Here is a 121,896-nt window from a genome sequence, read left to right on the forward strand (position 1 = left end):
ACTGTCCCTTAAACCCTGGAGGCTGGTGCCTAAGCATTGGAACGTTGAGTCCAGTCACCGCGGCTGGTTCTTAACACATCTCCACCGCCTTGTCTCTCAACAGCCACAGCTGCAGAGAGATCTCATGCAAGGGCAACTACTTGGCGGAACTTACTTTGCATCTGCAGTGCTAGCTGCAAGAAACATGGGTTCGCTTTCCAACCTCTCCAGGTAGAAGGAACAGGAAATGGAAGTTGAGACAGCCGAGTCACGGATTCTCCCATAAGGGATGAATGAATACGAGAAAACACCACGTAAAGGAGCAATTAACTGTCAGCGTGATCACTGAACAGCCTCGACAAGCACCTTCCCAACGCTGAGTCTCAGTTTCCCCATTTCTGAAAAAAGACAACTAAACCACGAGCTTTGTGAGGGCCTCTTCAGCCCAGCTATTTTAGCAGTCTGAGAAAGTCATCCTAGCCCTGACCCAGAGCTAACAGTTTTCTTCCTGGGAGTATTATCTTCCCAGCCAACAGGCCAGCCCCACACATTTGAACATAAGCATTAAACACCTGGCAGGAAGCGCCCACATGCACACAGTTTAATAATTCACATTCCAATCCAATTACTGCGAGTTTCATAAACAAGTGCTTATTAGAATACAGTCGTTTCCTGAGCAAGCAGGGTTTTTGGAAGGGAAATTACAATGATTATCTTCAAGATACAGGCATGAATAATACAATCATTCCTCCTCTCCGCTTGTTTTTATCGTTCCCCTTCCATGCTGTCTTAGATGGGAGGCTCCCAGCCTGCAGCAGCTCAATGCAGCCGCCTCTCCTACTCTGGACCCTTCCGCCCCCTTGACATAAGGTCCTCCCTGTCTCTTCATCAAAGCACATCTGTCCTGGGTCCTGAAGGAGCTTAGAGATTTGCTACGGGTCCTACTTATTACTTATTCATCTCTGACTTACTGTTGCATGTAAAGTTGGAGGGAGTTTGGCGGGGAGATGAGCACCAGACTGGCAGTAGGGGACTGTATGGCTTTAAGTATGTGTGCCTCTTTCCGGGTCTCTGAATCCCCATATCAAAAATAAGGGGATTGGATTAGGCCAGGAATTCTTAACCTGGGGTAGTTGGGCAAGGTTTGGAGAATTTTGGAATAAGCCTAAATTATATGCTCTAAGTTGTATGCGTAACGGATATTCGTGTCCCCAATTTCTATTTGGGGAATAATGTGGTCCCAGGAATACTAACTCCATCTCAGTTCCAAAGCAGAGCAAGTGATTTAACTAAGGCAATCAGTGCTCTCTATTTCCTGGCTGAGGTATTGGTTCAGAAAGGAGTGCATGCGTAGACCTCACAATCAGATCAAATCTTGTGACCTTTGCTGGGAATGCTGAAACAGAGACGGCCTTTGCTGCTAGACATGAACAAGTAAGAATGAAGTGCCAGGAGCTTCCACCAGCCGTCTTGGGACCCACAGGAGAGCCAGCCTTGAGATGAAGCTGACATTGTAGGAGGCAGAGCAGAAACACAGAAGAAATGAGTCTTGGTGAAACTGTTGAAGTGCTAGGTCAAGCGGTCACCTGATATCCATGAAGTTTTTAGTTACAGGAACCAATCAATTTCCTCCACTGTTTAAGCTTCTTTGAGTAGGGCTTTCTATAACTTAAAACTAAAGGCAACTTAAATAATAGTGTGTTTATATGTTAAATGTTCTGAGGAGAGAAGCCACAGTTTCCAGATCTTCAAAGAGATCTGTGACCCAAAAAAAGATTTAAAATCCTTAAACTAGGAAAATCTCTAGGGTCCCTTGCAGCATTAGCATTCTGCAAACTTATGAATCTATGAAGTTCTAAATTGTGGGTTTGACCAATAGTGTGTAACCCTCACCATTGTAAAAATAGTTTTATTTTTTTAGTTTTTTCATTACAAAAGAAATACACTCATTACAGAATATTTATAAAATATAGGAAAAAGCTAAGCAGAAGACAACCACCGTTAATATTTTGGAAATTTCCTCTCAAATTTTTCATTTTCTATGCATAATCTTAGGGAGGTTTTAATATAACTGCATTCATACTATACGTGCGATTTTGTATCATGCTTTTTTCACTTAACATTATCATATAATTCCCACAGCATTACAAACCCTTTGTAAACAGCCTTTTTAAACGGCTTCTTAACATTCCTTTGAATGAATTCTATAATTTACCATTTCCCAAACATTGGACAAAATCAGGCTGTTTCCACATTTTGTTTCTGTTTGTTTGCTTTTCTTCTTTTTTTGCTCGTCTATTTCTTTCTGCAACAAAGGGCTCTTTGCTGCGCGTAGAGGGAAGAGGCAGCAGCCGTGGAGCGCCCATCCCCACGTCAGACCCCGGGGGAGCCCCTGCGGACGTCGGGGAAGCCCCTGCCGCGCCGTGGAGACACCTCAGGGGGCCTCCAGCAGTCCAGGGTTAAGCCTCCTCCGTCCCTGCCATGACTTTTCTTCCACTTGGAAGGCGCTCCTGGCCTCTCTCCACCCGGAGGTCGAGTGCCTGCCGATTGGTGGGCCGGGAGGGAGCCCCTCACTGCGAGCCGCGCCCCTCCGTTCCTTCCCGCTGTGAGTTTCGCAGGGGCGGCCCGCTCTGAGAACTTTGCGTGGTCCAGCTTTGTCTGCGACAGAGTGAGAAGTCTCCTTCTGGGCTCAGCAATGAGTCCCTTTAATCTCCAAACTCAGTTTTATTGGATAAAGGTGATATTTTGGTCATTTATCTCCTTAGGTTTTGTCTTAATTTTCCATTGGTTCAGGACTCAGGGAAGAAGGATGCTATTTATGCGACCCCTTCAAAACCATGACTCAGATGATATCCTCCACTGTTGCTGAATCTCTTCTCTCCCCATCCTGCAAGTAGGCTGTTGGGGTTTGGGGTTCTGTTTAGAGGACTTCGCTGAAGGCAAACTTCTTGCTACCTCTGGATCTTGGCAATCAATACTGTGCTCAGGCAGATATGACAGATAAAAGAATTATTGTTTATAATAGCCACCGCTGTTTATTGAGTGGCAATAATGTGTCCGACACTGTGTTACATGCTTTACACACTTAGTTCAGGCTAACAAAAACCTAACAAAGTAGCTACAGTCACCCCCATTTTATAAGGGAGGAAACTGAGGCTCAGAGAGGTTCTGTAACATCCAGATTCACATTGTCAGTAGTGGCCAGGTCAGGATTCACACCTAGATGAAGGGCCCTGAGACACTCTCTTAACCTCTCAGCGTGGGTGCAGGCAGCCCTGTGGGCTCCTCTGAGGAGGGGTGAGGAGAAGGGCAGGCCAGAGGGAGTGAAGACCCCCATACTCCCACAACCCTCAGTCCAGGTAAGTCCACCAGGCTCAGAGCCCAGCCAGGGTCTTGATCTTTCCAGAGGCCCCCTCGACAGCATCAGTGTCGTTTAAAGGAACCTGAGTGGGGATGTTATTTAATTTTGGCGTCTGTTTTTTGATGTAAAATTCACATAACATAAAACTCACTATTTTAAATTGTACAATTCGGTGGCGTTTAGCACGTTTAGCACATTCACAATGCTGTGCAACCACCACCTCTATCTAGTTCCAGAACATTTTTATCACCCCAAAAGGAGACCCTGTGAAGCAGGCGCTCCCCATTCTGCCCTCTCCCCAGCCTCTGGCAATCACTCATCTGCTTTCTGTCCCTATAGATTTCCCTAGTCCGAATATTTCATATAAATGGAATCACCTGCAGGAGATTTCTCATGGGGGATAGCAACTCTCCCAACTCATTCACTTTGTAGATAGGGGAGCAGTCCCCAAAGCACAGTGTAGAGAGAATTCTCCCTTCACTGCCCACCTGACTTCCTAGTTTGCCATTGTGCTGCCTCTTGGCTCTTCTCTCCTTGACTGGCTGCCCACCCTCTCTGCCATCTTCCCCCTTCACATTCAGTCTAGAAAAACCTTCCCGATCAATGAGCTAGGGATTGTGCCTCCTCCTGAGCAGATGACCTAGGAAATCCAATGATTTAGCTTTTTGTCTTTTGGCTCAAGAGGGTCAAGACCAAAATGGCACTGATTTTAATTGCAGTCCAGCAGTCCAAATGGCGACTTTGAGCCTGAGGGGTGAGTCCTCAGTCAGTGAGCACACAGCTAACTGTCACCTCCACCTCCACGCCACCAGCCTTCACCCTTGGCATAGGAGCTCTGAAAACTGCACACATCCTTATTATGTATTATCTCTTCTTTCGAGATGAATTCTAGTACTTCCTATAGCAACTATGGCAGTGAGCAGAGAGCCTGAGTTATCACTCCTGCCTGTGAATGTTTTCCCTTCTGGTTGGAGAAGGCAGAGGAGAACTTCAGAGCTCCCCAAAATGATACTACCAGAGTGCAGAGTGGGAGAGGCAGAGAAGAAATGACTGATGGGGAGGCAGGACCAATGAGGTCAACAGGGGATGGAGGGATTCTGTACTGAGAAAGGACTTCTACATCTTTCAGAACCATCCTATGGAAGCATGAACTAAGACAGAGACCACCTGGCTGTCTTTGGGAAATTATACAGGCACACAGCATATCCCTCGCAGTATCCTCCTGGTCCTCACCTGACTGGAAGAAAGAGGCATTCAGCAAGGGCTTATAAATCCCAACAATTTCCCAAGTCTGTTACAATTTCTGTGCATCTCAGCCCAACAAGAAAGCTACCTATATTCACATGACAGGGAAGGGGAAGGAGGGAGACTTAACAGAACTGGGACAAATGAGACACAGCAGCCTTTGCCTTCTGTCCTGCCATGTCCCCTCCTGTCTTTTCCCAGTGTGCTCCTGGCATCCTGTGATCCTGGATATCCATTCATGTTCGTGAAGACTCCTGGCTCTCATTAATTGTGGTACTTGTGTCCCCCCCACTACCACACATACACTTATACACATACACATACCCCTCCAGCATCACTAGATCAGTAGGCAAATACCTAGCATCTTTAGGAGGTTATTACTCAATGGCTCTATCATAAATAAGGAAATGAATGCTCTATAGTTAACAATCCTAATCCTGGATGTTTAAATGGGAGCCCAGAACACCCCCAACACTGATAGCCTCTGTATTAGTGTCCTAGGGCTGCCATAACAAATTACCACAAACTGGGTGGCTTAAAACAATATAAACTTGTTGTCTCACAGTTCTGGAGTCTAGAAGTCCAAAATCAAGGTGTTGGCAGGGTCCTGCTCCCTCCGAAGGCTCTAGGAAAGAATCCTTCTTTGCCTCTTTTGGCTTCCGGTGGTTGCTAGCAACCCTTGACATTCCTTGGTTTGTGGCAGCATCACTCCAATCTCTGCCTGTCGTCACATGGCCTTCTCCCTGTGTGTCTATGTACAAATGTCCCTCTTCTTATAAGAACACCAGTCATTGGATTAGGGTCCACCATAATCCGGTATGACCTCAGCTTAACTTGATTACATCTGCAAAGAGCATATTTCCAAATAAGGTCACGTTCACAGGTACTGGGGGTTAAGCCTTGAACATATCTTTTGGGGTAACACAATTCAACTCACCACACCCTCTAATAAGGACCAAATCAGAGGCCTGTGGCATGTTAACAATAGAAAAATTTTCCTATTGTCAGTCCCTGGAACCCAAAAAATATATCATCATCAACACCATAAAATACCAATATTTACTGAGCACTTAACTAACTGCCAAGCATTGTCCCAACTATTTTACATAAATTTTCTTGTTAATCGTCATCTTCACTCTATGCAGTAGGAACTATTATTAGCCCCATCTTACGAGTGAGGAAATTAAAGCTTTAGAAAATTAAGTAACTTACCTAAGGAATATAGTGATAGATCCAGGACTTGAACCCAACTCTCTGTGATCCAAAGCCCACCAAAGCTCTTCCATACTTTACTTTCGAGCTAAGCTGTGTGACTTTGGGCAAGTAAGCACCCCTCTCTGGGCTTCAGTATCCTTAACTGTAAAAAGAACAGTTCTCCTAGGTTTCTAGGGGAACTAGCTCATCTGGCTCTGAGTCCACAGCTCTAAATCTTTTCATCCAGGGTAACTGATCACTCTGGCCATCTGATCGACATTTGAAATCCACTGCAGAAAGATCTGCTCCCCGATCCCCTCCCTCCCCAACAGCAGTCAAACATGTTGCAGAGTTCTTTGTGCATGATTCAAAGAAACAGGACTTCAAACACCTTTCCCAAACTCTGATATGGGCTCTGACGGCCTCATCAGAAGCGGTGATCATTTGCATCTGCATTTATGCTTCGGGGAGAGCCTGACTCACCCACAGGGAAAGACCAGCTCCACTAGCAACACACACCTTTACAGCACTTGGGAAAACTTGCATTCCTACTTTGTTTCTTATCAGCAGTGTGCTTCTGGAACTAGGTGAGAACATCTAGTTCGTAATGTCTTTCACTTGACTTAAATGACTATTTCATGTTCCCATTCTAGAGAACAGGTTAATGGGAGGGCCTTCCATAGCTTCTGACCCCCTCCTCCCGGCATTTTTCCTCTGCTTTTCATTCCATTTTCAACAAGGCCACGTTATGTGGGGCTCTAGACATCACGACAGGACAGAAGCAAGCAAGGGAGGGGGGTGGGGAACGACGGAAACATTAGGATCAGTCAGGGAACTGGAGGAAAGATAAAGAGCAGTGCTAAGAGCAAGCTGGAGCCCATCACAGAATCATACACTGAATCACATTTATCGGATGCCGCCAGTTTCCGGCACATTTTCTCTTTTAATGCTGTCAGCAGTTATGTGGAGCAGCCCTGGTATGGTCCCACTTTGCAGATGCAAAACACCAAGGCTCAGCTGGTGAGTGAGATTCAGGACCAGGTGTGGCTGATTCCAAAGCCTGTTTCCTCTACAAACCAGGGGCCCGAGGATCACAAAGAATAAAAGTCACCTCCCTCTTTCTAGAGTTTACATTGTTATTGGTGTCACAGCTGCCAACTTCCAAGAACAGGCACTGTTTTTATTTTTTTCATGGAAGAGGAGACAGGATTTTATTCTAATGAAGCCAATAACAAATAAGACTACCTTAGATCCGGAGTCTCAGGGAGAATCAACGCTTGGGAAGAATGCAGGAGGAAGGGGAGAAAGTGCCTTCTTCATCCTCGGTTCTCCTCCCTCTTGCTCCTGCTGCAATGTCAGAATCAAAGGCTGAACGATTCCTGCGTCTCAAAGCTGCAAGACCTTCCTCCCTCCAGCTGGGCTCCTCACCTCCTCCCAGCAGAGCGCTCCAGTCACACAGACCTAGAATCCAGTGCTGGCTCTCTGGGCCTCCCTCATCCGTAAGATGAGTATGGTATTAGCACCTACTTCACAGACATCCTGAATCCCACCACTTCTCACTCCCTCCGCCCTAGCCAAGCCCCGTCCCCTGCAGCAGCCACCTCACCCATCCCCCTTCTTCCCCTCTTGCTCCCTACAGCCATGTGTCTACCCAACGGGTAGAGTGATCTTTTTAAAATGTAAATCAAATCACATAACTGTCTTGCTCAAAACCCTGCAGGGGCATCTCATCATTCCTAGAATTTAAAAAGCTCTGTGGTGGCCTTCAAGGCCCTCCTCTGCCTGCCTCTACACTCTCCCCCTTGATCCCTCCATGCCAACCACGTGGGCTGCCTTCTCCTTCCTGAAACACACCAAAGTCATTAGTCTTTGCACTAGCTGGTCCTTCTGGCCAGCATGCTCTTCCCCAGAGTTTCACACACTCCCCCCCTCACTTCACTCAGGTGTCTACTCAAATGTCCTTTCTCCAGAGAAGCCTCCCCTAGTCTCCCCATTTGAAAAGCAGCTTCCCTGGCAAACTCGAGAACCTCACCTGCCTCATTTTTCTTTAGAACATTTATTACTACTTGAAATTCTACACGTGTTTAAATTGCTATTGTCTGTCTCTTCCACTAAAATACAAGCTCTGTGGCAGCAGGAGTCTTGTCTGTCTTGTTTATCCAATGCTTCTCATACGGTAGGTGGTTAATAAATATTGGTAGAATGAATGAATGAAGGAGACCGTGTAAGTTTTGGCAAAGACTGCTTCTTGTCCCCAATATCCATTCTCCCCTTCTTCCTTTCAGTAATTAGAAGCCCAGGTTGTAGTTGGACACATTACCAACCCCCTAAAGGCTGGGTTTTCCAGACTCTCTTGCAGCTAGATGTGTCCATGTGACTAGGTTATGGCCAATTGGGGTTGCCAGATAAAATACAGGATGCCCAATTAAATTTGAGTGAAAGACAACCAATAATTTTTTAGTATAACTATGTCCCAAATTAAAAGCCCAATAATTGTTTTAGTAGAAGTATGCCTCATTCAGAAAAAAAATTATTGATTGTTTATCTGAAATTCAAATTTAACCGGGTGTCCTGTATTTTTGTTTGCTAAATCTAGCAACTCTATGGCCAACAGAACATAACAGAAAGTAATGTCTACAACTCCTAAGTCACACCCTTGAAAGTAAGGGGCATGTCCTCACCTCCCTTCCCCTTCCTGCTGGCTGCAACACAATTACATGGGCTGATGTGAGTCATCTTTGACCTGTGGCCCAAGGCAGCACGCTAGGATGTGGCCAAGCAAGAAAACGAAAGGACCCCAGGCCCCAGGGTGACGTGATGGAACTGTGTCGCTCCACTCTCCAGGTCCACCTACTAGCTCCGACTTGTACATGAGAGAAAAACTACCTTCTGCCTCATTAAAACCTCTGTTATTTTGTTCTCCATTAAAGCAGCTAAGCCAATATCTGAACAAATGCAAAATTATAGGTGAATTATGGTAATTTGGGTGCCTGGCACATCAGAAAGTCTCAATAAATGTTTATTTCCTCTTCTCCTCACTAACAGGGTTGTCCCCTCTTTACCAAATTTCACAGCCCTGTTTTGAAGGAATTGGGCATCTTTGTCCTTGAATAGCAGCTCTTGAAAGCCCCAGTTGTTTCAAAGCGCTAGGGTGGGCTGAAGAAATTCAGCTGCCAGCAGCAGCCGTGTGTCCTCTTGGCCTCTGAAGAGAGGGACTCAAAGTGAGGCGTACTCACAAGGTAAAATTAAGCAAAGGGACCAATATGATTTTCAGTTCTCCCAATATCAATTCCCAGCTGCCTGGAGACGCTTCGGAGTTCCATAACACATAGCTCTGAGCTCCTGAAATACTCTCATCCATGGAAACCCAGGGAAAAGAAAAATAACCCAAAGTCCTTCTGCACTGGGGCCACCACAGGCTCAGCCACAGGGCAGGGAGGAGCCTCTGTGGTCTCTTCCCCCGACACCTGCCACTCGCCGCTCTTGCTGCCTGGAGCGCGCTTCCCCACTCCTTCACGTGGCTGGTCCTCTCCCTTCACGCAGGTCTCTGCTCCAACATCACCTAAAGAGAGAGGCTTTCTCTGACCGCTCCATCTAAAAGAGAAGCCCCTGTCACCCTCCAGCTCCTGGCCTGCCAAAGAAAAACAATGTGTTTTTCTTTACAGCATCTATCACTTCCTACTTAATATTATGGATCTACGGGGTTGCTGTCTGTCTTCCCTACTGAAAGGTAAGCTCCATGCGGGCAGAGAATTTGTCTCTCTTGTTCACTGCTGTATCCCCAGCACCTCAAATGGTGCCCGGGCGATGAGGAGGTACTGGATAAATATTTTTGAATAAATAAACCTATAGAAAATAGATATGAATATGGATATAGATTATAGATATATACAAATACATATACATATACATACAGATAAATCCAGGTGACCGACCAGCCAGATAGACTTTGCCAATGGCTTCCTCCATAGGGTGAAAAGAAAAGTGACAAACCTCCGTGTGCATGATGATGCTGAGAAAACTCAGCCTTTTAGCATAAGGCTTGATTCCCTATTGACATGGAAACCTCTGCTGGGTAGAAGTAATGTTTCCGCAGACTGTTAGGACTAAAGGGATCTGAAGTCCAAGCCCCTGATGGGGAAACGGAGCCCAGAGAGCAGATGGGGTCATGCTAACAGTGGCACCTGATATCTGCAAAGCACTTTTTAGTTTAGGAAGCATCTTCACATCCTTTCTTCTCATATGATCCTCACAATTCTACTGGGCAAGTGGTGGTAATATTGGTAACATTATATTACATTGAAATATAATTTATTAGCATCCTGAACTAGGCACTTAAAAATGGTTAAGACGGTAAATTTTGTTATGTGTATTTCATCACAATTAAAAATAAAAATTAGGGGCCAGCCCAGTGGCATGGCAGTTAAATTCACGCATTCAGCTTCAGCAGCCGAGGGATCACCAGTTCAGATCCTGGGCACAGACCTACTCACCGCTCATCAAGCCATGCTGAGGTGGTGTCCCACATAGAAGAACTAGAAGGACCTACAACTAGGATATACAACTATGTACGGGGGACTTTAGGGGAGAATAAAGAAAAAAAAAAAAAGAGGAAGATTGGCAACAGATGTTAGCTCAGGGCCAATCTTCCTCAAAAAAAATAAATAAATAAAAAATTAAAATTATATATATATAATTGTTAGCTACAACTCTATTTTGCACATGAACCAAATAAATCTCAGAGAGGCTGTGACTTATAAAAGTCACACGGCTAGGGATTGGAGAAGCTAGCCTCAACTTCAGGACTTCTGAGTCCAGCTCTGGACCTCCTCCACAAGGGAAAGGGAACTTTCACTCCACAAATGTGCCAAGAACCAACCTCAGGCTAGAAGATCAGTGCCCTGAGTTTTCCAAGGAACCTTCTAATCCAGCACAGCTGCCCGTGCAACTCCGCTGCAGAAGCCTGCCTCTTCTGTGATACCATGCCGAGGGGCGGCTGATCCAACAGACAGCAGCTCAATACAGACCGTGTGTCATTTACTCTCATTTTGTGACAATTAATTTGCTCGGGGACCAAGGGTGTTCAGTGGTTACATTAACATGGAAAGAAAAATTAAACATTTATGCATCCTTTATCTCTTCATTTCTAGACAGATAAGTCCTGTCAGTGTCTACAAGAGATATTCTCATTGACATTATCTGTTCCACTTGACTCCGGATTACACTTGAGAAACAAGAACCAACACACCATGGTGTTTTTTAAACAGAAGAGGTGACTACAAGGGGCCAGATGTCAAAGAAAAAATATCTAGCCTGGGATTCTAGTGCAGCATAAATGCAGTGCAATATGACACACAGAATCAGGCCCAAACAGGTAGGGTCAATACAGCCTTCTTGGAAACACCCATCTGGGTCGCTTGAGTCCTTGTTGGATATGCAGCATTGTGCTAGGGATGCAAAAAAGCTTCACCTCCTGCTCCAGCTTTGCACTAATGTCCAAATCACCATGTTGAGAAAGAGTCTGAGGCCTAATGAGTTACAGTCGTAGCATGGAGCAAATGATAACTGTCTGTTTTCTCGTCCTGCACCAGCTCTCCCACTTCACTTAGATCACGCTTATCTCTTGCATATGGGCTGCCGGGTCTCGATTCAGTATCAGGCTTCTCAAGGTAGGGCAGCCTAAAGGCTAACTTTGGAACCAGAGACCTGCGTTGGAATCCTAGCTGCATCACTTACCATTTACATGACCTGGGAAGTTACCTAACATCACTGACCTTGTCTTCTTATCTCATAAAAAGGGATTATAATATTGCCCACCTCATAGGACTGTTGTGTGAATTAAATGAGATAATATGTGCTAAGCACTGAGCGCAGTGCCTGGGGTCAACAAGGGATCAGCAAATGGGCTCTGAACAGAAGCCCCACAATGCCTGCTGCCGTGTTCATCACACAGCACACTTGCAATAAGGACTTATTAGCGATTATCCCAGGCTCATGAGAATGAGCCATCTTTTAGTTGTTTTTTACTGTATTTTATTAAATACTAGTCAGTATTTATTGAGCACATACTATGTGCTGTTGCAAGTGTTGTATGTGTCTTAACTCATCTAATCCTCAGACAGTCCAATCTTTTTGTTGGTGGGGGAGCAGGAACGTGCAGCCAGGCCATCTGCCCTCTTAAGCCCTCCCCTCACTGCCTCAGCCAACGAGCAGCTGTTACTTCTTTTGTAATCAGAAAAACAAAATATTAAAAACGATTTAAGATGTTAAATAACACATTTGTCGAATGACTGTCAACTCTCATCTGAATCTGTAAGAACCTCAGGATTGAGAGATTGACACTTCTTTTAGTTCAGAGGAATATTTTTATTCAGAGCAGGGGGTTAGGCGCTGGGCAAGATGCTATGGGAAATATAACAGAAGAAATGATGTCTTCCCTTCAGGGCCTTATAGATGTGGAAGGGGAATTAGTATTGCTAACAGCTGACATTCATTTAGTGCGCACTATGTGCCCAGTCACTGTGCTAAAGGCTTTGTCTACATTATCTCATTTAATCCTCACAACAAATGGATGAGATAGCGCAAATTATTGTGTAAATTATTATCCCCATTGTGCAAATGAGGAAACTGAAGGCTTCAAATGTTAACAACTTGCTGGAGGTTCCCAGAAGGAAACCCTGCCACATGGCTGCCACAGGCAATGATTCCTGTCCATCTTTCTTTTCCCTGCTGTGTCTTAAAAAGCAGGCCACCTGACAGGTGCTTGAAACATTCCTGGCGAAGTGAATACCAACATTTTAATACACTTTTACTGCTAAATATCAGTGCATTTACCAGACTTAAACTGGACATGCACACACTTCCAGAGCTAGTGAGTTTTAAAGAATTCCACTCTCCCGAGTTTATGGACCTCTTCTTACATCCTCCCCACCAGCCCCTCTTTTCCCATCTTCAGCATCTGCAGAGGGGCCTTCTCTCTTTCCCTTCTCTTGCTTGCTAATTCTCAATTTCAAGATGTTCTATTATACCCGATTTATGGCCTGACAGGGCTCATTCAAGCCCATAACCTTGAGCTTGTAAAATGCACAGGGGAAAATTTACTAACGACTGTGTTCATCTTAATGCGCTGTAGGGAATTTTTTAAGTGAAAAAGGCTCAAGAAGCAGGGACATTTCAAACAGCCAATTATGAATAACAATCCTTTGATGGCCGAGTGCAGCAGATCTTCCAGCTCATTCGGTTTTCATCTAATTAAATCTTTCATTTCCACGGGGCAGCATGCGGTACAATCTCGTGTTGCCTTTGTCGGCAGGAGATAATCAATAGGAGGAATGTGGATGCATTTCAGCGTTTATTAGCAGCTCAATTGGAAGTTGTTTTATTTTAATAACACCCTTGCCTTCATTCTGTTCAGGGTGAATTGACAGCTTTGATAAACAATAGATGACAGAAAACTGGTTTATATTATCCCATTAAGAGTAAAGAAATCACAGAACGAAAGGGAGCTGAGAGAGAAACTGAAAAACACTTTAAAGCTGCATTTTCTTTGTTACCAAAAAAAAGGGTAAAACAAACAAAAATGACTTCCATTCACTTTAAAAGATCATCAAACCTATTTGATTTCAGCTAGATATACCCTCTAAAACCAGGACAATACAGGCCCTCTTTCTGAAGAGCCTATTTGCAGCTTATATTTAGTTATTCTTGGTTAGTTTCCACTGGAGCTGCAATATGGATTCGAAAGGAGAGAACCAGGTACAAAACGTAAGCCATTTACCAGAAGTGAACGCAAATGCCCAAATGCTCACATCCTCAAATAGTAGGCACGCTGGCAGGGGGAGGACGCCTTAAGAACTAACACAGAAGGTCCATGATGATGAGGCTTTTACAAGAGCCGCACACCTTGGTCAGTGAGATTTAAACTGACCTGTTGGCCAAAGACCTCTCTTTGGAAATCCGGCCTGGTACAGCCAACCACTCACTAGACAGTGCCGTGTGAATATCTCTCATCTAAAAATCTGACTGTCTTGCCACAATGAGATACCACTTCACACCCATTAGGATGGCAATTAAAATAAATAAATAAATAACAAGTGTGGGTGAGAATGTGGAGAAATTGGAACTCTTGTGCACTGTGGGTGGGAATGTAAAATGGTGCAGCCACTGTGGAAAACAGTTTGGTGGTGCCTCAAAACACTAAACATAGAATTACCACATGATCCAGCAATGCCTCTTCTGGGTATATACCCAAAAGAAGTGAAAGCAGGGACTCAAACAGATATTTGTACACCCAAGTTCATAACAGCATTCTTCACAATCGCCAAAGGTGGAGGCAACCCAAATGTCCATCGATAGATGAATGAAAAAATAAAATGTGGTATATACATACAATGAAATATCATTCAGCCTTAAAAAGGAAATTCTGGGGCCAGCCCCGCAGCTTAGCAGTTCGGTGCGCACACTCCGCTGCTGGCGGCCCGGGTTCGGATCCCGGGCATGCACCGACGCACCACTTCTCCGTCCATGCTGAGGCCGCGTCCCACGTACAGCAACTAGAAGGATGTGCAGCTACAACATACAACTACCTACTGGGGCTTTGGGGGAAAAAATAAATAAATAAAATTATTTAAAAAAGGAAATTCTGATGCATGCTACAGCATGAATGAACCTTGAAGACAATATGCTGAGTGATATAAGCCAGTCACAAAAGGACAAATATTGTATGACTGTATGCAGTACCTAGGCAGTCAAATTCATAGAGACAGAAGTAGAATGGTGGTTGCCAGGAGCTGAGGGGGGGGGACGTAGAGTTAGTGTTTAAGGGGTACAGAGTTTCAGATGCAGAGGATGAAAAAGTTCTGGAGATGGAGAGCAGTGATGGTGGCACAGCAATGTGAACGTACTTAATGCCAGAGAAGTGTACATTTAAAATGGCTAAAATGGTAAATTTTATGTTATATATATATATTTTTTTTTTTGCCACGATAAAAAACATCTGAATATTTTAACCCCCAGATAGAGTTGTCCTCTGATATTTCCCACCTAAGTATACAGCACATCCATTTATCCACTGCTCAAGCCAGAGGCCTGGGAACCAGCCCTGATATGTCCCCACTCCTGACTACCCCCGGTTGACTCCACTGCCTAAATGAGTGCCCAATCAGTTTACTTCCTGTCATGCCCTGCCATCTCCCTAGGTGACTGTCATCTCTTACCTGAATTCTCAAATGACCTCTTACCTGGTTTCCCAGTATCAGCTCAGGCCCCGCCCACTCCAGGCCATTCTCCACTCACAACCAGAGGGAGCTTTTACAGACATAAACCGGGTCCTGTCACTCCTCGGCTTCTAAGCTTCGCGTTGCACTTAAATCAAATCTGGACTCCTCTCTCTGGAGCCATCAACCCCTCCAACCTCTCCTTGTGCCACGTTCTCCCTCACCCTGCCCTTCTGTGCTTCTCTGTACACTGTGCTCTGTTAGTTCCTCAAACTAACGAGGTTCCATCCTCATGCAGGGCCTTTGCCAGAACATTCTCCCCTCATCATTTGCCTAGCCAAACCCTCCTTTGACTTCAGGCCTCAGCATAAATAGCACTCCCTCAAGAGGTTCACGGACACCACATTGCAGAGTCCCTCTGCTCTCCTCTCTTCTAAAAAGGAGAGAGAGAAGCGCTCTCTTCTTTTTACACTTCTATATTTGTACATTCCTCTCTACCCAGGAGACTTCAGATCCCCAAGGTCACACCCTGGTCTGTCTTGATCAATATCCGCCGCACCTAGCACACCTCTCTGGCACTAGTAGGTCCTCCTTTGTCGAATGAATGAATAAATAAAGGAACACAGGTTCTTTTGGATGCAAACATGAGAAGCAGAAACCCCGTCTTTAACCCAGATAGCCTTCACCTTGCCCTTTCTTAGATACCGGGGCAGGCCTTTGCAAGTGATCTGAAACCTGCTCCACCCACGCGATCCCCTACACCCACTCACAACCACCTGGTGTTGGAAACACACACTCCAAGGCCCTCTTGCAAAAGGGCCTCGCTTTTCCCGAGATGGGCATAAGAGTGATGCTTGTTGAAGACAAGGTAATTGCTTGAGTTGTTTCCTGCGATGATATAAATCTGTTGACAAGAGCCACACAGCTGTGTCTGTTCCTTGGTTTTTCAATGGCATGCTGCCTGCTGTATTAGTGAACAAATTCCTTGAAACAACATGAGATCAGCAATAGAGATGGAATATAAAATTAGGTCTGTAGCTGCCAAGCACCCTGGAGCGGCCCTGATTCCTTACCTCAGCAGTAATGATGAAACCGTGGGCCCCTCGCGGTTCTTGCTCCCTTTGGCAAACCATCAGCCCCTAGGTAACGCTCCAAGAAACAGTAACTTGGGTAATGACCAATGCTACAGTGATTATTATTGTTATTATGGACTCTATTTTATTCTCATTTAATTAGTAATTATTTTAAATTACATGGCTGAAGAGCTGCTACAATGGGTGTTTCCTGGCAGTCAGGGGCTAATTCTCCATCAAGGCAGAAAAATGGGCTATTTTGAGTTCAGCCGTTAGAAGCTGTAGTGGTGAACGTCTCTCAGTGCCATATGGTGCAGTATAAACCTAGTGTCTTTTCACAACAATAGTTTCACGTCTATTACCGTTAAAGAGAAATAAGTAAAAACTGTTTTCTCTCTAAACAGAGCTCCCAGGCTTGCAGGCCCTTGAGTATCTGAGAGGAGGAAAACCAAACAATCCGGCAGCACAGATCAGGGCTTGCTCCTTTCTGTGCCCCCTCAGGGATGCACAAGTTTACAGCTAGTATTTAATTGGCTATGAAAAGCACACGTGCTCTGTTGGGGTTGACACCTAACGAATCCAGTAACAAACCAGTGGTGAAACCTCATGTCTGCATGCCTAGACAGTGGCAGACTCACGTGAAGCAGCCTAGCTAACACTGTTTTTGTGTTTTAAACATTTAGGAATGTCTTTATTTCTACAAATAAATATGTTCTCTTCAAATCAATGAACCCAGGGTAAAAATAAGGTGAGCCTGGACCATCTTTTTGTGTCATAAAGTAACGAAGTGCTCAAACAATGATGACAAAACATCAGGAGGACATGGGAACCAACCTGAAGTGGCTCCCACGGGACAAATCTGGGAAATTGTGAGCATTAAAATAAATAATGATAGTAACAGATTATAATCCACTGAATAAAGTATCCATGAATCCATACTGACTGAAATAAATGAATAAATAAATGAGAAGAGAAAGCTCTTCTTTATAGTAGAAAGATAACTAATAAGTATAGAAAAAATGATGACAGTATTAGAAAATCACCATTTGGTAACGATCATAGTAAAAATTCAGTCAAGAAATATCAGTTGATGCTAAACTCTAGCGGGTGAGAGGTTGATGAGGAAAGAGATATTTACATAGTCTCGAACTAAATATCTCCTCATAAGATGCTTATTAATTACAAAAATACTTTACAGTAGAGGCACCCAGCAAACACCAGCATAATAAATGACCAAAGTTAAAAACACCAGTAACCAAATAGACATCATGTGCCACCCAATGGGGTATGATGGAAAAAAAACACAGCATCTGTGACATTCCAGCCAAAACACATAACTTGAATCTAAGCGTGAGGAAACAGGTCAAGACCAAATTGAGGGAGATTCTACAAATTATTGGCCTACAATCTTCAACCATGTCCATGTCACAAAACACAGAATTACCAGATGATCCAGCAATTCTACTTCTGTGGAAATACTCAAAAGAAGTGAAAACAGAGACTCAAACAGATATTTGTACACTCATATTCATAGCAGCAATATTCACAATAGCCAAAAGGTGGAAGCAACCCAAGTGTATTCATGGATGGATGGATAAACAAAATGTGGTATATTCATACAACGGAATATTACTCAGCCTTAAAAAGCAAAGAAATTCTGACACATGCTACAGCGTGGATGAATCTTGAAGACATTATGCTAAATTAAATACATAAGCCAATCACAAAAGAACAAATATTGCATGATTCCACTTATGTGAGATAACTAGAGTGGTCAAATTCATGGAGACAGTAAGTAGAAAGGGGGTAGCCAGGGGCTGGGGGAAGGGAGAACTGGAGAGTTATTGTTTAATGGGTATAGAGTTTCAGTTGGGAAAAATGAAAAGTTCTGGAGATGCATGGTGATGATGGTTGCACAACAATGTCAAGATACCTAATGCCACAGAAACATACACTTGAAGGTGGTTAAAATGGTAAGTTTTATGTTGTATATAGTTTACCACAATAAAAAAAAATTCAAGCTTTGGAGTCAAACCTGAGTCCATGGGGCAGGAGGAAATTTTTGGAGGCCATGGATCAGTTTATGGCACTGACAGCGATGACAGTTTCACAGGTGTATACTTATCTCCAAACATATCAAGTTCTATACATTAAATATCTACAGCTTTTTGTATGTCAATCATACCTCAATAAAGTGATTTTTTTAACAAACAGCCTGGGTTCAAATTCTGGCTTTGCCACTCACTCGCTGTGTGACTCTAGGCAAATTATTTAATTTCTTTGAACTTCAGGTTTCTCATTTACAAAATGGAGACAATATTCAAGCCTACAAGATAGGATTGCTATGGGGAGGAAGATACTACATTTAGCACAGTGCCTGGCACACAGCAGGATTTCATAATATTAGTAAGACATGAAATAACACGCCATATGTGTTCAGAAAACTAAAGCTAGTTTGATATGGTTGGCGTATGAGGTGATGAGTGATGATGCTAGAATGAAAAGCAGGTTTTATGCCAAGATGAAGAGTTTAAACTTTGTCCTGAAGCCTGTGGAAGGTCACTGGAGGGTCGTAAACAGTGGAGGAAAATAGTAGAGAAAAAGGCAGAGAGGGGAGTAAAAACCAAGCTAAGGTTTTAGGGATATGGACGTCTGTATATTTCACTTAGTCCTGGGCTCTCCTCTCCATTAACACAGATAATTAACACCGTTGCCTTAAGGGAAAACAAATCGTTAAAGGAAATGCCACATTTAACACTATCACTTTGTACCCAACACCTTATCAGAACAGAGAACTCAGATATAAAGAAGTAACTAGCCGCATCATAAGTCAAGTTAGGCTTAAGCATAAACTCCAAAAAGACTGCTCTCTCCTTCCTCCCACTTTAATCACTGGGTGGAGGGTACAGGGGCTTCCTCTGCTTCTGTGACTTATCCAAGGCTTCCCACTGCATTCTCCATCTGTCCCCTGCCCCGTGCCAAGCTTTCTTTGGACCCTTAATATCTGTGATGAGCAAGGCTGGGTCAGAAGAGTTTTGCTCAGGTTACAACCTACACATCAATGATGGCCTGTGTCACACAATCTCATCTCATTTCAACATTCTAATGTGGTCACATTTTCACCACCATCACCGAATATCATTCCAAACAGCTGCTCTCCACTGATTTTTCTCTCCATCTATAAGGCTTAAACTCTTATTCGAAAACTCAAGCTAACGAAATTAGCCAATAGCACACATATTCTCCTGAGTAAGCTGCATTCTTGAGCTGGTTCTCAGTCCTCTAAATGAGATTTACTTTTTATTCTACTGTTTTTTCTAATTAGCTAGGTAATACACATTTCACCTAGAAAATATCAAAAGTATAGAAAAACACAAAAAGTAAAAATAAAAGTTGCCTATAATTTTATCAGCCAGATGTAATACTCTTAAAATATTGGTATATATCCTTCCAGTCTTTTTTTTTCCTGGTTTTCTTTCTATGCATATATTATCTACTCTTTTTTAAATTGCGCTCGTTATACACACTTAAAAACTTATCTTTTAAAGATTTTATTTATTCAGTTTTTTCCCCCCAAAGCCCCAGTAGATAGTTGTATGTCATAGGTTCACATCCTTCTAGTTGCTGTACGTGGGACTCGGCCTCACGTTGGACGGAGAAGTGGTGCCTCGGGGCGCTCCCGGGATCCGAACCCGGGCCGCCAGCATCAGAGCGCGCACACTTAACCGCTAAGCCACGGAGCCGGCCCTAAAACTTATCTTTTAAATAATAGCTATTACTACATGCCAGAAACTATTCTTAGCACTTCACATTTTATGTCATTAATAGCATATTGTGAACATATCCCTATGTCACTCAAAATTATTCTAAAACATGTTTTAATGGCTACACAGGACAGCATCACATTGTGTGTATCACAGCTACGGTATCTGATGTACAAGTCGTTGACTGCAAAACCTGTGCCTGGCCTGGGGTGGGGTCTCCCTGGAATAAGAGGAATTTTCTTTTCTGAGTCACACAATGGTGCCAATTTGGCTAGAAAATGCCCAAGTATACAAAGGTAACATAACCTCGCCAGTTCCCTGCCACTGGAATGTTTTAGATCATTTCCAATTATCACTATTATGAATATCTTTGTGCGTATCTTGTTAAATCGAAGAAAACACAATTTTTGAGGCTCTCGTTAATGTTGCTGAACTGCTCTCTTACCAAGTGCTTCAGAGTGTTCTTTTCTCTACAACTTCCCAATTCTAGATGTTTTCATTCTTTTTAATCATGGACAATATGGTGTGTGACAAGTGCACACTTTGAATGTGCAACTAGTTGATTACTAGGGAGAATGAATATTTTTAAATGCTTATTAGCAATGTGTATTTCTTCCCTTATCCATATTCCTTGCCTGTTTTGCTATCAGGATATTGGTCTTACAGATTTTAAGGGCTCTTTGTATTTCAAGAATGTTAACTCTTTATCTGCCCTATGTTTTAAAAACATTTTCCTCAATTGAGTACTGTCTTTCCATTTTGCTTTGACATTTTAAAATTTGTACCTCATTTTTAACACGGAAGTAGTTAAATCTATCCATCTTTTCCTTTATGGCTTCTGCCTTTACTTTGCTGTTTAAAAAGGCTTTCTCCATTCCAAGTCAGTCAGATTTTGCCCAAATTTGTTCAGTTTTTATTAAACATCTCATATCTGCAACCTAGGTTCTTTTAAACTGGCCTCGGTTTATAAGGTTCAGAGTGTAACTTGTGCTCAAGCATGCGCCTGCTTTGGCTAGTAGAGTACTGGACAGGGAATGGAGAACTGGACCAGGAAATGGGAGAAATTAATCTTCACCAATGGACTTAGCCTCTCTGTGTCTAAATCCCCTGTATGTAAAATCTAGGAAATTACTTTTGGACACCAATTTTACGTTTTTTTTCCTATTATAAAACATGGCACATACACAGAGGGCTGCACAATGTGAAGAATAATCATAAAACAAATGTCCATGTAACTGTCATCCATATTATTGAGATAGAGTGGAGGGAAGGAGGGAGAGAGGGAAGGGGGAGGGGAGGGAGGGAGGGAGGGAAAGAGAAGAGAGAGATCCTTTCTCAAGGACACACTCCTGTCTCTCTTGGTAACTCCTATCCTGAGTGCTAAGGTCTTCACTTCCTTGTTTTGCTGTATGTTTTATTTCCTACATATTCATCACCTATATTTTCTGCATATTTCTAAATTTTTAATGGTTTTATTTTTTCATTCATATCTATAATCCATTTGGAATTTATCTTATGATATGATTTGAGGAATCAAAAGTTATTTTTCCCCACATGGTTTCCCAATTATTTCAGCACTGTTTATAGCACCATATTTTCTCCCTGGATCATTTTTTTAAGTCAGGTTTCTTGAGATGTAATTCATCCTTTTTAAGAGTGTATTTCTATGAATTTTGACAAACACATACACTCATGTAGTCACCACCACAATCAAGACGTATAGAATATTTCCATCATCCCAAAACGTTCGCTTGTGCCCTTTTGTAGTCAACCCCGACTCCCAACCCGAGCCCCTAGCAATCACGGATTTGTTCTCTGTCCCTATAGTTTTGCCTTTTCCTAAATATTAACATAATATGATCATACAGTATATAGCCTTCTGAATCTGGCTTCTTTCACTTAGCGTTATGCTTTTGAGATTCATCCATGTTGTTGCTTGCATCAGTTAATTCATCCCTTTTATTGATGAGTAGTATTCCATTGTACGGATGTACCACAATCTATAGATTCAATCTTCCACCAGTAAGTATGATGTTAACTGTAGGCTTTTCATAGATGTCCTTTATCAGATTGAGGAAGTTCCAGTTTGCTGAGAGTTTTTATCACAAATGGATGTTCAATTTTATCAAATGCTTTTCACGCAACTATTGAGTGATGCATCTCTGTCTGTCTGCTCTGGGAGTAATAGACTTGACCACCCCGGAGACTTGAGGCTTTAGTCTACCATCCAGGGGACACTGTCCAGGGAAGCGGGCAGGGCTTTATGCCCCACATCCACCCATCACTTTGAACCCTGCGGGCAACTGAGTTTGCCGCCCTACCCCCAGTAGCATAAAGATTTTGATTCCTAAGAGAGAAGATTCCAGGGAAGTACCCAGCATTTTGTGTCCCCAACAACTGTTGATTGATGCCTCCCCGCTGCCTGCACCTCTGAGATGGGCTGGAGAGAGCCAGGCTCCTGCCCTGCCCCAATATTTCTTGTGAGCACCCAGTGGAAGTCTGTGGAAGAGTTTGTAGCTGAATGTGAACCGCTCCACTACCTCAGCTATTCCAGATTTACACCCACGTGTCTCTTGATAGTGTGTTACAATCTAGCTGGTTTCTTCCTACCCATTTGAACACAGCAGTGCCTCTGCTTCCTGTGCTCTGTAAGCAGAGACAGTTTGTGAGGCCACCTCTCCTCAGAGGGGCTTCTCTCTCTTTTGAATTAATTTACTTGGTTGCCTCACAACCTCATCATTCTCATGGACTCAACAAAAGTGATGATTTTGGGGGCCGGCCAGGTGGCGCAAGCGGTTAAGTGCGCTCGCTCTGCTGCGGCAGCCCGGGATTCGCCGGTTTAGATCCCAGGCGCGCACCAATGCACCGCTTGTCAAGCCATGCTGGGGCGGCATCCCATATAAAGTGGAGGAAGATGGGCATGGATGTTAGCCCAGGGCCAGTCTTCCTTAGCAAAAAGAGGATTGGCAGATGTTAGCTCAGGGCCAACCTTCCTCACACAAAAAAGAAGAAAGAGAGAAAAAAAAAAGTGATGATTTTGTAGTTTACCTGTCATTTTCTCATTGTTAGGGCAGGAGCAATGTGCTCAGCAGCTTTCCATATCCTAAGCAGAATAAGAACATTTAAATTCCACCTTTAGCCTATACCATATGTATACTTGAGCCTGTTTGGGGGCTATTTCTATTCTTACACAAGAATCATGCTGCTTTGATAATAAATCTTTCTTTCTAGCAGTATAAGTCACCCCTCAATCTTCCAAAAATTCTTCAGCCTTTTATTAAGCTTCCCAGGTGACCTTAGAATTATATTGTCTAGTTAAAAAAAATACTTTTGACATTTTTATTAGAATTGAAATGGCTGAATTATTGAGCTATGCCATCCAAGAATGTAGTATGCCCTGCCATTTATTTAAATCAAGTCCCTCAGTAAAGTTTTACAGTTTTATTTATGTGGGTTCTGCACACTTTTCTTATGTCCAGTTTATTTCTGGATATTTTATATTTTAGTCTCTATTTTAATGCCTTTTTAAAATTATATTTTCTCACTGATGACTGTCAATTTAAAGGTAAGCATGGATTTTTATATACTGATTTTGTAACCCACTGCTTTATTGAGCCCTCTTTACTTTCAATAATTTTTCAGTCAATTTTCTTGGGTTCCTAGGTGGGCAATTATATGCAAGTAATAATTTGTCTCCTCCTTTTCAAAGGTTTTTCTCTCATTTCATTTTGTCTTGCTACTTGGATTAAACTTTCAGGAAATATTAAGTGACCATGGTTAGGGCATGCTTGACTTGTACCTGACTTTTGTGGGAAACACCAGAGCTTCACCATTAAGTATGATGATACCTGAGGCAGACGAAATAAACTCACTTAACAGCCACTTCAATCCCCTTCTAGCTTGTACTTGAGAAAGAAGAGGAAAGAGCAGCCCCTGGCATTTGGAAACTGGCCAGGCACTCACAGCTGGGCCACGTTGTTCTCCTGTTGGACATAAACCATCGCACAGAATACCAACTCAGACAAGGTCATTCTGAGACCATGATTCAATGAGATAAAGCAAGTCCACAGCACAATTTCGTCTAACCACAGACAAAAATAAGGTCGCTGAGAAAAACAAAACAGCCCCCTCTCTTGGCTAAAATGAGTGACTTAATTCTTTACCAATTACAGTTTTTTTCTCACTCTAGTTTGCTCTCCCTATATATAAAATTTATTGAGATAATCAATGATAGAATTCCTCCCACCTCTGCTTTCTGATGGCATCCAGTCTAGGGCAAATCCTTGTTTCCTTAGACCATTCTCCACATGTCACCCAACCAAAGCCCAAATCCCGTAACAGGTTCTAACACCCTCTTGTTGAGGGTTCTCCGTGGATCCCCATGGTGTGTGTTCTCCCGTGCTGCAACAAGTAATAAACCCAACTTGTTGAACTACAATTGTGTTCATAGTGGTCCATGGCTGGAGGACACTGACATGCTTCAAGAGGCTAGATAACTAAAAAGTACATTTCTAGACTCCCTTTTAGCTAAGGTCCAGTCATATGACATTTCTGCCAATCATTTATACCCATGCAGGATTTAGGTAAGGAAAAGAACAATGTGAGAAAGTGGTCACAGACTGGGAGAGTATATATTTAAGCAAGCACAGTACACAGGGATCTGGCCCTTTTGGAGCAGCTACGGTGGAATCCTGGTATCAAATCCATAGCATCAAGGGTGGTCTTTCCACTAGAACAGTTCTGTTGTGGGGCAGGGAGGTTTTTTTCTGGCTGTGTCATCATGGTTGCATTGTTCCTGGTTACGTAGCTTTAAAGTTCTTGGGTCCACTTACAAATTCTTTGAGCTATTTAATATTCCTTAATAATTCCCTTTTGCTTAAATTAGTGTTACAAAATGTTGGAATGGATCGCTTGCTGCCTTAGCATGGTGTCTTAGTCTGAGGCACCACTGTGATAGATACCATGATGCCAAAATGACTTGGAGAGCATCACTTCCAACTCCCAAATATTACTCAAGTTCATTTTCCTGCCAATTCTAACCCAGAACCACACAGGGAAGGGGATTCTGGGAAATGAAGTTCCAGCTCAACCAAGCGGCCAATAGAATGATCCAGCACATTCCTACATAGAATTCTTAATTTTCTGTTTTATGCCCTTTGCTCATACCTAATTTTTTTCATTTGTATTTCTTGACTGGACTCAGAAGATCTGTCCATTTCAATGATTTTTTTTCCTCAAAGAACCAAGAGTTAGGAGTGTTCTATTATCAAGTAGATTATGTTTAAACTTTCTTTAAAAGAATGAATTTCTGGTTTCAGCACAGTATAATTTTAAAAGGTGGTCTGTATAATTCTTATTTGGAAGAATCTACTGAGGTCTTCTTTGTGATAAGCCTAGAATCAATTTTAGAACTTCTTACAGCCACTTGAAAAGGACAGGTATTCTCTATAAGGTACAAAGTTTCAAATATTTATCACAGCTATTATTATGTAACAAACCACCTCAAATCTCAGCGGCTTCAACAATAAGAATTTATTATTCCTCATGAGTCTGTAGGTCAGTTTGTGGTGGTTTTTCTAGTCTCAACAGGGCTCATTCATATGCTTCTGTAATCAGTTTTTGGGTGTGTAGGCGGCTGTGCTCTCTCTCCTTCAGTGGTTGGCTGGCTGTAAGCTGGGGGCCCAGAGCTCTCTTCCACGTGGTCTCTCACCCTCCAGCAGGTTAGTCTGGGCTTGTTTACATGGCAGAAGCAGAGATCCAAGAAAGAAAGAGGAAGCAAGCAAGGCCTAGGCTGAAAACCTGTAAACTGCCACTTCTGCCAAATTCTGTTGGCTAAAGAAGTCACAAAGTCAGCTTAAATTCAAGAGGTCGGAACAGCCTCCACCTGTTAATAAGAGGAGCTGCAAAATCACAGTCAAGAGCATGGATACGGGGAAAGAGCAAAGAACTGTGGCCAGATAGATAAATGAACTTCAATCATTTAAATCAGAATTTCTTACCCTGGGGTCCACTTTGAATACTTGGAACTTATAGACGACCTTCAGAAGGTTTAGAAATTTTCTCAAATTGACTGCAGAATGTGTTCGTCCATATGTGCACTGAACAACCGTTTTAGGTTCATTTAATGTCTTCTCCTTAAATTTCACTTTTTTTGATATTAATACTGCCATCTCCCACTTTATAAAGTGCAATTTTTATGAGTCTCCTTGGGCTGTAAGTGAAAATAACTCATTCAAGTCCCTATTGGACAATCATAAAAAATATTTTACTCGAGTACACAAGTATGATTCACTTACCAATATTTTCTCTCTTCCATCCAACATATTTGTGATTCTGTTAACAGATACATCCTAAGCTACATATTAACAGAATTCACAGTAGGCTGGTTTAAGAATAAAGTCCAGAACCTCTCTCGTGTAGAGATATGACTCTAAACAGTTACATCAGAGACAGAGGTTTAAGAAGAGGTGCCTATTCCTGGAGGTGTTAATAATGTCACCTATGCAACTTTTTCCTGCTTTGGAATCTGTCTGGAAGCTCACCTACTCCAAAAACATTCCCTGTTTTAAACCCACACACGTGATTGAGCCCCTCCTATTCAACTAAAATTATTATTACATCCTCTGTATTAAAACGAAATGCATGGAAAAAAATCTAATTATTTTTCATCACTGACAGAAAAATACATCTATTTTATTTTGCAATGTTTGCAGTACACTCCACATGTCTTTCCCCTGGGCTTAGCTGGAGCGTTATAAAGTTGGGTAAATCTGAGTCAGCTCCAAAAACAGTATATTCCCCATCCACGGCACACATCCCATATACATCTTAACTCGTGCAAGGATGAAGTGGTTCTGGTGTTCATATTGTTAAAAACAAAACCCAAGTTGGCATTCTGATAACACAACTCTTTACTGATCCACACAGCATTTGTCATTTTTACTTTTCCCTCATTATATCTCTTTAAGGAAATAAACTTTCCCCAAAATCCAGTAACTATTTTTCAGGGCACCCTGATGTCTGCTCCCATAGCCCCATCCCTCGACTTTCATGACACTCAGCACAGTCAACACTTGCAATTACTGATTACAGTCCGTCCTTCTCATCACTGTGAGCTCCATGGGGCAGGGCTGTTTCCACTTTCACTGCCTATATCCCCAGTGCCAGGCATATAATGGTTGCCCAATAAATTATGTTGAGTTAAAAAAAAAAAAAAGCTAACCATTTTTTAAAAAATCTATCTTATGTTAGAAGTCAGGATAGTAGTTACTTTTGGGGAAGAGAGATGGGTAGTGACTGGGAGGGAGCATGAAGGGGACTTCAGGGTTGCTATCATGCCCTATTTCTTCACCTGGTTACTTGGGCATGTTCACCAATTGATCATTTACTGAGCTATACAGTTGTGATTGCACTTTCTGAATGTGCTACACTCCAACAAAGAAAGGAGGAAATTATAAGCATTTAGAGATTGCCATTAAAGAATAATTGACAGTTCCTGAACATGTACATTAAACTTCAAGTGGGGATCAAAATGTTCATTTATGTTAGAAAGAGCGCTCTCAGCCATGGAAACTAACCAGATGTACTCTGCACCAGTCATAATGTGAAAGATTCATTAATTGAGATAATGTATACAGTAGTCCCCCCTTATCCACAGGGGATACGTTCCAAGACCCTCAGTGGATACCTGAAACCATGGATAGTACTGAACCCTATATATACTATGTTTTTTCCTATACATACATACCTATGATAAAGTTTAATTTATAAATCAGGCATAGCAAGAGATTAACAACAATAACTAATAATAAAATAGAACAATTAAAACAATATACTGTAATAAAACTTACCATAGATCTTAGTGACCTCAGCATACAATTTTTTTTCTTTCCTTATTGAGAATTTTCACCTTTTCACTTAAAGGAAGCACTTTACGGCTTCTCTTCGGCATATCCGAATTGCCAGCATCACTACTCTTGTGCTTTGGGGCATTATGAAGTAAAATAAGGTGACTTGAACACAAGCACTGTGATATGGCGACAGTCGATCTGATAATCAAGACGGCTAATAAGTGACTAACGGGTGGGTAGTGTAGACAGCGTGGATACGCTGGACAAAGGGAGGATTCACATCTCAGCTGGGATGGAGAGGGACAGAGAGACAATGTGAGATTTCATCACGCTACTCAGGACACTGGTACGCAATTTAAAACTTATGGATTATTTCTGGAATTTTCCATTTAATATTTTTGGACCACGGTTCATCGCAGGTAACTGAAACAGTGGAAAGCACAGCCACAGATAAGGGAGGACTACTGTATAAAGTGCTTAAAATAGTGCTAGGTACATAGTGCTACATGTAAGCTATTATTAGATTTTTTAACACACCAGCAGCAGTTCCAAATGAAGGCTTAACTTGAGATCACAAGCAAAGTTTCTTCATTAGAATCCAAAGTCTGTTTTGTGCTTAACTCTTTCAAAATAGTTTTAACAGCCTGACTGAAGCCATACCTTCATTTACATAATTTATAGTTATGACGTCCATATCACCACCTGGCTTGTTTTAGTCATACCGGAGGAAATCAAAACTTCGAGACCAAGAATCATGGAGCATCTGCACTGAAAGAGAGCACAGAGACCTTCTGGTCCACTGCTTCTCCAGCATGCACACCACCAGGGCACTTGTTAAAACTGCAAGTCCCCTGGTCTCCCACATCAGATTCCAGCTTAAACTGAGTCTGAGAGTAGAGCCCAGGAACTTGCATTTTTAAACAAGTTCTTCAAGCAATTCTGAAGAAAGCGGTCTACAGAGAAGACTGAGCCTCTTGTTTTATGGGTGAATGAAATGGAGGCCAGGGAGAAAAAGGACCTGCCCAGGGTCTTCTTTCCAGTTAATGAGTATCCCAGGACTACAACGAAGGTCGCCTTTTACCACTCCAGTGTTATTTCCATGATTCCATGCTACAACCACTTAGGACCCAGAATGAATCTGTCCTAACCCTCAGTAGCTTATTCCACTGAGCCCTCTGCCTTTTTACCCAAGCGTTAGGGTAAATGGAGAGGCACAAAAACCCATCTGTATATCCATTAGGTATGCAGAACCAGGTACTTTAGAAACCTAGTTTAAATCACAGTTCCAATATTTACACGCTGTGTGACCCTGAGATAGTTAATCAAATTTTGTGTGCTTTGGTTTCTTCCTTTATAAAGTGGCAAAACAAGACCGATGTTTGCAGGATGTTGTGAAGAGTTATGTAAAATACCAGCACAGAGCTTGGCAAATAATGAGATCTCAGTAAATAGTAGCTATTATTAATGCATCTTAAAACACGGCACTGAAACTACATTCTTCATTTGACTAGAGGAGTGTTCTCAAAGTGTGGTCCCCCACAACAGAATCACCTGGAAGCGCTTGTTGAAAACATAGATTTCTGGAACTAGCCCCTCACAAGACCTAGTGAATCACAATCACTGGGGCAAGACCCAGAAGTCTGCATTAACAAGCAAGTTCTTTCTCTGCATACAAAAATTTGAGTAACACTGGACTAGGACTGTAGACAGGGTGCTTCTCGTCAAAGAAAACACATGTATCATTGAGAGCCAGGTAGTGCTGAACACTCTAATACTAACAATTTTCGGCTCACAAGAGGTGAGTGAGTGCCACCTACTGCCTTATTCTAGAATGCAGTGCTGAGATTGGTTCCATTCCTCTCTCAGTAATTGAATTCACTTTGAAAAACGAATCCATCCTAAACAAGATATCCAAGCAATAGAAAGCACTGTCGGAAGGAGACATGAAAAGTCTTTATTTAACTACAAGAAAACTTCTAAGTTAAAAGGCTTTTGGAATTTTAGATTTACACATCTCACAAACTCCTGTAATTTCAAGTTACTGCTAAAACGGTAAAGGAAAACATAATCCCTCACCCATTGGCCTATGCCAACAGTGAAAGGAAAAACAAAATCACAGAATCTAAAACACTGCAATGAAACAACATGCAGCCACGCTCACCACCCCGGGCCCAAGAGAAAATCGAGGGAAATAAAGACAAGCTTTCTTCTCCTATAACGTTCTACTCAAGTCCGGTGTCAAAACTGCCACCTGCAGGACACTAGTTGGAAAGTTAACGTTCCCTTCAAAAGGCACTCAAAAAAGCCTTCTGAATTACAGTCTGTCACTATATTTAAAACTGATTTCCCCTTCCAAGTTGCAAATGCATACATATATCCAAAGCCTCAAGAGAGATGGACAAAGCCTTATAAATATTCATATAAAACTAGCAATTATACTTCATATTGCAATAATTTGATGTCAAATCATAAAAAGCATTTGTCTTTAATTTTTGTTTGTTTTTAGGAAATAAATGGAAAAATATATACACTGTGGAGTCTGAATTCCCCATCATAGAGTGTGAATGATGGTCCGGTTTCGCAGCTCCTGAATATACTCTTTGGCGTGGCTAACTGCTGTCTTTGGTGCTTCACGTGGAGGTGGGGGGCCTTCCACCAACTTCACAAAATAATGGCAATAAACTTTCTCCATGATCCCAAAGTGACCTCTGCCGTGGTATCGGATGCGTTTCAGGTACTGGCCTCGCCCTGAGGTGGACTCAGCTAGACAGGGAAGAAAAAGAGAATTATAGGAAATGACTGTATCCACAAGACTACAGCTCAATCAGCTGAGCAATTTCTGTCCTCTCCTCAACTGGATTCTATGACTATATGAGCTCACTGGCTGCCTAGGGCAGGCTTGTCTCAAAACAAATATCTCCTGAGTTTATCAAGGACCAGGATCTATTCTAGGTGTTGGAGAAACAAGAATGAACAAGACTAGCAAGGGTGGTCTGCCTCCATGCAGTATAGATTCTAGAGGAGAAAGACAAAAAATACACGTGATCATTTCAGTTAGTGACAAGCACTATGAATAAAGTAAAACAGCGACATGACAGAGAACGAGGGGGTGTTGGGGGCAACTTCAGATTGGGGGGGGTGTCAAAAGAGATTCTTGAGGAAGACACATTTGATCTAAGACCAGAATGAATCATCCATGCAAATATCTAGGGGCAGGGTATTCCAAGCAGAGGGAACAGCAAGGGCAAAGACCCAATGGTGCAAATGTGTCTGGCTTGTTTTAGGAACAGAAAGAAGACCAGCCTGCTGAAACACGGTAAGCCAGGGGAAGGGTGATACAAACAAAGGAAAGAGACTAGAGATGAAGGCAAGATGACAAAGAGCCCTGTAGGCTAAAGTAAGGAGTTTTGATTTTATTCTAATTGTGATGAGAAGCCACTGGAACCAATGGTTCCCAAATGCTGGTCCTCAGGCTAGCTACATTAGACTAATCTAGAAAACATATTTAAAATGCAGATGCTGAGACCACATCTCTGGAGATTCTGACTTAGCATATTTGAGATAGGCCTTGGAAATTACATTCTGAGCAAACACCACCCACCCCCTTCTTCCCTCAGTAATTCTGATTCACGGCCAGTTTTAGGAACTGCTGCATTACAACTGCCCCTCATCTCCCCTCCCCCATTCTGCATGTCAAAGTCTGACCTTGTAAAATTTGAAGAAATCTTTTTTTTTTTTGGTGAGGAAGACTAGCCCCGAGCTAACATCTGCTGCCAATCCTCCTCTTTTTGCTAAGGAAGATTGGCCCTGGGCTAAGATCTGTGCCCATCTTCCCCTACTTTATATGTGGGATGCCTGCCACAGCATGGCTTAATAAGCAGTACATAGGTCCGTGCCCAGGATCCGAACCTGCAAAACCCGGGCCACTGAAGCGGAGCACGTAAACTTAACCACTACGCCACTGGGCCGGCCCCTGAAGAAATCTTTTAAATAGTACATAAGAAGAAATCTGTTTACCCATAGTATGTCAGAGTAGTAACCACCTTCTACTATTTTCTGAATTTATTTAGTCAGTTACTAAGTTAATAAGCCTTTTAAAAAGGCAAAATCTATAGAATACATTTCAAATTAATCCACTTCAGTACTCACCATTCTTATATTCTTACTGTGACATGACTTTATAAATACAGGGACTATATCAAACTATGCGCTTGACAACCCTCTAACTACAATCCTGAAATGGGTTTCAGCAGAAGCACCCCAGCTTTGCCAAAGAGAAAGCTAAGGATGAGTGATTAAGAAAACTGCCTAGGCAACTAGAAGGATGTGCAGCTATGACATACAACTATCAACTGGGGCTTTGGGGGAAAAAAATAAATAAATAAAAATTATATGAAAAAAAAAAAAAAAGAAAACTGCCTAGGGTCTCAGTGAGATAAGGAAAGAGCTACGGCCCTTACATCAACTTCATCTACTGGGCACTAGAGAAATATGCTTAAGAATTTCCAAAGAGAAAGCAGCATTATACAAATCATTTTATAATGAAGTACCACCCTGGTTTCTAGATCCACCCGTCAGGAGGAAACCTACAAACAAGAATACCAACACCTGGGAAGAGTGTAGAAAACTTCTAAAAAGCATTTTACAAACACAATGGCTGCTTCCATCGAAAATTACGACTCTACTCAACTTGAGCACCAATTTCCAAATACTCTGAGGATAAGGAACACTACTCCAGTGAAAGAAGTATTAAAACCAGCTGACTGTGCAGCACTATATAACCTACCAAAATACAATGATCAACCCCATCAGCGTCTATGTTAACTACCCTTTTCCTTCCATCTTCCCCCAAACACATAAGAGCAGATTCAATACCTGCTAACTGCCAGTCAGGATTTCATCCTAAAGCCATAAAATATCATCTGCCTACCTTATGGCACATAATGCCATCATTTTTTTATGTCAAAACAAAAACATTAATTCTTCTGAAACACTAATGTTTAACACACTACACAGTATTCTTTAACACACTACACAGCTACTCTGAGGTCTGAATGAAATTAGGACTTAAGAGTATAGATTCCAAATTGTTTTCTAGTCTCCCCTCCTCCAGTCTCTCCTCCACTAATTCCGTATGTTAGAGTTCAAACCGCTTTTGTATGGAACCATTTCAATTAAAATGAAACAACATGTAGAAGCCGTCTGTAGTGTGGATCTGTCCTGACTGAAACATGGTGGGGAGAGATCCAAACTGTGCCATTCATTCACCCAACAATTATTTCTGAGTTCCAATGGGGTGCCAGGCTCTATCCTGGGCTGCAAGGATACAGCAGTGACCAAGATATCAAGAGCGCTGCTGCTTGCCCCAGGCCCCACTCCTGGAGGCCTCACAGCACAATTTCAAAACCACTACTTACAGTTAATAGTCTTAAAACACTGTCTTAATAACATAAATCTCGTCCCAAAACTTCTCATGGTTCCTCTCCAATACAGTCTGAACCAAATGCCACAGCCTGCCATGTTCAGCCCTCTGGAATCCAGCCCAATCCACCCTTTCAATTTTATCTACTCTACCTCAACCCTCTACTTCCTTCACACTATTCTACTCATGTACTACACAATTATTGTTCACTCCAACCTATGTGCCTTTGCTTGTATGGTTATCTCACTCTGAAAATCTTTTCTCTTGGACACTCTTTCAGATCCCCAAAAGCCTACCTTCAAAAGTCAAATTTTGCTAGAAAATCTCCATGACAATTCTAACCCATATTGACCTACTCTTCTCTACTCTGACAATACCATTTATCTGTATTACTCTTTTTGGTCTCAAATCATATGCTATCTTACATAAGTGTTTATGTTTCATGTGTAAAAGTTACTTCCTCAACCAAACTTGTACTCCTTTTGTATTGCCCCAAAAGTTCATGTTCCACAAGGAAGAGAAATAATTTTGAAATACATCCTCTGCTAATTAATGTCATTTTTTCAATACCAGATGTTTGTGGTAAATTTGCTTAAATTCTAAAATGAGTTTCAAAGTTTTCGAAGTACATAAAATACTAACAGTGTACATGATTTTGTTCCAACTCAGAACAATTTATATATTCTTCCAAAGAACTATTACTGTCAAAGAACAAAACTACATGTGCTAAACATTTTAAATTGCTATAAAAGATGTACTATCACCCAACTGTGTGAGGAGTATGCACATTGAAGGTACTCAAATACTTTTTGAATGAAAGAAAAAAACATTAAGACATCTCAAAACTGGAAACAACCTTCTTAAGATAATGCCCAAGAGGTACCATGTATTTAAGTTATTGTCAATATTTCCTATTACTAGTATTTAGGTGAATGTGAATCTTGACATTTTAACATTAGACACCCTCTCCTCCCCACTTCATCATTCTTAGCCCAGAAGACTGATTTACAAAAGTCAGTCAATCACTTTCCCTAAAGGGAATCACTTTAGATGCCATGAATCACTAAGCAGTGACATTTCATTAGTCCATGTCCACTTGTTAAGGCCTATTCACAGTGTCATTAGTCATCACTGTAAGTTTGAAAAGGAAATGAACTTTCAAAATCTGTGGTCACACAACACCAGGTATTAGCTTTAGCCTGATGACAGGCATTTGAAGGAATTACCATATAATGAGAACACATGCAACCAAAAAAGCACTTCCCTTAAAATCCTATACTTACTTATTTCAGGGGACTAAAACAGCCATTGCTGAGCCAAAATGGTAGCCAACAAGTAACTAGTCTTTCAAAGCTCTAAAAGAAGTCTATGGAATGAAATGTCTAGGCCTTTTCCATGAGATAAATTAGTTTCCCACATTTTATAGATAAAAATCACTAGGATACTTGTTTATTAATAGCTTTCCAGGCCTCTCCTCTGGGGTTTCAGATCCAGTGGGTCTGTGGTGAGGCCTGGGAATATGTATTTTAATAAGAACCTCAGATGATTCTTATCAGGGAAGTTTGGCAAATATAGGGATAAAATGTCTGATGTCATGGTAAGATACTTCATGTTCCTAAGGGTACTCATCTCTTTTTCCTTCATAATGGAATTGGGTAGCAATACACTTAGCAAACGAGTTTTTAAAATCATAAGACAAATGCAAACTTATCAGTCATACTCAACAAAGGAGATTTTTACATAGAACTAGAAGAAAAAAAAAGGTGCAGGTAGGGCAGAGATTTTTCAGCAGAAATGTGCTAAGGAGATCAATGAATTAAAGGCCCATTCACATAGGACTGGTTGAGTTTATTTTTGCTTACTAGCAACACTGGACTGTGCTCCTTCATTTGGGAAGACAGGATTAAGCTCCTTACCCGGTCTCTCCTTACTACAATTATTGAAAACGATTTAAAGACAAACTCCATTTGTATCTGAATTCCATTCTAAAGTGTTGTCTGTCAGCTAACAAGCCTGTATTCCTATGAAATTGAATAAAATTCAGTAAATTTGATTTGATATTCAGTCATAGAGCAGGAAAGGTCACCAGAGGTTTTAAGCAAATGGCCTTGCTCTTCATCCATTTCATCTCTTCCAACAACTCTGGGCCCTCCCAGCATTATTTATTCATGCTGTTCCCAGAAGAAAATTCTTACGATTAACTCCCGTGGCCCTGCATCTTCTGAGTTGCCATTTTGATTTCCCTCTGCATCTATGCATGTGGCAGAATATAATTAGGTATACAAGATTCAGCTCTAAAATAAGATATTTCAATTGAAAATCATAACTCATTTGAATTTCAGAAGTAGGTATGGTTGCCAGCATCAATTCCAGGTGAATTGAGGGGAGATTTTAACTTAACCAGAATAAATATCTCCAGTAGGGCAGAGGTGATGTGACAAAGCAGAATTTAGATGATTTTATTTTACTCTGTTGAAAAATTACAAGGCACAACTAATTTCCCCAACAATGATTAAGCCTTTTTTCCTCCATTTGGAGAGTAGCAGTTCTCCATACCTCAGATTTAAAATATCTTTAGATAAAATAGTCCTTACATGTAGGTTTGGCGTGAGAAAATTTTGCTTCAACATCAACATCTTTGTTTGATTAAAAAACCGCTGAGGTTAGGAATAATTGTTGCTGAAGTGAGAAGAAAACATTAACTCAAACTACTGCTCCACGTTACTGTAGTGTTGGAGGGGGCAAGAGAGCTTTGTAACAAACAATCTCTTCCTAGAAAAAGAGCTGTGTGAAGGTATGCTACAAAAAAAATCCCTTACATTTGTACAGTGCATCATGCTTCCCAAAGCATTTTCACTTACATTAATTTAATTTGACATGGAACAAGCATACAAAACCAGAGATAATACTTCAAGATGTAATAACAAAGGGGAGCAAACACATCTGGGTCATCTGAGCCATCCAAGGCCCCTTGGCTTTTACAATTCAACAGATGTTCCATTCTAGTAATTGGAAGATTAAATTATAGGACCTTTATGGATTAGGCACCTAGCTTAGCACATTAGAAATAAAGACAAATAAAGATTTTTCAAGTCCATCTACAATCCTTTATTTATCTCCTTCAGGTTGACAAAGAATTCATTTAAAAAAAAATCAGTTACATTCTTTTTTAGTTTTATTATGACTAAAGGACCACTCTATGTACCATCTTGGTATCCATTATTTAATAATTATTAGCAGTAGGTTCATGATCTCTGTCTCATTACAGAACAGGTAACAATTAAGCAGTAAGGTTATTACCATTTGCAACAGACTAACATTAGGATGCTGAAGGCTGAAGAATAAGCTATTACCAGCAATTTTCACTGGCAAACCTAGTGCTAAGTAGTTAGATATCAAAGACTATTATTAGATAAAGAACTTGGCATCACTATTGGAAGACATTTTCCAATGCTAAGAATATTAAAGATCTTACCTATATATAAATTGGATCTGAATTCCACATTGTGGTCTCTCACTGCCATATCTTGTGCTTCTAAGAGAACCTTAAACAAGGAAAAGAAAGGCATTCATATGGCTGACCCTGAACTAAAACAGAATTAAATTTCTCATTTCTTGTTGTTATCCCTATATCACATCCCTCCATCTTACAGTCAATTTTAAAAAGAGAATATCGAATGATAGCACTAAGAAGAAGGGATACAGTGAGCTTTCCTTCCTCAGAGAAGAAGTGCAAATGCAAGGAACACAGTCCCTCCTGCTAAGTTTAAAATGGAAGGTGTGAGCTGTAAAGGAGGAGACAGCAGCACTCGAAACGGTAATGAACATCATATCTTTGAGTCAGAGACTTGTCAAAAAGTTCAAGAAGCTCAAGAGCTAAATCTTACTGAAAATTCTTAAATTTTGGATCCGAAATAACCATTAACAACAGACAAGTAGAGAAAATTGTACTTGAAAATTTCCTTTAAAAATTATTAAATTTAGGGGTCGGCCCGGTGGCACAAGCGGTTAAGTACGCTCGTTCCACTGAGGCGGCCCGGGGTTCCCTGGTTCGGATCCCACGCACGCACCGACGCACCGCTTGTTAAGCCATGCTGTGGTGGCATCCCATATAAAGTAGAGGAAGATCGGCACGGATGTTAGCCCAGGGCCAGTCTTCCTCAGCAAAAAAGAGGAGGATTGGCATCGGATGTTAGCTCAGGACTGGTCTTCCTCACACAAAAAAAAAATTATAAAATTTATACTTCATACATATTTTGAATTAAGTTAACTTCCTCCAGACCACATTTTTAAAAACAGGACAACTGTTGTCAGAAACAAAAAAAAAAAACAGATCTTTCACTCCTTTAAAGATAAAGAACATAGTACAAAGCTGGGTACACAACAGACACTTAGTAACTGCATTCTGAATTGAATTAAATAGAGGTGTTACAATGGAACCTCTTAGAAGTTTGAATCCAACAATCTCAACTATTCAACTACTAAACTAAAAAGATAAGATCTTACTTTAGGTGCAAATTAACTGGAATATAGAAAATAATGCTGATATACCCAGATGTCCTCAACTCAGCTTTTTGAAACAAGAATACTCACGTGCCTCGAATGAGTCAGCACAAATACCACTGGCACATTTTTATGTAGTGAATTAGCTATATTTAGAGCTAAAAGGGTCTTAAGAGATCATCTAACCCAATCCCACCTAGTTTACAAATGAGAAAAATGGAACCAGACAGGTTAAGTGTCTTGCCCACAGACACAATAGAAACTGTCAGAGAAAAGACTAGACTCCAAGTCTCCTGAGTCCCAGTCCAGTGCTCTTTGCACTCAACTGCTTATAAAAGCATAAGCTCTCAGTTGTGGAATTGACAAATAAAAATTTTCTAAAAAATATATCAAGCCTCAAATCACGAAAAATAAGATTCATCACTTCATAAACAGACAGTAAATAATAAATAAATGTCTGGTGCAAATAAAAGCACCTCAGGAAAAAAAAAATACTTAAAACATGCAATATTCCTAAGATACAAGGACATTAGTAAAACTGAGTGCTTTAAATCTATATTATATAAACTATGCATTTACACCCGGAAATTCAGGGAATTCAGGATTTAGGCTGACAGCTATGCACTCTCTCCCGTCAAATCTTAGTTTACCTCTCTAACTATTTGGGCCCCTTTTTTGTCACTGAATTCCAACTGAGCCAAAGCCTGGTCAATGGACATTCCTCGTATCTAGAATTAAAGGGTAACAGACAAGAGAAAATAAACAAATTAGTTTACAAAGTCAATGTTGCCTTTTCAATGAAAAGTAAAAGCCTTACATGATCCAAATAACTTCTAAAAATAGCTAACTAGTTATATGTCGACTATAACTCAATAAAACTGGGAGGAAATTTTTAAAAATAGCTAAATAAATTCAGGCAAAAGAGAAGAAAACAAGTTTGAGAAACGATTCCACTGTCTTTAAGTCAAAATCAAACAAACATTTTGACCATAAAATCTAGATCATAATAGTTTCAGTAATATTAAAAGAGAGAGCACACATGACAGAGAGAGATCACAGATTGTCAAGAACCACACTAGGCATTAAAGGCATCTTTTCCTACAGGATAAATGTATTACATGTATATTTGCTGCTTTTGTCTCCTTTCATATATAAATTTCATTTTCCAGGGGAAAAAACATTTAAAAAGCAACAGTTTTGAAATATGTTGAATCAAATTTTACAGTAAGTAAGCTTGCTTCCTGGATTCAATGGTTATAGTCAGATTTCTGATGCCTTTGTTTTTTTTTCTTTTTTTCTTTTTGGTGAGGAAGATTGGCCCTGAGCTAACATCTGTGCCAATCTTCCTCTATTTTGTATACTGGATGCCACCACAGCATGGCTTGATGAGCAGTGTGTAGGTCTGCACCCAGGATCTGAACCCAAAAACCCCAGGCCGCTGAAGTGGAGCGCACAAACTGAACCACTAGGCCACCGGTCAGCCCCCTGATGCCTTTGTTTTAAATATCTATGTATCCAACATGATTTAAGCTCTCAGAAGAAAGGTAAAAATTAAACAAAATCACTCATCTCTGAGCAATCATTTTTGGAATACTTACCAATTGTTTGAACACATAATCATATTCCTCACTTTTGAAGAAATCAAATTTTTTTGATTTTTCAAATCCTGAGGGGAAATTCATAGCTCCTTTTCCTAAGTATCATATGGTAATAATCACTTTAGCTTACCAATTTTGCCAAATACCACATCTTGTCTTTGCTGTATTTTATTTGCCTTCGACAATGGTAGATTTCCTTAGAAATAAGGGGGGAAAAAAACTTGAGCAAGTTTATCAAATGATAGTAACATACTGTTAATAAAGTTTTTACTTTCCAGGCTTAATGAAAATGCTGATACAAGAAATATAAACATTATTAAGAATCTGGAGATTCTTTTTCCCTACAGAAAGTTATATTTTTCCAGTCTCACTACGTAAAAAGATTACTAAGGGAGAAATAGAAACTATAAAATGGCTAGTTTGTGCCAATATTTGCAACATTTCTATCCAGAGGAATAGCAAAAGATTTAAATGAAAGTATTTTGAAAACATTTAGCTGGCTAAAAGAACTAAATGAAAGGTACAACAACAACAACAAAAATTTTCCTGTCAGTGAACAATGGTGAAATGGACAAAATGACTGTTTACATAGGAAAGCCAATATTCTAGGTATTTGGTAAAGAGCATAGATTCTAGAATCAGACTGCCTGAGTTTGAATCCCAGCTCTACCACGTATTAGCTATAGAACCCAAGCTACTCAACCTCTCTCTGCTGAAGTTTCCTCTTCTTTAAAATGAAGATAACAGTACCTACTTCATAAAACTGTAATAAGGATTAAACAAAATAACCTATGTAAAGAAAGCACTTTACAGTGCCTAGCACATGGTAAATCTTAGTAAATCTTAGCTTTTATCTCCTATTTATAGTGGTAGGTATATCCTATTTAATTTTTTTAATCAATTATCCATTAAACAATTTATAGTTCACAAAGCACTCTTCAAGCCCATTATTTCATTTGACCTAACTTTATGAGTTGGGAGAGGAAACATTTTATAATCCTTTTACAAAGTGAAAATTAGAGAAATCAAGTGACTTGTCCCAAGACCACACAGGTTATAAGAGACAAAGCTAGAAGTTAAAGTGCCATACAGGGAAGAACGTGAAGTGCCTAATACAATGTCTGGCAGGTGTATCTTTCAAGTTCCCTTATGACTCTAAAACCCACATTCTTTCCACTACTACATCACATTGCCACTTTTGAAAAATAAGAAAATATGTGTCAAGAAAAACAATAGCAAGGAGATCTTAGAACTTTCTAACATTCTGATTCCTGCTGGAAATTTTCAAATGCCTTGGAAATGGCAGTTTTCTCAAGTGGCTATCTTTTAATATGTGGCAGATTTCATTTCACTTGCAAAAGAAACTGACAGTCTAGGGCCGGCTCCGTGGCTTAGTGGTTAAATGCGCACGCTCTGATGCTGGCGGCCCGGGTTCGGATCCCGGGGGCGCCCCGAGGCACCACTTCTCCGTCCAACGTGAGGCCGAGTCCCACGTACAGCAACTAGAAGGATGTGAACCTATGACATGCAGCTATCTACTGGGGCTTTGGGGGGAAAAAACTGAATAAATAATAAATCTTTAAAAAAAAAAAAAAAAAGAAACTGACAGTCTAAAAACTGTAGCAATAGCCTAATCACATTTTCAGCAATAAAATGTCCTGGGGAGCACAGGAGAGGAAAGAACAACTGTCATGACTGATAATATTAATCTGCAAAAATTAATACACTCAATAAAATCTTTTATATAGAAACCTCTTCAATTCTTTCCCACGGTGGGCTATCTTAAACCTGAATTGTTTATGATTATCTTCAAATTTTGTAAAAAAGATAATGTAATCCTGGCAAGAACATGGGAAAAAAGAAATCAAGTGTTTACAAAAAAAGGGGGGGAAGTTATTCAACCTCCTCTTCTAAAATTAAAAAGCTCAACATTTACTTTAGGCAGGTACAATGTCTAAGGGCACTTTCTAAAGATAAACCAGACAAAAATCTCAGTAAATAAACCCATCATGGCAAATAGACAGAGTGGTGAAGTTGGAGGTCAGAAGGTGTGGTTAAATATCACTGCTATTAACTAACCTATCCAGTAAATTAGGTAAAGTTAAGTTAGGATATAATGTGCAAAATAGTTATTCAAACGAAGTAAAAGTCTAAATTATGAAATGTCTAAACCAGTAACTTTTTTTTGTGAGGAAGATCAGCCCTGAGCTAACATCTGCCAATCCTCCTCTTTTTGCTGAGGAAGACTGGCCCTGAGCTAACATCCATGCAGATCTTCCTCCACTTTATGTGGGATGCCGCCACAGCATGGCCTGACAAGCGGTGTGTCGGTGCGCGCCCGGGATCCGAACCTGGGCCACCAGCAGCGGAGCGTGCGCACTTAACCACTATGCCATGGGGCCGGCCCCTAAACCAGTAAATTTTAAAGAAGTTAATTTATTTTTAAATGCACATAATAACTCAAATGACATCACCTAATAACAGTCCTTACCAGAACCTTATGGGATCTACATGAATGACTTATAAGCACGACTTATTATCAGTACGTCAATTAATCCATAAATTAAAAATATGCCTCTTATAGAAATGGTTGTTCAAACAGGTTTGATATAGTCTCATTAAATTTTAATTTATTTAACATAGCTGCTTTCAGAGATATTGCAAAAGTAAACTCAAGCGCAAATTAACAAGGTCTGGTTATTATGAAGAAAGCCATTTAATTTCTCTCTGGCTTATTTTCTCTACCACGGTGAGGCCACATGTATGATAAAGTCTACATAGGCATATATATTGTTTAGAAATTGGTGCTAGCTAAATGAGGAAGGTAGCCTTAAAAATATGTATTAGGAGTGGCCTAAAACGTGCCTAAATTGGTGACATTCATTTTAACTTCCTGCTATAGGATTTCTTCACTACCCCACCCACTATTATTTGTTTAACTACATACTCCAATGCTGAAGATCAGAATGAGGTAGAACTGTAAATTATTATCTGGCCCTCTTTTAAACTAGAGATAAAACTAATTTTTAAAATGTTTGCAGCTAGCAGATTGGCAAGTCAAAGGGACACTGCACATAATGGCACAGTATATGAAATATGTGGCTAGATGAGCAAATTATTCCCCATTAATAAGCTAGGGATTTATGAAGGACATTAATATTTCAGTCATAGCAGGTATAACTGATGCACCAATGTCAATTTACCAAATACTATTTAAAGTCAGAAAATAAGGTATTTTCCAAAAGTCATAATCTGTCCCCAAAAGGATTACTTACACAACAAAATCTGTGCAAAATAGAGAATTAAATTTCGTTTCTCCCAAGTGCCTATATAAAAATGAAACCAAATGTCTTCACACAGACACTTGTATAAGGAGTTTATATGATACAAAAAAGTTAATCAAAATAGTTTCAGTAAATACAATATATAACCAATGACTGGATTACATTGTCCTTCATTTGCTCGAGTTAAGTAGATGATCCACTAAGTGGATCTTGTCATTTGGCATGTATCCCGAAGTACATTTATTTTAATATCTAAAAAGACTGGTACTACATATTACAAAATTTTGCTTTTATATTCTGGACCTGACAAATACTATTATGATTTCTTTATTTCCAATTAATATCTAAGTTCAAAGAGCTCAGGTAAGAATTAAAGAAAGCTCATTAATTATAGGAAATATTTTATTTATGATATTTATACAAATGTGTAACTTCTAAATTTGGGTTAATTACAAAATGAAGTCAATACTTAAAAGCACAGATCCTGTGACAAATCTAACTTTTAAGATCTGACGGCATGATAAAGTATGAAAGTTAAAAAGTTAGTTCTATAACTATTAGTATCTCTTTTTCCTCTTATTTCCCAATTAGGTGGGAGCTCTTTAAATCAATAAATTAACTCCCCTAAATAAGAAAAATATATATATAAAACTACTAATTCAGACCAATACTCACACAGCAATTGAATCTTAATGAAATGCATGTTGTCAATTCATATAAAAACTAAGCAAATGACACTACTTAGATATTGATTATCCAGTAGCCTTAAATCCCAAAAGCCTTTAAAAGATGTTTGCTGAACTGAATGATTTTTAATTAACACAGTAATTTTATTTTGAAAGTACTTATCACAGTTTATTTTCTTAAGGATTCAACTGTTCCCATCTTCCTTATGCTATTATTACTTGCTTAAATTTTTTAACAGATGTGGAGGTATTCCACAGCAAATTCATGTTAGGCTGGAAATTAGTCTTATTTCTCAGACTAGAGCAATCTCTAGCAGTTTGGAGAGGGTAAAAGAATTCTGAGCAGCTAAAGATAAGATAAAACTCAATCTCTGGAAGGAATCCAATGATTAAATTCAAACCTTAGGTTCAAAGGTTTGTGAATTACAAAAACAAAAAACAAAACCCACAACCAAGTATGTCTATATTCAAATACAAAACATTGGAAAACGATGTATATGATTTAAATATTGGCCAATAGTTGAAGTCATTCTTGCCAACTCCTCATGCTCCATTATCAAGAATCCATTATCAAGCCTCTTGGAGTCACAAATCAGTCAGTATGTCTCAAGTTATTAGCTTAGTTTTAGAGTTAAGGTCCCTATTCAGGAGGTTAAGTCAAGGCAAACAAGTAAGTAAAACAAAGACAATCTTTTTAAACTACCAAAAACATAAGTCTAGAACATTTTCTGTATCAAAGGATCATGCAAATTGCTGTATAATTTTTTCTTTTCTTAACATGGAATAATAAATCATTGCTAGCCACGTAAGAGTAAGAGCTCTTTATCAAAATTAAGAGATTAGTTCTACCCACAAACTTACTGCTGGTCTCCGAGGTTCTCCAGGAAGTTGTGGAGGATAAACAATTTTATTCTTCTTCTCCCATTTTCGAGAAATGTCAAGAGAAGCACTTGTGTGGATATGTGATTGGGGTAAAACATTGTGAGATGAAAGAAGCCTGTAAAACAACAGATATTTAGAATCTTTTCCAGAGCTTATGTATCTTCTAAACCACATCAGCTCCATTTTGATGGAAACTATTTAAAGATCACAAGTGGAAACTTTCTAGATGTATTCATTAATAGAGATTGCTTTTACATAAAATACCACAAAGAGCTAGTTTATTGAAGACTAAGAAGAGGGAAACGTTAGTAACTTATATAAGTCAAATAATAAACAAATATTAACCCAAGATCTCTCACCCTGAGTGGCCAATAAATATTGACTCTCTACTATAAGTCAGTTCAGTCCTAAAATAGATTTAAATAAGACACAATGGATCCCTGATCTGACCTGTGGAATTCTTCAACTTTGCTGAGTAAGCAAGACAAATAGCATCATTTTGTAATCCCTAAGAAATTAAAGAATAAAGGTGGCATTTACATGCCTCCTGATGAAAGAACATAAAGCAGTCTTTCCACAAAAAACGAACCTGAATTGATGAAGCCTCTAGATTCAATACAGGAAATAAGGGAACATGTTAAACAACACGAGGGGGATGCACTCAGCAAAATCCAAGCTGTACAAAACTCCACAAGACAAACAGCTAATTTTCTTCAACAAATATATTACGGGGGCTGGCCCTGTGGCATAGTGGTTAAGTCCAGCGTGCTCCACTTCGGTGCCCCCAGGTTCACGGGTTCAGATCCCAGGCGCAGACCTACACTACTTGTCAAGCCATGCTGTGGCAGCAAACCACATACAAAATAGAGGAAGACTGGCACAGATGTTAGCTCAGGGCAAATCTTCCTCACGAAAAAAAACAAATAAATTACAAGGTGGGGAAAGAGAGAGCTGAATGAAGAACCTACACATTAAGAGACTTAAGAGAAATGTGGGCCGGCCCAGTGGCCTAGTGGTTAAGTTTGGCGCACTATGCTTCAGCAGCCCAGGTTCGTGGATTCAGACGCAGGGCGCAGACACACACCACTCGTCAGTGGCCATCCACATACAGAGAGAGACTGGTGACAGATGTTAGCTCAGGGTGAATCTTCCTCAGTAAAAAAAAAAAAAAAAGAAAGAGAGAGAGACTTAAGAGAAATGTCAGGAAACAGAAATCTGTTTCAAAAAGTTAAATCTACCAGAGCCCAAGTTCGACAATTATTTAACCACTGGAAATTTAAACATTAACTGGATACTTGATACTTTTTAATGAGATACAAAGTGAAATATTTATGGATGAAATAATATAGTGTCTGAGATTTGTTTCAAATATGGGGGAGAGTAGGGGCCATAAATAAAACAAGATTGGCCATGAGTTAATAACTGTTGAAGCTGGGTGATAGGTTCAAGATGGTTCATCATATTGTCTACTTTTGTACACATCTGGATATACCCAACTAACGCAACAAACTTTAGTGTTTCCCTACTGCCCAGAATATAGAGTCCAAACTCCTAGCTAGACACAGAAGGTCTTTTATAACCTAACCCCAACCCACCCATCTGGGCTTATTCACCTTATGGCCTAGCCACAAAGACATCTGTTGCTCCCTGAACAAACCATACACTTTCATATCTTACACTTTAGCTCATATTGTTTTCTCCTCCCTCATTATCCCCTGAATGATGTGCTTATCCTGTTTTAAGTTCCAGCTTAAATGTCACCTCATTGTGAGGCATCACCTGATCCTTTCTCCCAAACAACCATTCCCCGCACTGTCTTCGTACTTTGTTCTTGCCAGCCAAAGAGCAGTGAGTTGGACTACTGTACTATATAAGCTGGCTGTAGAAGAATAAGTTACTGTAGCAAGTATATAGATTTGACCATATTGAGGGCAAGTATGACATCCTCTGTATTCTAGCACCAAGGCACCAAGGACAATATTGGCACATGGATACTGAGTAAATAGGTAATCAAGGCTTAAATATTCAAAATTGTTGTATATTGGCAGATTCTCACACAATATATGCAACTGGATGATATAACTTGGCAAAGCCTTTGTTTTTAGTCCTCAAACCATTCAGACTAAAGAATTTTAAAAATCTGTTCTCCTAGTGGCTCATTTCTCCTACTCTACCTCAAGTTCACCTTCTTACATCCTGATATTAAGACCAGCGCCATCAAAACACCTGACAAAATCTGTACCTTTGCTATCCACATCTAGGTTCCAATATTTTCACCAAAAAGCACGAAACTAAGATACATCATGTTAAAGGGCAGAATTTCCTAATACAACTATAAGCCAGGTGCTGAGGGCAGAGACTATGAAGTCAAGTAGACCTGGGTCTAAATCCTAACTCTAATACTAAGTAAATGGCCTTGGGGAATTCACATAACTTGCTAAATCTCAGTTTTCTCATCAGTAAATGGAGTAATAATAGCATTTACCTCATAGGCTTCTTAAGGAGCTCAAATGAGATACCGTAAGTAAAATACTTAACCTGACACTTAATAGGGCTCAATAAATTTTAGATATTATTAGTTTTAGAATGAGGAGAATAATATCTACTTCATTCTGTTGTTGGTGAATTAATAATTAAAGTACAGTGTCAAGCACATGATAAACACTGATGGTTAGTATTAATTTTTAATTAGGCCCTCTGAACAGTTCATCTCTCCTATTTTCTAAAACAAAATAAACACTGTGAACTGTAAACTTTATATTACACAATTTCAAACCTCCTTCTCATGTTTATAATCATGATCATTTGCTTCTATGAAGTTGTAATTAGTGGGTATACTATGTTTGTCACCTCCTTGGGCCTCAGTTTCTCTATCTATGAAAAGAGGAATTGGAGTACGTCATCTTTAGGGTCTCTCCAACCTTAATTCTATCTCTAATCTCACTGTGGACAGCATGATTACAGAAACATGAACCCTTTGGCTGCTATTTAATTCTTCTTCAATGTACCACTTACTAACCAGTCTGAAAGACCGCAAGATGGTGAGGCCCATGCCTTCTGTATCCTGCACATCTAGCACAGTGTCTTATACTCCTCAAATCCTCAATACACAGTGAATTAAATATGATGCTTAATAAATTAAACACATTATGAATTAATAATGATAAAGCTTTCTCAATACCTACAACACTTTCAGGGCTCAAATGGTTCATAAAATGAATTATCAAACAAATACTAAACAACTGTAATCAAATTAAATTGAAATATTATTCCAAACGGGGACTTAATTCTGAAGTGTATTAAATCAAAAGTTCTTATGCACCGTCTCCTGCCCAGCTGTTAGAATAATATTGAATTAAAGCAGAAAAGGAAGCAATCATAAGGTAAAATTGAAAGTAAAACTAATTGAAAACCTAAGGCTTTTACGAGAACTTTTTATGTAAGAAAGCCTGTGAAGAGTCACTAGAGAAAACAAACTCAAGAGAAGGAAGTTGGTGGAATTAACAAACGATAGCATGGGTTTATTGCCAGGATCCATTTCCTTCTACAAAATTGTTTTCCAACAAATATTAATTTTCAGTCTGCCTAGAGCTCTGTTTCACTGTGAGCATTTTAAAGAATCAAAATAAGTTAAAATCTTAAAAAGAAAAAAACACTGACAGTCATCCAGGATCAACTTTTATCATTTTGAAATTCAAATATGATTATTGATATTTACTATACACTTTCATTTACTAGGAATCCCAAATCCCTTTAGCTTCACTCACAATACGGCGAGACTGCCAGAGCTCAAGCAGAAAGCAAGTGGTATACTAGAACTAGCATATGCATTTCCTTACTCTCATGGTGGAGTTTTGTATCTACCAATACTTGAGGATTAAGTTTTAAGTATCACTTTTCAAATTCTGCCCAAAGTCATTAGGCACTGAAGAGTAGCAGATATAAGCCGAATTTTAGGATTAAGAGTTGATTCAGATAAGACAGAGTATCTGAAACTTTCTCAAGTCACCATTTGAAAGAACTAATACTTTCTATTTATTACTCAAAGTTCATTTTGAAATTTAATACAAGGTATACCTAAGTCCCAAGTGAAGATAATAATGGCCTCAGGCTCAATCTTGGGAATATCATGTTGTTATATGCATCAAGGTAAAAAATTCTTTGAGCCAAATTTACTGATATTAACACTAAATTAATCTCACACTTGACAGTGAATAAAAGAACATCCTCCCTCTTGCCTCAATTAAAAACTAAAATAAAGGGCTGAAATAATGTATATTCTCATGACTCAATATAATTTTATTTTGTGAAAGTCAAGGACAATAACACAAGGAAACGAGTTTAGCAAACAAAAAAAGTGAAATTTCAGCAACTTGGGATCATGATAAACTCAGTTTCTCAACCTCTGAACTACTGACATTTTGGGCCAGATCATTCTTTGTTGTGGGGATTGTCCTGTGCCTTGTAGGATGTTTAGTAGCATCCTTCACCTCTACCCACTAGATGCCAGTAGCACCCCCTGCCCATGGTGTGACAACCAAAAATGTCTCCAGACATTGCCAAATGTCCCAGGGCAGGGCGGGGGGTGGGGGTGGGGGGTGGCAAAATTGCTCCCAGTTGAAAGACACTATTAGCTAAAGCAACAGTTAACAAACAGTGCTAATTTTTGCAGATGAGGGAGCAGACCTCTCTGCTCCAAAAGGTTCCTATTATCATGCCATACACATGTGGATGGTTAATAAACCAGATTTTCTCACTATGTAAGCCAAAGATGATTAAATGCCTAAATTTTACATTCTTATTCATAAACTCCAAATGGGAGCCCTTAAGGCCGCAAGGCATTCCTATTGTATTTCCCTAGTCCATTTACTCTCCTAGCCCCTATAGACAAACTTCATACCTCTTCTTGCTAGTCAAACCTCCCACATCTCCTCCCTCATCCTCAGTCTCAGCTGATAACTATGCTTATTTCACTCAGAAATTAGAACAATGAAAAGAGAACTTCTACAAGCTCCCACCACCTAACCAAATACCCACCTGCATCCATGTCCATATATACTTACTATCTTCTCTCTTGTTATTACGAATGAACTTCTATGCCCTAGCTAGGACCAATTTCATCCCTTGCTCCCAAGATCCCATTCCTTCCCATCTACTCAAGGGCATTGGTCCAGCAATTCTTTCTGCCCTCTTTCCATCACCAATTTTTTCCTCTCTATCGGATAGCTCCCATCAGCAAGCAATATACTTTAACATCTCCCAACTCAAACAAACAAACCATCCCCTCACTAAGTCCCTCTAGCAACCACCACAAAACTCCTTGAATGAGTTGCCTAAATTCCCTATCTCTAATTCCAGTTCTCCCATTCATCCTTAACCCCTTCCAATCAGGTTTTTGCCTACATCATCTCGACAAAACTGCTTTATCAAGGTCATCAAAGATATCTGTGTTGTAAAACCCAATGGTCAATTCTCAAAAGGGGTCTGACCACCCAACAATTCTCACGTTGAGGGAAGGGTTCCTCACACCACCACCAAGCAATGCTCTGACACCAGCTGGTGTCCTACGATTCTACTTAATTCTGACACTATCTACTCAGAGACAGAATTAGATTCCACAGGTTAAGGGCTCAGTCTCACAAGACTGTCTTCCACTTCAAATGCCAATCACAAGCCCAGCTTGTTACCTCTGCTTCTGACTGACTGGCTATAAGTCAGAGGTTTCCACGACCCCCGTCTTGAGTTCAAGTTGCTAGAGCGGTTCACAGAACTCAGGAAACCCATTTACTCACTGGATTACTGATTTATTACAAAAGATATTAACGGATATGAATCAACAGCCAGATGAAGAGATACATTGGGCAGGGTCGTGAACAAGGAGCTTCTGTCCTAGTGGAGCTTGGGGCCCTGGCATGGTGACACGAGGAAGCATTCTGGTTCCCCAACCTGAATCCCCTTTTTGGGTTTTTATGGAGGCTTCATTACACAGGCCATTGGTGACTGATTCAACCTCTAGCCCTTCTCCCTCCTTGGTAAATCAGGGGGTGGGACTGAAAGTTCCACCTTAAGTGCCTTCCAAAAGTCACCTCATTAACATAAACCCAGTTGTAGTGGAAGGGGCTTGTTATGAATAACAAGACATTCATTTCACTTTTATGGCTCTGAAGCAATTTCAGTAACTGAGGACAAGAGACCAAATACGATGACAAAAGATGTACCCATTGCTCTTATTTTTTTTTTAATAATTTTATTTATGTATTTATTTTTTTCCCCCAAAGCCCCAGTAGATAGTTGTATGTCATAGCTGCACATCTTTCTAGCTGCTGTATGTGGGACGTGGCCTCAGCATGGCCGGAGAAGCGGTGCGTCGGTGCACGCCCGGGATCCGAACCCGGGCCGCCAGCAGCGGAGCGCGTGCACCTAACCGCTGAGCCACTGGGCCGGCCCCCCATTGCTCTTATTATTCAGGAAATTTCTAGGGTTTTGGGAGCTGTGAGCCAGGAACCATGGACAAAGACCAAATATACATAAGAAATACATTTTGATCATCAGAATGACCAAACATATATTTCTCGTAAATCACATTATCACATCTGGTCACTCACTCTTTCTTAAGACACCTTCTTTACTTGGGTTTGAGGACACCACACAATCTGGACACTCCTCCAGACTCCTTTGTTGTTTCCTCATCACCCTGATCTGTAAATGTTGGCTGCCTCAAGTAGGAATCAATCCTTGTACTCTAGTGCTTTCTATCTACAGTCACTCTCATGGTGAAGTCAACCAGTCTCATGGCTTTAAATATTGTTCATACACTGATGACTCCCCAATTTACATGCCTTCCCTGAACTCCAAACCATATATCCAATTGCATACTCACAACCTCACTTGGAAGCTCACTGGACATCCTAAACTTAACAAACCTCAAACTGAACTTTTGATATGCTCCCCAAAACCTGCTCCTCTGGACGTCTTCCTATCTCAGTAAATGGCAAATCCATCCTTCTAGTTGCTCAGGTTATCAGCGTTGGTGTCACCCTTCTTTCTCACAACCCACATTCAATCCATCAGCAAGTCCTATCAGCTGTCATTAACATACTGCCAGAATCCAACCATTCACCCACTTTCACAGCCACCCAAATCCAAGCCATCATAATCTCTTACCTGAAATATCCAATGGTCTCTGCTTCCATCCTTGCTCCCCATCCCCACTCTGGTCTATTTGCAACACAACAGCCAGAAAGAACCACTCATAACCATAAGTCAGATCATATTACTTCTATACTCAAAACCCATCAGTGGTTTTCCATCTCACTCAGAATAAAAGCCAAAGTACTTACAATGACCCATAAAGCTCTACACAATCTCCTACTCTTTCTTCCTCTCTGACCACATCTCCTACTACTATTCCCTCCTTTCACTCACTGTTTTTGACCATACTAGGTATGTTCCCTCCTCGGGGCCTTTGTTCCACCTGTCTAGAATGTTGTTCGCTCAGATGTTGTCACAACTTGGTAGATCCTCCCTCATTTCCTTCAGATCTTTACTCAAATGTTATCTTCTTGGTGAGGCCTTCTCTATCCAAAACTGCAACCCCCCTCCCAAACACACATACTTCCTATTCCCATTCTCTTTCATTTTTTCCTAAGCAGTTGTCACTATCTAATATACTTTGTATTTTACTTATTTTGCTTATTATTTGCATCTCTCAATACATTGTACACTCCATGAGGGCAGGATTATTGTGTTTTTGTTCACTACAAAATCCCCAGTGCTAGAATAGTAGCTGGCACACATCAGGAAATGAATACATATTTGCAGAATGAACTAAAGGATACAGAGGACAGCAAGGTAATACAAAAAAGGTAAGAGGGTTGAGTATAACTATGCAAAAAAAAAAATTTTACTGAGATATAATTGACATATTATATTAGTTTCAAGCGTACAATATGATTCGATATCTGAATAAATTGCAAAATGATCACCACAATAAGTCTAGCTAACATCCATCACCAAATATAGTTACAAATTTTTTTTCTCGTGATGAGAATTTTTAAGGTTTATTCCCTTAGCAACTTTCACATATGCAATACAGTATTATTAACTATAGTTACAATGCTGTACATTACATCCCCACAACTTATTTATTTTATAACTGAAGTTTGTACCTTCTGACCCCCTTCAGCCATTTCACCCAGCCCCCACCCCGCCTCCGGCAACCACTAATCTGTTCTCTGCATCTATGAGTTCAGCTTTTTTTGTTTTCCCTTTTTTAGGATTCCACATATAAGTGAGATCATACAATATTTGTTTTTCTCTATCTGACTTACTTCATTAGCATAATGTCCTCAAGGTCCATCCATGTTGTCACAAATGGCAAGATTTCCTTCTTTCCTACAGCTGAACAACATTCCATTGTATATATAGACCACATCTTCCTTATCCATCCGTTCATCCATCAATGGACACTTAGGTTGCTTCCATATCTTCGCTATTGTAAATAATGCTGTAATGAATATGCGGGTACATATATCTTTTTGAGTTAGTGTTTTCGTTTTCTTCGAATAAATACACAGAAGTGGAATTGCTGGATCAAACGGTAATTCTCTTTTTAATTTTTTGAGGAACCTCCATACTGTTTTCCATAGTGGCTGCACCAATTTACACTACCACCAACAGGGCACAAGTGTTCCCTTTTCTCTACATCCTTGCCAACACTTGTAATTTCTTGTCTTTTTGATAATAGTCATTCTAACAGGAGTGAGGTGATATCTCACTGTGGTTTTGATTTGCATTTCTCTGATGATTAGTGATGCTAGGCACCTTTTCATGTACCTATTGGCCATCTGTACGTCCTCTTTGGAAAAAATGTCTATTTAGATCCCTTGTCCATTTTTTAATCAGATTGTTTCTTTTTTTGCTATTGAGTTGTATTAGTTCTTCATATATTTTGAATATTAATCCCTTATCAGATATATGATTTGCAAATATCTTCTCCCATTCGGTAAGTTACCTTTCCATGTTGATGATGGTTTCCTTTGCTGTACTGAAGCTTTTTAGTGTGATGTATTCTCACTTGTTAATTTTTGCTTTTGTTGCCTTTGCTTTTGGTTTCAAATCCAAAACATCATCACCAAGACCTATGTCAAGGAGCTTACTGCCTATGTTTTCTTCTAGGAGTTTTATAGTTTCAGGTCCTACATTTAAGTCTTTAATCCATTTTGAGTTAATTTTTGCGTATGGTGTAAGATAGTGGTCCAGTTTTCCCAGCATCATTTCACTCATGGTTGGAAACTAAGGAAAACCAAAGAGTGCTACACTCTTTAGCTCTAGAAAATTGCTGCCATGCCTTGCAACGCATAAGAGAATCTAGAAACCTAGAGTTTTATGAGAAAGCTGCCAGTTTTTAAATGCTGATTTAAAAAGAAGTTTTTAAACACTGTGTAGTCCAAACAAAACATATCCACAGGCCTAATTCATCACAAAGATCTTCAGTCTGTAACCTCTTGGGGTAAGCCAGCAGTGCCTCAAAGCAACTATTTAAAAGAAGTCTCACTTGGGGCCGGCCCAGTGGCATAGTCACACGCTCTGCTTCAGCAGCCCAGAGTCTGAAGGTTCAGATCCCAGGTGCGGACCTACGGACCGCTTATCAAGCCATGCTGTGGCAGGCAACCCACAAATAAAGTAGAGGAAGATGGGCAGGGATTTAGCCCAGGGCCAATCTTCCTCAGCAAAAAGAGGAGGATTGGTGACAGATGTTAGCTCAGGGCTAATCTTTCTCACCAAAAAAATAAGTCTCATTCTTCCCCGCCCCCCGTTACTCTTCTTTTCTGTGATATAGCTTATATATATACGTATATACATATGAGGGGTTTGGCCCACTATAGTGCGGGATGAGAACAAATAAAAAAGCCATAATTCTGAGCAGAACAATTTTTTAAAACAATCTAAGAATAAATCAAAAAGTTTATAAATATATTCTTGATCAACTTCGTTATTTCACACACCTTAAGTCTTCCCTCAGAGAAACTAGTGGAAGCCTCTGGTGTCAATAATCATTTGAAAATAAGACAGTAACCCTTTCAAACCACTATTTTATGATTCAGAGAAATAATAGTCATATTCTAATCAATAACTTCTCGCCTGGGTACACAGAGGTTTTAAAGGCCTCATTTTGTCCTAAGGAATAGTTAAAATAGTTAAAAAGAATTTGAATAATCAGCACAAGCAATTCTATTAGATAAATTTGGAAATGTGTACCCATGCTTAATTTGCAATTAGGATTCCTTCTTGGCACTGGACTAGAAAAACAGGAATCCCAATTCCTGGCAATCTTTCAGACTACAACTTGCATCTGTTTAGGTTGACATATTTCATCAACTTACAGTTACTGACCAACTAATAAAGATAGGATACTCTGGTGTCTTTTTTCTGACACCAAATGTGTAGGGTTTTTCCACCCCAACAACCAATTTTCCAACACCAACTGACTGTCCAACAAATGAACTCAATTCTCACACTATCTACCTGGAGTTAGCATCAGAGCCCGCAAATTAAAGGGCTCAGTCCCACAAGACTGCCCCCACATCAGAAGTCAGCCGCAAAGGGTTATCCAGACTACTCACACTTCTGCCTGGCTGACAACAAATTTGGGAGTTCCTATGAGCCCCTCTCAGGTTCAACAATTCACTAGAATGAACAGCTCACAGAACTCAAGAAAATACTTTACTTACATTTATTATAAAGGATTCAACTCAGGAACAGGCAAATGGAAGAGATGTATAGGGCAGAGTATGGAGGGGAGGGCACAGAGCTTCTGTGCCCTCTCCAGGCACGCCACCCTCCAAGCACATAAATGTGATCACCAGTGCAGTAGCTCTCAGAACCTGTACCTTGTTCTACTTTTTGTAACCTAATCACCAGCTCTCCTTCCTTTCCTTTTGTTCCAAAGAAGCTCATTATGAATAAAAAAGACACTCCCATCACTCAGGAAATTCCAAGGATTTTAGGAGCTCTGTGCCAGGAACCAAAGACAAAGACCAAATATATTTCTTATTATAGTCCAGGTACTATTCTAGGTGAAGGGGGTGCAAAGAGATATAAAATATATTTCCAGCCCTCAAGAGATTTAAAATTCAGTTAGAAAGATAGAGAATTAACCATAAATTTGCAATAGGCATTAAAATGACAGAAGAAGCAACAGGAGGGCTGAGGTAATCGGGATGGCTTTAAGGAGATGGGACTTGAGCTGAGGGTTGAAGAAAGTAGACTTCCACATTCAAAAGCCAGATAAACAAGCACTCCAGGCTGAAGGAGCAGCAGAAGTAAAGGTGTGATTTACAGGGCATCTTTCTGAAAAAAAGACCTGAAGATAATCTGTAAGACCCCTTTTGAAAGAGAATGGTGGCCCCAAAGATATGCCCACGTCTTTATCTCCAGAATCTGTGAATAACATATGGCAAAAGGTGTGATTAACTTAGGGATCTTGAGAGGAGGAGCTTATCCTGGATTATCTTGTTCAGCCCTAAATGCAATCCCATGTATTTTAATGAGAGAGAGGCAGAGTGAGTTTTGAGATAGATACACAGAGGGAAAGGTGTGATGAAGACAGAACCAGAAGCTGGAAGAAGCAAGGAACAGATTCTCCCCTAGAGCCTCCAGAGGGAGGGAGTACAGCCCTGCTGACACCTTGACTTTGGACTTCTGGACTCCAGAACTGTAAGAGAAGAAATTTCCATTGTCTTAAACCACCCAATTTGTGGTAATTTGTTACAGCAACCCTAGGAAACTCATAGAGAAACTTTTCAGATCTAAGTTAGACTTCAACCAGATACAGAACTGGCTTGAGAGTGCTTTGAAAGGAGTAAAGTGTCACATAACAAGAGACTTACTAAATGAACATACATATTATGGAATTGAACAGGTCCATCTATAAGGTCTCCTTGTTTTAGTGCATGATCATTTTAGGGCTTATTGTCAAGCCACAAATAATGGTCAATTTTTCTTCTTTCAAAAATATGTCAGCATACACTTGATTTCTATTTGCATTTTTTTTACTAAAACATTAAAATAAAAGATCCTTAAATTATACCACCCATTTTGATCATGGTTTGTGGTTCTTGGAGACTATCTTTACTTTTAGGAAATACAACCTGAAGTGATTAGGAGTAAATTACCATAATGTGTGCAACCCACTTTCAAACGACTCAGAAAGAAAACCATGTATACTGATAGAGAAAGCTAAAGCCACGTTAACAACTGGTGAATCCAGCTGAAGGATACTGTAATATTCTTCCAACTTTCCCATAGGATTGAAATTTTTCAAAATAAATTGAGGGAGATGTTATTTCACCCATTAATGCAAGGGCCACTGCCCAACATGCTTTCCGATGTACTTGACACCGCTAATCATTATTGTGCACTCACTGCACGGCTAGCATTACAGTTCCTCACGCATCACAAACAGATGCTTGTGTTTAATTGTGATGTCCCAATGCAGAGATTCCCAGGCTGAGGATTATGAAATTACAAGCAAAAGTATGAATGCAATATGCATTTTTCTGGGAAGATGTTTTGTGGCTTTCCTCATACTCTCAAAAGAGTCTGTGAGTCAAACTTAAGAACCATTGCTAAAATGCAGAGAACCACAACCCCTCGGGGGTTTGGTTTAATTAAGACAGCACAAAATCAACGTGGTTGTCAAATCCCGCTAGTAACAGCAATCCGGAACACTGAAAGCATAGATGAAGAAAAACCACAGAAAATTTCTAACCTTTCTTTAGAAGTCTTTCAAAAGTGATTTGACTAAATGTCTAGTAGGCTACCTCATGTAGTAGGCTAACTTATGTTTCAGTTTCTTATCTTCTTGCCAATTGTTTTGTAAAAGTAGGGCTGATAGAAGAAATATGTAATCTCACCTAAGACTGTTGAATGGCTACTGACTGGTTCCAGCATAAAATCTGATTCCTTTGCAAGAACTTCATGGTGATATCATCCCCACCACACCTTCACAGTGCCAGGCACTTTAATTGACGTTTTACATATTAGTGTCTTATTTTTCATAACCACCCTCTAATGTAGATATTATCTTCATTTTTTAAGATGAGGAAACTGAGCTTCAGAGAAGTTAAGCACATGGCCACAATATTTGTCTGCTGCAGAGATCCGAAATCCAGCTCTATCTCCTGCAGCCCAGTGTTGATTCAATTATATCACACTGTTGTCATCATTTTTCCACCAAATTGCTAATTCATGACATTTCCAACTTGGTTATTCTTGCAGAGAATTTTAACCTACGTACAGTTTAGTCACTAGTGCTTTCAAACTTTTACACTAGCTCTTCTATTTCTAAACCACCAAAATTACTCTTCACTTTTTTTTTTTTTTTTTTGGTGAGCAAGATTAGCCCTGAGCTAACATCTGTTGCCAGTCCTCCTCTTTTTGCGGAGGAAGACTGGCCCTGAGCTAACATCTGTGCCCATCTTCCTCTATTTTATATGTGGGACACCTGCCACAGCATGGTGTGATAAGCAGCGTGCAGGTCCGCGCCCAGGATCCGAACCCCAGGTACCAAAGCAGAGTGCGCAAACTTAACCACTACGCCACCAGGCCAGCCTCTATTCTTCACTTTTTAAACTTAAACTTTAAAATCACCTCTTCCGAAAAAAAGACTCCCCTGACAAACCCCTTCTGGGCCCCTCACTCTGTCTCTCCCATGGTGTGACAGAGCACTATTCAAAGCCAGAGAATTTTTTGTTTAGATCCTAGGTTTGCCTTGTATTAACAGTGTAACCTTCCGTAAGTCACAAAACTTCCCAAGTGCATCCATCAGGAAAATGGGAGACTCGGAATTTAAAGGTTACAAATTGTCAGTCAGCTACCAAATATAGCCTACAGAAAAGTTTTACTTGGCCAGCAGCATTTTTTCTTAATCCAATAAAATGCCTTTAGATGAAGAATGCACCCTACTGACTGCCACACACCCTACCACTCTCTCTCCTTTTACACAGCTCACCTCTCCTGGTTCGTTGATTTCTACCAGCTGTCTGGTATCTATATGCAATTAGGTTCCCAATTGCTGAAAAATATGATCTCTAAGATTTTACATGGTCATCATGAACATTTTTTATACCTTTTCTACTTAGTTTTCATATAATCATTTCCCCATTAGAAAGTCCAGAATGGGGATTCACAAAATTATATAACTTCAGAACTAGAAAGAGACTTAGAAATCATGTAGCAAAATCCACCGTCTTGTATTACACAGATGAAAAGACTGAAGTCAAACTGCTTAAGTTACCTGCTCAGAGCTTCCCAGTATAAGTCAGTGCAGGACAATATAAATCAACAAAAATTAACAAAATATTCACTTTGTGCAAGATCCTATGCTGGAGTTACAAAGAGAAACAAGAATTGTCCCTCTGTCCAGGAGATACAAGCTAGTAAAGGGCACAGACACATATACGTGAAGCCATTATTCAAAGAACACATGCTGAAAGGAAGGAGAAATTAATTTCTTCCATTTTTAGTGAAATCTGAGAAAATCTTGTGAAGGGGAAACATTTCCACAGATGTTTGAATAATGAGGACTGCTGTTATAGACAGGAAGTGAGGGCACAGCATGAAAAAGCCAAGAAGTAAGTAAATGCACAGCATTTTCAGAAAAAGTAAGTAAACTGGCATGGCTGGGGTGGAGTGATAGAAAATAATCTAAGAAAGCAAAGTGAAGACGAATTCTAAAGGCCAGTGCTTCCCATTTTCTTCTTTAGCCCACCTCTTCATCCCTGACCCAAGAATCTAGGACAGGGCTAAATATAATGGGAATATATTATATTATATTATAAATATATTTATATTTTATTATTTATTTTTTATTTTATTTTATCTTTTATATTTATTTTATACTTATATTTGTATTATTTTAAATATATTATATTTATATTATAAATATAAAAATATTATAAATAATAATATACAACGACAAAACCACTAATGGCAGCTAGGATTTAAGGTGGGATTATTATATGCCATCCACTATACGAAACACTTCATATGCACTATCTCATGTAATCTCCATAAAAAAATCTATGAAGTAGGTACTAACATTACTCATATAAAAGAACCAAAGCTTAGAAAGGATAAGTGACTGTTCCAAAATTACAGAGTTATGAAGTGGATTCACACTCAACTTTTCTGTCTCCAAAGCCCACGAACTAAACCACAATAAATGCTAACAAATGCCCCGATCAGAATATTTACAATCAGATTATCAATCTCCAAATATCAACAGCTGTACTGCTGACAAGGAACAATGAGAGGGGGGCAGAGAAAGGCTTCTTGCCAGTACTGACTCAACTGCATTTCCTAACCCTAAAGAATGCTTTTGTCCTGAGGTCAAAGAATGCTCTAGAGAGTATAATATAAAGCTTCAAAACTTCCTATGACTGGGGGACCTTGGGCAACTTATTTTACTTTGGGGGCTTCAATTTCCTTGTCTGAAAAATGGGTATAGCAGTACTACACTACGTGGATGTTACGAGAATGAGGTAATGCGTATAAGGAGCTTAACTCAATGTGAGGCACGATGTAAACCGCGGTTGTCTACAATACAGTGCCTGCTCACGTAAGCAAGTAACGAGAGAGGTCACTAGAAAAGCTGCACGCTCCCGACATGGTTGGGAGAGTCTAACCATGTCCAGAAAGATCAGAAGAGACTGTTCAGAAAAAACATTTTCAACGTCCCTTGGATAATGGGTAATCCCGATCTCCGCAGGGCTATGCAACACGGCGGGGAAAAAACGGGTTGGCAAAGCAGAGACTGGCTCTCTTGTTCGCTAGGCCCAGAGCCTAGAGCAGAGCTTGGCACACGCGCTCAGTAATCGACAGACTAGTAAGGAAGCCTCGGGCCCTTCTGCAACTCCGAGGCGAGAAACTTACCCCAAGGTCAGCTTCCCCCTCAGATTCTGCATCCATAACGCACCTGCAATATCAACACAAGCCATCACTTCAGACTCCCACCTCCACTCCCTTCCTCCATCCCTTAACTACTAAAGAAATCCTTACCCAAACGTTCCAGTACTGCCGCCGCCATCTTTGTCCCTCCCTCTACGGAAGCCTCCGAGTTCATACGCCGTCTGGACAAGACGCATGCGCAATTCTCCGGATTTCTTCCCCGTCGGGAGACCCAGCAGTACCTATACCTGTGTTGTCATGGAGACCGTGAACACGCGGCCGGCGCTTAAGTGTGGTCCGGCCAGCCTTGCTTGAGAATGAATGACTTAATAAAGGCCTAAAAGTAGCGAGTTTCCGGAAATTCATCGGGATCCAGAAAAACTGCGAAGCCTTACCTCACAAATGATCTAAAGGATTAGGAAAACAGAGACCGTGAATAAGCCACCTAACCTGGGTGGGCCTCAGTATTCTCGTCGGTAAAACAGTCAGAAATGAGTATCCCTACAGCACAGGCTTGTCGTAAAGATCACTAGAGATCGTGGGAAAGCTCTTTTAAAGAACAAACAAAAAAAAAATAAAAATAAAAAATAAAGAACAAACAGTTCAAATACTAAGTATGACGTCCTAATCCCTGCTAATCTCCAGGTTGAGGTTGATGTCCAAAAGATGAGTTAATATTCATCGGGCACTTGCTACCATGTATGCCCAAAAGGCGTTTCACTAAAACTCCTGTAGTCCTCACAGCAATCCAACAAGGCATGGATTATCATCTTCCTTCTTCAAATGAGGAAACAGATATGGGATAAGTTAAAGTCTCTCAGATAACAACTGGCAAAACCAGTGGTCAATCTAGGATTGGGTGTCTCCAAAGTTAGTGCCGCTGCCCACACCCAAATATCTGTTTGACCTCACTATAATAGGAGAGATATTACAGGTTTCATTTGCTACGGATGTAGGAGGGCTAGATACCCAATGCAAACAAGTGATTCAGAAGGAGAGTCTAAGTGCTGAATCTGAGCATCTTAGCATGTTTGCGTTGGAAGGAAACTTCCATTCTCTTTCCTCCACAGCCTTTACCATGTACAGTGCCCTTCACAGAGCTGGCACTCAATCAATCAAATCAAAAGAGTGTCACTCATTCTGCTTCTCCTTGAGTACCAAGAACCCAGAGCCAGAATTTCCACCTAGTTGCAGACACGCTTCCTTCTCTTTTTGATTTCTGATTTGACCTTTTTATCTTTTGTTAATTGGCTTCTTGTACATATCTTTAAAACATCTCCAGAGCTAGCAAAGGGCCTTGGCACGTAGCGTTAAAAAAAAATACTTGATGGGATAGCGGTTGAATAGGTCCAAAGAATAAACCGGCAGTGCGAGGAGGTGACTCCACCGGTCTAACCCTTTAACTATGTACCTTGCTCTAAGAGGCGAGAATGCCTACCTCAGGGCTAGGCTCAGGCATCACCAGAGCCTTCGGCCGCGGGCGGGGTTGGAGGCAGAGCGCGACGCGCGGGGCCCCGCCCTCCCCGGCCCCCGGCGGCGGGAGCAGAGCGCGCGGTGCGGCCTGGGCCTCCGAGCGCGCCGTAGCGGCAGGCCCGAGGAGGCGGGGCTCCGAGCCAACCCCGCCCCCTTCCCGGCTACGGCGTGGGGCTACGAACCTTCTGCCCCAGCGGCTCCTTCCCTCTTCCCTGGTGGCGGGTCATCATGGAACAGGAGCCGCGCACGCTGCCGCCCTCCCCTAACTGGTACTGCGCCCGATGCAGCGATGCGGTGCCCGGGGGCCTCTTCGGCTTCGCGGCGCGGACCTCTGTCTTCCTCGTCCGCGTGGGCCCGGGCGCGGGCGCGATCCCTGGGACGCCCCCATTTCGAGGTAATTCTCCTTCTCTGGGCCTCAGCCTTCCTGCACTTCTTGAGTTCCCTGGGGGCGCTGAGTGGGCGTCTCCAGCCACCCCTCTCTTTACAGGTGGGGAACTGAGGCTTGGGCAGGGAGAAAGGTCTGCTCGCAGTCACTGAGCTGAGTCGCGTCCAGGTCTCCAAGATTGAGCTACACCACTCTGGCCGAGCGGTCCCGCCTCCCGGCGCTCTCACGTGGGACCGCTCGCTTTCTGAAAAGTTATCCTTGTCTAATTCCAGGCATCTATAACGTCTATGGCCGGCCTGCCTGCCTCCCCCACCCAGTGCGCTCGGGCCCCTGGGAGCCTTCCTGGGCTTGGGGGCTGCCTACATCTCCAGGCCTTAAGCAAGATCCTGCAAATATATTATACTCATTTCTGTAAGATAAGTGACTTGAGCCAGATGCTTTCCGGTTCCAAACTAGGTTTTGATTATGCCTTGGGATATGGCATGCCAGATACTTATTTTATTCCAAACGACCTCTGGCCAGATCTAAATAAGAATCACTTTTACATTGTTCATTTGAGCTGCTTCTCAGCCTGAGAACTGGGCTCATCAAGGGATGTCAACAGCATTTTGCAGTTGGGAAGACTGAGGCTCAAGGAGATAAAATGACTTGTCTGAAGTACGTGGTGGAGCCAATACCAGCACTTGGGGTTTCTGATTGTGAATCCCTGGATATTTTTGTTATACAGTAGAGTAAGTGAGATCCCACTCATCATCTCAGGACAGTATGATTCTGCCAGAAATCTTAGGTAGCGCTCTAACCTGGAGTCTGGTTTTGCTTGAAGTCATAGGGGAGTTGGTGGGACACACCGAAAGGGTCTCTGGCTTCACGTTTTCTCATCACCCGGGTCAATACAACCTCTGTGCCACCAGCTCTGACGATGGGACTGTGAAAATTTGGGATGTAGAGACAAAAACAGTTGTGACAGAACATGCACTGCATCAGGTACCATGGCTTACTGGTTTCTCAGACCGTTATTATCTATCTGTACTGAGGGTTCTTTTGCTTCAAGTATAGTTTTGCTAGCTCATCTGTGCAGGTAACTTTTATAATTGTGTTCATTAATTAGATAAGAAGTTCTGTATTGTAAGGTGCCTCAAAACTTTTTTGGAAGGAGATACGTATAAACCAGGTCAGCAAACTACACTGCTGCCTGCTTTTGCAAATTGTTTTACTGGAATACAGCCACAGTCATTCATTTAAGTATTGTCTACAATTTAAGTATTGGCTGCTTGCATGCTACGATGGCAGAGTTGAGTAGTTGCAACAGAGACAATGTGGCCCACAAAGTCTAAAATATTCACTATCTGGTTCTTTACATGAAAAAGACTCTTGATGTAAACTATAAATGAGTGAGTGAAACATATTTCTAAACCAGTTGATTAATTGATATACCTGCCTTTTGAGATAATGTTGGAAAGGAGAAGACTCACTTAATCTTAGTAAGAACTTTGCATTAAGCTATTAAAGGAAGAAATTTTTTAAAATGGTTCTTTGATCCCCAGTAGCCTAAATTCTCCTATCATTTGGTTAATGTAGTCTTGCTCTACAAGTGGTACTAACAGTATTTATTAAATACCTATCATGTACCTAGTATTGTACAGGTTAAAAACTAAAAATTCAGCATTGACAAATGAGAAGCAAATGTATTTTTGTTTTGTTTTAAAGCATACAATATCAGCATTGCATTGGTCTCCTCGAGTAAAGGATTTAATAGTATCTGGAGATGAAAAAGGAGTAGTTTTCTGTTACTGGCTTAACAGGAATGACAGCCAGCACCTCTTTATAGAACCCAGGACAATTTTCTGTCTTACTTGCTCACCTCATCATGAAGACTTAGTAGCCATTGGGTAAGTACTGTACCCTCTGTATTGATAATTTTTGTTTATGATCATATTTCACATTTGTTTTACCTTCTCCTGTCCTTTATTCCTCAGAGGAGACCATTTGAAGATTTTAACCACTCTCCCTGAGCCCTTGGTATCATTCATTCCTGTGACTTCCACGCCTTTACTATCTCTCCTACTCTCTCTGTTTTTGTTTCCTTTGTTTCCATGGTACTGTACTTTCCTCATTCTTCATATCTGGTTTCTTTAGTCAACCTCCAAATGTGGGAAATACCCTCTTTCACCTTTTTCTCCCTCTGTACTTGTCCATGGATATAACACTTACTCTTAGAGTGTCAAATGACTAAGCTCTGTCTCTCTGGTCCTCAGCTCTCCCTCTACATTGAGAAAGTGATCTGGCATTGGGGTCCGTCTCCTCATTGATCACCAAGGTTGTTTTACAGGAGCTGCCTGAGTAGGCATCTCCCTTTCCTTCACCACTCCATTTACTCCTCTCTCAAACATGTCCATTCTCTGTAGTTTGAAGACTTGACATAAGCACTAGGTATATGGGAGTATTAAATGGAAGATAACATTTCCCTTTATGAAAGGGCTATATTTTTGTGCTGATGGAAATGAGGCAGATGAGGGAGAGCTTGTTGCAGGGATAAACGGTGATAAATATGAATACAGGAGTGATGTTGAGAAGTCATGAGGGGATTGGATCCAGATCACAAGTAGAAAGAACAGCTGAGAATATGGAAATCGGTGCAGGTAAGTTTGTAGATCTGGTTGGAAGAGAATGGTGTTTCTGATGGCTTCTGATTTTCTCAGTGAGGTATAAGTCAGAGAGGTGAAGTCAAGTTCAGGGTGGGAATGGAACTGGATGCAGGAAGAAAGTATGAAAACAGTCATCTCAGAGAATAGGAAGATGAACTTACTGAGGGAAGTGGTAGGTCCACTGGTGCATGTTGACTGCCAAGCTAAGGGTCATGGTCATGACTTTAAAGAAAACTACTCAAACTGACTAAGGAGATGGTTGGATTCAGCCAGGTTTGGGATTTTGTGGAGTAAATATACCTGAGAGAGAGGGGACAGAGGAGATAAGGGTGTTTTTAAAGGAGTGATTATAATGATGTATCAAGAAATCTGTGTTGCATGGGAGGAAGGATAGGAAGACAGGTGAGGGTAAATAATAGAAAATGGAAGGGGTCTGTGGATCGGTGGTCTCTGGGAACTGCGAGCATTGTTGCAGTGGGGGTACTAGAGAGGGGGAACAGAGAAGGTGGTGGGCAGGGGTCAGAGAAGGTTGAATCAAACTGACCTTGAAAGATGAGCAGGAATTCACAAGAGGAGAAGAGTCCTTGAAGTAGAGGGAACTGCACAAAGTCCATGTCTTCAAAGATTGATATATTCTATGATTTCTTTTTTTTTTTTTTGTGAGGAGGATTAGCCCTGAGCTAACATCTGTTGCCAATCTTCCTCTATTTTATATATGTGGGATGCCTGCCATAGCATGGCTTGATTAGCAGTGTATAGGTCCGTGCCTGGGATCTGAACCTGTGAATCCTGGGCTGCCAAAGTGGAGCATGCAAACTTAACCACTACACCACCAGGCCTGCCCCTATGATTTCATTTTTTAATAAAGCTGTAATGGTAAAAAAATTTTAATGAAAGAAGAAAATAAAGAGACTGTAATGGTATTTTTCCCTGTAGAATTGTCTAGTATGTAGGAAATTGAAGTACATACACCCACTTTGGAGAGCAGTTTTGCACTTGGTAGTGAAGCAAAGATGTGCATATCCTACATCCTAGCAGTTCCATTACTAGACATCAAACCTGAAATTGTCTTAGGTGTGTATGAGAACATTAATAGCGGCATTTTTTATATGTAATAGCAGGAAATGGAAGCCCTTCAAAAGAAAAATGAATAAGTGAACTTGTAGTATAGTCATACAGTGGAGTGCTATATAATAGTATAAATGACAGACCAGGAACTAGAGTTACGTGTGTGAACATGGATGACTCACAAACAGAATGAGTGAAAAAAGCAAGCTGCAGAAAAATTGACCACATGATACCATTTATATGAAGGTTTAAAATATACAAAATAATTCTGCATCTTATTTAAGAGCATATCCAAAGAAAGGCTGGGAATGATATAACACAAAATTCACAAATAGCAATTTACCTCTGAGGAAGAGAAGGAAAGAGGTTTGATTGGGTGGGTTATACAGAGGACTTCAACTGTATTGGTAATTATTTTTTTCTGAAGCTTGGTGGTAGATACTTCTTTATGTGTCTGAAATAACTTCATCATTTTTTAAAAAGCTATTAGAATTTCTCAGTTTCTTCTGAATTCAAAAATGACAGCCTTAGAATATCCAGATCTAGAAGTTGGAGTTCTGCAGCTTTTGTTAAGTTCACAGTTAGGAAAGGAAGATCACTTGTAAAAAGGCAAGGTATTTTTAGTGTATTAGGACAAATTCATCTCTAATTAGAGGAATTGCTGGGCCCCTATAATAACTATTTTTCTGTAAGTTCCCTTTGAACATAAGTGTGCTTCACGGTTTGAACTCTGTGCCAGACAACACGCACAGTATTACTTAGTCCCAAGAGTTTGATCACGGGGGAGGGTTTTAAAAAAACCAGGAAGCACGAAATGAGCACTTTGGAAAAAGGACAAAACAATTGTTTCTTGCTCTCTTCCCTTCTCCCCTACCCTAAATATACTTAATTTTTAGAAATGCACAATGATAACTCCTAAGCCAAAATGTTAACTAGAGAGACTATTCTGTCTTCATTTCTCAGTAATATTTCTAACTCTTATTTTTTAGCTACAAGGATGGCATAGTGGTTATAACTGACATCAGTAAGAAAGGAGAAGTTATTCACAGGCTTCGAGGCCATGACGATGAGATCCACTCCATAGCCTGGTGTCCTCTGCCTGGTGAAGACTGTTTATCTATAAATCAAGAGGAAAATTCAGGTAGAGATGACTTAAGAGGGTTCAGTACTCTTTAGATCTAAAGAACAAAGAGGGTAGAATTGTATCATTTGAATTCTATTTAAAATTTTAGGTTTTACAGGTCAGATTTATGAAAGCAATAGCTAAGTTTCAGAACCCTTGCAAACTAGTTTTTTTTGATAAGTGCGTGTTTAATGCAAATTAAAAACAAAATTACCATCTCTATCCTAGAAGAACCTGAAATTCCCAATGGGAAAGTTATAGCACAAACTCCAGTAACAAAAGGCTGCTACTTAGCCACTGGAAGCAAAGATCAGACTATTCGAATCTGGAGCTGCTCTAGAGGCCGAGGTAAGATTGATGTTTCACGTCTCTTTTATGATATAACCTATATTGATCTGATAGAAGTAGAAGCTTTTTTATTCTGTCTTGTTATCCTGAGAGTGTGTCATCTGTCAGAAAGCAGTTCTTTACTTTTCTATCCAGAAAGTTGCTTCTCATGATGTTTGAGGTGTGAATTCTAAGGAAGCAAACTAACAAACTTTTAAACCACAAACTGTATTGTGAACCGCTGGGATTTCATGCAGGTAGTTTCACTGTCTTGAGTGCCCATGGACCTTCTTTTATTCTGCAGGGGTGATGATTTTGAAATTGCCTTTTCTGAAGAGAAGAGGAGGGGGCATAGACCCAACTGTTAAAGAGCGCCTTTGGTTGACACTCCATTGGCCCAAGGATCAACCGACACAGCTGGTATCCAGCTGTTTTGGGTAAGTCTTTCTTTGGTCATGCTCTTTGGCGTATTTTGTTTTCCTCTCTAGCCTCAGGAGTTCTTAAGCTTCTCTTTCTAGACACAGAAGATAAAGAAATCATTGGCCGAGGCTTGTATTATGATGGGCCATTTGTAATGGAAAAATCATAGGACTAATACTTGTACTGTCTAATAACAGAGTTGTGAAAAGATCAAATAAGTATAACCTGGTGGTTAAGAGTGTGGACTCTGAAGTCAGGCAAAGCTGAATTTCAGAATCAGTCTGTTACTTACCTGCTATGTGTTCATGAGCAAGACCCCTCACTTTCCGAGCTTCAATTAGTTCACCTGTAAAAAATGGAGGTTATAGTATTTCCTATCTCTTAGGATGATTACAGCTATTCATTAAACAAAATTTATTGGGCACCAGTTTCTAGTTGCTTGAGATAATAAGGGAATTTAACAGACAAGGTCCCTGCTTTTAAATGAGGTGATACAGGTAAACATATAAAAATCCCCCCCAAATGTCAGTGATGGCTCTACTCCTCCCACTGCCCCAAAAAAGAGATATTATATCATAAAGCCTTTGGGGCTATGCAAATTATGGTGGCATTTTATAATTAAAGCTGTTAGGGAAATGTGTTCAAAAGGTAGTCCAGCACACTCACATGGTTCAAAAAGAATGACAGTGTATAACAAAGTACCCTTCCCACCTCTGTCTTCTCCAGCGTCTTGGTTCCCGTCCCCATTGGCACTAACTCCTCATTTTTGTGTTTGTTCTTCCAGAGATATGTGTGCATATTTCAGAATGTGCAGTTTTTCTCTCCTTAAAGGAACAATTAACAAATTACTTTGCAACTGAGGGCCCACACTCTCTGGCCCAAAATCACTTGTTTTCAGATTGCTTGTGAAAGAAAACTAATGCTTGTTTTTCCTTCACAGAGGTGAACTGCTGCTGTGGGATCTCACTCAGTCTTGGAGACGGAAATATACCCTCTTTAGTGCTTCATCAGAAGGGCAAAATCATTCAAGAATTGTGTTTAATTTATGTCCTTTACAAACTGAGGATGACAAACAGCTGCTGCTTTCCACATCAATGGATAGAGACGTAAGAACTGCTTATTTTGCCTTCAGCATGGTAGAGCAGTGGTCTATGACTTGCATGGGATTAGAGCACTTTTTCAAACTGTCATTTGGTTCTCACACCCCACCTTGCTCACACCCCACCTGGCCCCTGGTTCCAATTTCAGTCATTGTTATGGATCAGCCCCAAATACATTAGCAGCAGAGAGGTAGGGTAAAGGTGAGGAACCGCCAAGATGCCTTTTTGTTAAAGCAGATCTGATACAGAAGAGCAGATGTATCGGGGAAGGATGTGTGAGATCATCATGCATTGCCTTTAAAATATCCTTGTCTTTAGTTTAGGTAGCCGAATCATCTGCTCTTGGTGAAATCTCTCCAGGAGAGAATTGGCTGTATTTAAGAGTCTGTGATCTTACTGTTTTGTGATCGATCTAGGCTTATTTGTTAGAGTTTGTTTACTCCCAAGCCCCTCTGTTAAACAAGTGACAATTAAGAACTTAGCACTCCTCATCCCCTGGGTATGATAAGATATTTTGCTTTTTGAGATAGCAACTCTGATTTTTCCACTGTCCTGAAGCCAAATTCATCCTTATTAAGAGTTTGCCAAGTGAGGAGATTACCAGTGCTGTAATACAATAGAGTTGTAAGGCTGCTGAACCTGAAAAATGAGAAGCCTGGGCTCTGGTTTATTAATTGTGTGACCCTGAATTCACTTGACATCCCTGGAAATAAATGTATTCTAAGGTCCCTTTGAGCTCTACAATTTGTTACTGATTTTTTTTCCTAAGACGCTTTTTCCATTTCCTACTGGAATCGTTCAATTATGTTATCCTTACCCACTCTCTGAGCCCGTCCTATTTGAAATGTTGATTCTTTTTCCTGTTTCTCTGATCTTTTTTATATTCAGGCCCTAACCCTTAATCTTTTCAGATAAAATGTTGGGACATGGCCACCCTGGAGTGCTGCTGGACCCTGCCTTCCCTTGGGGGGTTTGCCTACAGTCTGGCTTTCTCTCCTGTGGACACGGGCTCTTTGGCCATAGGTGTTGGGGATGGCATGATCCGCGTATGGAATACACTCTCCATAAAGAACAACTATGATGTGAAAAATTTTTGGCAGGGTGTCAAGTCCAAGGTTACAGCGGTAAGGATGCTTTGAGCTTGCTGTGAACTTTTTTTCAAATAAGTAATTGTCTTTTAGAGAATATGTGTTCACTTAAATGAACTCTATTGGCAATCAGGGGCTGTTCAAGGGTATTTCCAATAAAGTTTGAAACTAGGAAAGCAGAAGGACCCTCTCTAACCAAACCCATTATCTCCAAATTCAGAATTTAAAATTAAGGCTTTGTTCAAGTCACCATGTTCTCTAATGGTAAGAAATTAGAAATAACCTGGACGTGCATTCATAGAGGATATAATAAGTTATAATATAACCACATGTTGGAATGTATCAGACTATTAAAAATGATAATGTAGATCTTTCTTTGATGTGGAGAGATGTTAATGATTTGTGGAAAATGCAAATTACAAGAGAGAATACAGATTACAAAATGATATGTATAATTTTTAAATTTTTCTCCAAAGTGATACTTCTGTTGTGGCTATTTAGTCTAAAAACAATAAATGTTTGTGGTTTAAAAAGAAAACCAAACGATACAAAATGTAGAAAGCAAAAAGATTTTCCTACTCCACCCTGCACTCAGTTCTCCCACTTGCATAATCCAGAGAACCACTGTTGACAATCTGTGATGTATCTTTCCAAATTTTTTAAATTATTAATAGAATCATATCTTCTAAATTGTTCAGGAATCTTTTATTCCCACTCAACAGTGTATCTTGCACATCATTTAAATGTTTGAACCTGCTTTTGTTTTTTTTAATTGTATATACTTTAAGTTTATTCACAAAAAATGCCTGGAAAAATACAAAATTGGCAGTGGAGTGTTTTAGATGATGAGATTACAGGTGACTTTTACTTTGTTTTTAATACTTCTTTGTTTCTCTCTTTTAAATAATGAGAATTTGTTATTTTAAAATTAGAAGACACCAAGAGCAAGAAAGTTTTCCATTTGAATGCTTGAAGGATAACCTAAGGATTCCCTTAATAGTGCGTCCCTTTCCTCATATTTTTTGTAGCTGTGCTGGCACCCAACCAAGGAAGGCTGCTTAGCCTTTGGAACTGATGATGGAAAAGTGGGATTGTATGACACCTACTCCAACAAGTAAGAAATAAATGATTCTTATTTAGCCCATTGACCAAAAGGTCAGTGACGGAGTTGGTTGTGAGTTCATAAGCCTGGATGTACATCACAATTGGCCTGGGAAGCATCTTTAATATTCTGGCTCTGAGACTGAGGCTTACAACTTGGAATTTTATTAAAAAAAAATTTTTTTAGCTGATGGTAGTTCAGCCCATCTGACCTGTGGGAACCACTAAAACAAACCATTTGCTTTTGTTTTCCTCAACTGTTTTTTACGAAAGTTGTCAGGCATCCATGACTGTTGAAAGCCTGGTACAAAGAACATCTCTGTACCTTCCATCTTGATTCACCAGTTGTTAACATTTTGCCATACATGCTTTAATCTGTGTGTACTTAAGAAAATTAACAGTAATTCCATAATATGATCTAATATCCAGTCCATATACAGATTTCCTCAGTTGAGCCAAAAATGTTTTTCCTAGCAATTTTTTTTCCAATTGTTTTCAATTAGGGTTCACACATTGCATTTCGTTATGTCTCTGTCGTCTCTGTTATTCTAGAATAGTGCCCCTACTTCCTTCCATAACGTTGCCTTTTCAATTTGTAGGTTCCGGATAAGTTGTTTTGTATAATATTCCACATTTTGGACTTACCTAGTTATTTCTTTCTGGTGACTTCTAATTCATTTCACTATTCCCTGTATTTCCCATAAACCGGAAGTTAAGTCTAGAGCTGTACTGTCCGTTAGAGTAGTCTTTAGCCACAGGGGACTACTGAGATGTGCTGTCAGTGTAAAATACACTCCAGAGTGCAAAGACTTTGTCCCAAAAAAAGAATGTAAAATATCTCAATAATTATTTTATTTTGATTATATTTTAGAACGTAAGACTTTTTATTACTGAGCTAAATAAAATACATTATTAAAATTGAATTTCACTAGTTTCTTCTCCTTCTGTTAATGTGGCCGCTAGAAAGCTTCGAGTTGCATATGTGGCTCGTATTTATGGCTCACATTATAATTCAGTGGGACACAGCTATTTTAGCTTGATTAGATTCCAGACCTGTGCTGCTCACTGTTGGTAGCCACCTGTGGCTATTTATAGTTAATGAATTAAAATTAAATAAAATTAAAAATTCAGTTCCTCCGTCGCATGAGCCACATTTCAAGTGCATAAGGGCCATCTCCAGTGGCTAAGGGCTGCCTTATTGGACAGCAGTGTTCTAGACCAGGGCTTGGAATGCTATGGCCCATGAGAATGGGCCATAAGAATGGTTTTATCTTTTTAAATAATTGAAAAAGAAATCAAAAGAATACTTCGTGACAAGAAAATTAAATAAAATTCGGCTTTTAGTGTTCATAAATACAGTTTTATTGGAACCCAGCCACACTCGTTTGTTTACCTCTTGTCTGAGGCTGCTTTCATATGAGAGCAGAATGGAGTGGCTGTGACGGGAAACCGCATGGCTCACAAAGCCTGAAATATTTACTTTCTGGCCCTTTTCGGGATAAGTTGCCTATCCCTATTTTAGATCGTTCACTTCTAAGTGAGAATCATTTATTATACTGCAGAGCTAACTTTTTATATGCGATTCCTTAAGTACTTATGTATAATCTACATGCAGTTAACTTTTTTCTCCATTTTTAATTCTCAAAAAAAAAAGACTACACTATTTCAAAGAGGTATTTAAGAAAATAAAGTTATATGTTAATTTAAATAGCTGTGTCATCACAAAATTGCTGACTAATTCTATTAAATTAATATCTTCTGGTTATTATAAGCTGAATATTCAAACTAACACCAGAAAAGGTGTGCAGTAGAAGGAAGGGTGTTGCTGGAGATACGTTGTTAGGCATTCAGCCAGTGCTGCTTATTCTGTTTCTTTTAGGCAAAGAAGTTTTGGTTTACTGTCTAGAATGATAATGATAAATGTGTCAGATACATGGAAGTAAATAAGTCAATAGCCAGTTCTGTCTTAGGTTCTGGAATCCTGACATTCTAAAACCATACAAAGAACGTAGTATACATTAAAGGGAATAGCCACACTGCCCTTTACTGACACATCACATATCATTAATCACCACAATAGCCTTAAAAAAATAGCCTTAAGAGCAAGGTTTCTTTAACAAGACAATCAAAACTTTAAAATCTCTCTACTCTAAAATCTTGCCTTAGTTTAAGAATGTGATGTAAATGACAGGGTAAGCCTAAAATGACTTCTGATCTTTTACTTGAATATGAGGTGGCTATCTTTGCATTGTGATAATATACGCTTAGCAGTAACCTTAGTTCTGGGCTGAACAGTTTGCATTTTCTCTCTTATCCTCTTTTTCTCTAGTTGTGATAGCCTTTGCATTGCTATAAAACTGCACTAATATTAGAATATTTCACATTTAAGTGAAGTGGGCAACTCAGGGAGAGATGGGGAAAATGATCCCAAATTGACCAGATGAGTTGCTGGGGTGGGAGGGGGGGAGAACATTTTTTTCTGCGTACAGTATGTTTGGGACTTAGTCATTTTGTTACTAGATATCATTACATGGTATGTTATTTAAGTGTTTGCTTCTTTATAATCAGCTATTTGGAGGAGAGTACTGTTAAATTGTTTTTCTCTAATATCAGTAACTAAGTTTATTATAGGGACCTTTTAGAAAAAGATGGTCTGTTTTCCACTATGCTTTTTCGTTTAAATCTTTGTTTGTAATCCCCTTTCCCCCAAGACCTCCACAGATTTCTAGCACATATCATAAGAAGACTGTGTACACTTTAGCCTGGGGGCCACCAGTACCCCCCTTGTCACTCGGTAAGTGTCTGAACCATTCTCTAACAAATGTGAGAGAATTCTCTTTCTTTCAGTTTAATCCTAGGATATTCAAGCTGGAAAGAGTCATGAATATTGTAGAGAAGTGACTGCTTATGCGGGCTGCTAAGCTCCCAGGGGTCCATGAGGGCAGTCATGGTGGGTGATAAGTCAGAAACTATTTACCCATAATAAGCCTCCCCAAACTCTAACTAAAGCATTATGTGGTCTCTTTGAGCTGAATTTTCTCATCATGCATGTAGTTATCTCATGCTGAGTCCTGATACCCAGTCGAATGATTTTCACTAAAATTCGATATCACTTTTTAATTTTATCAGAATTAGAATGTTATTTCACTGTATTAATGGAGTAATCATCATCTGTTTTCACCTACAGTTAAAGCAAACTTAGAATTTCTTGATCTCTTCTTGCCTTTAATTGTATTCTAACCCTTTCCCTCTTCTAGTCCCTCAGCCTTGTCTTTCTTTTTCTTATTCCTAAAGTGATAGGTCTTTCAGAATATCTTTTAAAATGAGTGTGTTCAGCAAAGTCTTTGGTAAACTTTCCTTAACCATCTATAATGAATGAAACATCTGTAAATTTCCATAGTAATTGCATTACATGGAGAGGATAGTGTAAGTCGTCAGAACTCAAGCAGCATTGCTATTGTAGTTCATTCATTCATTCAGCAGTGTTTACTGGATCCTTGATTTGTTCCACACATAGTTCTAGCAGTGGTGAAAATAAAACTTGCCCTTAGAGAAACACACCAGAACCACTATTTGCTTCTTAAAAACCAACAAGAGGATTACTGTTATACTAAAGAAAGCAAGAGGATAGCTCCTTATACTTAGTCATAGGAAGTCCATATATTTAAATACCCAAAGAGTAGAGTACATATTTCTAGAAGAAAAAGTAAATTCTCAGCGACATTGAGAACATGTTTTCTGATCTCAGCTTTGGCACCCCTAGTATTTTGAATGGCAGAAGAACGTTTGAGACAAATATGTTGCATTATAAATATTAATGTAGAGTTAGTATACCTTTTTTACTTCTGCTCCCAACAACTGTGTTCAGATGCAAAGAATGGTGACTTATTTCAGTGTATTAATATAATCTTTTAAAACAACTCATAGTATGATATGTTTGTACTATAGCAACAAATAGTTAAGCTGGTGAAGTGCAAAACCGATAAGCTGTCTTTTCTTATCTCATATAGGAGGAGAAGGAGACAGACCTTCTCTCACTCTATACAGCTGTGGAGGGGAAGGGATTGTCTTACAGCATAACCCCTGGAAGCTTAGTGGAGAGGCCTTTGACATCAACAAACTCATCAGGGACACCAATTCAATCAAAGTAAGTTCTTACGGTCTAAAGTCTTCTCTTGATCTGTACATCTTCTTGGTTTCCCATCTCGCATAATCAATGCCACTATCAAGGATATCAAGAGATATCCTTGATGCTCAGTCAGATTTCTTAGATGTTCTTAAAGGGCTCAGTGAATTTGTGAGTTAAAACATATCTTAGAAGTCTTTATCCTTGAGTAAAGCAAGGTACTTAACCAAAAAAAAAAAATGTTTGGTCTCAATTGCAATGGTGATTTATTATAAACTTTCAGATCTTGGATATAAAACATCGTTTTCAGGCCAGCCACTTCCTTCAGAGTGAGGCCTTGGTAAAAATAACTATATAATGGTGTCCAAGTACAGCTGCAAAGTATTTTGGTCACAACAGATTGTCATTTTGTTTTTAATTTTTTTTGTGAAATAATTACAGATTTACACAAAAGCTCCAAAAATAATACAAACAATTCCCTTATATCCTTGACCCAGATTCCCACATTTAATCACATTTGTTTTACCATTCTATCAATATATCTGTATGCTGGAACTGTCTGTTTTTTTTGTGTGTGTGTGAGAAGATCAGCCCTGTGCTAACATCTGCCAATCCTCCTCTTTTTTTGCTGAGGAAGACTGGCCCTAGACTAACATCCGTGCCCATCTTCCTCCACTTTATATGGGATGCCGCCACAGCATGGCTTGGCAAGCAGTGCGTCGGTGCACGCCCGGAATCCAAACCAGCGAACCCCGGGCCGCCACAGCAGAGCGCGCGCACTTAACCGCTTGTGCCACCAGGCCGGCCCCTGGAACTGTCTTTTGAAGTGAAACCATAAATGTTGAGATTTCCTTACTCTTTCAAATGAGCATTTTTTTATTGTTGCTCGTTATTTTTATATGGGTAGCATAAAAATAACATTTAATCGTAAGTTGAATTATTTTTATTGACTATATTCCTTCATATATTATCTGAACATTACATTCAGCAATGAATAAAAGAGACAAAATTCCTTTTCCTAATGAGTTTTTAGTTTTGTGGCAGTTGAATATATGGATCAGAAACTCATACAAGGAGTTTGGGCTGGAAATAGAAATTTGGAATCCCGTCACATAAATGGCAGCTGAAGAAGCTGTGGGCATGTATGAGGTGTAAAGAAAGAAGTAAGGAAAGAAGGCCCAGGTGGCCTTGGGGAACACCAACATATGGAGTTAGGAAAAAAGTGATTCTGGAAAAGAACCAAGGGATAGGAAGAAAACAAGGGCAGTGTGTATGGCTTTGTTAAGGAGACCATGACCCTCATGTCAAAGCCAGTGGACATATTTCATTCTTTATTGTGGGATAAAAATCATTTTAATAAAGTTCATTTCACAAGGTGTTAGACATGGTAGATATTTAGTATTTACTGGCCTCTTTTTCGTCCCCATTAGGAAATTATAATTAGAATACTTGCTCTTAGTAACTCCTTGGCTAATTATGTAGATTATTTACAAGAATGGCTGTTGTATAATTAGAACATTTTTAAACTCCAGGGATTTTTTTTTCTCACGCTGTCATCACTGATTTGTGAGTATATGGAAAGAACAATGTTTTTAGTCAAGATTGGTTTGTTTTGCTTTCTAGTACAAATTGCCTGTACACACAGAGATCAGCTGGAAAGCAGATGGCAAAATCATGGCTCTTGGCAATGAAGATGGGTATGTGTTTGTTTCTTTAAAAAAAAAACAACTTTGTAATTGCACATATATTTGATCACAAGCTGGCTAATGCCATCTGCAATGTTAGTTGGGGAAGCCCAGTTGTATCTGATATTCTGATTTATCTTTGATATCCTTGAATGATCTAGGAGCTCTCTGCATCTTTGAGAACTGCAAAATAAGTTGGATATTTTCAGTCCATAGACTGTTTGCCTACTCTGTGTTTTGACTATTTTACGCTTCACAAAATGCTCATCTTCTGCATTGAACTGCCTAAATCTCCCTTCCTTTTTTTTTAAAGTCAGTCCAGGCAGAAATGCTTTTTAGGCCTCACCATGCCCTTTCCAATGTTGATTATAGTAACATAGTCCTACTTTAGCCATTTGTTCATCACTTCTTCTACTTTCTCTCTAGCACTATTTATTACAAGAGCCTGATAAACACAACTTTCCAGAGATTGTTGGGATTTTTTAAAGCTGAATATACTTGTTGGAGAGAACAACGTTTTGTACCTAGTTCTTTGTAAGAGAGTGACCTTTGCAGTGATAAGTAGAGTTCTTCTATTCTGTTTCACCTTTCCTTGACTGATGGAATGAGGAGATATGTATTTGCATTGGACCATAATTTGATCATCCATCTTTCTTGGTGTGTTTCTTATTCCAGATCGATAGAAATATTTCAGGTTCCCAACTTGAAATTGATCTGCACCATTCAGCAGCATCACAAGCTTGTGAATACCATTAGTTGGCACCATGAGCATGGCAGCCAGCCAGAGCTGAGCTATCTGATGGCCTCTGGGTCCAACAACGCTGTCATTTATGTGCACAACCTGAAGACTGTCATAGGTAACTTTGGTTTCTTCCACACTGAGGGTGATATCATGTGTTCAGCTACTTTCCATTCCAATCTTTGTACCTCTTTACTTTCTTTTTAGTATTAAAATAAATGTTGTTTTTTTTTCTGCTTTCAAAACTAATACATTCATCTTATTTAAAATATCCTTTCAAACATCAGAAAAATGTTAACTGAGAACATGAAGTTCCTCCCGTAATCCCATCCCTCGTAATAACAGTGTTACCAGTTTGCTGCATGTTTTCTCCGGATTTTTAAAGTATTTATTAACCTACATATGTGTGTGTATGTATGGGTTTGCACTTCTATATACTTGTGTGAGAGAATCTTCTGTACTTAGCTAAAAAGAAATCACCATATATATAAATACTGTTTGCAATTTTTCTTCTCTAAATTTACAATATATATCTTGGACATAATTTTATGTCAGTACATAAAGATCTGTCTTACTGCTATTAACAGATATCTGTTCATTCCATTATATGGACATACATACCATATTTATCCATTCCCTTCTTGATATTTAAATTAATTTAAATACCAGTTTTTACAATTTAAGTAGTATTAGAGTGAACGCCCTTGTATGTATATCTTCATGAAGCTGAATAAGGACTTTTCTTACATAAAATTTCTGGAAGTGGAATTGCTAGGTAAAGGGATGTGGACATTAAAAATGTATAGTTATGGGCCGCCTGGTGGCGCAGCGGTTAAGTGCACGCGCTCTGCTGTGGTGGCCCGAGGTTCGCAGGTTCGGATCCCTGGTGCGCACCAACGCACTGCTTGGCAGGCCATGCTGTGGCGGCGTCCCATATAAAGTAGAGGAAGATGGGCACGGATGTTAGCTCAGGGCCAGTCTTCCTCAGCAAAAAGAGAAGGATTGTTGTGGATGTTAGCTCAGGGCTGATCTTCCTCACAAAAAAAAAAAAAATGTATAGTTAATTCTAGCTATTGCTAAGTGGCTCTCTGAAAAGACTGCCAGTTTATATTCCCTCCCGCAGTGTTTGAGTATTTTACACACACAACACCCACCCCATTCCCATGTTTGATTGCATCTAATTCTCACATAGGTTTTGTTATCCTCATTTTCCTGATGATTAAATTGAGGCCCAGAGAGGTTACTAATTTCCTTAAATCTCACAGCTAGTGTATGATAGAGCCTAGATTCAAGCCCACACTGTCTCACTGCAGAACCTGCATGTGTTCTGGTAAGTACTGTACCCTTCCTGGTAGGTTCATCTTTTTCATATGTGTATGACTTATTCCATAGTCTTAAACTTCTTTGAACGCCCTTCAGCGCCTAGAAGAACCACAGTAAGTGGTCAGAAGAGCCATTTTTTTTTTAATATAAAGGAAGCAGATTGCTTTTTTCCTAATATGAAGGAATTATAATCTGACACTAAGCTGGCTCCAGAGTGCTGCAATGTGTGTGCTGTCAGCCATAGTGAAAATAGCTGACATTTTTAATTTCTCTAGACCTAGTTTCCAGTGGTTTGCTTAGAATCCTTATTTGTAACAAACAAAAAAATTGATTCTAGCAATGGCTCTCCCAAGTTAAAAGCAATATGGAAGAAGTATTAAAATGTAGACATCTTTCTAATAAAAATAGTAGGCAGTGTGTGACTAATGAGCATGTGTTAGAAAGCTTATCCTGGTCCTTATTATTATTGGGATTCCAAATTAAACATCCACTTTGGCAAAGGGCATTAACTTAATTCTTAATAGCAATGCAGATCTTCATCTCTCATGACACTACCATCCTAGTTTGTTTGAATCAATTTCATTTTATTTTTACCTTCTTATTTTTAAATAACTCAGATTTAGAAGCAAGTTGCAAGAATAGTACAAAGAACACCCATATACTTTTTCACAGATTCAACAGCTTTTAACATTTTGTCACATTTGCTTTGTGTGTGTGTGTGTATACATATTTTTTCCAAACTGTTTGTATTGCATGCATCATGCCGCCATATCCCTTAATATTTGTGTATTTTAAAGAATCATGATGTTCCCTTACATAACCACGTTTCCATTATCAACTTCAGTTAATTTAACAATATGTAATTATTTAGTCCACCATCCATATTCTAGTTGTGTCAGTTGATCCTATAATGTCCTTTATATCTGGAACAGTTTCTCAGCCTTTTTTTTTAATCTTACATGATGTTTTTGAAGAATACTGGCCAGTTGTTTTGTAGATGTCCCCTCAATTTGGGTTGGTCTGGTGTTTTCTCATGATTAGATTCAGATGACACATTTCTAGCTAGATTGAAATGTGCCAACCCAAAATCATGTGTAAGTGATGATATGTCCTCCTTGTTATCACATCCAGAGGTATGATTTTCATTTTGATGGCTTTTAGAAAGAAAGAATGATAGCTAACACTTCTTGCAGTAAGCCCATGTTCCAGGCACTGTGGGTGTGCCACACTCTTAATCACTACACAGTATTGCCTGCTGAAAATCACCTAGATGGCAGTCTTGACTCTTGCCATGTTAACACCCTCCTCTGTGTCCTTTTTTTGTTGTTATTGGTAGAAATGACATCTTGCCCTTGTCTTTTAGAGAGCAATCCTGAATCTCCAGTGACCATTACAGAACCCTACCGGACACTCTCAGCGCACACAGCCAAGATTACCAGTCTGGTGTGGAGCCCACATCATGATGGAAGGCTGGTGTCTGCTTCCTACGATGGAACAGCTCAGGTACTATTGTGTCCTTGATTCTGTGGGCTCTTCACTGTGTCCTCCAAGTTAAACTCTTTGCTCTTTTTCCCCAGTTGTGTATGTTTTCTTTCCTTCACTATGGTCTTCTAAAGAATGGGATTTTCTGAGCTCTAGAAGACATTTTAGTTTTATTCCACATATCTGGGCCCTTGGCAGGCTAAGATTGGGGTTTTTTTACTTAAATGAAAGGGAAAGTTTGATAGGAACTAGCTAAATTCTAATATATTTTTTAAGATTTTATTCTGACTTATTGTCAGTATGATGGACTAAATTGATGTGAAAAGTACTCACTCCTGTTCAAACACAGAAATGGTGGCTATATATCATGAAAAGAATTTTTAATAATAAATTGGTAAGTCAGAAATTTCCAAGTTCTAAAAAATAAAGAGGAGATGCCAAGCCAGAGCTATGAGATAGGAGTTTCAGATATCAGAACCAGAACAGAACTCAGGAAATGGGAATCTGACGTCTGTGATGGATGTCTGTCTCAGTGTTGAGCTGTAACTGAGCAGTCTGCATTAAGCTGAGAGCTATGAAGGGCTGCCTTCTGTGAAACGGAGGCTGGAGTAATTCAAGAAACAGCAAAGAAATTGATCATTTGCCCAGGGACCCAAGGACAAAAGAATCACCTGTGAGAAATTAGAACCCTAAGCATGCACCATACATGCAGTGTGGGCTCTGAATTAGAATTCTCTTCATGACATCAGAAGCCCCAGCCCAAAAAATAACATACAGGGGCCGGCCCTGTGGCCGACTCGTTCAAGTCCTGTGCGCTCCGCTTCAGCAGCCAGGGCTTGCAGGTTCAGATCCCGGGCGCAGACCTCCCCTCATCAGCCACGCTGTGGAGGCAACCCACATACAAAATAGAGGAAGATTGCACAGATGTTATCTCAGGGCTAATCTTTCTCAAGCAAAAAGAAACAAAAAGAGGAAGATTAGCAACGGACGTGAGCTCATAGAGAATCTTCCTCACTTAAAATAAAATAAAAAATAACATACAGGAGCCAGCCCAGTAGTCTAGTGGTTAAGTTCCCACGCTCCCCTTAGGCGGTCCAGGGTTCGCAGGTTTGGATACCAGGCGCAGACCTTCGGGCTGCTTATCAAGCCATGCTGTGGCAGGCATCCCACATATAAAGTAGAGGAAGATGGGCATGGATGTCAGCCCAGGGCCAATCTTCCTCAGCGAAAAAAGCAGGATTGGCAACAGATGTTAGCTCAGGGCTAATCTTCCTCACCAAAAAAAAATAAATAAATAACATACAGTACTCGTTCAGGACAGTGAAGTCCACAGGGCAGCATTAGAAGCTCACTCAAAATTATCCCCATAGGAATGCCTCTACATCCCATAACACATAAGCCTCCCCCACAGGAAATAGCACTCTCTGAAATTGAACTCCTCAGAGAAAATCAGAAATCACAAGAGGAACTAAGAGTACACAGATTAAAAAAAAATTTTTTTTTAACTTATACGTCCAATACAATAGAATACAGTCATGTGTTGCTTAATTACAGGGCTGCATTCTGAGAAATGTGTCATTAGGCGATTCTGTCATTGTGCAAACATCATAGGGTGCACTTACACAATCGAGATGGTGTAGCCTACTACACACCTAGGCTATATGGTACTAATCTTATGGGATCACCGTCGTATGTGCAGTCTGTCCTTTACCAAAATGTCATTATGCAGCTCCTGAACTGTAACTAGCAATTTGTCTATTCTGTCATGTGACTTTTGGTTTTAGGTGTGGGATACTCTCCAGGAAGAGCCTCTGTGCAATTTCCGAGGACACCGGGGTCGACTGCTTTGTGTGGCATGGTCACCATTGGATCCAGACTGCATCTACTCAGGGGCAGATGACTTCTGTGTGTATAAATGGCTCACTTCCATGCAAGAACATTCCCGGCCTCCGCAAGGTCAGGCAGAACTTGGAGCCCATAAATGCTTACCTAAGTCCCTTTCTCCATTCCACAGTAATTGCATTGATCAGGGTCAAGCAAGGAAGATATTCATGCATGGTGGCAGTGACAGTATGGTGGGGTTTGGAGCCTAAGCAAGGATGGGGGAGGCCTCAGGACAACACCCAAGTAGTAAACGAGTACACCTAGCACCCAGGTTTCTAAGTATCATTCTCCATTAAAAGGGACCAACCAGGGCTTCTTAGAGAAATGGCTAATTCCAGATTGGGACAGAAAAAAATATAAGATTAGCATGGAACATCATCTTATGCCACAAAGAAAGAAAGTGATCAAAGAAGTGAGATAGATCAAAAGGACAAAGAAGCTAGCTTGTGGGGGCTCCCACTAACCAAATCTGAGACAATCTGAACTAGAAAATAATTAACAGGAGAATTCCACTTCTGGCTATGAAAGATGAACTGGTACCAGACTTGCCCACCTGGCATAAACAACTAGAAAACTAAACAATATATTAAACAACTAGAAATGTACCCAAAGAAATGAAATGATATATCCACATAAAGACTTGTAAAAGAATGCTGATAGCAGCTTTGTCTCTATCCCCATAAACTGGAAAGAACCCAGATGTCCATCAGCTGGTAAATAAACTGCTATATCCCTACAGTGGAATTCTACTCCACGATATAAAGAAACTAACTACTGATAAACACAACAAGATGGATGAATCTCAAAAAACATTATGCTGAGCAAAAAGACCACATACAGTATGAAATATATGTATTGTATATAATATGAAATTCTAAAACAAGCAAAACTAAAACTATAGTGACAGCTGGTTGCCTGGGGCTCAGGAAGGGGGTGCATCTTGCTACAAAGAGACGTGAGGGAACGTTTTGCGATAATGGAAATATATTTTATTTGTGACTCCTTACATGACTATACATTTGTCAAAACTCTCAAAGTATTAAAAAGTGGATATATTTTATTGTATTAAATTATACCTCAAAGGTGACTTAAAAGCAAAGGATAAAAACTTTAAAACTGGAAAAGTAAATAAGTAACCATAATGGATTAAAACATAAAATAGGAATCCATGAGTCCATACTGATAAAATAAATGAATGTCTAAATAAATGGGGAGAAACAAAAGCTCTTCTTTACAGTAGAATGCCAACTAATAAATGTAGAATGAATGGTGGAATTAGAAAATTGCCAATCATCATAGTAGCAATCTTTAGTCAAGAAACATCAATGGATACTAAAACTAGTGGATATGTATACTTACTAATTACGAAGGGAAAACAGTTTTTCAGGGAGAAACCTGCAAGACACCCCTTAATCAAATTATCAAAGTAAACAACCAAATCATGAAATAAATGGAAATAATGTGCTACGTCGTAGGTTGCACCGACATGAACACAGCGTCGCTTCTGTGTGTTCCAGCCGAAAAATGCACAACCTAGATCTAATCATGAAAAACATCAGGCAAACCCAAATTGAGGGAGATTCGACAAAATAACTGTCTGTAATCTTTAAAAGTTTCAAATCATGAAAATCAAGGGAAAGCGGAGCCTGTTCCAAGCTGAAGGACACGAGAGAGACCTCACCAGCAAGGCTGTTGTATAATCCTGGATTGGTTCCTTTTGCTGTTCCACACATTCTTAGTACACTTGGCAGAGCTTGAATGAAGTGTGTGGAGTAAACGGTAGTAACGTATCGATGTTAATTTTCTGGTTTTAGGTTGTGCTGTGGTGATATAGGAGAATGTTCTTGTTTGTAGGATACACACTAAATTATTGAGGGGTAATTTGGGCATCGTATTTATGATTTAGTAAAATCCCAAAAGGGTTTGGTTTGGTTTGGCTAACATTTTGATAATATAACTCTAAAAATTCATTGGGAAGGAAAGGAAAGGGTAAGAATGCTATCAAAAAGAAGAGTAATAAGGTTTTGGATATTATCTCCTAAAGTGCTTTTAACCAAGAATATATATTTTAGTTTATCCTTTTCTTAATTGCAATTCCCGTAGGTAAGAAAAGTATTGAATTAGAGAAAAAAAGGCTCTCTCAACCTAAACCGAAGCCCAAAAAGAAGAAAAAGCCCACCTCGAGAGTGCCCGTAAAGCAGGAATTATGTGACAGGAATGAAGAGGAGAGCGTAAGGGAGAGCTCAGGACCTGTTGAGAATGGCGTGTCTGACCAGGAGGTTGAGGAGGAAGCCCAGGAGCCAGAGTTACCGTGTGGGGTCACCTCAGTGGGTATGTGGTTGAATGTCATGTTTCACTTACTCTCTAGGACTTCATAGTCATGACCAGCAAACTAAGCCAGGTCCTATTCTCTGCCTCTGACCTGTTTTCCCAATGCCTTAACTTAGGTTGTATCTTTGATGCCCTTAGAAACTGCATCTTTAGAAAGATTTTTGCAAGCCTCTAAAATACTTGAAACACCTTTAAAGTGTTAAAGGGGATCTAGTGGATGACTGGGATGGAGATAGTGAAGTCCTTTAGAGAAGACTTCCTGCCAGCTTGGGCAGGGAAAGACTATGGGATAGATATACAGAGGATAGATATACATAGACACTTATATGGGAAAGTTTTAACAATATGATGTCATCAGCCTGGGTTATGAAAGAAGCTGCTGTCCCTTGCCAAGGTCTGACTTAGAAGCCACCACCAATCTGCAAACTTGCAGGTTCTCCCCCTTCCTTGAGTTTGTGCCTGGTTTTTTTTCTGGAAAAAATGTATGAATGGTGACTAGGTTCTTCAGGTCTGCTAAGCCATAGTGGCAGTTCTAAGATTTCTCACAAAACAGTTTTTCAGAGTTGCATCATTAATTTCTAAAATTGCAGTCTATCTCTAGTTTGAAGGGAAAAAATCAGTGGATAAAATTTTAGCACTTTAAATCTTTTGTATGTTTACCTTAAAGCTCTGGTGCCTATTACCTGGTAAATGAATGATTAAATAGCAAACAGTATAAATAGAAGCAGTGACACATGTTTAATTCTAAAACAGAATATTTTGATTTGACAGAATTAAAATGGGCAAAATACATAGTACAGAGGCATCCCTGACCCCCTGCATCCCAAGAGATAGCTGTTGGACCCATAGTTTGGACAAATAAAAAGCTACAAGCTTACAGATTTGTTTTTTAGGCTAATCAAAATACCTTTTTATCACAAAATGGCTGCATAAAATGTCCTTTACCCCTTAGATCAACAGCTGTTTGTTTTTTTTTAATTCACAGTTGTATCTGCTCAAGATTGTAACTTTGTACCACATACCCTTAATATTTTCTATTGGTAAAGTTATTCCTTGTTTGTGTAATTAAATATGCAAGTAGTACTTGTCACCTAAATATGTGAGAAGTCCTTTGTCACCTGAGCCAAGTTTAGGAACTCCTGGGCCTATGGTATAACACTGTGGAGGCTAGAAGCTTATAACTTTTCCTTAGATCTATAAGTCAGAGTTCTAATTAATAAGTTTAACAGATTCCTAGAATAGTTTGTGAGGTGGGGAAGGGGAGACCACCCATGCTTCCTTTCCAAAGTATTTATCTCATATTTTGGGTAATAGATAAAATCGCACCATTAAGCCTGGCATAGCTCTTAATATTTTTTGTGTGTGAGGAAGATCAGCCCTGAGCTAACATCCATGCCAACCCTCCTCTTTTTGCTGAGGGAGACCGGCCCTGAGCTAACATCTATTGCCAATCCTCCTCCTTTTTTTTTCCTCCTTTTTCTCCCCAAAGCCCCAGTAGATAGTTGTATGTCATAGTTGCACATCCTTCTAGTTGCTGTATGTGGGACGCCACCTCAGCATGGTGGGAGAAGCGGTGCGTCGGTGCGCGCCCGGATCTGAACCCGGGCTGCCAGTAGCGGAGCGCGCACACTTAACCACTAAGCCACAGGGCCAGCCCCCTTAATTTTTAAAAAGAATTGGATTCTACATTGTTCTTATCTGAACTTTTTTCTTTTTCCTCCATGATGTAGTTTCTAGAGAACCAGTTATCTCCACTCCAGTTTCTTTAGGTTTTGAAAAGTCAAACGTCACCATTAATAACAAAGTCACTTTACCAAAAAAGGAGCCACCTAAAGAGAAGCCAGGTTGGTATCTCATAATTAAACTATTTTGTTAAAGCATCCTCAAATATTACATGCACCTGAAAACTTGAAAGTGCATGGTTTTTGGTTTCTTTACGTTTTAAATATTTTTAAATGTTTTGATTATGTTTCAATTTAGGGTCATGCTTTTAAACATGTTTTTAGTACTTGATGAAGTGTCATTTTGCAGTTGTTGATGCTGCTTCATGAGTGTTCACAAGGACATGTTTGTGTGTGTTGGGAACACTGCCCCCAGCTAATTTAATTTGTAAAGCTTCTTCATGAGTGGGAACTTTCTCTGCCCAGCAGTACCTCTCCAGGAGGTTACATTCACACGATGGGCGTTCAGTGTTGTGTTTCTGATCAGCTCTTCTTCAGACGATGTGTACTTTTATTACATTTCAGAAGCTGTAACCAAGAAGCGAAAAGCTCGTTCCATGCTTCCTCTGAGTACAAGCCTGGACCACAGGTCCAAAGAGGAGCTTCATCGGGACTGTTTGGTATTAGCAACTGCAAAACACTCCAAAGGTACAAAAATACACTTCCTTGGCCCATCCGTAGTCTTCTGGGAACTGGCACATAAGAGGTGCTTGTTTTATTTGTTGAATGAGTGAGCAAACAAATGTCCAAAATTATTGTATTTCTACTTCTCTAACTCTCCCTCTCCCCACACACCGCTGCCCAGCTGCCCCGTTCTGACCCACTGTCAGCACTCCCCAATGCCTTGAGATGTAATGCTCCGCTGTTACTGTTGTAAATCGAGTTGTTACCAGCCATCTGTTTGCCAGAATTGCTGTGATGACTTAAATATTGCAGCACAAATCTTCTCCTTCAACTGTTCTTCCCCAGTAATCAGTATCTTCATGTAGGAAAAAAATATTTGCTTATTGGAAATATACCCATAATATGGCAGTTCCTTTAAAAAAAATTGATGCAAGTTTTTGTTTATAGAAGGATTTTTGGTTTAAATTTTTCAAAGCCCTCATCTAATGTGCATTATTTTGATATTTGAGCAACTTTTTTTTTTTTAATTTTGAGTATTATGTGTTGAAGAGGGATGCACATGATAAAATGAAATTCAAACAGTATAAAAAGAAAGGAAATCTCCCTCCCACCCCTGACACCCACTCCTCCATTTCTCCCCCAAGGTCACACTATTACCAGTTTCTTCTCTCTCCAGAGATATTTTAGGCTCTTATCATATATATAGCCCTCCTTTTGGAATTTTATGATGACTTCCTATAACTTATACATTTAACCATATAGTTTTACATTATTTCCTTTATTGGAAAATTACTCAGTTAACTTATTTAAAAACAGAATGAATATTGAATCCCTTTGTGGTAGATCCTAGTGAACGTTAAGGACATTTCTTGTTTGTTTGTTTTTTTTTACTGTATTTAAATACACGTGGAATTTTGGGTTGGCTTTTACTTTTTTTTTTTTTTTTTTTTTTTTTGAGGAAGATCAGCCCTGAGCTAACATCCATGCTAATCCTCCTCTTTTTGCTGAGGAAGACTGGCTCTGAGCTAACATCCATTGCCAATCCTCCTCCTTTTTTTTTTTTCCCTAAAGCCCCAGTAGATAGTTGTATGCCACAGTTGCACATCCTTCTAGTTACTGTATGTGGGACGTGGCCCCAGCATGGCTGGAGAAGCGGTACGTCGGTGCATGCCCAGGATCCGAACCCCGGCCACCAGTAGCGGAGCACGCGCACTTAACCGCTAAGCCACGGGGCCGGCCCCATGGGTTGGCTTTTTACGTTCTCTTTTTTTCCAAATCTTTCTTTGAGCAAACTGCAAACAATTGCCTCATTGGATTTTTCTAAGGCTGAGCTTAACAGACTGGAAGTATTTTCATATTTTGCTACCTTGGTAACAGGCAGGGGTCTCTGTTAGGGTAAACAAGGGCACAAGATTCTTTTTCCCTGTCTGAAATGGTTCTGGACATATATTGGGAAGTAATTGGACAGAAAACAGTAACCTCTGTAATAACTTCATCTGATTTTTTTGTCTTTTGAATTAGCAGAGCTAAATGAGGATGTGTCTGCCGATCTTGAGGAAAGATTTCACCTGGGGCTTTTCACGGACAGGGCTACCCTGTACAGAATGATTGAGGTTGAAGGTGAGGCAAGTCCAGTCAACAGAATCCCATCCATCTTTATGCTCCCCTAACACTTTGTACATTACCTGTTTTATGGCTGCCATCCTGTGGCATCGTAATGGTTGGTTTTACATGTTAGCTAACTGGGTTTCGAGCTCCCCAGTTTGCATATTCACATACACCCTTTGCGTCTGTCACAGGACCTAAACATACACTGTTCACTCTGAGTGACTGAGTACAAGTGAAAGTGGGTGGATGGACACGTGACTGATAGGAGCCCCATTATGAACACTCTGGGAAGTGACTTACCTATCAGCGAGTGACAACATATTCTAGGAGTTTGCTCCTCTCTTTCATCCTATCTTTCTTTTTCTAGAAGTCAGTGCAGACAGATGTTTCCGAAATATCTTGCAAACATAATCTCTCCTCTAAACAGGAAAAGGTCACTTGGAAAATGGCCACCCAGAGTTATTTCACCAGCTAATGCTTTGGAAAGGAGATCTAAAAGGTGTTCTCCAGACTGCAGCAGAAAGAGGGGAGCTGACAGACAATCTCGTGGCTATGGCACCAGTCGGTATGTTCTTTTCAACAAAAGCTCTGTCATCTCTAGGATACATCCACTAAAGATGGACATTGTCTTGAAGGACAGTTTGGCCATGTCTAGTAAAATTTTAAATGCACATACCCTTTGATTCAGCAATTCTGATTGTAGAAATTTAGCTGTACTCACACATGCAAAATGACAGATAGACATGGACTATCACCGTAGCAGTATTTGTAATAGCAAAAGATCACAAGAACCTCTATGTCCATCAGTAAGAGACTGGTTAAATCTTGTACATCTATACAGTAGAAACGCCTACAGACAGCCAAAGAATGAGGTAGTTCAGTGCATTCTGATATGGAATAGAACTCCAAGGAATAGTAAGTGAAAAGAATCAAAGTGTAAATGCACAACAGAATATTTAATACTCTTATCATTTATATTTATACATGTGTGGTTGTGTATTCGTAGACTATTTCCAAAGGTTTCAAAATAAACTGGTAATAACAGGAAACATAACATTATCAACACCCTGGAAGCTTCTTTCATGCTCCGTTTCAGTCACTGTGTCCCCACACCCCAGCAAGAATAACCACTATCCGGACTTCCATACTCTTTTATACCTTTTGGATTTTGTACTATTTTGTGTGTATTACATAATCAAGCAGTTTATGTTTCAAAGTAATGTGTATAGAAAGACATAGATGAAGCAGATGATTTGTAATGGCAGTTGAATTAATATCTAAATGTTCTGCTTAATGCAGTGACAAAAAACAAGGCATTTTCAACCCAAATGTAAATTTACATGCTTATTTTTTTCTTAAACCTGCTTCTTATTTAACCACAATCTTTCTTTTTTTTTTATTTAGCTGGCTACCACGTGTGGGTGTGGGCCGTGGAAGCTTTTGCCAAACAGCTGTGTTTTCAGGATCAGTATGTTAAGGCTGCCTCTCATCTACTTTCTATCCACAAAGTGTATGAAGCCGTGGAGCTGCTCAAGTCAAACCATTTCTACAGGTCTGTATGACCTTACAGCTGAAGCAATAGTTGGATATAACGTGAAAATAATCTCTTAACAGCTCTGCTTCCTGATAACCAGTATAAAACCTTTATTGTAATTAAACATCTCAAATGTACAGAAACATTTACACTAGCTTAACCAACATCAATGCACCCACCACCTATACTTAACAAATGTCAACTTTTGTCAACATTTGGCACTGATCTTTTTTGAAACTTCTTTGTGTTAAATAGTAACACAAATAGAGAAAACAGCATAAGACAAAGAGACAGAATCTTGCCAGCCACCCCAAAAGCTCTCTGTGTGCCCCCAGTTTTTTTTTTTTTTTAAATATAACATTCCAGATTTAGTTGAATTGCCTTTCCTCAGTTCTGTCCTCATACCTTCTCTAGAAGTAACCACTCTCCTGAGATTGGTAAGAATCCTTCCTCTCCAAGTTATTATTCTTTCACTATGATACATATGTAAGTACTGACAACTAAAAGGAGGCAAATATTTCTCATAGACAGCATACAGGTGGGTCTTGTCTTTTATCTGGTCTGACAGTCTCTGCCTTTTAACTGGAGTGTTTAGACCATTTATATTTAATGTAAATATTGGTATGATAGATTTAAATCTACCGTCTCACTATTTGTCCCATCTGTTATTGTTCATTTCTTCTTTTCATGCTTTCATTTGGATCAACTGAATATTTTTTTATCTCCAATACTGGCTTATTAGCTATACTCTTTTGTGTTTTTTTTTTAATGGTTACTGTAGAGTTTATGATGAAAATTTTTAATTTATCACAGTTTATCTTCAAATAATATTGTACCACTTTGTATACAACATCATACTTCTTTCCTTCCTCATATCCTTTCTGCTATTGTTGCCATATATTTGACATGTTATAACCCTACATTATACTATACTATCAGAATTTTTGCTTTAAACGATCATCTTTTTAAAAAATTTTTAAATAACTTTTAAACGTTTTTTATATTTGCCCACATCCTTATTATTTCCACTTTTCATTCTCTTATGTAGATCCAAGTTTCCAGTTGCTATGAGTTCCTTCTTCACCTGAAGAACTTCAGCATTTTTTTAGAGTGTGGTTCTGCTGGTGACCAATTCTATCAACTTTTGTTTGTTCATAAAAGTCTTTAATTTTGCCTTCATTTTAAAGGATCTTTCACTGGGGGTAGAATTCTAGGTGAGAAGTCTTTCAGTGCATCCAAGATGTCATTCTCTTGGCTTGCGTTGTTTTTGACTTGACTACTTCATTTAGTCTTATCTTTGTTACATAGGAACTATGTTTTCTCTGACTGTTGTAGGACTTTCTCCCCTGATTTTCAGCCATTTGATATGATGGCTTTGGTGAGACCTTCTTTTTGTTCACCCTGTTTTGGTTTGTCTTCCTTCAGAAGTGTTGGACTCAGCCTTGACAAACACTGTAGTTGCTTGTGGATCAGCTTGATCTTCTCATGGCTTATTTTTAAGCTTTCTCAGGGCAGGCTTAGAGAAATCCGTACTCTAGAATTAGTTTGCCCTCCTGCTTTCTGGTGTCTTTACTGAATGCCTCAGGTATTCAACAGATCAGAACTCCAGTGTCTGGCTGGTCAGAAGTCCCCAAGCACTGAGTGAGCTCTGGAAGTTACTCAGCTGATAGTTCCCTGACTGTTCTTTGTCCAGCCTTAAGGAGTTTCCTACAATGCATGGCTTTTTGTTTAGCCAAAGACTCAATGGGATCTCCAGGCTGAGTTCTGGAGATCTTTCTCTGGACAGCTGCTTCCTTCCTACCCTCCTGCCCCTCAAATTCCAATTGCTTCGTCTCTCCTCAACTCAAGGAGACTGCTGAGGCTCTGCTGGGGTTCCCCATAGGAAAATGGCTTTAGGCAGGCCATGAGAGGGCTCACATCATTGGTTTGGTTCTCTCCAAGATGACAGTCCTGTGCTGCCTGATGTCCAATGTCTGAAAACAGTTGTTTCATACATATTTTCTCCAGTTCTTTAGTTTTGTGGCAAGAGAGTAAGGCTGATCCCTATTACTCCATCATGGCTGGAAGTTGAGGTCTCAAAATACTTCTGAAATTTGCTCTGTCTAGATCACCTTAATCTAAAACACTTTTATTCCAGCTACAACTTTATGTTGGCTGCAATCAGAAGTTGTATATCATTTGGAAAATATTAGTTCACGGAATTATACAGATCCTCCAAGTGTTAACAAGTTTCATTATAAAATATCAAAAAAATCACATTCCTTAATATCATCATCAGTCTCATCAGAAAAGTCTTTAACTTTTGGGAAGCTCTCGAGCTCACAGTGGCAGCCACAAGGTTTCTAACATTCTAATTTTCACTTGAAAGCTTAAATTTTATCATTGGCAACAACACTGTTGGTTGTTTTCTGTGACGTGACAGGCTCACTTTGTTTATTTTTGAGAAAACATCTGCGAAATACCCAACACTGAATAACTATCATTTGTTTGTCAGTCATCCTTTCAAGAAGTAATGAGGTTCCAAGAAAAAAAAACTAGTTAAGCTTACGATTCATTTGTACAGGTTTTTCCTAGAGACAACCATTGTACTTTGGAAGGCAGTAAAGAACACAAAATGTTCTTCCCATTTTGTCATGCAGGATATTAAAAGACATGGACTTGAGGGATTTAGTAAAATGAATCATTTTTATTGCTTCAGTAAGGGCATTTGTCTTTTTTTTTTTTATTTTAACTATAAGGGCCACTACCTGATTTTGCTCAAGTGCTAGCAGTTACCCACCATTGCTTTTGCATCATGAGGGCAAATGTCAACTGTAAGAAAAGGCAAATAACCTCTTAGCATTATTATGAGAATAGTTTTAACCTGATGAACCCCCTGAAAGGGCTTTGGGGATCCCTGGGAATCCATACCACACTTTAAGAACCACTGTCCTAGGTGAAGAATCAAGCCTAGCATGCAGTTTTAACTTCCCATGTAATGCAAGAAAACAGTTTTTTATAGGAAGTTGAAACAACATAACATAGGAGGGACAACTTGTCCTATCTTGCAGCCCCTCCTAGGGCCTCTTGGAGAGGAGCCTTTTCAAATTGGCTGATTATCTGTTCTTGCCTGTAGGGAGGCTATTGCGGTCGCCAAGGCCCGGCTGCGCCCAGAGGACCCGACCCTGAAGGACCTGTACCTCAGCTGGGGAGCCATCCTCGAGAAAGATGGCCATTATGCCGTAGCAGCCAAATGGTAAGCCTGAGGGAACAGGAGTGCACCCAGACATAGAAGAGCCATGACAGAGAAGAGTAGGACAAGAACAAAAGTTGTGAGTTTAGAGGTGGAAGTAAAGTGACTAGAAATAGAAAAAGCATATGTGTATTAAAGCCGGCTTCATAAGACTCATCAGGATCTACCTCCTTGGTGTTTATGTAAATCACCATAACTTTTCAAGAAACCAGTAGCAGACTCAGAAATTATACCTTTTTCTAATGATGTATCATCAAATAAGGAAAATGGGAGAGAATGACTCCTCTGCTCGGGTTCAGTTCAAATGTTGAGGTTCCTTTATGTCCTTACCCCATATGGTGGTGTCACTCATCTCTGTGCTTCGAGGGCCTCAGCCTTCATAGGAACAGCCAGAGACAGTGACACACCTGGGACCACAGGAAGGCACATGAGGCAAAACGGACAGAAATGATTCACCCCTCGGGAGCGAGAGTAGGAGATCTGTTTATGACACTTTGAGTTTTCTTTTGTCTTGTAGCTATTTAGGGGCCAATTCTGCTTATGATGCAGCCAAAGTTTTGGCCAAAAAGGGGGATGCGGCATCACTTAGAGCGGCTGCAGAGTTGGCTTCGATCGTAGGAGAGAAAGAGTTGTCTGCTTCCCTGGCTCTCAGATGTGCCCAGGAGCTGCTTCTGGTCAGGAACTGGGTGGGAGCCCAGGAAGCCCTGCAGCTCCACGAAAGTCTAAAGGTCAGTCTGTTGTTGCATTTCCTGGTATTTAAGGGGAAGGGCCCCAAATCTTTTTCTAGTCAAATTCCAAGTGAATAACCCAGTTGCACAAGCTGTACCAATTTGGCAAGTATTCTTAGACGTGTCCAGCCATACTGTCCCACTGAGGTACCCTGGCTTGTCAGTTGCCATATTCAGAGTAAGATAATGTGGTCATTCACAGTGATTCCCATTGCTTATCAGTTTGTGTTCAGCATCTACGAATAGACTTTAGTCTGCTCAGCCCCTGGGCTGGCAGTCCAGGGCTTCTACACTGATGCCATCACATCAATGAAGAGGGAGAGGGTCTTCTTTGAAGAGGGAGAGGGATTGGCCTCTCACAGAAATCATGGTGCTCTGCCTCTGGCACCCGTCTAGAGCTATAAGCCGTAAAGAAGTGTGGTGAAATCAAAACATTTTGGTAAATGTTCCCATTTGGTTAAAAATGAGTAACTTACCACTGCCTTTTTTGGCACATCAAAATTGAGATTACTGTAAAAGCATCATCACTCTCACCTAGTTTCCAAAACATGTGAACATTTGGTCCATTTTAGACGACTTGGGCTGGTGAGATACTAACGTGAACTTTTTCAGTTCGTCTTTCCCTAGTAGAGTGACTGGGCCTCAAGACAGTTCCTAGCTGGATATGCAAAGCCCAAGACAACTGCTGGGTCAGGAGGGAGCCTTCTGGGAACCTCAAAATGGACACGAAGTAGTACACCCTCAAAGACACTGTCACTTAGTATATTATTTATAAAATGACCGAATCTAGCTTTTAATTTATTCACAACAAAAAAAAGTTTCCAGAATGGTTATTTAGCATTTCTTTTTTTCTCTTAAACAGCATCCTAAACAAAGCAAGAAAACCCAAAAGTTTATGCTAAAAGTTGTTCTGATAAGGGCTATTTTGGCTGTATGGAAAAGAGACCTTCACAAGCTTAACTGAGAAAATATTATTACGGGGTACACAAGGAATCTATGGCAACTGAAAATCCAGCAAAAATGAAGCTTTTTCCAGGCCTTTTCTCTGTGCCTCTGTTCTCTTCTCTTGCAGCTGACTCTCCGCTCTTCCTGCTTGGACACAGCCCCTAACCACTGCCGCAGCCCTCAGATACACACAGCTTGTCTACTCCAGCACCTTCTGCCCATTACGCTTAGTACTTTTGTGTTCCTTAACCTAGAGTTTGGGCTGGGGGAAAGAACTGGACGAGCCCAGCACATCTTTTCTCAAACTGGGCCACAAGTTTCAGGTGGCTGGCCTGTATGTGGCTTAAATTGCAATAGGTAGGGCTATAGTTGGAGTTGCATTTTATAAAAATGGTTGCTCGGGCTCCAAGGGCTATGGGTAGAAATTCCCCCGAAAGGCATCTAGAAAAATTGTGTATTAGGTCACCTCTTTTTCCCCCTCACACATGACTCACACTGGGCAGGCAGCCCACGAAAGGAATTTGCTGCAGATGCAAAGGGGAGGGGGTACTCTGAGAAACTGGGGGAAGCTCAGACACTCAAGCACTTCCTCTGCTTAACAGTTCCTCTCCTTTGTTTTGGGTTCCAGGGTCAGAGACTGGTGTTTTGCCTTCTGGAGCTACTGTCCAAGCACCTGGAGGAAAAGCAGCTTTCAGAGGGCAAAAGCTCCTCCTCTTCTTACAACGCTTGGGCCGCAGGCACCGAAGGGCGCTTTGTGGAGAAGGTGACTGCGGTATGGAGGAGCACCTTCAGCCTGGACACCCCAGAGCAGTATCAGGCAGCATTTGAGCAGCTGCAAAATATCAAGTACCCATCTGCTACAAATAACACTCCTTCCAAACAGGTACCCCCTCTGCAGGAGCTTTTGGTGTTAATCACTCAGTAGTAAGACTTCCTTAATCCACATCTAGTATAATAAGGAAACAAATGGAATGCCAATTTGCATTTCAGAAAAGACTAAGGCAGGCCCAGGCAACCTGGAAGGATCCCTCAGACTAAGTAAAGCCCTTTAGCTTTGAGGTTAGTCTTAGATCGGTATTCCTTTTTAAAAGAAAATAAGTCTAAAAATATAGAAAGGCACAGAGAATTATAAGTATCCATCAACCAGCATTAACAAATGTTCACATTTTGTCATTTTTGCTTCATAGAGTTTTTTGATTTTGTGTATTCTGTTGTGTTTTCGTAAAAGAAATACAATCAAGTTGAAGTCCTTCATGTTCCCTTCCTCAGTCCCGTTCCCCTTCCCTAGCTCACTAGAGGCAGCCCCTATGTCAGACCATACGTACTATTTTGTGACTTACTTATTTCAGTGACCACTGTTTATAAAATCTATCCATGTTGGTGCAGAGAGATCAAGTTGATTCATTACAACTGCCATACCCATCCTATGAATATACCTCAATTTATCGACTTTCTCTTTTGAAAATGGGGGTACATGGTTATATTTTTGAGGAACAAGATGTCTTCAAATGGTAAAGCACTTTGGAAAACAGTTTCTTATCGTTAAACATACACGTGCCCCATGACCCAGGAATCCCACTGCCTAGGTTTTTCACTTAAAGAAATGAAATTAGGTGTCCACACAGACTTGCACACAATGTTCACAGCAGCTTAGTTCACAATAGCCAAAAACTAGAAACAAGCCAAATGTCCATCACTTGGTGAATGGATATACAAACTGGTGTATCCATACAGTGGAATACCATACTATGCAACAATAAAAAGGAACAAATTACTGATGCACAAATAATATCAGTGAATCTTGAAAGCATTATGATAAGTGAAAGAACTAAGACACAAAAGACTGTGTACTCTATGGTTCCATTTATATGAATTCTAGAAAAGACAAAATTATATTGGCAAAAAACAGATCGGTGGTTGCCAGGGGATGGGGAGAAGGGAGTGACTGCAAAGGGGCACACAGGACTATTTTACAATAAAAATGTTCTATGTCTTGATTTTGGTGGTAGTTATACCATGTATATGTATATATATATTTGTCAAAACTCATCAAATTGCACACTTAAAATTGATAAATTTTCTTAATTATATTCCAGGTTTGTTCTTTTTTATTATTACTACAGTTGTTAGTTCCAGAAACTAACTTTTTGTATTAATTAAATGCAAATGTCAAGGCATTTGCTTAGCACGAACAAACTAACACCAGACAGTGTATGTTGCTGAGCAACTAGATGTGAAAGTTTCAGATGGAGAAGCAAAAATGGGTGGTAGAGATAGGAGGACCTTTCTTAAATGTGAACTGTGTGTACTTCTTTCCAAGTGCAATTAGGAACATTTCTGGTGTCATCCCGGTGCTTGGTTTGGGAGGATGTTTAACTGAGACTCTGGCTCCTCCCTCCAGCTCCTGCTTCACATGTGCCATGACCTGACCTTGGCCGTGCTGAGCCAGCAGATGGCCTTCTGGGACACGGCAGTGGAAGCACTGCTTCGGGCTGTGGTCCGGAGCTACGACTCGGGAAACTTCACCATCATGCAAGAAGTGCACTCAGCCTTTCTTCCTGAGGGTAAATGCCCCCCGCCTCTGCTGGGACACACCCACTAGTAGATGGTAAAACCACCACCGATGGTGTGAAATTCAGCAGTGCATAGGTTATTGACAGACAGAAACTGGCCAGTTGTGCCATTTAGTAGAAAGTGGAATTCTCTCACCCAGGCTTCTAAGAGGTAGCCATAATGACTGAGTTGTTCTCCGTTACCTGGCCCTACCTACCTTCTTGCCTCCTACAGAGCTTTCCTACACACAGTTTAAGAGAAAGAAATAGCACTGTGTTCACAAGTTAGTAAGAATGGAGAAGCACAGCAAAAAGATAGACATTCCTTGAGCTGCAGAATTAGTCACTGAACTAAATCATTGTGATTTTTCAGAGACACAGTGGGTTCTTACCCCAGAGGCTTCAGTGGGACAGAGGGAATACTTTTTCTGTCATGCCTGGAATGACTCGTAGCCTGAAGCAACAAGAAGATTGTCCTAAGCCAGGAAATGTTTAGCTCAGGTTGGCTTTTGGTGGAAGTCATGTGGTCCCATGGACCACTGCTCTCCTTTTTCTTGGGGTCTGCCTCTTGGGTTATAGGAAACAACATGCAGAGAGGAAGCCAGATTTCTTACAGAAAAAGAAATACACAACCATAAATCCTTTTCTTCTCCTAGGCTGTGACCAGCTAAGAGACAAACTGAGTGCCCGTCAGTCCCCCGCCACACCAGCTTTCAAAAGTTTGGAGGCCTTTTTTATTTATGGACGTCTATATGAATTCTGGTGGTCTCTCTCCAGGCCCTGCCCCAAATCCAGTGTCTGGGCAAGGGCTGCTGACAGAAAGATGGCCTCTGTTGAGCAAAGCCAGCAGTTGGACGACGCCAACCCTGAAGAAACTCACCCCAAATCTTCTCAGCCAGAGCCAAGCAGGCCTCCAGAACTAGACGTGAGACTCACAGAAGAAAGTGAACACATGCTGAACGCTTGTAAGGAGCTCTTTTCAGAAAAGCACGCCAGTTTCCAAAACTCACAGAGAACCGTTGCTGAAGTCCAGGAGACCTTGGCAGAAATGATCCGCCAACACCAGAAGAGTCAACTCTGTAAATCCACAGCGAATGGTCCTGATAAGAATGCACCTGAACAAGATGCAGAACATTCCCTCTCTGGTCGTCAGAGCCAGTGGTAAGTACGGAGTCAATACAAGGTGGAATTAAAAATATCCTGCTGGATTCGCATGTAATCAGATAAAAATCAGTACATGATGAGATTGATCAGGTCACTTGGAAGCAGCATAATGGAGGCACAGGCTTTGGAATCAGATGTGGGTTCTAATCCTGCCCCTGCTGAGTGACCTCAGGCAAGATTCTTAATGTCTCTGAGCTTTAGTTCCCTCATCTAGAAATGGGAGTACCAACTCCCACCTTGCTTGTTTTGAGAATTAAATGAAATCACAAATATTGTTAATCACAATAGTACAATAAAATCCTACCTTTGTGCAATAAGTAGATTCCAAAAAAAAACTCAATTATGTAAAATGGGGAGTTGCATTATTGCATCATTAATGAAAACCATTGTTTTCTAATTGTTCTATACTATCACAAAAAATACACAAAAGGGTAGTGTACAAAACTGCACACTGGACTGAGAAAATCCCAGATGATCGGAATGTTGTAGCATCCTAATCACTTCCCTTGAAAATAGGGGCCCAGTGGATAACAGGAGCCAGTCACTCTGCAGCTCGCATTATTACAGGGTGCTTTGCTGTGGGCAGTTGCAGTGATTAACAATTATTGATTGGATATTATGCTGAGCGCCTTTTACCTTGATTATGTCCCCCAGCACAGGGCCTAAAACATAGTGACTAGTACAGTCAATAAACTTACAGCTATTATTACTAAGTTTAAAAATTAAAATTAAGAAGCTTTGAAGCCCTTATATTTATGCTCTAAAAATACTCCCATTGAAATCTTGAGTCAGAATTTTGAGTCTCTTCTCCAGTAAGCTACCACAGCTTTAGGATTTGGTTTTAGTAACAAGAAAAATACTGAAAAGTTCTCTAACCCAGCGGCTCTTAACCTTTGGATCACAGGACGATTTTGAGAAGCTTAAGACACTTTCCAGAAAAATGTGTATCCATACACCCCATGGTTAGGAGCACCACCTCTGTCTAACCATTCCCCAGAGAAATCCAGCCCCTCTTGTACTGGGCTGCAGGTTGAGTCCTCTAAAGGTCCTCAATTTTCACTGGGGCTGTGGGTCTAAGAAGTGGGGATTTGGAAAATGGTGAGGAGTAATATTACATTTTGAAAGCTTTATATCACATCACATTAAATTGCCTTCTCTTGACCTTTGTATTAATGATGGGAGATCAAGATCCAGGTAACAAAGGAATTTTATTTATAGATAATAGAGTTGTAACCCAGGTAAGACATATGACTTATATTTTTATTATTATTACTAGTAAAGAAGAAAAAAATGAGCCAGTTTCTTTGCCTGAATTAACCAAAAGGCTTACGGAGGCAAATGAGAGAATAGCTAAGTTTCCTGAGAGCATTAAGGTAAGATTTGTAGCAGTTCATTTGATAAAATATTACTTTTTATACTATCAGTTGACTAAACCAAATTCATTAAGGTCATCTGCTTCTCTGTTCAGTTTTTGAAATTTCTGTGCATTTGTATGTGCTTAAAAATTTAGGCTACAGTTGCCTTTGTTAGCTAAAAGGTTCTGGGAGAGTGGAATTATTGACCACACAAGCAATTTTATACCTCAATCTTCAGAGAAATCCAGCAAATTTTGTAATCGAGAGGTAAAGTAAAATTAAAATTGGTACCATGTATTTGATAGCTTACAGATGGATAGGTGAATTTGGATGCGGCCCTAGTAGTAATAGAAGCATCATATTTTGAATTAATTTGAGTAGAGCTCTAGAAAAAGATTGTATCGTTTGAGAAGGACATCCCAGTAGCCATCCCACTTGTGAGTATCCTTTCTCCTTAGTCATTGTCTCATGAGAGAAGTGGCTCAGCCGTGCTGAGACTTGGAGTTAGTGGGTGCCTTCTGTGCAGGTGTTTGTGGCTCTTTTGCAAATGCTTCCTTGTTCATCTTCCTGTCATCTTTCAGACCTGGCCCTTCCCAGATGTGCTGGAGTGCTGCCTCGTCCTGCTTCACATCGGGTGCCAGCATCCTGGCTGCGTTACCCAGGAAGTGCAGCAACAGGCGCAAGCGCTCCTTCGGAAATACGGCAGCACTAAAGTTTACAAAAGACACTGCCAGACCTTCTGCACGTGAACTTGCAGGGACCTTTAAGAAATTGTGCCAAATTCAAACGGTTTGACACCTTTCACCTCTGCAGTTGCACCTCGCCAGACACTTACTCTGATCCCTAGATGTTTTTGCAGTGATCCAAATAATACAAATGAAGTTCAAGTTTCAATCAGCTCTACCCTTAGACACAGTGGACTCTGACTTTGGACTTGTGGTTTCCTACTGGAGGAAAGAGCGTGAAAAGCCAGCAGCAGTTATTCAGAACTAAGAACTAACACCTGCAGAGTGATTGTAGGTCATCTCTAAAGCCTTATGCCAGGTTTCACCCAAAGAGGAGAAACTTTTTTAATCACCCAAAGTGTTATGTTCTTAAACACAAGCTACCTTTATAAATGCTTCACCTGATCATAAACATGTCATTCTTGTTCAAGATAGAATTGCTGTATTTTATGGCTATTGGCATCATTTTTTAAATTGTTTTTGTTAGCTTGGGCTCTGCCCGTCTACTCTTTCCAAGACTGAAGTTTGAACGTGAAACAGTCCTTGCTCATCATGCTGACTCTTTACCCTCTTACCCTCTGCCTGAACTTGAGTTCGAAAATTTCGTTTTACTGTTTCATATAATTGCTTATTTGGACAAATCACTTACTAAGCTTTAGAAGCACAAATAACTAACTCAAATGTATCTTATCCCTTCAGTTTTACAAGAAATGATTAATGGTGATCAAAACAGCTCAGGAAGAAATTATTGTTTCAGTGGTTCTTCATCTTTTTTGGATCACAGGGCCCTTTGAAAATTAGATTAAAGCCACAGATGATGTTTGAAGAAAAATGCATATTCCTAATTTTGCATATATAACTTTTGGGTCATTGCATAATGGGACCCTACATACTATTTAATTATAAATCCTTGTTCCTCCCCGCCCCCCACTAATGAAAATTCTCTTGAGGTCTGTTCTCTGGTTATGTAAATAGTTGAACAATCTCAGGAACAGATGATGTTTCTGTAAGATCTCAGTTGTCAAAACATAAAAATCAGACCAGTCTAGGGTGGGGTTGGGAGAGAACACTGTTTCCCAGTAATTGAACTATTTTTGGGGGCAATTCATTGTGAAGGCTTTTCTGCTTGAGTGTCCAGGTTTTTTTTCCTAGGGTTGGGGTTGTCGTAGGCAGCAATAATTAAATTAACAGGAACTGTCTAGGAAGGAAAAAAGTTTAAGAGGCAGTTTTCAAGATCTGACTTACTCGGTTGTCTTGTTTTTGTTTTTTGGTTTTTTTGTGTGTGTGTGAGGAAGATCAGCCCTGAGCTAACATCCAATGCCAATCCTCCTCTTTTTTGCTGAGGAAGACTGGCCCTGGGCTACCATCCGTGCCCACCTTCCTCTACTTTATATGGGACACCTCCACAGCATGGCTTGACAAGTGGTGCATCGGTGCGTGCCCAGGATCCAAACCTGCAAACCCCGGGCCACTGAAGCCGAGCGCACGCACTTAACGGCTGCGCCACGTGCCACCAGACTGGCCCCTGTTTGTTTTTTTATTAGACCTAGCTTTAGAATTTAAAAATGCTAAACCCAAGAAAGGAAATATTGTATAATTTAGATCCTCATAGTTCTTTACACAGTTAAGTGAACTCTAGGAAGAAGATGCATTGTTACTAGAGGTTAGAGAATCTTTTTGGTTGCAAAGATATAAACAGGCATGGCTAAGTTGAGAAATATACCAGTTCTACAATCTTTGCTAAAATGAACGAATGTTTCACTTGCAGAGATGGAAAAATATTTATTCCCTTCCACTTTGAGTAAAGAGCAGTATTATTAAACTAGAAATTCTAAACTCCTTTGTGATTGACCAAAACCATCACCTGTGGGTGGAGGAATGCTGCACACTCCTCAATTACTGCTTTGGTAAGAACAAGAATTACTACCTGACAACTAAGCAATAAAACTACCCAATAGCAGAAGATAACAGAAATGACACAACTCTATTTCCTCTCAAACTCCTCTTTCCAATATTATAATGTACTCAAGCTATTCTAATTTGAATCAATGATTTTCATTTCTATCTCCTTAATTATCACAACCACAAAGAGCCAGAGCACTGTGGAGCTGACTCAAGCTTTCCGAGTGGATAGGATATATCCCTAAGCAGTGAAAGAATTATTTTTTGTCCTTTACCTCATCCAAAGTAACTTTATCTCTAATAGGTAACTATATCTCTAATACAAACCACCGTTCCGTTACCCAGATGACTGCACTCCTCTCCCAATATGTCTCTCTAAATCTGCTCTCGTTACTAATTCTCCATCCTTCATATATCAACGAATATTCTTTTTTTTTTAATAATTTTATTTATTTATTTTGTTCCCCCAAAGCCCCAGTAGATAGTTGTACATCATAGTTGCACATCCTTCTAGTTGCTGTATGTGGGACGCATCCTCAGCATGGCCGGAGAAGCGGTGCGTTGGTGCGCGCCCGGGATCCGAACCCGGGCCGCCAACAGCGGAACGTGCACACTTAACTGCTAAGCCACGGGGCTGGCCCATCAACAAATATTCTAAATTGCACATCAAATCTTGTCAATTCCCTCTTTAAAAAATCTTTCAGTAGTTTCCCATGGCTATTGGAAAAAAGATAATCTTGAATGTGGCTTACAAGGCCCTGCCTGATTCTAGACTTTTACCTCTGGTCTCCAACCCAGACACTCATCCTTGCTTCTAGATTCCAGCCACGCTGGTCTCTTGGCTGCTGGGACCTATCGAGTATCTCTTGTCATCTCAGGGGTTTTGCCTATGTTGTTCCTCTGCCTGGCCCACTCTTACTCATCTCTTAGATCTCAGCATAAATGTCCTTTCTGTAAAAAGACTATCCCTGAACGTCAACCTCAAGGCCATAAGTGTCCCGTACTTGACAGTTCACAACTTGTATTTTTGTGAATTATTTGCCTAGCAACACAGGTAGGTTGTAAACTCCAGTGAGGGTAGAGATTATGTCTTCCATGTGCTGTTTTATCCCTAGCATCTACTTAGTGTCTAGTAGGTGCATAATGGAAACTTATTGATGGAATAAATTAGGAAATTGAAAGAATACTCATTAATAGCTTGGACTTAAAGGACTCGCAACTGAGTTCACTCATATTAGCACTGGCTGACAACTAGGCTTGTGGCTAGTAATCAAACTTATTGGGTTAGCAGAACACTGGAATTCAAGAACCTTGGGCAGTGTATGTAGAGGGGTTGATATTACACCCAGTTTGCATTCTCTTGGTTACTCTTCAGGACCATCCCTTTCTGAGGATAACCACTCACACAGCCTTACACACACTCATATGTACACAAGTTCTTGCCAGTTGTACTAGACTTGTGCCCCTTCTTTAGCACCACTTTATTAAATAAGCTCTTATCTCTCCCGTGCAATGACCAGACCACCACTCAACACTGAATTCCTCAACCCTTCATCTCAACATTTCTCCTGACATGTCAGTCTGTCTGTCTTCAATTGTGGCACAGATAAATTCCCTATTTTAATCCAAGTTTGGAAAGACATCTGTGTAGGGCATGCCAAGGCATCTTGGTTCAGAATCCCTGAGCTATGCCACTTTTACCACGAATCTAAAATCTCTCTCTTCCTATATGTGAACATCCCAGTCAACATCCTAGATCTGCTCCTGGACCTGACTTCTTACAAGCCCACGTTTTTTGTGCCAATAGAAAGGAGTGGAAACAAAGTCTAAGCCAAATCTAGGATATCAGTTCAATTTGTCTAAAAGAATTCCACTAATTAACAAGCTAATCCACCATATATAGTGGAGTGGCCCCAGGAAATATAATTAAAACTGATTTCCTATAAGGCCTGACAATTAGCAGGGAGTATAAAGTGAAGAGATGATTCCATTTACACGGTTGTTCATTAAAAGACTCCTACGGGCCAGCCCAGTGGTGTAGCAGTTAAGTTGGCGTGTTCCACTTCGCCGGCCTGGGGTTCACCAGTTTGAATCCTGGGCATAGACCTACTCACCATTCATCAAGCCATGCTGAGGTGGTATCCCATATAGAAGAGCTACAACTCTACAACTAGGATACACAACTATGTACGAGGGGTTGGCAACAGATGTTAGCACAGGGCCAATCTTCCTCAAAAAAAAAAAAAAAAGCTTCCTACGGAAGTGAGACATTTTGTATGCAAGCCAACTTGTGGAAAATGGAGACAAGAGTTTAGGGAAAGACAAGATGCTTCCGTCTCACAGACAGCAAATGACCATCTTCTAGAGCCAATGATTAATAGCTATGAAAGACCAAACTTTCATGCCAGTGGTTAAAAAGAAATTTTTATTTTACAAAATTAAAAACATAAATAATATTTACAAGCATCTTAAATATCAGCTTATAATACCTGAAATTTTTGAATCATTTCAAAGTCAGTTTTCCATAAGCTTTTAAAATGTAAGACTATTCATCCACTTCAGTGAGTTACCAGTTTTCATTTCCACTACTCCAAAGGGGATTTTGGTCTTTTGAAATTAGCCACATTATATTCATTTGAAGAAAAAAAAAAACTGTGTACTTTTTAAACGACTAGTTAAAAAAAAAAAATCACAGTCCTGAGCTTCCTACCCCAGTTGTGGGATATTACTCCAAGAAAACTCTATAAACCAAATTCCTTACTGCCCTGTTTACATGTAACGACTACTAACTTTTTAAAGACACTCCTGGTACTCACATTAATCCATTTCCCTAACTTCTCAGGTTTGCTGAAAGGAAAAGCAGGGAAAACAGAAGTGAGGTGGGAGAATACAGATGACCATCTGAAATCACATGACTGAAAATACAACAGACTTATGATCCAAAAATCTGATTCTACTAATTTCCTTCAGGATCAAATCCAGGCTCTTTTATTATATGAAAACTTTAAATGATGCACATGTGACAGCAAATCTCAGTGGCACAGTGGAACATAGACTTAAAGACACTTAAGTGGTTAACTTAATACCCATTCTGGAGTTCCTCATGAATGAAGGGGAGACAGATTCAGTATTTTGTTTTTTAAGAAAAATTTTCATTATCTGGTCTTCAAATTTTAGCACTGAGTAATTCATTTCCATATAACAGTACCTAAAAACAGACTAACAAAGTGTGAGGAAAGCAAACGCCCTCGAGAAGGGTCAAAAAAAGGCAAGGAAGGAAGGGAAAGACTCAACATCTATAACCCACTTCCCAAGAACACCATTTTGTTCCACTTTCCCCAGAAGCCCTCAGCTCAGCTGAGAATCATAGCAAGAAGTCTTCATCCTCAGAGATTAGCAAAAAATTTAAAAGAAAAAGAATAACAACAGGTAAGAGTTATATACATTATACTAGTTTGTCTCTCACTGGTCCTGGACATTTAAAAAGGTGTCAAATGCGCCATGGATGCTGGTGGCAGGAGGCAACCGGAGAGGAGAGGCTTGGGGATGAGGAATAGGGAAGACTCGTTTACAAATTCAGAGCAAACTCCCCTCTTCTGGATCTAAAATAAAGACATCTTTTGTCTTCAGTAAAACAAAAGTCTTTCTGCTCAATGCAGATGGTAGGTACAGTTTGCTCACAAGAAGCACTTTGTCTTGGGGAGGAAGGTAAGTATACACAGCACAGTAAGCACCACTCTGGATCGGGCCGATCCTACAGAGCCTGCCGCCATCACTGCTGCATGTTGTTGATGATCGCCAGGATGCTCATCTTCTCTTGGGCAGAGTCCACATCCTCATTCTGCTTCTGAGCCACTCCTGTGCCTAGGCCATAGAGCCGCCCACAGTACTTGGCATCATCAATACTGTCCTCAAAAAACAACTGCAGAATAAGACAGAGAACTCGTGGTGAGAATTATGTCACGAGTCATGCCAAGTCTCAACACTACCACATCAGCACCTACCAGCTCTCTTAAAGCCCTGAAAATCTAGCCAACTAGAAACTAACTTCATAAAGAAAAGCTCCAAACCTTTCAGATACACTCTTTTCATGCTCCTTTCTCTAAATATAGGCTCCCTTTTCTGAACAGACTTCTGCTTTCCATGAGTTCTTTTGCTGCCAGGATCCCTGTGCTGCTTGGTACCATCGCTCCCATCTCCTCCCTTCTCTGTAACAGGCAGTGCAAAGAGCTTGGGCTCTAGACTCACACAGACTCACTGTGTGACCTTAGGAAAGTCACTTCAACTCTCCTTAAAGCCATGGTTCCCTATCTATAAAATGGAGTAATAATAGGTTATTATGAGTGAGATCATGGACATTAGTCACTTACAGCAGGGTATCTCAACCTCGGCACTCCTGGGCAGGAAAATTCTTTGCTGGGGAACTGAGGGGGCTTGTCCAGTAGACTGCAGTACCCTAGGACGTTTAGCAGCATCCCTGGCCAGGAGCACAACCGCCCTACTCCCAGGTTGTGACAACCAAAAATGTCTCCAGACATTGTCAAAAGTACCTCAGGGGGCAAAATCAGGAAGCATGATGCCACCAGCTTTGTTCTTCTTTCTCAAGATTGCTTTGGCTATTTGGGGTCTTTTGTGTTTCCATACCAATTTTAGGATTGTCTATGTGAAAAATGCCATTGGAATTTTAATAGGAATTGCACTGAATGTGCAGGTTGCTTTGGGTGGTATGGACACTTCAACAATATTATTTCTTCCAATCCATGCGCACAGAATATTTTCCCATTTATTTGTGTCTTCTTCAGTTTCTTTCATCATGTTTTACAGTTTTTAGTGTATAGGTCTTTTACCTCCTTGGTTAAATTTATTCTTAGGTATTTTATTCTTTTTGATGCAATTGTAAATGGGATTTTCTCAATTTCTCTTTCTCATAGTTTGTTATTAGTATACAGAAACGCATCAGATTTTTGTATACTGATTTTGTATCCTGCCACTTGACTGAATTCATTTATTAGTTCTAACAGTTTTTTGGTGGATTCTGTAGGGTTTTCCATATATAATATCATGTCATCTGCAAACAGTGACTTTTACTTCCTCCTTTCTGATTTGGATGCCTTTTCTTTTTTTTGCCTCATTGCTGTGGCTAGGACTTCTGATACCATGTTGAATAAAAGTGGCAAGAGTAGGAATCTTTGTCTTGTTCCTGATCTTAGAGGAAAAGCTTTCAGCTTTTCACCATTGAGTATGTTGGCTGAGGAATATTTGATAATTAACAGAACTTAGCATAAAATAAGTGGGTAGTATAACAAATGTGTTCATATTATAGAAATCAGAATAAAAGCAAATAATTGCAAGGATTAGAGCTGCCAGGAACACCAAGTACACTTCTAAACTTGCACACGCTGAGTGGCCTCCATTTCAGAATGCTTCTTTGCCTCTCAAACTACATTTAATATATTGAACATCATAACAAACAAAAAAAAATCCAACTGCTTTCAAGGTAGTCAACAACTTCCAAAAGAAACTATAAATTTTCAACAAACCTCAGCCCATAAAGATCACCCACCTCGTTAGCCTTACCTCTTTCATCCTGAAGAATGCCATTCCCGTCAGCAGCGAGTCTGAGCCTGCCTGGTGCTGCCTTCCAATTCTCTGCAAATCCAACTGATCAGCAACTTCCTGAAGACCTCCCTGGAGACGTAAGAAAAACAAAGATAATATTACAGACCCAACACTCCTCTGTTGGAGTCAACTGAGTCCATTCTTGAGTTTACTGCTTTTAGTGACAAGAAGTGGAACAGGTCATTTACTTAACAGGCCTTATCCCGGCAGTATCCTCTTTTTAGCCCTCCAAATGATACACTGTGTTATATTCCACTTTTCACTCCCTTCTTTTCTATATCATTAATTTTGTCAGATCTCTACCCGTTAAAGTCCTAACTGCTGTAAAACAAGGTTGAGGAAATAGCAAATGCCAATCCAATTCTAAACAGCAAACCTCTTATGTCAACAATTTAAGAGGGTAGTGAGCTCTTAAACTGTCTAGGATTAAGAACCCCTCTGAGAGTCTAGTACACTACAGACCCCATCCCTAACAAACTGCACATACACCTCATGTTGTCAACTGGGGTTCATGGGCCCTAAGGGAAGAACGCCTGCCTTAAGATGAGAGAAGCAGAGGGCTCCCTTCATACCCAGTTTAAAGACAGTTACCACACAAATCCTTGTGCCAATCAGCTCTATATACACCTTGTCTAGCACAATGTTGGCACCTAGCAGGCACTCAAGAACACATGCTGAACAAATAGCAATAAAGCAAAATAACAAGTCTTTTTTTCTCTTTTTGTCATTGTTACTAATATTAGGAAAAATATTGTATACCTTAAGATTTTTGCAACTCTTCATCAGGTATTTCACATCATAAATGGATGGGAAGAAAAGGTTCAGAATGTGAAAGAATTCATGCTCCTCTTCTGGCAAACGAGAATCTGTAAGTAACTTTACCATGTAGCCAAAATCATAGCCACTACAAGGAGAGAATGAGGCACTGAGGTGAAAAATCAGCAGTTATTAGGCCCCAGCATTCAACCGCTTTATTTCTCAAAGCTTTGATGCTACCTCGCGTTAGGAACTTTCAGTCTTCCAAAGTAGTTTATCCTACTGAAATCTGAACTTTTCATTAAATAACATACCAACATAACAGACCAATATGAGAGATATACAAGATATATAAGAGAACTCGAAGGTTTGTAAATGTCAGTTTTATTCATCAAAAATTCAAAAGTACTGAAAAGGTAAAATAACATCTCCTAAGGTGAATCTGGCTTTTGAGTACCTGGGAAACACCAGGCATTCATTTAAAAGACAAGAAAAAGATGACGAACTGCTTCCCTCTTTCCACTTGGAATACACCCACGGACAGCCACATGACAGAGCCCAATACTGTGTGAAACAAACCAGTATGAGCTCCCAAGTGTTTTTTGAAAAACTGAAACACAAGCAACAGTTACCATTTCAACTTCTTAACTGCTACTGACTAAGAGAAGGGAGCCAATAGGACTGCAAGAATGACGTAAGAATCTCTCTTATTCCCAAAGCAAGAGAGAGACACATTCTCCGGTACTGACCTGTGAAATGAAAGCCATTTGACGTTGTCACAGAGAACTACCCCTGATGTCATAAGCAGCTCTGCAAAGTGCAATGTGTCAATCCCTTCCTCTTCATGCTTCTGAAACTGCAGTCCTGAGTTAGCAAGGAGATCTATGGAATCCTGGGAGTACATGTCCTCTCTAAAAAAGAAGGTATTCACTTCTTAGCTGGTAGTAAATAATGTAACAGAAGTAGTGGGCAACAATATTACCATCACCTTATAATTATAGAACAAGTATTCTTGAAATGCTTTCATAATTCAACAATAAACCAATTCATTCTCTCTAGTATTCCAGCAAGCATACAAAGCAGATAATCTTATCTCTGTGACAGACAGAAAAATGGGATTTTCCCCCACAAAAATAAATTTCCTAATTATAAAAGGTCTACATTTTCTCATTGTTTAAAGAAAAAAGAAATCAACCAATATAAAAATATTTAAAATAGCAGAAAATGAAAAAAAATTAATGTTCTTATAATGCTGCCCCATGGAAATAACTGTTAACAACTTGGTTTATATATTATCGCAGACTATTTTCTCTACCTACACATACACAGCTCCATCCCTATGTCTATATTTCATAGACCATCTTTCAAAATCAATACCAATAGATATACCACATCCTTTGTAACTCTGGCATAATATTCCACTGTAAAGATATATCCATTAATTTAAACACAGGAATATTTATAATACCACATAATCCAAAATAGGGAAATAACTCTTTTTTCCATTTTAAACGGCCTTAGTGAGATATAATTCACATACTAAACAATTCACACATTTAAAATATACAATTCAATAGCTTTTAGTATATTGACAGAGTTGCAACCACCATCACAATCAATTATAAACCATTTCATCACCTCAAAAAGAAACCCGTACCCATTAAGCAATCACTCCCCATTACCCCATAACCCACCCTATAGATTTGCCTATTTTGGACATTCCATATAAATAAAATCATCCAATATGTGGGCTTTTGTGTCTGGCTTCTTTCCCTTAGCATGTTTTCAAAGTTCATCCATGTATAACATTTATCAGTCCTTCATTCTTTTTTAGTGCCCAGTAACACTCCATTGTGTGGCTATACCACATTTACTTTATCCATTCATCAGATCACGAACGTTTGGATTGTTTCCACTCTGGGGCCCTTACAAATAGTGCTGCTATGAACGTTCATGCACAAGTTTTTACATGGATGTATGTTTTTATTTCTCTTGGGTATATGCCCAGGAGTGGGACTTCTGATTCATATGGTATGTTTAACCTTTTGAGCAACTGCCAAACTGTTTTCCAAAGAGGCTGCACCATTTTACATTTCCAATAGCAATGTCTAAGGGTTCTAATTTCTCCACATCCTCACCATGTTATCGTCTTTTTGATTATAGCCACCTACTGGGTCTGAAGTGGTATTTTGTGGTTTTGATTTGCATTTCCCTAATGACATGATGGTGAGCATCTTTTCATGGGCTTATTAGCCATTTATGTATCTTCTTTGGAAAAATGTCTATTCAGATCTTTTGCCCATTTTTGACTGGATTATTTGTCCTTTTATTGTTGACTTGTAAGAGTCCTTTAAGAGGGACTCTACTTTCTGAGATTCCTTATCCCGTCCTCTGCTTCATTGCTCCATCCAACCCTTACCTGGATTCGGTGGAAACACAACTTAAAATTAATAAAATCAGTTAGAAATTACAGTCTGCATAAATGTAGCAGGCCTAAGAATAACTCTGAGAAGTGTCTCAGACACTTACGTAAGGTTGAATTTGAAGTTGAACTGCCAAGTGTTGATTCCAGAAGGATATTCTCCCTTCTCGTTCGTGAATGTAAGGCCCAACTGGATAATTTTTAAAAGGTCAACATTGCACCGTAAAAGCTGATACTGGTAATCTATGGAACTACGAAATTCGCCAATTGGTCGCACAACAACCCCTGGAAATTCTGTGTCCTGGAAAGGGAAGAAGCCTCTCATCATAAGGTCTCACCAAACAGTGGATGCTGAATTGATGATTCACAAATAAAATTTTTACCTTAATTTACAAAAGTATGTGACAAGCCTCAAGCTTGGACACAAAAATCTATCTTAAAATCCTGATCTTGTTGACACAGGAGCACTAAAATCATGAAGCTTTGCATAACAACTTGGAGATCCTAAGCAGGATGTGAACAGAAGTACTTGACTAACTATAGCTAGATAAACAGTCAATTAAGAACATTCTAGGTTGAGAATAATATATGAATAAAAATACAGGGAAGTGAAACAGCCATTCAGAAAAAAACAAATAGCCACGTTTAGCTTGAGGAAAACGACTGGAACAAGATCACAGAGAGTACTAAATACAGGCGAAACACTTAACCGTATAATCTCTACAGCAGGAGTCACAAACTCCAGGCAGCTCATGTAAAGGAGTAAAGCAGACTGGGTATGAAAATGGTTATGAGTAATGGGGACTGGAGCAAACTAGAACTGAAAGAGGCCTTTGATATCACCATGATACGGATCTCCCTCCAGCCACTCAATGTCAGACAGGAATGTGGACCCTATATTGCCAGATGTTCCTATTTTTTCCAGAGATGCCAGAAAGCTGGAATTTAAGTGAGATCTCTTGATTTTTAAATGCTGGCAACTAATTTTAAAAAATCGTTTTAAACACCACACAAATTCACCAAATCTGCAGGACAGATGTACCCTATGGGCTGACAGAATTTCTGCTTTAAAAACTTTCTAACACAGAATAACAATACAAAAAAAATCTAAGATACTAGAGGTTACATCCTTCTCAGACACACGGGCTACCTTGATGTTTCATAAAAGCAATACAATTTTCCATCATACTTAATTTACCATGGCTTTGGTGTAATCATTTCTTTCAAAATCTCACATTAAATATTCCCTAAGTCTACACCAGAAGGTGAGTCAAATAGAGTAGAGCTCTTTACCATGGCAATGTAACTGTAACTGAGCACAATTTCTCGGATCTTCCTCATCTCTTCTTCTAGATTGCTGGCCCAGACTTCACAGATAACCTGGCTATTCTCCACAAGTGCTGCAGGCATCCTGAAGAAACTTGAAAAGTTGCTTTCAGTTGACTATGTTAGAGGGCAAGCCAATGGTTGATCTGATCTAGATTCAAAAACACATTTTGAAATCACATAAATTTACACCCTGGCATAAGATGTCAACCAAAAAAAGATATCAAAACAATATTTTACCATCACTTCACCAGTTTAACCTAAAACATTAAATCTATTATATTTATTCTCCATTTTACACGACGGGGAAACTTGCTTTTGTCAAGACACACACTCTCTCTCTCTCTCTCTCTCCCCCCCCTCTCAGTTCTTTAACCTGAAGAAACTAAAATTACTTGAGAAACCTGAAGAATCTTTTGTCCAAGGTGCCCTTAAGCACAGAAGTAAAACCACCACCTTAAATTATTTTTTAGCCCTCTCCAGACTACCTACAGACTAAGAGTCCCCCGTGACCACAAACATGCCCTTACCTGTGACTTTCACATCACTTTGCACAGAGACCAAATGACAGAAACATTTCTAAGGTAATCACTTCAGCCAGTTTAAATGTATCTGGGATCTCGGAAAGCCTGAAAGAATGTCTACCTAAACTCCCACACTTAAAGTCTTTACACCCATATGATGAATATGGGCATGGGACTCCCCTCTAACCCCCAAAAGAGGAAATTCTTTTTACCCTCCAAATCCAAGTGTCAAATACAACTAGAAGCAATTAACTAACTTAATATAGGGCCTCTTTAGATTTGTGCAAACAGATCATGAAGTGAGGAATTTGAGTGGTAAAAGCTAATCCCACTTGCTAATTTCAACCTTTAACGAGAGTGAAAATATGAATTTGACTTCTTAATGTCTACTTTTAAACACATAATATTGTAAAGAAACCAAGTAGCAATTCAACAATAAAGACAGAGAAGATGGCAGGTATAAGTAATTCAACCAAAAACAGAATGATTTATGGTGTATATTATGGCAGAAAACTGGGGAGAGGACAGTATTCTGTAAGATAAAACTCAACATGGTTCAGTCTCAGAGTAACGCTGTTAGCACAGCAAACTCAACATCAGATGCTTAGTTACAAAAGGAACTTATCATAAGGGCATTTACTTAAAAGGCAACCCCACCACATGGATCCTCAACATAACGTAAGAGTGGGCTCCAGCATACAGATTCAGGGGGAAATTCCTAGAAACAGTAAATGAACGTGAGTGATTTCCAAAGGAGAGAGCAGGGAAAATTTTGGCTTCCTACTTTCAAGCTAGGTAGGCGCAACAATAAGAATCTGGAACAAAAAATTGGTATTCTCAAGTGTCATCATGTCTCTGAGAAACCAATCTGTTAGTTTGTCAGCAACCCTTGAAGATTCCATTTATTCAAGGCACCCTACACTTTGACAGATGTTCCTCTAAAATTATAGTAGACTTACGACAATTACTGTGAAACTTAAGTAGAGTGTGATATCTTCCTAACAAATATGTGTAGACACCTCTTAAAGGGAGAATCCATTTCTTCTCCTTTTCATTCTGTACACAATGGGCATGAATTAAAGCCCTGCAGGGCCGACCCCATGGCTTAGCGGTTAAGTGCACACGCTCTGCTACTGGCGGCCCGGGTTCGGATCCCGGGTGCGCAGCGACGCATGCTGAGGTCGCGTCCCACATACAGCAACTAGAAGGATGTGCAACTGTGACATACAACTATCTACTGGGGCTTTGGGGAAGAAAAAAAAGGAGGAGGATTGGCAATAGATGTTAGCTCAGAGCCGGCCTTCCTCAGCAAAAAGAGGAGGATTAGCACGGATGTTAGCTCAGCGCTGATCTTCCTCAAAAAAAAAAAAAAAAAGTAAAGCCTTGCAGATGAACAAATAAAAGACATCAGAAGCAGGCAGAAGTTCAGGCTGAATGTGGAGCAAATTCCACTATCTGACCATAATTAAGAAAATGTTGGGACTCAGAATTTTAGATTCTCAACTGTGCTTAAGGTTTTCCCCTGCAAAAGAGCTTAAACCCATTTCTATGCCCATTCATGTTAAATCCATGCCACTTCACTTTCTTATTTCCCTAACTGAAACAACGCACTTCCTTTTTGGTGTCATTTCAAACACAACCATAAACTACTTTAGGGGAAGTGGGTATCACTTGTGGAGACAGAGACGTTTCCATAAAAGCAAAAGCAAAAAAGGGGACCCAAGCAAAAAATGCCTTTGGCCTCCAAGCAGCGAAGCAGGTTAAAAAGAGGACAATTAGGTATTGACATTAAACCCTTATAACCAGGCTCCTCAGCTAAGAAGCTCTTAAGGCTGTGTCAAAAGAACTCAGGAAACAATATGAAGAGGCTCCCTCTGGTCAAAGAAAAGACAATATGAACATCATTATGGATAATGGCTGCAATGTACTAAAACTTCTCAGATAGGTTTAAATCCATGAGTTCATAATGAACTAGGAAAATAAACTTAATTGGTCACCACTGGAGAATATTAGCCAATCAACTTATTTTTTAAAATATGTATCTTGCCTTTCCTATATAAACTGTGCCTCAAAGTAACCAAATAGCTGAGGGACAAGTTTCTCTTTATAGAAGTAATACAAGTAACAAATGAATACAGAATGATAGAATATCACCATTTTGTAACTCCTAATGAATTTATAGATTTGGGCAATAATCATAACAGCATTTATACAGAATATCCAGAAAAGGCAAATCTATAAAGACCGAAAGTACACTAAGGTGGGATGGGGATTAACTGTAAATGGGCATGAGGTATCTTACCGAGGTGATGGAAATGTTCCCAAACTCAATTACAATGAAGACTGCACTGAACTCAGTAAATTGACTAAGAATCATTGAACTCTACATTAAAAAGGGTGAATTTTATAATATATAAATTATACCTCAATAAAGTTGTTAAAATAATCACAATGGCTATTATCACAAAAAAAGACTAGTTATTATGTGCCTCTTGAGAGAACACATCTCCACTATGAGTCTTGCCAAAAAAATCTAACTTAAATCTGACCACATCTCAGAAATGCAACCAGCAAAAGCTATAAACTATTGTGGGAAACTACAGAACCCAGCTTCTTCAACAAATAAATTGCAAGAAATAAAAGACTCTCAGGAGACATAACAACCAATCAAAACGTGCAGACCTTAGTTGGATCCTGCTTTAAAAAGTTAGGGAAAAAAAAACTATGACTTTTTTTTTTTTTTTTTTTTTGCTGAGGAAGATTTGCCCTGAGCTAACATCTGTTGCCAACCCTCCTCTGTTTTTGCTTGAGGAAGACTGTCCCTGAGCTAACATCCATGCCAATCTTCCTCTATTTTGTATGTGGGTTGTCGCCACAGCATGGCTGATGAGTGGTGTAGGTCCACATCCAGGATCCAAACCTGCAAACCCAGGCCGCCAAAGCGGAGCGCGCTGAACCCAATCGCTATGCCATAGGACCAGCCCCACTATGACTTTTGAGACAAGCAGAAGTCTGAACAACGAATGGCTGGTTTTGGGTTTTTGTTGGGTTTTTTTTTTTGTTTTTTCTGCTTTTTTTGGTGTTATAATATATTGCAATTATGATTTTTAAAAGAGAGTCCCTGAGCCAGCCCTGATGGCCTAGCAGTTAAAGTTCAGCGTGCTCCGCTTCCGTGGCCTGGGTTCGGTTCCCAGGAGCAGAACCACACCACTTGTCTGTCAGTAGCCATGTTGTGGCAGCAGCTCACATAGAACCAGAAGAACTTACAACTATACACAACTATGTACTGGGGTTTTGCAGGGGAGAAAAGGAAGAAAAAAAGGAGGAAGACTGGCAACAGACGTTAGCTTAGGGTGAATCTTCCCCTGCAAAAAAATTAATTAATTAAAGAAAAGAGAGTCCTTATGTTTTAGAGATAATGCAAAATACTTATAGGTGATATGATATGAAATGTGGGGTTTTGCTTCAAAATAACAGTAGACAAAACTCCTCACAACTTTGTACAGTGTTATCTTCCTCCACATTTTACTGAAACTGAAATTCAGAGACATTAATTTAAAAAGGCAGTATCATGACTTCCATTTCCAAGAGAATTTTTTTTAAAAAGCTAACCACTGTTACAAAGCTAACTATTGTTATACATATCTGACAAATGGGGAATGCAAAAGCAGACCACTGGCAAAAATATATGACATTCTTGCACCAAATCCTTATCTAGGAAAATCGTGAGGAAATAAACAATAGCTTGCAAGCCCCTAAATGTATGCCACTCAGGAACTAAAGAGGACACACCTTATGCACATTTAACTTAGCATAAATTACTGGATATGCTAGCCAGAAAAGAGAGAGAAGTAATAATAATAATGCTGGCAATTCTGCCTGCCGCTTTCCACTCAGTGAGCACATACTCCAGAACGAGCCTAAGATGGGAACCAAAAACATACTGTTCCCCTTGGTTCCTCTTCCTCCTCTGAAGCCTCTCAGTGCCAGCATCTCACAGTGCACTTCATTGTGTGGCATGACTCTACCCCATTCAAGTATGTTTATTTCTTCAACACAGCCCCTAAAAGTAACCGAATTACTCTGAGTTACAACCAAAGAAACAGTGCGAAGTTTCAAAGCTCAAGGAAAAACTGACTATGCTGGATTTACTGAGAAACAGAATGGCCTTCTCCAACTTTGCACCTTCCTAAGGAATTTTTAAGGATAATTTTGATCGCATGCAATGTTTGCCTCACAGGTTGACTTTAAAACTTGACTCCACATGAGCTACCCCACGCTATAAAAACTTGACTCTCATATAAGCTACTCTACTCCATATGAAAGCACAACACAAGCCATAAACGATACTTGTAGTTTCCCAGTAGTACGAGACTGTGCAAGAAGCTCTCTCTCTTGTATGTGTATGAGAATACACATACACACACACAGTAGTACGAGACAGTGCAAGAAGGAAAGCTCTCTCTCTCTCGCTCTCATTCTCATACACATACACACACACACCCCCCTACGAGTTACGGAGGTCCCTGGCAATCTGTTCAGAACGCTCCTGATGACCTAGAAACTTTTCCAAAACAAAGCTCCTTATTTACCCTGAAGAGCAACTAGTGATAAAGCCACTCGAAAGTGTTCTCTGCAAGCAATCCAGGGTGCCTGGCCTGACTTGGGGAAAGAATGTTTTGTTTTTCTGGTTCTGTTTTGTGTAAGCCTAAGTATGCAAGGACACAATAAACATCACTTCCCCATTCTAGAGGACTGAACAAAGGCTTTGCTGCGAGGGGATAAGATGAAAAAGTAAGCAGCAGCGCGTCAGAAGAAACGGCAGCTGCTTGAAAGAGGGTCCCCTCTCTACACGGCCGGGCGGCCCCGGCCGCCGTCCTCCCCTCCCTCCAAAACACAGCGTCCGAAGACACTACCCCGGACTGAACCACAGTCCAACCAGTTCTTAGAACCACCCACGTGGCCCAGCCTTGTGAGCTGGCTCCTAAAGAGCAACGGTGCTGTTTATAAAGCCACAAAACAGCAAGGAAAAGTTGTGGGGCCTCAAGAACCAAGGAGGGGGAGGCCCGCGAGGTTCCAAACTCAGGTCCTCGCTCTCCCTCACGGTCTCCCGCCATCCTTCTGTTCCCGTTCTGGATCACGCTCCCACTTCAAAACCACACTCGTTCCTCCCCTCCTCCTAACCACCCTTCTTTCGTTCTTTTTTCCTTTTTTGTAAAGCAAAGATATTAAAATATCACGCATTAGGGCCCGACAGACGTAAGTTCGAAGCCAGGCCACCGATTAGCTGTGCGGCTTTGCCTAAGTTACTTAACCTCTCTCGTACCTCAGTTTTCCTATCTTGTAAAATGAGTTTCACAGTATACACCTCGGAGGATTGCAGTCGAGGTTGAACAGAAGGCTGCATATAAGGTGCTTTGTAAAGTCCTGGCACATATCACTAGAATATTATTATCGTGTGGTGGTGGTCGTTATTACTACTACTATTCCATGGGCCTCTTTCCCTTCCCACACACCCTGCCCCTCCCGCACGCTCCCACCCCCCTTCCTCCCGCAGGCCCCGATGGCCTCCCACACTCTCTGATCTCACGCTCCTCTCTTTGGTAAGCGCGGCCCGCTTACCCTGACCGGCAGGGCCCGCGAACCGCGGGCTGACGGGCGACTCCCGAGCAGCTGCAGCAACAGCCCCTAACCCAGCGCTCCCCTCCTGCCCCGGATCTGCTCCTAGCACCGAGCGGGCCAACGAGATGGGCGCCCTGGTGCCCTGAGCGGCCTTACGCACAGCCCACCAAACAATCTGGCCGCACCTCTCTATCCACCCAAGCCTCCCGACTCGCCTGCTCCCTTCGCGACACTCCAGACGCGCGCGCGCCTGAGCATGCCCGCTCCTCCCCTTCTGCGCGCCCCGGCGATTCCGTACGTGTTCGACCAGCCCTTGAGCTCGCGGGAGCAATTGCGCAGGCGCAAAACCAAACGGGCGCCGCGAAAACGACGGGGCGGGGCAGCCTCGGAGGACGCCTGAGGAACACAGCCCTCCGTAGGCTTTCGCGCGGTTAGTTGTGCTGGCTCAATTCAGTCAAGATCCCTACCCCTCCATGTCGGTCCTCCTTCCGCGCGCCAGGGAAGGGACGTGGTCTAGAACTAGGCCCCCCTCGGGTGGGCGTGGCCTAGGCACACCAAAGGCCGAGGAAAGGGCGTGGCCCGTCTGACCGAATCCCAATTACAACGCTGCCTCCTCCCTACTTTGAAGGACCGTTAAAATCCTTGGCAGGAGCGGACTTAGGGGGAGAGCCTGACCCCTTCCTTCAATACTAATGCGGCCCCTGGGCCCCTCATTTACAAAACATCTACCTCACGGCTTCTTTTCTGGCAAATAATTAGTTGGGAGTGGGGCAGCACCCCAAACCAAGTCTGAGCAACGTCCGTCAAGGCCCGCCTCCCTCCTCCCCGCCTCCCAGAGCCGGGCGAGCAGCGTTACCATAGCAGCCGGCCTGCCTGGGCCCGCTAGAGTTACACAGAAGGCGCGGTCTCACCGGGGGGCAGCGCCCGGCCAGCGCAGGCGGAGCCAGGCCTGGCGGCCTCTAAGCAAGGTCGCAGGTTTTCGTTGCGAGGGCACTGGGGCCCAGGCCTAGCCTAGGAGGTCCCCGAGGCCCCCACCCGCCCCTTAATTCTCTGTGAATCTGTTTGGAAAGAGGGTTCTTTGCCAGCGCCTGTTCTTGGCGGCGTTAGACCAGGCTCGGATGCAACGCTGCCTCGTGTTCCCCAGAGTGGGAGAGAAGACAAAGCACTGGCTTCCTCGCACAGCTGTCAGTTCCGGGCCGCCCTCAGTCACTCTCGGAAGGGCTCCACCCCGTCCCCGAGAGAAGGAGCAGACGGCCCAAAGCTGGGCTCTGGTCATAGCCCTAGATGCTTTCACTTGAAGGGGGTTGTTGGTAAGTGTATAGCAAATTTACCCCCAAGTCACTAGGCTTTCCTCCTTTTAAACATTTCCCCCTAGGGGATTCTCCAAAATCCTACTTTCATTTCCGAGGCTGGATGCAGAGCATGCCTTCAGCGGCGATTTCAAACCGGACTCCCAAAAGCTATGCTCCAGGGAGGTGAACTCCCACTCCCAGCCCCCAGGGGTGAACCTCACTCTTTTCCCCTCCAAGTGAGTGTCTGTCTCCTTATCCGTAACATGGGGAGATGAATAACTATCTCACAAAGCGGCTGTGTTAATAAATGGAAAAAACACCCGACACTGAGGAAGATATATAAGTGTATTCGATAAATAATTGTTTCTGGCCTGTCTCAGTTTGTTATCCCTGAGATACTCAATGTTTGTTCACTCTGCTGCACATTTAATCATTCTGGTAAGCAATGTTGTGATGGAGAAGGCAGGTGAGACACTACCCCCCCACCCCACCCCCCCATCCTGTGGGTTTCTGATATCCTTTCACCCACTTGTAATTCAGGACAGGATAGCCCTATCAGTCACATAGAGACCAGCCTCCACAATCCTTTCTTGGAATTTTTTCTTTTTCCTGTAGCACTGGGCCTGGTGTGCACTGAAACAAACAGGAGACACACCATCTCCACCCCTGCAAACCCCACCCGTCCCAGAACTCGGTGTTCATTTCTCAGGTTATTGAAGATAAATGTAAAACAAACACACAGATGGCTTGTATTTCAGGAGGCTTGGAGTGCTTGTTTTAAACAATAGATTTTATGCTGCAGTTATGCTATTGCCAAGTTAGAACAGTTGTGTAAATCACTGATTCTTAATGGGAAGGAGGCCCCAAACGAATGGAAGGGTAGTTGGAGAAGAATATATTCAATAATATAACTTCACATTTGGGGAAAAAAAAAAAACTATTGTTTTTGAACTACAAACTGTAGAAAGTAAGGCTTGAACATATCTTCTCAACTGGGAGGGTATAGGCTACAAAAAATTGAGAAACACTGATTGTAAAATGGGTCTCCTTAGGAACCAGACAGGGTGATATCCTTGGCCAGCCAAGCCTTTCTGTTATTCCCAATTCTAAATAAATCTCACAGGATGCATTTCTTGAAGTATAAGATGTGTAGGAAGATAAAATCTAAAATATATATTTGAGTTTCGAATATTTTGAAAATGGAGAAGAAAGTAAATGCCTCCAGGCATATAGTACCACTAAAAATCACCCTCTGAGCCTGTCTCAAAAACCTTCATATTCCTTAGTGCGCTGACACACCTAGCTGCCTGTCACCTGATTAATTCCATTGTTAGAGTGCCCTCCCCAAGCTTAGCCCAGGTCTGTCATTTTGTATAATGTTGTCTTTTACCAGACTATGTATTTATCTTTAAGTTCAGCTGAAGAATGCATGCAGCTGGCTTTTTTCTTTGGTATAGTTGCAGTAACTTCCTGCCTTTGAAGTGTGTTGTTCCTGCTTTTCCTACATAGTAGAAAAACCTTCTTCTGACTCTTGAAAATTATCAACAGATCATCCAACTTCCCCTAAATATAAATCAGAGATCATGTTTCATGACTAAGCATTTGAGTATTATTTTGATCTTTTGATTGCAACCTGAAAAATCTTCTGATTTCTGGAAAGATCAGAGATCAGAGTTCATTTTTTAGAATACAGAAATAGATATCAAATCTGTTGTACTCTTATCTCGTTTGATTTTCCTTCTCCCTTAGAATCTACGAAAGTAACAACATTTCCAAATCTACTGATAATAATCATAGACCTTTAAATTTCCAAAGCTGAGAGTCAGTAAGGATGTTCTAACTAATACATTCCCCTAATTTCACAGAAAGTAACTAAATAATTTAAGGTCACCCAGATCCTAGAGATAGGATCAGGATTTGAGTCTTCTGATGCCCAGT

General features: G+C 40.3%; 3 protein-coding genes across 9 annotated transcripts; 1 reads left to right on the forward strand and 2 right to left on the reverse strand.

Moving 5' to 3' along the window:
• Positions 1 to 29,612: 29,612 nt before the first annotated feature.
• On the reverse strand, positions 29,613 to 60,220 carry MRPL22 (mitochondrial ribosomal protein L22). Of its 3 annotated transcripts, none has more exons than XM_004428604.3 (7): positions 60,119 to 60,220; positions 59,993 to 60,035; positions 44,036 to 44,171; positions 39,335 to 39,400; positions 38,257 to 38,334; positions 36,579 to 36,648; positions 29,613 to 30,444 (listed from the first exon to the last, which is right to left on the reverse strand). In XM_004428604.3, the coding sequence occupies exons 1-7, from the start codon at positions 60,180 to 60,182 to the stop codon at positions 30,233 to 30,235; spliced, it is 669 nt and encodes a 222-aa protein (XP_004428661.2). In that variant the 5' UTR covers positions 60,183 to 60,220; the 3' UTR covers positions 29,613 to 30,232. The 3 variants fall into 3 exon arrangements, with proteins under 3 accessions (XP_004428661.2, XP_087285634.1, XP_087285635.1); XM_087429508.1 differs by lacking the exon at positions 60,119 to 60,220 and adding an exon at positions 52,387 to 52,562 and having other exon boundaries at positions 59,993 to 60,007; XM_087429509.1 differs by lacking the exons at positions 38,257 to 38,334; positions 60,119 to 60,220 and adding an exon at positions 52,387 to 52,562 and having other exon boundaries at positions 59,993 to 60,008.
• Positions 60,221 to 61,647: 1,427 nt separating this feature from the next.
• On the forward strand, positions 61,648 to 101,327 carry GEMIN5 (gem nuclear organelle associated protein 5). 4 transcript variants are annotated; one of them, XM_087429504.1, is made up of 28 exons: positions 61,648 to 61,874; positions 62,689 to 62,849; positions 63,573 to 63,754; positions 66,568 to 66,719; positions 66,933 to 67,049; positions 67,333 to 67,465; positions 68,389 to 68,554; positions 69,460 to 69,672; positions 70,665 to 70,750; positions 73,449 to 73,531; positions 74,748 to 74,884; positions 76,487 to 76,560; positions 77,224 to 77,405; positions 79,974 to 80,113; positions 81,877 to 82,048; positions 84,080 to 84,307; positions 86,038 to 86,151; positions 86,554 to 86,676; positions 88,174 to 88,272; positions 88,688 to 88,825; positions 89,665 to 89,812; positions 92,910 to 93,029; positions 93,544 to 93,754; positions 95,328 to 95,582; positions 97,101 to 97,263; positions 97,908 to 98,412; positions 99,692 to 99,788; positions 100,352 to 101,327. In XM_087429504.1, the coding sequence occupies exons 1-28, from the start codon at positions 61,709 to 61,711 to the stop codon at positions 100,517 to 100,519; spliced, it is 4,533 nt and encodes a 1,510-aa protein (XP_087285630.1). In that variant the 5' UTR covers positions 61,648 to 61,708; the 3' UTR covers positions 100,520 to 101,327. The 4 variants fall into 4 exon arrangements, with proteins under 4 accessions (XP_087285630.1, XP_014641633.1, XP_004428663.1 ...); XM_014786147.2 differs by having other exon boundaries at positions 61,649 to 61,874; positions 66,930 to 67,049; XM_004428606.3 differs by having other exon boundaries at positions 61,649 to 61,874; positions 66,930 to 67,049; positions 88,177 to 88,272.
• A 3,481-nt stretch (positions 101,328 to 104,808) lies between these two features.
• CNOT8 (CCR4-NOT transcription complex subunit 8) lies at positions 104,809 to 118,805 on the reverse strand. Of its 2 annotated transcripts, XM_004428607.3 has the most exons (7): positions 118,667 to 118,805; positions 112,488 to 112,671; positions 111,302 to 111,495; positions 109,522 to 109,683; positions 108,776 to 108,920; positions 107,975 to 108,085; positions 104,809 to 106,319 (listed from the first exon to the last, which is right to left on the reverse strand). In XM_004428607.3, the coding sequence occupies exons 2-7, from the start codon at positions 112,602 to 112,604 to the stop codon at positions 106,170 to 106,172; spliced, it is 879 nt and encodes a 292-aa protein (XP_004428664.1). In that variant the 5' UTR covers positions 112,605 to 112,671; positions 118,667 to 118,805; the 3' UTR covers positions 104,809 to 106,169. The 2 variants fall into 2 exon arrangements, with proteins under 2 accessions (XP_004428664.1, XP_087285633.1); XM_087429507.1 differs by lacking the exons at positions 111,302 to 111,495; positions 112,488 to 112,671 and having other exon boundaries at positions 118,667 to 118,742.
• Positions 118,806 to 121,896: the final 3,091 nt, after the last annotated feature.

This window comes from Ceratotherium simum, chromosome 4 (assembly GCF_057802395.1).
Source record: "Ceratotherium simum simum isolate JZ-2026a chromosome 4, ASM5780239v1, whole genome shotgun sequence".
Lineage (NCBI taxonomy): Eukaryota > Metazoa > Chordata > Mammalia > Perissodactyla > Rhinocerotidae > Ceratotherium > Ceratotherium simum.

Coding starts and splice junctions, on each gene's coding strand:
- MRPL22 (XM_087429508.1), bottom strand. CDS start 52,511: ATGAACGGATGGATAAGGAAGATGTGGTCTATATATACAATGGAATGT. Junction 44,172..52,386: donor GAGGACATTATGCTAATGAA/GTAAGTCAGATA, acceptor GTTGTTTTACAG/GCTTCTTTCATCTCACAATG. Junction 39,401..44,035: donor GAGAACCTCGGAGACCAGCA/GTAAGTTTGTGG, acceptor CTTATTTCTAAG/GAAATCTACCATTGTCGAAG.
- GEMIN5 (XM_014786147.2), top strand. CDS start 61,709: ATGGAACAGGAGCCGCGCACGCTGCCGCCCTCCCCTAACTGGTACTGC. Junction 66,720..66,929: donor AAATCAAGAGGAAAATTCAG/GTAGAGATGACT, acceptor TCTCTATCCTAG/AAGAACCTGAAATTCCCAAT. Junction 70,751..73,448: donor TATGACACCTACTCCAACAA/GTAAGAAATAAA, acceptor CTTTCCCCCAAG/ACCTCCACAGATTTCTAGCA.
- CNOT8 (XM_004428607.3), bottom strand. CDS start 112,604: ATGCCTGCAGCACTTGTGGAGAATAGCCAGGTTATCTGTGAAGTCTGG. Junction 111,496..112,487: donor GTTACAGTTACATTGCCATG/GTAAAGAGCTCT, acceptor TTCCCTTTCCAG/GACACAGAATTTCCAGGGGT. Junction 108,086..108,775: donor AGAGTTGCAAAAATCTTAAG/GTATACAATATT, acceptor TTACGTCTCCAG/GGAGGTCTTCAGGAAGTTGC.